Source organism: Adiantum capillus-veneris, chromosome 7 (assembly GCF_014529385.1).
Source record: "Adiantum capillus-veneris isolate H3 chromosome 7, ASM1452938v2, whole genome shotgun sequence".
NCBI classification, from domain to species: Eukaryota; Viridiplantae; Streptophyta; class Polypodiopsida; order Polypodiales; family Pteridaceae; genus Adiantum; species Adiantum capillus-veneris.
This window is the reverse complement of record NC_140937.1, coordinates 5,525,624-5,669,802: the sequence shown is the minus strand read 5'-3', so window position 1 is coordinate 5,669,802 and position 144,179 is coordinate 5,525,624. Positions and strand designations below refer to the sequence as shown.

Sequence of the window (144,179 nt, the reverse complement as noted above, 5' to 3'; positions counted from 1 at the left end):
CACACATCCATACTAGCACCGCGCACACAAGTAGAAGAAGTAGAGAAGGGGGGGCACGAGAGAAACACAATGGAGGCTTCACCACAGTTCAAACACCCTTTACAACTCTTTTACATCAAATGGCGCACCCCCATGGTCGTCGGGCAAGAAAACACACACTTGGGGCTTTGCAGGCACACACCTCTGCACAAAAAAATCCCTTAGGAAGAAACACCCACACACTTTGGCTCCCCTGCAAACGGCAGGCAAAGAACTCTTAAAGATGACTAAAAAATGACTTTCACAGGAGTCCACCCTTCAATTTTGGAAATTGGCCTCTGATTGGCCCATCTGGCATCCTTTTTTGGCAGCTTTGGAAGGGTTACCCACCTTTGCTTCATCTGCACAAATGCTCTCTTCTTTTGTGCTTGGGGGGGGGTTGCACTAGCGACATTGCTAGTGCCCCTTGGCAATTTTTTATTTTATTTTTCACCTTTGGGAGGCTACCCTTTGACCCCTTCGATTGGTTGGCCTTTAACTTGCTCTCTTGGCCACCCCTTGGGCTCTCTCTGAATTTTATGACAAGTTTGGAGTGTTCTCACATGTTTGAATACTAGTCTTGTAGGCATCTCCAAGATGCCACAGACATGCGTCGACCTTCTCTTCATCACCCATTGTGACACCAATGGATGTAAGGAACTCACAAATACCCTAGACTTCGTGGTATAGTCATTCATAGACATATCACCTCATTTTATGTTCTTAAAACCATTCTTGATTTGTATCTTTGTTATTCATGTATTTTTGGCGTTGATGCAATAAGGTTGTCCCCTACCTCCGTGGGGGAATTTGCATCCTATATGTGATCAACAATTTTCTTACACAAATAGACATCAATACATTACCTTGAAAAAACCCTTGATGCCAATCCTTTAGCGGCTTTGTCTGCTTAGCAATAAAATTCCTTTCTTTAATCTTCGACTCTATACCTCAATGTAGTTCCAATAAGCTTTGCCCTTCAAATAATAGGTACTTCTAAGATTGAAAGCATCAAAGTTGTCCTCTACTAACAATTTGCATGTTTCCTTATGGATTTTCCATTTTTCAACAAAATCAAAGATCGGCACAAAATTTGTAGTGATGGTGTAGCCAAAGTTGGTATGTGCAAGAAAGTGGTATATGTTGAGCAATGGGTGCTAGCAGGTGCAAGACAGAGTGCTAAAGTCAGTGCAAAAGACCTGGGCAAGAGCATTTGACGGGCTGTCAAGAGGATTTTCCGCTACTTGAGTGGCACTTTCCATCTTGGCTTGTTTTATCCCAAGGGGGGATCATTGCCACCAGACATACATGCTTTTTCGGACTCAGATTGGGCTGGTTGTTTTGACACGTGAGTGTCCACAAGTAGTTTTTGTTTCATGCTTGGCATTTCATGTATATCATGGTTGAGCAAGAAGCAACCTACTGTGGCCACTTCTAGTTGTGAGACTGAGTACAAGGCAGTCTTCATAGCTATGGTTGAGTTTGTATGGCTCAGATGCCTTATGGATGATTTGGGTGTTGGACAGGAAACTGCCATATCTACACTGACAATCAGAGCGCATTGGCAGTTGCGAGGAACCTAGTTTTTATGCTCGCACAAAGCACATTGAGGTGCATTACCATTATGTCAAGGAGAGGCTCTCAGCAGGAGAGATCAGCTTGGCTTATGTGCCAACACAGGACAACTTTGCAAATCTTTTCACAAAGGCATTGTCTCGTGAGATGTTTGAAGCTTCCCGCAAAGCTTTGGGCTTTCTCCTCTTTGTGGACCGATCATGTCCTCATGGCATGGCACTTCCCTTTACTCATGTGTTAGCTCTTGTTCACCGCATCACTCCAAGGGGGATTTGTCACCATATACATGTGGTAGTGATGTGTGTGAACACACTTAGGACCGTCATGGCATTTTTTCTCTCTCTAGGAGTTTTTCTCCCCCGTGCATTGTATATACGCCCATCATTCTAGGGCTATCTATCTTTCCATTGCACACTAAGGAAAACATTCTCTGTTGTGTGTCTTGAGATTCCTTTGTCTTCTCCAAGCTGTGTGTGTTTTCCTGCAACTCTATTTCCAACATCCACTACATGACCTAACCAAAAACAAGGTTAAGTATGCATGGACTCAAAAGGAGCAAGAAGCTTTTGAGACGCTCAAACAAAAGCTTATCTCTCAGCCCGTGCTTATTTTACAGGATCTCAAAAAGCCCTTTGAGGTCCAATGTGATGCATTTGGTAATTGCCTTGGAGAAATTTTGCTTCAAGAAGGGCATGCCATAGCATATGAGAGTAGGAGATTGAATTCCGACAAGCGAATATTGGGCATTTATGAAAAGATCTATTAGTTGTCCTACATGTCCTAGAAAGATGGGGGCATTATCTCCTAGGGACTCCGTTTATTCTACGTACAGATCATCAAAGCCTCAAATACTTTATGACCCAAACCAAGCTTTCGGACAAACAAATGGGGTGGGAAAATTTCTTTCATGATTCAATTTTCATGTTTCTCACATTGCAAGCAAGCACAACCAAGTGGCCGATGGACAAGGGTAAATGATGTCACAATAGCAACTCACTATGATCTATCTTCTATGATAGATGAGTATGCTACCGATCCAAATTTTAAAGATGTAATTTCTACCCTTGCATTAGGGAAGAAAGAAGAACCATGTACCTTGCAAGATGGTTATCTTCTCTATGGCAATACGCTATGTGTTACTCACTCACTTCGTGAGGAAGTAATGTATGAATCTCATGCTCTTCCTTATGTGGGGCATAGAGGGATTCAATCTACTCTACAAGGAGTAGAAACAAAATTCTATTGGCCTACCATGATAGTAAACATAAAAGACTATGTTTCCAAGTGCGTGATGTGCCAAAAGAAAAAATACGATCGAAGGAAGTAACCTACTCCAACCATTTCCATCCCTGATTCACCATGTGAGAGCATATCCATGGATTTTATCTTTGGATTTCCCAAGTCTATCCATGGGACTACAGGAATATGGACTATAGTTGACAGGTTTAGCAAAAACAAGCTCATTTCATACCTATCAAAAGGACTATTAAGACCCATCAAATGGCAACCCTCTTCATATCACAAATTTTCAAGTACCATCGCTTGCCTACATCCATTGTGCCAAATAGAGATCCTCAAATGACCTGTAATTTTTGGAAGGGTCTCTTTAAAAATCTAGGTACTAGATCCACAAACGGATGAGCAAATTAAAATAGCCAACTCCACGATCCTTTGATCTACTAAAAGCCTATGTTACGGAAGTAGATCAACGTTCTCAATGGGAGAAGTATCTACCTCTTGTAGAGTGCGTACAACAACACTATACACACTCCTATAGGAAAAGCATCATTTAAGGTCATTCAGGGAAGATACAAATGCCCCTTGCTACTCAAAGTACAAGGGAAGATCTTTGCTACTGATGAATATAGCCAATACTTAAAAGAATCTTTTCAAAAGATTAAAGAAGCTATATTTATCTCTCAGCAAAAGCAAAAGACTGTTGCTAATAAGCACAGAAGATCCTTGACCTTCAAGCAGGATGATTGGGTCTTGCTAAAGTTTCCTAAAGATTGTCTTAGGCATACCTTGGGCAAGAATCCTACGGGACACCAAAAGTATTATGCTAAACTAGCAAAAAGATATTATGGTTCCTTTCAAATTCTTAAGACAATCAATGAGATGGCTTATCAATTGAAGTTGCCCAATCATTGTCTCATACACAATGCCTTCCATGTGAGCTTACTTAAGTCTCACAAAGGAGAGCCACCTCAAGAAGCCATCATTGAAGATCATCCAAAATTTGAAGGTCAAGAAGAGGTACTCCAACCCGAGTCAATCCTACGACATGAAGACAAGGTCTTGCAAGATGGTAAGATTATCCAACGATATCTTATTGAATTCAGAAATTATCTTTTTTTCTTTGCAATTATGGACAAGACTTTTGCAAAGGAATTATGGGAGTCATTATTCTCAGCTTGGGATGGTAAGAGTGTATCAAACAAAGTGTTTTTATGAAGAAGCTTATGCGCTTGAATATGAAAGAGGGTAGAAGTGTCAATTCGCATTTGAACGAGTTTAATACTATTTTCACACAGTTGAGTTGAATTTTGATGATAAAATGAAAGCCATTTTCTTGTTGTGCTCTTTGACTACATCATGGAATACATTTAACACTATCATTAGTAAATCCGCCCCTAAAGCAAAAGCTTATTTTCAGTGATGTTCCTAGTCATTTGCTCACAGAAGAGATTCAATGTCAATTTCTTGACACTAATATGGGAATTGTGATGCACATATGGCTAGTGGAAGTAGCCAAAAAAGCAATCAAAAGTAGAGAGGTCATAGTCATAGTTGCAATCGTTCTCAGGATCGCAAGAATGCACGTAGTAAGAGCCGTGGACGTGACACAAGGAACATTGAATGCTACCATTATCACAAGAAATGACACATGAAGAGACATTGTTGTTTATTGCAAAGAGAAAGGGGTAAAGCCATTGTTGTAAGTTTTGCACCTCCTAAAAGCAGTGTGAAGATAGAGGAGCTTGATGTTGTTGAGTCTTGAAATCTAATATCTAACTTTACCAAATGAATTTCTCATGATAAACTGATCATTTAATATGGGAAGATAAAAGAGAAACAAGGGTAATAATATAGATATGTGCTTGCAGACATATGTCAACCATGAATGAGAGATAATTTTATCTCTAACTAGAGGCCAAAAGGGAGATAGTCTACCAAAGAGCTAGGTGCAATAAGTGCTTTAAGCTCACCTCACCATGAGACCAAGAGGAGAGATGACTGCATCTCACTAAAGGTCCATAATGGAGGCAGCTTGACAAAGAGCAAGGTACACTTAATGAAGCTCTAAAAGACCTTAGGGTTGGCTTCATTAAAGCCTCCAAAGGTAAGTGTTAAAAGCCTTAACACTAGAATGGTAACAGGACACTTTTATGTCCTTGGACACTTTTGTGTTCTGTTAAGTGACCATTTTGCTTGAATTATTTGAAGAGTATGAAAATGAATTTCTAGGTGCTATATATCCACAAAGTTGCCTTATGAGCTGAAAAAAACTTACCATTTTTTTTGGAGTATCGATCTCACCATTAACCTTACTCTTGCACAACATTTTTGAACCTAAACTGTGTGAAAAAACGGGTCCTGTTTTTGGCTTTTTTTCAATTTTTGACAACTATACCACTCTTAACTTCATTTTTGTGAGGCTTAGATGGCTAGAGGTTAGGCCTTCACAGTTCTTAACATGTTTTGATGCTTGTAGGGAGAGCTAAGTGTTAAAATTGAAAGTTATGACCAATTTACAAGAATTGCATAATCCTGTTTTTTGGCCAAAATTAGCACTTTTATGATTTTTTTGGTGGCTTTCTTGATATCCAAATTCAATTTTGATTGTGTAAGTGTAATGCATAACATAAAGCTAATCTTCCTTGAGTTTTGGGGGACCTAATATGCTATATAGCATAGTATATGATGATGGTTGAGTTTTTTGATTGCTGAAGAATACGATACATTTTAGAGTAGCAAGTATAACTTTCTCAATATTTCTAGTTTCTTAGGCCAATTGTGTGTATTTTGTAGGTAGTAACCATATCTAATCATAGACTACAAACTTGGCTAGATATTGAGTAGTTTCTATGGGTTTCTAGAGGTCATAATGCTAAACCCAGTTTTTTCATGTTTGCTGTATTTAGCACTTTATCATTGCCCCCAACGTTCCAATTCTAAGAGATCCATTATCATTTTGACATGCTCCATGGCTCCTTTTGAATCCAGAGGCCCAAAAGGAACCAAGAAAACATGTATATAGTATCTATATTGAGCGTGACTATATAAACATTGATGATAGGTCCGCAGAATGGCAAAAATGCAACTTTTTTGTACCTTTTTTTTTTGCCCAAAAAAAAATTAGTGAGGTAAAAGCAACCATATGTTTTGTTCACCAACCCATTGAAGTTAACGGGGCATTTTATCTCATGTCCTACAAAAATCCCCACTCTTATTTATATGCAATCAATCGTAAAAAATTGCTGTTTTGGGAAAAATGCAATGGTCCATCAACTTTGGAGGCTTGTAGTGACCAAGTGATGAGAAAAATTACAAGTTTCTCATTTTTTCCATATGTAGTAGTTATTAAACTATAAGCTCATGAAAGGATTTTCAAAATGAGTGGATCTACCATGGTTTTGGAATTTTTTCCCAAAACCCTGAAAGGACACTTTTATGTCCTGTTAGGTTACCTTTCTAGTGTTAAGACATGATCTTTAATTTTTAACTTTAGTTAATTAATGTCCAAGCAGGCAAGGGGGCAGTTTGCTTAAGCAGGGGCTGTGCTTAAGTAGGGGCTCCTGCTTTTGATAAATCAATGAAGAGCTCAGTTTCTGTGTACATGATTTTGTCAAAGAGTCTCTAAAAGATCCTTATGTTTCATCAAGTGTAAATGGTAGGAATCAAGAAGAGTTAGACTTGTCTAATTTTCTAAAAGGATTCCAAGATGTGTTCATCAATGATATCCCTATGGACTTACCTCCAAAACGAGGGGATGATGACCATCGTATTGAGCTCCTTCCAAGAAGCTCACCACCTAACAAACCTCCTTATTGAGTCTCACAAGCTCAACAAGAGGAGATCATGAGGCAAGTACAGGAATTGATAGAAAAAGGGATGGTAAGCCCTAGTTCCTCTCCCTTTTGTTCTCCAATTCTTTTAGTGCAAAAGAAAGATGGTACATACCGTATGTATGTGGACTATCGAGCACTAAACCATATCACTATCAAAAGCAAATTTCCCGTGCCTCGCGTAGAAGATCTATTTGATAAGCTACAAGGCTCTACCTACTTCAGTAGGATTGACCTTAAGAGTGTCTATCATCAAATAAGAATAGTAGATGAAGATATCCCAAAGACCGTGTTTTGCACAACATTTAGTCTTTATGAATATTTAGTCATGCCTTTTGGTTTGACTAATGCACCAGCTACATTCAATCGTTTAATGGAGAAAAAATTTAGACTTATCTCAAATTCACTAGAATGTTCTTTGATGATATCATCATCGACTCCAAGTCTTTGGAGGAACATAAGCAGCATCTCCAAGTGATTTTTCAAGCATTGAGGGAGAATAAGCTTTTTCTCAACCAAAAGAAAAGAATTTTTTTCCTTCAAGAGATTCAATACCTAGGTCATATTATCTCTCAAGATGGTATTTGTATGGATCCATCAAAGTTAGAGGTAATAAAAGTATGGCCTAACCCAAGGAATCTACATGAGCTAAGAAGCTTTATTGGTATGTGCGCATACTATAGACGCTTCATAGCAAAATTCTCTCAAGTAGCAGGACCACTACATGACTTAACTAAGAAGAATGTTAAGTATGTATGGACTGCTAAGAAGCAAAATGCTTTTGACAAGCTCAAGGAGAAGCTTACTCTCAACCAATCCTCATGATTCCCGATCTCACAAAACCACTTGAGGTTCAATGTGATGCTTGTGGTGATTGCCTTGGAGCAGTTTTGCTTCAAGAAGGGCATGCCATAGCATATGAGAGCTACAGACTCAATATAGATGAATGAGTCTTGGGCATCTGTGAGAAAGAGCTTTTAGTTGTTCTACATGTCTTACACACATGGAAGCACTACTTATTGGGGACTCCATTTATTCTACGAACCAACCACCAAAGTCTCAAGTACTTCATGACGCAAACCAAGCTTTCTGACAAACAAATTAGGTGGGAATTTTTTTTTTAGCAATTTAATTTTCATATTGCTCACGTTGCTGGTAAGCACAATCAAGTGGCTGATGCACTTTCACGACGACCAAAAGTTAATGCGGTGTCTATAGCTACTCACAATGATCTATCTTCTATGATAGACGATTATGCTACTGACCTTGATTTTAGAGACATAATGTCAGCCCTTGCTTTGGGGAAGAAAGAGGAACCATTCACCTTGCAGGATGGTTATCTTCTTCATGGCAATAGGATTTGTGTTACCCATTCCCTTCGTGAGAAAGTTATGTATGAATCCCATGCTCCTCTCTATGTAGGGCATAGAGGTATTCAACCTACTCTTCAAGGAGTAGAGATGTATTTTTTATTGGCCTACCATGAAAGTGGACATACAAGAGCATGTTTCAAAATGCGTAGTATGCCAAAAGACCAAATATGATAGAGGGAAGCAACCCGGATTACTCCAGCCATTGCCTATCCCAAATTCACCATGGGAGAGTATATCCATGGATTTCATCTTTGGATTACCCAAGTCTATCCATGGGAATATGTACAATAGTCGACAGGTTTAGCAAGCAAGCACACTTTATTCCTGTCAAAAAGACTATTAAGGCACACCAAATGGCAACTCTCTTCATATCTCAGATTTTCAAACACCATGGATTACCAACATCCATCGTGTCAGATAGAGATCCTAGAATGACCTGTAATTTTTAAAAAGGTCTCTTTGAAAATCTAGGAATAAGATTGAATTTCTCTTCGGCCTATCACCCACAAACGAATGGCCAAAGTGAGATAGCCAGTCTTACGATACTCGATCTACTCAAGACTTATGTTACCGAAGTAGATCAACGCTCGCAATGGGAAAAGTACTTACCTCTTGTAGAGTATGCCTACAGTAATATTGTACATACTTCTACGGGAAAGAACCTTTTGAGGTAAATGAGGGAAGACCTAAAAGTCCCTTGCTACTCAAAGTACATGGGAAGATCTTCCCTGCAGATGAGTATAGCCGTGACCGACAAGAATCTTTTCAAAATATTAAGGAGGCTATATGCATCTCTCAACAAAGGCAAAAAGCTACTGATGACAAACACAGAAGGGCCTTAACGCTCAAAGAAAATGATTGGGTCTTACTTAAGTTTCCTAAGGCTCAATTAAGGCAAACAACGGGCAAATATCCTATTGGCCATCAAAAGTATTATGCTAAGATAGCAAAAAGATACTATGGTCCTTTTCAAATCTTAAAACCTATCAATGAGACACCTTACCAACTCAAGTTGCCCAACCATTGGCTCATACACAATGCTTTTCATGTGAGCCTACTTAAGCCCTACAAAGGAGAGCCACCAAATGAACCAATTATTGAAGACCCACCCGAAGTTGAAGATCAAGAAGAGGTGCTACAACTCGAAGCTATCCTTCGGCATGAAGACAAGGTACTACGACATGGTAAGATTATCCGATGGTATCTTATTAAGCTCAAAAATTATCCTTTTGAAGATGCTAGATGGATGCAAGAAATACAACTTAAGGATATTATGAACCTTGTCAATGCTTACAATGCTACATTAGAGTAAGCAAATGTATAAATTTCTTTTAAATGACCCATGTTTTTGTCTTATAAGACTAGTTCTCTTTTTAATTGTGCACAAATTTAAATAGTATGCATGCTTAGAATCATGTTTGTGATGACAACGTCTCTCAAACACCCAGTAGAATTTTTCACTCTACTTTGGGAGAATCAAATGGTCTAAAGAGCAGGCATGCTTGTGGCAGATAGTGTCTCTCAAGCACCAAGTGGACTAGTCATCCACTCTTGAATGATGTCGTAGGGTAAAAAGGGATCCGCTACCCGCTAAGTAAAATGGACTAACGAGTATGCTTGACCCTCCTTACCTCATAGTCGAGGACGACTATCATTTCAAGAGAGAGGTAATGTCATAAAATCTAATATATAACTTTACCAAATGATTTTCTCATGATAAACTGATCATTTAATATGGGGAAATAAAACGGAAACAAGGGTTAGAATATAGATATGTGCTTGCAGACATACCTCAACCATGGGCACAAATGAGAGATAATGTTATCTCTAACTAGAGGCCAAAAGGGAGATAGTCTACCGAAGAGCTAGGTGCCATAAGTGCTTTAAGCTCACCTCACCATGAGACCAAGAGGAGAGATGACTGCATCTCACTAAAGGTCCATAATGGAGGCGGCTTGACAAAGAGCAAGGTGCACTTAATGAAGCTCTAAAAGACCTTAGGTTTGGCTTCATTAAAGCCTCCAAAGGTAAGTGTTAAAAGCCTTAAGACATAATCTTTAATTTTTAACTTTAGTCAATTAATGTCCAAGCATGCAAGGGGGCAGCTTGCTTAGGGCTGTGCTTAAGCAGGGGGCCTACCTGCTTACCAAGTTCAAAGAACTATCTACAAAAGAGGGGGCGAGCCCTACAAAGGAGGGAGGTAGGTAGTGTGTGTGCACCTCATCAAGGGCCCATACTCTCATGAGAGGAAAGGGGCCACATGTCAGGTGTAGAGGCACACTGCTCAAGCAAGAAGGGGTTGTGCTTAAGCAAGGGGGGGTGCTAGCTTAGCCTCAGAAGAGGGAAAGAAGGACACTTGTCTGGAGGCTACACACCTTGCCCCAAAGGAAGCCAAGCTCTCATTGGTTGGAGGGCTACATGGCCCAATGAGCTTCAAGGGAAGCCTAGGAAAGGGGGTCGACCAAGCTACCTCTCTCTCTTTCTCATTTTGAACCTCCCACGAGCTCTCTCTCTCTCTCTCTCTCTCTCATTCTTCTCTTCACACACTCTTGTGAAGCAAGAACTCCATCTCCTTCTCCAAGGTTGAGAAGTTGAGTGCCTACTACAACAAGCTCTTGGCTATGGATGCAAATCCACACAAGAGAATGCTTATGCTTGCTTATCAATCTCTCTAATCTCCATTATCCTATGTTAAGCTATGCTACAAGAGCTACGAGTGATTATGTGCAAGGGGGTATTGCTTTCTCGTAGAGCTACTTCTACTTATCTCTTCTTCCTCACTCCCAGCCAGCTCTCCTCATCTTTCATGGTGTTTGAGGTCTTGGGATTGAGGTCAGGCATTCTTCAAGTTCATGCTAATCATGTTTATTGTTGTTACCATGCTAATGCTTGGCGAGTGAAGCTTGCCATCTTCACCTCATCAAGAAGGTCTCAAGGAACACAATAAGTTGTACTATAAACAAGTCTTCTGTCATGGAAGAATTTATAATACAAATGTCTATTGGAGGGGGGACGGCTCCAACTAATCCGGTCCTCTATTGGTGTCAATTTCTCTAAACTATCACTCTCTTTTACAAGTATTGTTCATGCCATGTTAATGAAGTAATGTCTTAGTGTTGCTCTCTCTCTCTCTCTCTCTCTCTCTCTCTCTCTCTCTCTCTCTCTCTCTCTCTCTCCATCCAAGCACTCTCCTTTTCATTATACATCTACTCACAAAGGAATGCTCAAGGAAATGCTCGATATGTTATTCACTTTCGTCTCCAACTCAAGTTAAAAGGCTAATTCCATTACAAGTCTCCACATGTTGATGTTGTTCCTTATGTGCCATAGTCGTCAAATGTATTAGTCTTCCCTTCCAATTTGAGTCCAGAGGCATTGTTAGCTCTTGATGAATGCTATGCACATAATTCTATTATTGACTCAAATGCCAGTTTCTCACAAGGAGTGGTTCTCTAATTATGCCTCTACACATGGTTCAATTAAGCTAGGTGATTCTCATCAACTTGAGATATGTGGCATTGGAGATGTGAATTTGCGTATGCATAATGGTATTGAGTTCATGCTTTGAGGTGTTAGAAATGTGCCAAAGCTAACTAAGAGCGTGGTTTCAGCAGGACAACTCGATGATCTTGATGCACTACAGTGTTTGGCAATGGTTCCTGGATTATCAAAAAAAGTAACTTGGTGATGCTCAAAGGCCAAAATTCCAGCTCATTATATTCCTTGTATGTTTCTTATGTGAAAGAGAATTCTATCTATGTAGTCGAGCTACCTTCTATTGAGTTGTGGCATAGCCGACTTGGTCATATGAGTCAGAAGGGAATGAAGCAATTGCCGCATTTTTGCTATACCCCTGTGTTAAACTATCCTAATTTTCATTTTGTGAGCATTGCATATATGAATAACAAACTAGGCTTACCTCATTGCCAATTTGCCATTGAATAAGAAGTTAGGGAATCCTCTAGATTTGGTTCATAGTGATCTATGCGAACCTATGCCGCATAAGTCTCTATATTTCTTGACTTTCATAGATGACTGTACTCGAAAGGTGTGGGTCTACCCCTTGAAGAGGAAAGACAAAGTCTTTATTGTGCCTTCTAGAACTTCCTAGCTTGGTCATGAACCAGTCAGCAGAGGCAAGAAGTTGAAGGCTCTGCGTATTGACAACGGAGGAGAGTACGTCTCCACTGAGTTCAATAATTTTTGTAGCAAAAGAGGAAATCGAAGGCAATTTACTACACCACAAACACTTGCTTATAATGGAGTTGTTGAGCACATGAATATAACTATTGAGGAGAGGGTCACTTCCATGCTATCTTTGGCAAATCTTCCTCAAGAGTTTTCGGGAGAGGTTGTTATGACAACAATAATATTATTAACAAGTCACCTAGTACTCCATTTGGTTACAAGATTCCACAGGAGATGTGGACAACTTAAATGCCTTATGACAGATTATGTGTGTTTGGGTGTGAGACATTCTCATGTGTGCCTAAAGAGTTTAGAAAGAAGCTAGACCCCAAGTCACACGAATGCATCTTCATTGGATATGATGCAGATGGAGAGATGGATTATTGCTTTGACACCCAAAATCTTGAAAAGTCATTCGTAACTCACAAGTGATCTTTAGTGAACCAAGGATGCATAGACGGCCTGTGAAAGAGGTTATCACAAAGTGAGATCTTGGGACGTAGCCTCAAGTCCAATCACACAAAAAACTCAATCTACTAGGGATGTACCTACCATAGTAGTGCTCCAGAAAGAGCTAATGATGCTCCTGAGAAAGTAAAGTCTAGCTGCAAGGCAATGAGGATACCTACATGTGTCTCTCATGCCCTTGAGCAGGGATTCAACCAGGATTAGACTATCTGTTGGTCACTGACTACGAAGAGCCTACTTGCTACCAACAGGCTATTGAGATGGAAGATAGCGTGAAGTGGGAGCAAGCAATGCAATTTCAGTATAGCTGGATTATGGCAATGAAACTTGGGAATTGATAGAGTTGCCAGAGGTCAAACAAGCCTTGCCTTGCAAATGGATGTATAAGAGGAAGTACACGACAGAAGATCCTAAGTTGGTTTAGGCTTTAGGGTTTAGGGTTCAGTCAGTGGTACATGAAGTTTGACAAGTACATGCAATCACAAGGTTATTTAAGGAGTTAAGAAGATCGCTGCTTATATATGAACGACCGTTCCCTCATCATCCTCATACTCTATGTTGATGATATGCTCATTGTTGGGAAGTCTAAATATCAGATTTCCATCTTAAATAAGTCACTTAGCATGCAATTTGCTATGGAGGATTAGGGAGATGCAAGTCACTTTCTTGGTATGCGTATCAAGAAGAATAGAAAACGTGGAATGCTAGAGTTGTCACTTAGCATGCAATTTGCTATGGAGGATTAGGGAGATGCAAGTCACTTTCTTGGTATGCGTATCAAGAAGAATAGAAAACGTGGAATGCTAGAGTTGTCACAAGAAACGTATATCCACAAGGTCTTGTAACATTTTTATATGCACGGCGGGAAGGATACATTGAGTACCCCAATGCAGACATATGAAAAACTTAGCAAGAATATGCGCCTTGGGAATAGTGATGAATCCATTGTGGGTTACACATATGCGGATTATGCGGGTTGTGTGGATATTCAAAAATCCACATCTGGCTATGTTTTCCTATTTTTTGAAGCAATCATGTCATGGAGATCGTGTCTCCAAAAATATACGTCATCTTCCACCACAGAGCATGTGACAATTTTTTATGCTAGCAAAGAAGTTGTATGGCTAGCTTGCCTAGTGAGAGATCTTGGAGTTATTCAGACTCTAGTGTTGCATTGTTATAGTCAGAGTGCCATTGCATTAGTGAAGAACCTCGTGTTTCACTCCGTCAAAACACATAGAAGTCTGTTATCATGTGATACGAGACATATTGGCTAGCAAGCCCATAGAGCTAGTCAAGGCAAACAGATGACAACCTTGCAAACTCTCTCACCAAGAGCCTACCTTCAAAGTGGTTTGCACATTGCATGGAGATGATAGATGTGGGGTGAAGCCACTTGGATGCTTTACAATTGTACAAATGTACATATATAGGACATTTGGGCCACATTGGCCTTCAAGTGGGAAATTATTAGGGTTCAGGCCAGCTGGTCAAACATCCGATACACTGATCGTACTAAACTTATCTATTCTTTTGATCATCTAGAAGACTAAGGAGTAGTGAGGCAATTTGATTCCTTATTGAGAGCTCCACCAACACTCTATGTCTACTCTTCTTTGCTCTTGCACTCCGTACACATCACGCACTATTCAACACCTAGCACGATTTTTGCAATTGTGGCAGAACTCCCTCCAAGACTTAAACCACTAATGCAAGGAGAAGCAGCTTAGACACACATGTACCATTTGGATCATAATTGCGGTATGGGGAAGAGGGGGCTCTTTGCAAGAATTTTGGTGTTGATTCAGACCCCCAATGCGTATCCACGATATGAACCAATTCTATCAGTTCCACTTGTGTCGGTGTGTCTGTGACTTTCATCATTTCCTCTTCAAATGTCGTTCCCCCTATGGGTCTTTCGGTTCTGCCAAAGTGGCATCTTGATTGACGCGACCCTCGTCTTTGCCTTGGCAGAGTAGCAATGGGAGAAGGCGCTCCATGAGACCTTGTCCGCTAGAACATAGTACCCACCATACCTCAATAGTCAGCACCATGGACCCCGACTCCGTAGGTTCCACTAATTTGTGGTTGATCGTTTTTGCCAATATTACCACAGTGTCATATCGGAGAATCAAACATAGGACTTACAACATCACACACAAGTATGGTACAAAAGGCCAAAGAGCATTACGTAGACACAGAGACAATCAAAATAATACTGGCATAAATCGGTATTCATTAGAGCATACAAAAAAATGATGGTATATCACACACATGCCATGCTTGTCTTTATAGATCCATCCCGCAGATTGGTGCGAATAGTTACACTCTTTTCAATCAGACACATATACCCCTTTGGTATCTGATTAATGTTCCTCCAGCCTAACAATGGATTTGGAAGTGGCAATTGTTGTATTTCTTTCAAAGAATCTTGGTTGATATCACCTAAAAACTTGTTGTTTGAAGCATGAATTGTAAATCGTTAGGGGGTGAAAAGGGTTTTTTGACGGAACACAATGTGTACTTCAAACCTGTATAACAAATGTAAAAGGAAAGGCTCTTTTTAGGGAATTGAAGCTTTTACTTTCAACTTATCAATACTTTTTTTTTGGCAATAGTAAACAACAAACGTGAATAGTCAAGTAGTGAATCACTTGGTTATTTACTTTGATGTGGTAACTTCAAGGCTCCCTTCGTTGCAAGACTCTGGGGAGGTCTCTGTTAAGAAATTGTCTGTACTCCCACGATCTTAGCAATATTGCATAGATGGTCCATGGGTAATTGTCAACACACGAGAATGCTTGTATGCGATTAGGTAATAGCTAGACATGTACTATGGCTTGCAAGCATAATAGAGGTGAGACAACCAATGTTTTTGGTGAGCTGGCTACCCCCAAATCTATACATGGGAGCCGATAGAAAAATTTTCCCTTCTACAACGCGCCTTGCCAAGCAATATATCACATGGGGTGTTTGTGTCTCTTTCCTCACACTATCTGCATAGATGTTAGACTCCATATCTCCTTGGTTTCACATTAGTTGGCCTTGGAGTGGCAACAAGGCCAGCCGCTTTCTACACGACGCAATAGCTTCCATAGGGCTTTCATGAAGGAGGTAGATTTCCAAAGGGATTTTGTTCCTCGATGGGAGGATTCTTCAAAATTTACAGTGCAATTTCTTGCCCCTTTTTTTCAACACGATTGGGACCTCTCATACGATTTTGACTCATGAACGTGCACCCAACACGCCCTATAAGAAATTTCCAATCGAAGCATACAATTTTGCATTAGTACTTTTTGCAACAGTTTTTGGCATGATTTTTTCTAATCAAGGCTTATCGACAAATCACTGCTGTGACTTTGAATCCATACCTTTTGGGGTACATAGAAAACTATGGAAGATGTAAATGCTTCAGAGTGTAATTTGACGGCCATTAATGAAAACTTGACTACGCTCATAGAGCTCTTTAGTAACTTCATGATGGAAATGGCTTGAGAGAGGTTACAAAGCCAGCATACGACAAATCAAGGCATTGATGGTGGACTCCCACCTTCAGGGTCGACTTCGCGGGGCCCGAATGCTTGAATTCCAATTGGGATGAAGGACATGAAGTTGCTAATGTATAGGGGTGAAGATAACGAGTGCAATAAGGATGCGATAAATAATTTTTTACATAAATGTATTGACATTCATCAAGTGCGAGCCACCCCAAATGATATGATGAGCCACCCCAAATGATTTCATATCTTTAGAAACTAGTTGAGCACTTGAAGGCAAGGCCTACAAGTGGTGGATATCCCTCAAACCAAATAAAAAACCAACCATTTGGGAAAACATTATTGTGCTTAAGAAGTGCTTCCTACTTTTGTTTTCAAAGACGAAAACTCTTCTCCAAGGGGGGGAGTAATGTTCATGACAAGGGTAAGACCTAGGGGGCATGGCCCTAAAGATGAGCCAACACTACAAGAGGTTGTGTGCTCTTGTGAAGCTATTAGCGACGAAAATACACTGGGTTTTTATAACCCCCGACGTCGCTAAAACCGTCGCTAATAGCGTCGCTACGAGAGCGTCTCTATATGCGATGCTATAGGCATCGCTATATGCGTCGCTATATAGAGACGCTCATAGCGACGGTTATAGCGACGTTTACACAGAAGTCTATAGCGACGCTCCAGAGCCATAAATAGCGACGGTTATAGCGACGCCCGAGAGAATTTTTTTTTGGTGTCAAGGCATTGAATGCCCTGCCACCCATTGAATGCCCTGCCACCCATCAACCATATTGTACTTGATTCACTTTTTTAAAAAAGTGCAAGGATAGATAATAGACCCAAAATAGTCACCCACAAGACGCATTGTTTGCGAAATTGACAAGCGGAAAATTGACAATTATACACATCATAGGCAAAATGAATTGATCGGCAAATGTAATAATGACAATTGTACAACATCATAGGCATAAAGAATTGATTGGCAAAATGAACTGCGGTGACAAATGTAATAATATACATGGTTCAAAAAGACGTATAAAATCCGTCTCATGATACATAAGCTATGAGAAACCCTAAACTAATGCCATCTAGCTACGGCTAAACTAACGTCGTCTAGTCAGACGTCTCATCGCGTCCAAGCGGCGTATCTGTCGGATTCTGCAAAAAAAGACAATAAGACAGCTTTCAGTAAGTATAAACATATAACGACATTTATAAAACAATACAAAAAATAGAAAAGAGTAAACCCTAATACTAACCATACCGCCGCGAGAACTGAGAATGTCCATCAGGGCGTTTAAGCCCTTCCTGCCTGCGTACTCGCGCTCGTACGGTGTGGGATCACGTCCTGTCATCGACCACTGTCAAAACATACAAAGAATTCATTATGTTAGAATTAAAAAACTCATAAACCCTAAACTATCGAACATAAAGAGCAATGCGAAAACACTTACAAAATCGGCCTCAAATGATGCCCATCCACCGCTCCCCAAGTGGTGCGAGCTCCCTGCCTCTACTCGCGCTCTGGCTGCATCCTTTTGTTGCTTCCACTTGTCGGGATTCTCGCGCGCTGCTTTCTTCGCATTCTTCCAATCTTCTTTGGCCAGCCAATCTGGCCTGTTCCACCCATGCTTGATTGCTTTTTGCACTTCGGAACGCTTGTGTTTGCAGTATTCGCGCATTCGAATCTTCATCAGGTCTTCATTGAAGCGCTGATCCCGTGTTGGAACGGGAAACTCATCATGAAGTATGCTGATAACTCTGTTTTTTAAATCACTTGGTACTTCACTCCATTTGTTTAGTATGTAGTGTCTAAACAGCTGAGAGCAAAGACCACGCATGCGCGAAATCACCTTCTTGCCATCATCATCCATGATGATGCCGCCGCTGAAGTCGACGGAGTAAGGCAAACCCTCTGGCCGGTGACGCGTGAACCTGGGTGTCCCGGCAGGGGTCTCTAGCGGCGTGTCGATGGGGGTACGGACGTCAGGTGTCTCCACCGGTGTCTTGGCCCCGAAGCGAGGAGTGTCGAGTGGGGTGGCTCCTGGCGGAGTAGGTAGAGGTGTGTAGCTGCTAGGAACTGTCAGCCGTGCAAAACCTGGCGTAGATGGAGATGATGTGGCTGGTGTGGGGGCGGGCAAAGAAGGGGAGGGTAAAGAGCCTCGTCGAACACGAGGCGGTGTGGAGGCATCGGTGGCGGAATCCCCACAACAACCGCCACCGCCACCACTAGAGCGCCGGTGTCTAGACGAGTGTGAAGCTCGTCTCGTCGACGCCGAAGCTTCGGAGCGCGCCGAATGCTCCGAAAGAGAGGGAGATGCGGATGGAGTAGGAACGCGCGATGATGCGCCAGAGCGATGACGCTCCACGTACCACTGTCTCTGTTGCGATGACAAAGAAGAAAGAAACTCCTCATCATCCATACCTGCATTAAACACACGAATATTTAAACTTAATATTGAATGAATAGAGTAGACAATGACGCAAAGACCATTAAATACAATGACGTAATGACGCATATAAATACAATGACGCAATGAATTGAGTGATAGAAGAGGCAAGTCGAAAACTCAGAATTTTCAATCAAAAGATGTGAGCGCGAGTAGAAAAGAGCGTTATACACCATGGAAGGTACTTAGAGAGCCAAAGCTTTTACAACACGGAGCAAAATTGTTCAAATACAATATTTGTGGCTTTAAGAGATCTCTCTCTCATCCTCGCATAACTCAGCATAACTTCCTATATCTATATAGAGCTCTCCGTTTAAACACATATCCTCTGTTTCATTTTGTAGCTCCTCTGCATGCACCCCATATAGAGTAGTAGCATCTTGATGCTCGTCTGGCACCACCGCAGCGGCTTCTGATTGAGCATCTTCTCTGATCTCCTCCATTGATGCCGTTGTGATTGGCACATGGTAGCCTTCATATGTCCTTGCACTACGAGGGGCTACCTCTATGACGTACCACCAGTTTGATGTAGACTTTGTAGGATGAAATATTACCTGCCAGAGCCACATAACTTACATGAGAGCTTTCAAGCACATAACTTGTAAAAGGGGGATGTTAACTATTTACATACTTACTTGTTCACAATGCTCGGGTAGTACGAAAGTGTCTCTTAGGTCAGTCCATTTCTTAGTAGAATCCACCTCAAGAAAACCAGACTCTCCTCTACGCACATTATTCTTGCTTCATCTCGGGAATCTGGCATCACATTGTCAGCTGGTAGTATGTGCTCTTTAAGCAATCTACACAACATAAAAATACGATACAGTCGTGTAAAAATCTATCAGATCATTATACATTTAGAGTTTTATTAAAGTAAACTAATTGTAATAGATCACCTGAAAAGCGCTCTGACGCTAGTGTCACTCCATCCAAACTTTGCCTGCATGTTGAGAAGAACCAGGAGTGCTTTCAATCTAGACATACGTGCTCCATTATACAATGGCGTATCGGCTTCACTTTTCATATCATCATAGATAAGCCTTTCTGAGTCCATGATTGTCTCGATCATTTCATCAATCTCGGGCTCAAACATTGCCTCGTTGGGAATGTGCTCTGCGTGATCATCCCCCGAGCTGTCAGAGGCTACATCTTGTGGCCTCACATATGCTGCTTGACCAAAGCGCCTGCGAACACGTCTATTGGGTTGCAAGATTGCTGCTTGTTGGCCAGCGTCAGAGTCCGACGAGTTATAATTGGCAACAACTCGATCTATAATAGATGGATCGAACTCGCCAAATTCGCGAACGTGCTGCAAAGAAACACGTCTTGTCCGTCGCACAGCATGCTTGCATTGATTACAAGGATATAAGACCCTCATTGAGAGATAGGTGTTTCGGTTGGCCGGTCCCACATCCTCGTCACTACTCATAATGAGGATAAAAATCTTATAACCTTGACAAAAAATTTAATATTCTATTGACATTCTTCGTCTTATCTCTCTCTCTCTCTCTCTCTCTCTCTCTCTCTCTCTCTCTCTCTCTTTACCTCACATTCTCTAGTCATGTCCAATCCCCACACACCTCGGTCTAGAGGTGCACGGAGATCAGAACCACCGGGTTATAATCTCGTCTTTATTGGTCAATACCTATAATTGTGGGTACAAGAAATCTACAGACCCACGTCTACATGATACTGCATGTAGTGGACAAAACCCCTTTGCCTCTTCTCTAGCTGTAGCACTTCACAGCATCTTAACATCTTTTCACAATAGATCTTTTCACTGTTCGTCTAACTCTAAACCCTAAACCGTAAGTAATTCTTGCGTGAACTCGATCTAACGCAAATAAGCGTAAATCTAAATAAACGTAAATCTAACTAAAAATAAACCTAAATCTAATTTAACGTAAGTCTACATCTAACCTAATCTTTAACGTCTTTTGGGATAGTTTCCTACGACGTTAAAACTCTCTTCTTCTTGTGTGTGTGTGTGTGTGTGTGTGTGTGTGGGTAAACCTAAATAAACCTAAATAAACCTAAGTCTAATCTAATATAACATAAATCTAAATCTAACGTAAATTATGTTATATTAAAAACAAAGAACTAAACTAACAGGGATTATAAGAACCTTAAAACTGATTTAACACATAATTTTTCACATAACTCGGCAAGAGTTGGCATTCTCATCACTAAAGATGTGAGAGTTAACTTCCGGCGGTGACGCTGCCTCATCTCCATCCACATCTGACGACAGCAATTGGCCCTTTAGACCGTTCTTGCTCTTGTTACTAACTTTGAAGTTGCTGTTGAATGACTAGAGGTTGTCTAGATGGTCATTGTGTCGGGGATGTAGTGACTCTTGCCGCCCTGAAGATCCACCTTCTTCCCTATCTTCTGAAGACATTTCACCAGTACTTTTGGATCGACGGAGCCCACCATGAGTGAAGGCAGCAATACCCTATATTCCATTGAGGGCTTTCTTCACCCGCTTCATGCAGGCATCGCAGTCTATGGAGACCTAAATCTAATCTAATATAACGTAAATCTAAATCTAGCGTAAATAAACGTAAATCTAATTGAAAATAAACCTAAATCTAATTTAACGTAAGTCTACATCTAACCTAATCTTTAACGTCTTTTAGGATAGTTTCCTACGACGTTATAACTCTCTTCTTCTTGTGTGTGTGCGCGTGTGTGGATGTGTGTGTCAATAAAAAGAGATAAATGGTATAACCTTTCTATCACCCATGCCAAGTATGATAGATTGGTTATGCCATTTCCCTCTTGAATAATAGGTCTTGAGTTCAACTCCTCGTCGGCTAGATCTTTAGGTCTTTTAATTTTAATTAGTTTCCTACGACGTTAAATTAGTTTCTCTCTCTTTCTCTCTCAATGTGTGTGCGTTTTTTTGTTTATGCATGTTTTCTCTCTCTTTTCCTCTCTCAATGTGTGCGTTTTTTGTTTATGCATGTTCTCTCTCTCTTTTCCTCTCTCAATGTGTGCGTTTTTTGTTTATGCATGCTCTCTCTCTCTTTTCCTCTCTCAATGTGTGTGTGCATTCTTTGTTTATGTATGTGTGTGTGCGTTTTTGTTTATGCTTGTACTCTCTCTCTCTCTCTCTCTCTCTCTCTCTCTCAAAAACACTATGTGTGTGTGTGTGTGTGTGAGTGAGAGAGAGAGAGAGAGAGAGAGAGAGAGAGGGAGAGAGAAAGAGGGGAAGGGAACATGAGAGTGAGGAGAGGGAAGGAGCATACCTGGCTCTCCTTCCTCTCCTCGTGTGTGTGTGTGTGTGGAGAAGAGAGAGAGAGAGAGAGAGAGAGAGAGAGAGAGAGGGAGAGCGTTACCTGCTCCTTGCTTGAGGGCGCCGAAAAACTCAGATCTGAGATCTGAGTTTTTGGGCGCTCTCTGTTATTTTTTTAGTCCAGTCGGCGTCGCTATGAGCGTCGCAAATTTACTTGTAAATTTGCGACGCTCATAGCGACGCCGGGAATTTTTTTTTTGAGCATCGTTGTGTGAGCGTCGCTAATATGAATAGCCTCTTGTAGTGCAACTTAGGGGTTCCTTAAAGATAGGTGGAACAACCTTAAGCTTATTTAGGAGATGGTTAGGTGGACAAGCTAGACTCAGACCCTCTTCTCCTTTTAACTTTGCATGCTTTTTAGCTAATTATAGCATGTAAACTAAGTTGGTTAAAAACGATGAGAGGAGTCTATTAAAAGATGTCAAGCTTAGCCTACATGCTATTGCATGCTTTTTAGCTAATTATAGCATGTAAACTAAGTTGGTTAAAAATGATGAGAGGAGTCTATTAAAAGATGCCAAACTTAGCCTACATGCTATAATTTTAAAAGCCTCATCTCAGCTCTTTTAACCAAACTTAACCTACATGCTATAATTAACTAAAAAGCACGCAAAGTTTTTAACCAAACTTACTTTACATGTTATCATTTTAATAGCCTCCTCTCATCTTATTTAATCAAACTTAGCCTCCATGATATAATTAGCTAAACCCATGCAAAGTATTAACCAAACGTAGCCTACACACTATATTTTTAATAGCCTGCTCTCATCTTTTTAAACCAAATTTAGTCTACATGTTATAATTAGCTAAAAAACATGCAAAGTATTTAACCTTCAAAAGTGAACACTTAACCTTCATGGATTTCACATCCGATGAAAGATCATTGATCGCAAAGTTTTCCTCTTCAAGCCTCTATCCAATCTCCATGCATCAATATCCCATTACGACACATAGTTAGTTAACCACTAACAGATGGCAACAATCAAGTACCTTTCTACAAGTTTATCTACTCTCTAATTGCGTACAAGCAGTTTCATGTGTTGACCATTATCCATGGACCATACCCGCGGACCATCCAAGAATATGCCAAACTCACAAAACGAGTATAAACAATTGCTTAACATCCCTCCTGCCTGAGAAAGCAACTACTCTTAGTTGTGTGTAGTTGAAATAACCGTTGAGTGTATGTAGATAATAAATTTTGTCAAATAAATCACCATGGATTCCAATATGCTGCTTAATAATTGAACAAGATCACATAAGTACTTGCAAAAAGATTCTAACTAAAGCCATAAGTATCAAGTACGAGACCACATAAATAAGGATTAAAGAGTGTTGCCAAGAGTAGACTCACAAAATTATAATATAGTGATTGGTATTTTTGTTTAGAAGACTCTTGCAAAAAGAACATGGGAGAGAATATTATAAGAATAAAATTATTCTAAGAAATAGAAAGTGGGAAACTTATGGAATTTTATAGTCATACTTAGAATAGAAAGGGAAAAAGTTATCAAATTTCATAATCATATGCATAGATAGACTTTTGGCATGCCATGTGATTAATCTTGTCCCCATCTTGTGACTTCTCTTTTGGATAGCCTCCTGAGTAACATGCACAATTCATGCATGATCATCTTTGCGAACGATTGTCCTACACATGCGACAACTTACTTCTCTAATCAAGAGACAATGAAGTTGCCCTCTTTAAGTCTCCATCCACTCTCCATGCATCAATCCTCATTTATGACACACAATTATTTAACCAGTAACGTATGAGTATCATTGTAGAAGTCCAACTATTTGTTATAGGTTGCCTCCAAAGCCGGGTAGAAAAATTATGTTGACAATTATTGCTAAGCACTATGACAAGACTAGGAAATCACCACCCATCCTACCAGTAGTGAGTACCAGCTGAAAGAAAATCTAAAAATGGGGTCATTAAATTCAAAAGGAAAAAGAAAGAGGGGGGGGGGGGGATACAAGGATTAGTGAGCGCTACCTCCAAGCGAGGGCACATGTGCAGGAGAAGGGGTACTTGTGTACTTTAGCAAGAGAGGGAGTGAGCATGCTTGCAAGCGAGGGCAGGTGCACAAGAGAAGACTTGTGTTCAATAGGAGAGGGAGCGAGTAGGGTGCAAGCCAGCACTGCTGAAATGTAGGCTAGCATTGCTGCAAGAGGGTGCAGAGGGTGAGAGAGCCAATGCAAGAGAAGACTTGTGTTCAATAGGAGAGGGAGCGAGTAGGGTGTAGGCTAGCGCTGCTGGAATGTAGGCTAGCATTGCTAGAAGAGGGTGCGAGAGCCAATGCGTGTAACAGAAAGAGGATGTAGTTGTGCGCAACAGGAGAGGGAGGGAGGAGGGCACATGCCAACATTGGTGGAAGAGTAGGCCAGCGTTGTTCGAAGTGGGTGCGAGTGTGTGCAACATGGGAGGACACAATTTTGCAGAACAGGAGAGGGAATGAGGAGGGCGCAAGCAAGCGCTGCTGGAAGAGATGGACGGAGGGCGGAGAGAGCAGTTGGTGTAGCAAGAATGACAATTCTCTTAACATTGTATTTTTCTTGGAAAGATGCCAAGGAATCTTTGAACGTTTGATTTTTTAAAAAAAAAATCCCAACCAATATGTACAATCATATTAACTTGTATATAGCCCCTTTCTTGCATCTCTCCCCCAGTGCAAGACCCTATGAAAACTGTTGGAGACACCTTATCTTCTCCTTTTTGTCTCTAAGGATGCCCTTAAATGGACATCTCCCCCTTATGATGAACTCATAGAGAGAATCATAGAGAGAAGTGAAATCTAGGGAGAACACAAGATAACCTTTTTTTATTTAATTTTTTTGTTATCTACACAATAACAAAGCCATGCATTCAACAAAAGTGATTTTAAAAGCTAAGCTTGAGTTTCGTGTTCAACGCCCTCTTTCATAAGACCAGAAAAAGCACATATAATATTTGGAAAGCACACCCGCCTTTTATAAAGCTGGACTTGACACTGTATTTGGCTTGTATTGTCTCAGTGAGATAAGCCCCTTCCAACATCAAGCATAGTGCATGGTCACTTTTCAAATTCACACCCCTCTTTGTTAACCATTTTACACAGCTCATGATTGAGACGATTTGCAATCGATCTCAACACAAAAACTTGCATTCTAGCTTTTTTTGTGTAAAGCAAAACCCCTGAGAGGCATTGCCCATGTCTAACCAAGACATTGATTCAATTGTATATAGGGGACAATGGCCGCCTCTATGTCACATTTGTGCACCCTCCTCTCTATCTCACACCCGTGGGACTCACTATAAGTACTAGGGAGATGTCACTTCGTGCACCAAAATGCCCTTTTTGACCCCTATATAATTTGTAAAATCTACCTTTTTTGCCTTATAACATCCCCCTATTGTACACTCACGTGGCACCATACGATAAACCTTAATGAATTTTTTGGGATCTCACATAGGGAGCTACGACACCTAATTATACATGCCCTTGATTTGGTTTGGCACCCTGAAAAAATTACAAAAAATGCTGAGTTTTCTAAATTTCTTGAATTTACACGAGTATGTATTTACAACATCAAGCCAGATCTCTAAAAACGCGTGCAGGCCAAGTGGTTAGGGCATAAGGCTCCCAAGGTTGCTGTCTCGGGGGGCAGGCGGGGGTGGGGTTTACTGATCAAATTTACAAAATTTGACCTGAATTTACAGAAGTGCATTGAACTTTCCCAACCATTGATCCCTCCTCGCCTTGCCCGTGACCACGACATTAATTATAGCATAGTATAAAATGGCTATTTCACCATAAAACGTTTTGAAAACTTTGGCACGCCGTCGGCCCGCCGTTCCTGCAGAAGCAAGCTGGGCTCGATCGAATCGACAGTGAGGAGCGACTGCTGGGCGTGGCTGGCAAAAGCAAGCGCCAGTACACTTACTCACGAAGCCTCGTCAAGAGGAGCAAGAACAAAGAATGTTTCCGCAGCAGAGCAAGGTCGAAGCGGCTACTACGACACCTATACCGCAAAGAAGAGATCCTTATGAAGTTCTAAATGTGGCTAAAGATGCTTCCGAGCAGGAGATCAAGGCGGCCTACAAAAAACTGGCTCTCAAGTAAGCTCACACTTTATTGCTTTATCTTCACGGCTCATGGGGCAAGTTTCGCTGTACTTGCAGCCAAAGATTCTGCTTCTGTTTTGGTTCCTCGCTGTGGGGCCAGGAAAAGCTGAGTGGTTCTACCTGGTGCAACATTGTGGATTTGAATGGCAGTGATCGGCCTTTTTTGCGTTCATACATGATTTTCTGCTTTCTCCATATGAATTATCATTTTTCTTTACTTCTAATAGAAAATCACATGAATCAAAGTTTTGCCATTTGTTTGCACCCACCAAAGCACTCTTTAATGATGAGGGTTTGTAGCTTCTCGCTTTGGTCATGTCCGTATTGCTATTTCAACAACCAAGGATATGGGTATGGGCTTGCCTAAGCTTTGCTCATACGATGGTTGCCTACACAAAACAAGCCTCATTGTATTTGCTCTTGTTGTACTAAAGGACAACGGTATGGGGGCGCTTTTTCAGAAAAGACAACATATGTTTGGCTGGTATTCTTAAGCTTGGTCAAGTTGACCTTGTAGGATCCACGAAGGCGGATTCACTTGGTGGCTCCAAATGTTGTTATACTTGTACTTGAGACATGGGTTTGAACTTTGTGTTTATACTAGTCTGAAGCTTTTTATAAGTTTTAATTGTCCATTGAAGGTAGAGTGCGCTGATAGCCGGAGCCAAGTTGTCATTTGGTTAAATATCTATTGAAGGTGTCATCCTTGCTCCACGAGCAGTAAGATACGGTTGCTCTAGACATCTTCATGCAGTGGAGAAGGGACTGGGTTAGGTCTTGACGTCCTAGCTCTTTAGTGGATGTAGCCTTGGGGGGTTTAAATTTACCCTTGCTTAGCTACAAGAGTGTGAGATTTCCCAAGGGAAGAACATTTATCTCGCTTTTATATTATTGAAACCATCTCTTATATCATTGAAATCGACTAATGCTATTGAATCCAAGGGAACCTCACAATCTGACAATCTCAAGAATGGAACCTGTTCAGAGAAAGATAGGGGCGGAGTTCCCCTTTGAGAAGTGGTGGCCCTTGACGTGGGCTGCCCTATATAGTAAACTGTAGTTCAATCGGATTCGCGCCATGGCGGATATTCAGGAAAAATGCAACCATGACGAAGAGGAGCAGAAAGAAGTGGAGGAAGAAATTGAAGTTGAAGAATGTCACAAAGTGGTGACGTGGCAATCCGATTCCGGTAGGAGAGAGAGAGAAAAAGAGAGAAGATCGATTGATGACGTGTAATCCGGTTTTGGTACTGTAAATCACAATGGATAATTCGAACAATTACATGTCAGCTTTTTGGTATGTGATAAAAAGCGGTTCATTTGCCTAGCTTTTAGGAGCGCCAATCTTTAGCAGAAGTTGCTTTTTAGGGTGGCAATATTTGCATCGGATGCTTTTGGGTTTCGGTGACTTTAAATATGAGCCTTGGGGGTCCTCTTCCATAGTTCAATGTGTGGTGGAACGATTTTAGAGAGAGACTCTTTGGCATTTGTATGATGAGATTACGAATATAAACAAAAATACCGAAAGGGGTGGGCCAATGCTTGTGGGAGTGGAACCTAGCCATTCTGTGTCTCCTATCTATAGTGTGATGTTCTCTCTTTCAAGTTGAAGTGTTTGTTGTTTTGGTTTAGTTTGGTGATTGTTACAATGATTCTACAGCCTTGCCAATGGCTTACCAGTTACAGTGGTATCAAAGCTCAAACAATTGTTCTTCTCATAGCAATCTGGCCTAGAATTGTAGCAATTGATTGTGGAAAAGATGCTTTTGACAGAAATTGCGACGAAGCTTTTTACAGAAAGTACATTTTGAAGAAGAAGCTTTATACGTAAATTGCTTTTTGAAAAAGATGCTTTTTGGGAAGAAGTCGTTCCGTTTACAAGCTGGTGCTTTTTGGAATAAGATGCTTTGTGGATGGAGGCACTTTTTGAGAGAAGTTGTGTAATGTGTAACGGAAGTGATTTATGGTGATAACTCAAGACGAGTGCTCAGTGCATTCTTTTTATAGCAATAAGAGATGTTACGTGACACATCCAACCCTATGTGTCCGTGGACAAGCTACCGCATGATCAGGGTTCAGTCAGTCCAGTCGGTCTAGATTAGAAGTGATTTGGCACTTTTGTGAGTCTATTCGTAGACCGTGCATGCCCAGTCCCTTAGTGTAGATGCATATCCTTTGGTTGCACACAGCATGATCATAAGCATTCCCATTAGAATCCATCTAAATCCTTAAGGGGAATTTTCCAGTGCATTTAGCCTATTTTACCTATTTTTGACATTTTTCACTTATTATTTTTAAGTGACTTTTGTTGGAAAGTAGGTAGGGCAATTTTGCTAAGTTAATATATAAGCAAACCAGAGTTAGCACTTTCTGGCAGAAGAGGCAGCAGGAGCACCTTGCTCAACAGGCAACTTCTTAGCAAGACCAACCCCCGCGATGACTCTGGCATTTTCTCCACAGAAGACCTAGTGTTTTTGCATCAGATCAGCCTTGGCGATTTGTGCACAGCAGATTAGCCCCGGCGTCGTCAAGACACAGCAGATTAGCCTAGCGTTTTGCATTTGCAGAACAACCGGTGACATCAGCAGATTTTCAGCCCTAGCGTTTTTGCATCTGCATTATACCCCAGCGTTTTGCAGATTCTCCGTGACGGAACCTCAAGAACCATCAACGTTTTCAGTTTTAAAGCCCTTAGACACCGTAGATCAAGTCTCGAACCTCACAGATCTCACCTTCTTGCCGCAGTTCCTCGCCGCACGGTCAGTTTCCGCAAGGTTTATAGTTTCAGCCCGGAAAACGCAGATTTCAGCATCTGCGTTTTCAGCGCGTCGTCGTCACATCGTCGCCTCGACATCGTCTCCGACATAGAGCCAGAATTCAACAGATACAAGATTTACAGATTTCAGCCCTTAGCAATTTCAGTTTTCAGCCGTCTCGTCGTCGTCGTCATCGTCGTCGACATCGTCGACAAGTCCAAGCATTGTAGAGATTTGTGCAATCATAGGTAGACCGCTCTCGCCATAGAGAGTGGGGCCTTCGGAGGAGGGTTTTACGTCTCTGGTGTCGTATTCTCTTCTCTCTCTATCTCTCAGTCTCATACACTTGCACACACAGTGTCCATTCACTTTGTTTGTGATCATAGCATTCTCTCATTAGGAACGGAGGGCTCTACCTTCCATAAGAACAAAAGGAACCTCGAGCACACTTCGGAGCACTCATCTTGAGCAAAGCGCAAACATTCATTCGGCTGGACCTAACATTGGTATCAGAGCTTTGGCAGTGTTCTGTATCACTCAAGGAAAGAACCAAAAGAATCACAAGAATTTTTTTTGCTTGTTGCGGTCGCACGAACCCAAGTTCGCTTGGGCGTGTCGATTCCTAATCGTGTTTTTGAAGAGTGACAGGAATCCTAAGAAAGAAGGGCTTGTCTAGCCTCCCCTTGTGTCTCTTTTCACTCATTGAGAGCGGACCGTGCACTTAGCGGCTGACCAATCGATGTGAGGTGGGAAAAAGCAACCTTGGTGTGAGCGCAAGGCCGCCAAGGGGTGCGCCCGCGGAAAAGAGTAGAACTCAGGTGAAGAGAAGATCCTTCTCAAACACAGATTGCAAGCGAAAGAAAACCCTCAAGAACCTCAAGAACCTCAAGACCCACAAGAACCCAAGAACTCAAGACCCTCAAGAACCCAAGTTCCTCGTGAACTTCAGAACCCAAGACCACAAGAACCCACGACTTCAGAATGGTCATCACTCGAAGCGGAATGGATACTTCGCTTAGAGGTGATGAGCATGAGAGAGGCGAAGAAGAATTTTCCCCACCAAGAGGTTTTTCCGACCCTCCCCCTTTTCCATCTACGTCCTGAATTGCACGAACTCCTATGGAGGCTTTAGACCAGATGTTTCTGGAAAGGAAGTTAGAACGTGAGGCAAGAAATGCAGAAAGAATAGCAGAAATGAATCGCAGACACGCAGAAAGAAAAGCAAAAATGGATCGTAGGCATGCAGAAGACAAAGCAGAAAGAGAAGCAGAAAGAAAGGCTAGATAAGAACAGCGCGAGCAACACATGCAAGAGTTCTTGCGACTCTTTTCTCAAGTGACGGCACAGATGCAAGAGATTCAGGAGACGGGGACTCTCTCAGTCTCTTGCATGACACACAGGATTTGCATGATTATGAGAAGCATGATGAGTTGATTGAAAATGATGGCAGGATGATTTGAATGACAATGACAAGCATGATGATTTCCATGATGATCAAGATGTGATTTCTCACAACCATGATGATTTGCATGATCAAGATGTGATTTCTCACAAGCATGATGAGTTGCATGAAGATGATGTGATTGTTCACAAGGATTATGTGTTAGTGGATGCTTTTTCTAGCAAAGCTAACCTCGTTGTAGATTCGATCAATCACGAAGAACCGATCTTGGCTTTCGAGTCGAGGTCCAAAGAACCCCTGCAGGAAGAACCGATCTTGGCTCGTGAGCCTAGGTCCTCACAGGAAGTATTATGTGTTCGCATGTAAGGTGCAGCAGAATGAATGTTTGCGCTTTGCTCAAGATGAGTGCTCCGAACTGTGCTCAAGGTTCCTTTTGTTCTTATGGAAGGTAGAGCCTTCCGTTCTTAATGAGAGATGCTATGATCACAAAAAAAGTGAATGGACACTGTGCGTGAAAGTGTATGAGACTGAGAGATACAGAGAGAAAACACTAGAGATGTAAAACCCTCCTCCGAAGGCCCCACTCTCGTCGGCGAGAGTGGTCTACTTATGATTGCACAAAGTGGTACAATGACGATGCAAATGGACTGATGCAACTTGGGACTACGTCGGTGACGACGACGGGGATGGCGACAACGACCTAGGGGCTGAAATCTGCAACTTTCTGATTGCTGAAAATCTGCTGAATTGGGGCTGTTTTAGGCTGCTAAAAACGCTGAACTGCTGCGTTTCTTTATGCTGAAAAATGCTGGGCAAAAACGCTGGGATCTGCAGTTGCTATGGCTGCGTTTTTGCTGCTGTATTCAATGCTGAAAACGCTGAAAGACCTGCTGCGATTAAGGGCTGAAAACGCTGCTTCCTGCAGCCTTGAGGGCGACCTTGAAACACGAGGCTATAGGAGACTCTAGTGATGAGATGGAAACTGAAAACGCCAGCTGGGGGAGTTTGATGGCGATGACCAAAAACGCTAGGACTATGGGGATGCTTGATGAGTTCTTGTTGAGAGAGAAGGGGTACCTGCTGCCTGAGGGCCTGTTGTGCTCCTTGCTCAGCTGGGATCTGCAGTTGCTATGGCTGCGTTTTTGCTGCTGTATTCAATGCTGAAAACGCTGAAAGACCTGCTGCGATTAAGGGCTGAAAACGCTGCTTTCTGCAGCCTTGAGGGCGACCTTGAAACACGAGGCTATAGGAGACTCTAGTGATGAGATGGAAACTGAAAACGCCAGCTGGGGGAGTTTGATGGCGATGACCAAAAACGCTAGGACTATGGGGATGCTTGATGAGTTCTTGTTGAGAGAGAAGGGGTACCTGCTGCCTGAGGGCCTGTTGTGCTCCTTGCTCATCTGCCCAAGAGTGCTAGTCTAGGGTTGTTTATATATTAACTTAGCAAAATTGCCCTACCTACTTTTGTTGGAAAGTCACTTAAATTAATAAGTGAAAAATGTCAAAAATAGGGAAAATAGGCTAAATGCACTGGAAAATCCCCTAACTGATTCTACTGGATTCTGATGGAAATACTGATGATCATGCTGCGTGCAACCAGATATGCATCTACACTAAGTGATTGGGCATGACGGTCTACGAATAGACTCACAAAAGTGCCAGATCACTTCTAAACCTAGACTGACTAGACTGACTGAACCCTGATAATGCTGTAGCTTGTCCACGGACATAGGGTTGGATGTGTCACGTGACATGTAAGGTGCAGCGGAATGAATGTTGTATTTCTCAAGATTAGTGATCTATATTTGCTCAAGGTTCCTTTTAGTTCTTAGGGAAGGAGAGAGCCTTTCGTCTTTATGGAGAGTGCTATGATCACCAACAAAGTGAGTGAATATTGTGCGTGCAAGTGTATGAGATTGAGAGAAAGAGAGAAGAGAGATACGACACCCGAGAGTTTGTAAAACCCTCCTCCGAAGGCCCCACTCTCGTCGGCGAGAGTGGTCTACTTTTGATTGCACAAAGGTGTACAATGATGATGCATGGACTGATGCAAACGGGGACTATGCCGATGACGACGATGATGACTTTAAGGCTAAATTCGATGCTCTTCTATTTGCTGTCCACAAGGGGGTAATGGCTGAGAATCTGGAAGAACTTGGGGCTGTTTCCTATGGCTGAAAATCCCTGGTTTTGTCGAGGTTCTTATGGCTACTAAAAACGCTGAAGACTAGAAGGACAAGCTGCGTTTTTTTATGGCTGCTGTCGTAGGCTGAAAAACGCTGAAGATTTGCAGGTTTACGGCTGAATTTAATCGCTGCTGTACCTGCTAATAAACGCTGCCTTGCTGCGTTTTCCAATGCTGAAAATCTGAGGTAAAAAACGCTGACTTCTGTAGCTTGACTGGCAATCCCAAAACGCTGAGGGTTGGGTCTACTGCAGGTTTGTAAAAATGCCAAGAAGAAGGCTTGTTGGCGATGGGCTTTTGGTGGGAAAACGCCAAGGGGGGAAGAGGTATGACGCTATGCTTTGATGGGGATGGCTCACCAAGGGATGGCTTGGAGAGGTTCTTGTTGAGAGAGGGAGGGAGTACATGTTGCTTGGAAAGCCTGCTGTGCTCCTTGCTCATATGCCCAATTGTACTAACTTGGGTTTGCTTATATATTAACTTACCCAATTTGCCCTACTTAGTTCCCAACAAAAGTCACTTAATAAATAAGTGAAAAATGTCAAAAATAGTGAAAAATAGGATAAAATCACTTGAAAAATCCCCAAACTGACTCTGATGGAAATGCTTATGCTTATGCAGTGTGCAACCAGAGGATATGCATCTACACTGAGTGACTGGGCATGCACGGTCTACGAATAGACTCACAAAAGTGCCAGATCACTTCTAATCTAAACCGACTGGACTTGACGGAAACCCTGTTATGGTGTAGCTTGTCCACGAACACATAGGGTTGGATGTGTCACGTGACATCCCCTCCTTTTTAAAGTGATGTACTGGTACTGAGCTGCATGGCTTCCTTGTAGTCTGCCAACAACTCTGGATAATCCTTGAAGAACTCTTCGTCTACCCACACCGCTTCATGGGTTCCTCGATCTTTGAACTTCAAAAAATATTGTCGTACTTGTTTCTTCGAACCATGGCGAAACCGATGCAACAAGACTTGCTCTGGCTCCATGACTTCAGCTTCATCGATGATCTCTGGTTCTTCTTCTTCCGAAACGTCCTTTGGAGGTGTTTCCTGAAACACTTTCAACCAAGAAACATGGAAAACGTTGTGCATTGACCATGAGTTAGGCAACTGCAATTTCATTGAAACCTCATTAATCTTTTTGATGACTGGAAATGGACCATACATACGAAAAGACAACTTAGGACATTTCTTTCCAACTTGCTTAAGACGCTGTTTCATGATTCTTAGATATACCTAATCTCCTTCCTTGATCGAGACCTCCTGACGATGCTTGTTAGCCTGTCGAGGATAAGATTCTTGAGCCTTGCTTAGCCGAAGCTTCACACTCTCAGAAATCTCATCCAATGACTGACTCTCAGCATTGGCATCAGGCATTTGACCGACCGATCTAGTCAAAAGTGATTGGAATGGACGGCCAAAAGCTGCCTCATACGGAGTTTGACCGGTAGCAGAAGAAAAGGAGTCATTTAGAATAGCCTGAACCAATGGGAGGTAGAGCTCCCATTGAGACTGCTGATCATGAACATAAGATTTTAACACATCAAAAGCTAACTGATTATAAATTTCGGTTTGACCATGTGACTGTGGATGAAAAACGGATGAAAAATTCAACTTTGTGCCAAAATTTTCAAAGAGTGCACGCCAAAAGTTGGACGTGAACTTAACATCCCTATCTGAAACAATGGACTTTGGCGAACCACAGAGGGGGTACCAATGCTTAATGAACAATCGTGCAACATCTTGTGCAGTAACTGTGGCTTTGCAAGGAATCAACATGCAAAATTTGCTGAAACGATCAACAATTGTTAAACATTGAGCGTTCCTTGAATGCAGACTTGGTGGTAAGTTAGTCACAAAATCCATAGAGATATCTTGAAAAGGTCCCTCGGGAATAGGCAACGGAAGCAAGAGGCCTTGTTGCTTACCCCGAGGAGCTTTTACTTTTTGACATATAGTGCACTGTGTGACATAACGAAACACATCTTTTCGCATTTCAGGCCAATAAAAAAAACGTTCAATCTTTCCCAATGTGGTGTTCATTTCCCTCTACCCACCCGTGAGAGAATCATGTGCATCATGCAATATGGTTGGCTTGAGAGAGGGCAACACACATAAACGTTGACGAAAAAATAACAATCCATCACGAATGAGATAGTTGCTGGGCCCTTGGGAAGCAAGAGCCTACAACCAATACTTACCAAACTCCGAATCTGCATACTGATTCTTCATGCTGTCAAAAGACTCACCCTGTATAGAAAATGTGGTTCTTGACTCGAGCCAAAATCTGTCCTTTGTGACTCAACGCATCTGCAACAACAGGGCTAGCTTTTCCAGGTACATACTCAATCAAACCTCCTAATTGCTCAAAAAATTGTGACCACCGCGCTTGGCGATCACTCCAATGTGCACTAGGCATAGACTGGAGCCACTTGAGGGCTTGATGATCTGTGTGCACTGTAAACTCTCTACTATACAGAAAATGCTTCCAATGCTTAAGAGAGTGAATGACAGACAAACGTTCTTTATCATAAACTGAATAATTCTTTTCCGCACTATTGAGCTTTCGGCTAAGGAAAGCTACAGGACGATCATGCTACTGGACCACAGCGCCAATGGCGACATTGCTCGCATCCGTCCATACCTCAAAGGGATCATCCCAAGAGGCAAGGATAAGACACGGTGCTTCTGTCACCGCAACCTTGAGAGCTGCGAAAGCCTCAATGGCTGCCTCGGGCAAGTCTACACGTTGACGGCGAGTCTTTATCCCTTTCAAAACATCAGTCATAGGTGCATCAATGCGTGCAAAATTCTCTATGTGCGAACTATATGCTTGACATAGACCAAGAAAAGAATGCACATCATATGCAGTTTTGGGCAAATCCCAATTACGAACCTGTTCCACCTTCGCGGGGTCTAGCTTGACGCCTTCTGCAGAAATGATATAACCCAGATAAGTGACTTCAGTAAGAAAAAATTCAGACTTCTTAGCTGCAATATACAACTGACACTCATCCAAACGAGTTAGTACCCTTTCAACATCTCTTTCATGTTGCTCCCACGATGCAGAAAAAATGAGAATATCATCTAAAAAGATAAACACACATACACCGACCATATCGCCGAAACGACCTACCATGAGACGATTGAACGTACCCACGGTACCTGTCAATCCAAAAGGCATAACAATATACTCCCATTGCCCTCGCTCGGTGCGAAAAGCGGTCTTGAAAATGTCGCCTTTGAATACCCGTACTTGATGGTATCCACTCTTGAGATCGACCTTGCAGAAAATCTTTGCCCCATTGAGCCTATCGAGGATATACTCAATGCGAGACATCGGAAACTTGTTCTTGACGGTCATCTTGTTTAATGCCCTGTAATCAACACACAAACGAGACGAACCATCCTTCTTGCGAACAAACAAAATAGGGGCAACGAAAGGACTTACACTAGGACGTATGAATCCTCTAGCCACCAACTCCGTGAGTTGTCGCTCTAACTCTTCCTCTTGTGACTTGTTCAAACGGTAGGGAGCCTTACTGACAGGCTGCGCTCCCTCCATAAGCTCGATGCGATGGTCCTCCGGCCGCTCGGGTGGGAGACGAGGTGGAAGATCATCCTGCAAAAAGAGATGTTTAAACTTCGTAAACAACTCTGAATACTTACTTGGTGCCTGAATGCTCTGGGAAACTGGAGCAACATAAATGAATGCCGTTTGTGCTCCTCGTCGTAATTCACGCTTTACCTGCACATGAGAGATGAGGCAAAGAATGCAAGCCCTCCTCAACACGAATGATGAGGGGGAAATCAATGTCGGAATGTAAAGTGATCGTGTTAGCACCAAATTTAATGTGAGCGTCAAGTTCACGAAACCATTTAAGGCCAGAATCATATCACATCCTGAGAGAGGAGATACAAGAAATTTCCTACGAAAAGAAGCTTCTTGAACGGTAAACATCACATCAAGGCACTCCTTCGTGATGAGAGAGTCCATACCAGGAGCGAAGCCAGAAACCTCGAGAGGAGCTTTCTGACTAACCTCTAGGCGGGCTTTCTCAACGAGAAGGGGACTAATCACATCATGCATACTGCCTGGATCAAACAATATGATAAAACGCTGCCCCTTTACATGACCATAATACTTCAAGAGAGACTCATCAATGTGTGTGTCAGAGTCAGGAGAAGATGCAGGTTGTGTTGTGACAGTGCTTGTGGTAGCTGTGGGTGCCTTTGGTTCCTTAGGTGCGACTGTCTTAGGACAGGCCTTCTTAATGTGACCCTTGACGTGACATTGAAAACATCTACCTTCTTTAGCATAAATCACTTGTTCTTCAGCCGTGATGTATCCTCCTATAATTCCTTGTGAAGCTTTTTCATCAGTCACGTGACATGTAAGGTGCAGCGGAATGAATGTTGTATTTCTCAAGATTAGTGATCTATATTTGCTCAAGGTTCCTTTTAGTTCTTAGGGAAGGAGAGAGCCTTTCGTCTTTATGGAGAGTGCTATGATCACCAACAAAGTGAGTGAATATTGTGCGTGCAAGTGTATGAGATTGAGAGAAAGAGAGAAGAGAGATACGACACCCGAGAGTTTGTAAAACCCTCCTCCGAAGGCCCCACTCTCGTCGGCGAGAGTGGTCTACTTTTGATTGCACAAAGGTGTACAATGATGATGCATGGACTGATGCAAACGGGGACTATGCCGATGACGACGATGATGACTTTAAGGCTAAATTCGATGCTCTTCTATCTGCTGTCCACAAGGGGGTAATGGCTGAGAATCTGGAAGAACTTGGGGCTGTTTCCTATGGCTGAAAATCCCTGGTTTTGTCGAGGTTCTTATGGCTACTAAAAACGCTGAAGACTAGAAGGACAAGCTGCGTTTTTTTATGGCTGCTGTCGTAGGCTGAAAAACGCTGAAGATTTGCAGGTTTACGGCTGAATTTAATCGCTGCTGTACCTGCTAATAAACGCTGCCTTGCTGCGTTTTCCAATGCTGAAAACCTGAGGTAAAAAACGCTGACTTCTGTAGCTTGACTGGCGATCCCAAAACGCAGAGGGTTGGGGCTGCTGCAGGTGTGTAAAAACACCAAGAAGAAGGCTTGCTGGCGATGGGCTTCTGGTGGGAAAACGCCAAGGGGGGGAGAGGTATGGCGCTATGCTTGGATGGGGATGGCTCACCAAGGGATGGCTTGGAGAGGTTCTTGTTGAGAGAGGGAGGGAGTACATGTTGCTTGGAAAGCCTGCTGTGCTCCTTGCTCATATGCCCAATTGTGCTAACTTGGGTTTGCTTATATATTAACTTAGTTCCCAACAAAAGTCACTTATTTAAAGAAATAAGTGAAAAATGTCAAAAATAGCGAAAAATAGGATAAAGTCACTTGAAAAATCCCCAAGCTGACTCTGATGGAATCTGATGGAAATGCTTATGCTTATGCAGTGTGCAACCAGAGGATATGCATCTACACTGAGTGACTGGGCATGCACGGTCTACGAATAGACTCACAAAAGTGCCAGATCACTTCTAATCTAAACCGATTGGACTTGATGGAAACCCTGTTATGGTGTAGCTTGTCCACGGACACATAGGGTTAGATGTGTCACGTGACATGACATCCCCTCGTTTTCAAAGTGAGGTACTGGTACCGAACTGTATAGCGTCGACGGAGATCGCCAACAGCATCCGGAATCGTGGAAGGGACTCTTCGCCGGCCCACTCTGATGTGTGAGTCGTGCGGTACTTGAACTTCATAAAGGTCTGCAACGCTTGCTTCTTTGGGCCGCGCCGAAAGCGATACAAAGTCTTCTGTGGCTCCTTCGATGCTTCAACTTCGTCCAGAGTCGTGCTTCTTTCTTCTTCAAGAATCTCCATGGCTGAAAATTCCTGAAACCATTTTCAACCATGTAAAGTGAGTGAAAAAAATCTTGTCTTCCTCAAAGACTGTGCATGCAATGTAGATGAACCAATAGACGGAGTGCCAAACCGTTCACCACATACACGCAGACAATGAGATCGAATCTTTCTCTTATGATCTAAAGCAATCAACTGTGGCAATTCACAACGGAAATGCCCATGCTTGGTGCTCATACTTTCATGTGCTCTTTCTACAAATGTGTCATGCCAAGGAAGAGACATGGAATGCGACTTCCTTACATACTTTTCAGCTTTTCATGAGAAATCCGCATACATTCATGCTTATCCATGAGAGAAACGTGCTCAACATACAATATGTCATGCTTAGGAAAAGGGACACATAACGATGGTGACTAAAATACAAGAAACGATCACGAATGAAACATTCGAGCAATGCGTGCGAATCCATCATGCGAACGCATAATACTTCTTGTGAGGGTTCTTTGGACCTAGGCTCGAGAGCCAAGATCGCTTCTTCTTGAATGATCGAATCGTCCTGTGGGGGTTCTTTGGACCTCGACTCGAAAGCCAAGATCGGTTCTTCGTGATCGATCGAATCTACAACGAGGTTAGCTTTGCTAGAAAAAGCATCCACTAACACATCATCCTTGTGAACAATCACATCATCTTCATGCAACTCATCATGCTTGTGAGAAATCACATCTTGATCATGCAAAATATCATGCTTGTCATCATGCTCATCATTATCATCCAAATCATCATGCTGATCACAATCATGCCAATCCTGTGTGTCATGCTTTGGGGAAAAAGAGACTGAGAGAGTCTCCTTCTCCTGAATCCTTTCAATCTTGTCCTGCATATTAGCAATGAGAGATGGAGAATGAACAATGTCGTCTCCATGAATGACAATGGGAGAATCACTATTGGCATTGAGAGTGAAAGTGTTAGCCTCCCAATCAATGAGAGGGTTATTATCCCGAAACCATCGAATGCCCAAAATCATATCACATCCTGATTCCTGAGAGAGGAGAAACAACAAATCGTCTAGTGAAGGCATCTTGTTGAATGGCAAACATGCGTCCATACCGAGAATAAAACCAGAGACCTCGATAGGAGATCTTTGAGTAACTTCGAGGCGGGCTCTCTCAACAAGAGAGGGACTGATCACATCATACATACTACCTGGGTCAAACAATATGACAAAATGCTACCCCGACGTACGACCATAACATTTAATGAGAGAATCATCAATGGGAGGGTCATGAGAGACTTGCGGCCACTCATGTTATCATTAATTGCACTGACAGAGGAAGTGGGTTCTGTGGATTCTTTAGATTCAATCGATTCAAGCTTAGGACATGTTCTTTTTATGTGACCCTTAATGTGACAATGAAAACAACGACCTTTCTTAGAATAAGTGCTTTGCTCTTCCGATGTGATGTATCCTCCTACAATTTCTTGTGCTACCTTTTCATCTGGAGTAAGCTTAGGTTTAGCAATTGTGTTAGCCTTACCCTTAGATTCATTGGAAGAATTCTTTTCTGAGAGACTGTTGGAAGATTGGTTAGAAGAGTTACCATTCTTACCGTTCTTACCGTTCTGAGAAGTCTGCGAGGTACTTGTGGAAGTCTTCTTCTCCTTAGGCTTTCCCTTGTTGTGCTTCATCTCCTGTGCAAGAGCAATCGCTACCGCCTTGTTGAGGTCGATTGAGACCTCAACATCGTACTTGATATACTCGTCCAATCCATAAAGGAATGCCTCTTTGCGTTCATCATCCGATTTGCGTAATTGGGTACCTAGCTGCAAAACACGATTAGAAAAAGACATAACTGGCATACCATTTTGCTTGAGAGCGCGCCAATCGTCCTTCAATCGTGCGAGGTACTGAGGTGGCATAAACCGCGCCTTGAGCTTGTCTTGGAAATCAGCCCAATTGAAGGAAAGGGGCGTGAATTCGTCGGCTTCCTCTAGGTGCGCGGCTAGCTGTGCCTCTTGCCATGCGGGTACCAATTGATGGCATCACCGGCAAAGTACATAGCTGCCGTCAAAACTTTGCTATTTCCTGTCTTCTTAGTTGTCGCAAAATAAGCATTAAATTGATGCAACCAAGAATGAATAACCGTAGCACCCATCTTACCATCATACTTATTGAAAGTCAACTTCTCTGTGACTGGATGGTTGGAATCCGTATCGTGGCTTGCGCCACTCGATGAACTCCCACGATCCTTGGGTGGTTCGGTCTTCGAGGCTAGTACTTGTCGAATCAATTCTTGAGTGCGTAGTTCTCGTTGAGCCTCACGCTTGATCTCCAAGGCCACTCTTTCAGCTGCACGCTCGGCCTCAAAGGCCGTGCTTCGTGTTGCCTCTTCTGCCTTCCTTTGTTGTTTTCCTTCTTTGTGTGCGTCGCGCTCGCGTTCTAAAGCAAGGCGATTTGCTTCTTGCTCGCGGTCCTTAGCAATGCGATTTGCTTCTTGTTTGTCCATCATGGCCATCATCTGCTTGACCATTGCCTCCATAGGGTTGGGTACACTTGGTGGCGTAGGTGGCGAAGGGGGAGGGTCGAAAAAGTCTCTTGGTGGGAAAAATTCTTCGTCGCCTCTCTCATACTCATCACCTGTATGCGAAGTATCCATTCCGCTTCGGGTGATGACCATGCACTATGATCTTTGGTCCTTAAGTCCACGAGGAGCTTGGGTTCTTGAGGGTCTTGGGTTCTTGGGTTCTTGAGGATCTTGAGGTTTTCTTTCGCTTGCAAACTGTGTTTGAGAAGGATCTTCTTTTCACCCGAGTTCTACTCTTTTCCGAAGGTGCACCCCTTGGCGGCCTTGCGTTCACACCAAGGTTGCTTTTTCCCACCTCACGTCGATTGGCCGGCCGCTAAGTGCACGGTCCGCTCTCAATGAGTGAAAAGAGACACAAGGGGAGGCTAGACAAGCCCTTCTTTCCTGGGATTCCTGTCACTCTTCAAAAACACGATTAGGAATCGACACGGCAAAGCGAACTTGGGTTCGTGCGACCTCAACAAGCAAAAAAAATTCTTGTGATTCTTGTGGTTCTTTCCTTGAGTGATACAGAACGCTGCCAAAGCTCTGATACCAATGTAAGGTCCAACCGAATGAATGTTTGCGCTTTGCTCAAGATGAGTGCTCCGAACTGTGCTCAAGGTTCCTTTTGTTCTTATGGAAGGTAGAGCCTTCCGTTCTTAATGAGAGATGCTATGATCACAAACAAAGTGAATGGACACTGTGCGTGAAAGTGTATGAGACTGAGAGATAGAGAGGGAAGAGAGATACGACACAGAGACGTTGTAAAACCCTCCTCCGAAGGCCCCCCTCTCATCGGCGAGAGTGGTCTTCTTATGATTGCACAAAGTGGTACACCGTACAATGACGATGCAATGGACTGATGCAACTTGGGACTATGTTGGTGACGACGACGACGACCTAGGGGCTGAAATCTGCAACTTTCTGACTGCTGAAAATCTGCTGAATTGGGGCTGTTTTGGGCTGCTATAAACGCTGAACCGCTGCGTTTCTTTATGCTGAAAAACGCTGGGATCTGCAGTTGCTATGGCTGCGTTTTTGCTGCTGTATTCAATGCTGAAAACGCTGAAAGACCTGCTGCGATTAAGGGCTGAAAACGCTGCTTTCTGCAGCCTTGAGGGCGACCTTGAAACGCTAGGCTGTAGGAGACTCTGGCGATGAGATGGAAACTGAAAATGCCAGCTTGGGGAGTTTGATGGCGATGACCAAAAACGCTAGGACTATGGGGATGCTTGATGAGTTCTTGCTGAGAGAGAAGGGGTACCTGCTGCCTTAGGGCCTGTTGTGCTCCTTGCTCATTTGCCCAAGAATGCTAGCCTAGTGTTGCTTATATATTAACTTAGCAAAATTGCCCTACCTACTGTTGGAAAGTCACTTAAATTAATAAGCGAAAAATGTCAAAAATAGGGAAAATAGGCTAAATGCATTGGAAAATCCCCTAACTGATTCTAATAGATTCTAATGGAAATACTGATGATCATGCTGTGTGCAACCAGAGGATATGCACATTGCATCTACACTAAGTGACTGGGCATGCACGGTCTACGAATAGACTCACAAAAGTGCAAGATCACTTCTAAACCTAGACTGACTAGACTGACTGAACCCTGATCATGCTGTAGCTTCTCCACGGACACATAGGGTTGGATGTGTCACGTGACATCGCATGATTGATACGCACGCATTGTTCGAGTGTTTCATTCGTGATCGTTTCGTGTATTTTAGTTAGCGTTTTTATGTGATCCATTTTCCTAGTCATGACATATTGTACGTTGAGCACGTTTCACTCATGAATGAGCACAGTTATATGCGGATTTTTCATGAAAAGCCGAAAAGTATGTATGAAAGGAAGTCACATTCCATGTCTCTTCTTTGGCATGACACATTCGTAGAACGAGCACATGAAAATATGAGCACCAAGCATGGTGGAAATTGCCACAGTTGATTGTTTTAGATCACAAGAGAAAGATTTGATCTCATTGTTTGCGTGTGTGTGGTGAACGGTTTGGCACTCCGTCTATTGGTTCATCTACATTGCATGCATAGTCTTTGAGGAAGACAAGATTTTTTCCACTCACTTTACATGGAATAGGTATGTTCATGGTTTTGTGTTGGAAATGGTTTCAGGAATTTTCAGCCATGGAGATTCTTGAAGAAGAAAGAAGCACGACTCTCGACGAAGTTGAAGCATTGAAGGAGACTCAGAAGACTTTGTGTCGCTTTCAGCGCGGCCCAGAGAAGCAAGCTTTGCAGACCTTTATGAAGTTCAAGTACCACACGACCCACACATCAGAGTGGGCCGGCGAAGAGTACCTTCCAAGATTCCGGATGCTATTGGCAATCTCCCTCAACGCCATACAGTTCGGTACTAGTACCTCACTTTGAAAAGGAGAGGATGACACGTGACACATCCAACCTTATCTGTCCGTGAACAAGCTACAACATGATCAGGGTTCAGTCAGTCCAGTCAGTCTAGATTAGAAGTGATCTGGCACTTTTGTGAGTCTATTCGTAAACCGTGCATGCCCAGTCACTTAGTGTAGATGTATATCCTCTGGTTGCACACAGCATGATTATAAGCATTCCCATCAGAATCCTTAAGGGGAATTTTCCAATGCATTTAGCCTATTTTACCTATTTTTGATATTTTTCACTTATTATTTTTAAGTGACTTTTGTTGGAAAGTAGGTAGGGTAATTTTGCTAAGTTAATATATAAGCAAACCAGAGTTAGCACTTTCTGGCAGAAGAGGCAGCAGGAGCACCTTGCTCAACAGGCAACTTCTCAGCAAGACCAACCCCCGTGACGACTCTGGCGCTTTCTGCACAGAAGACCTAGCGTTTTTGCGTCAGATCAGCCTTGGCGATTTGTGCACAACAGATCAGCCCCAGCGTCGTCAAGACACAACAGATCAGCCTAGCGTTTCGCATTTGCAGAACAATCGGTGACAGCAGCAGATTTTCAGCCCTAGCGTTGTTGCATTTGCATTATACCCCAGCGTTTTGCAGATTCTCCGCGACGGAACCTCAAGAACCATCAGCGTTTTCAGTTTTCAGCCCTTAGACACCACAGAGCAAGTCCCGAACCTCGCAGATCTCACCTTCTCGCCGCAGTTCCTCGCCGCACAGTTAGTTTCCGCAAGGTTTATAGTTTCAGCCTGGAAAACGCAGATTTCAGCATCTGCGTTTTCAGCGCGTCGTCGTCACATCGTTGCCATCGACATCGTCTCCGACATAGAGTCAGAATTCAACAGATACAAGGCTTACAGATTTCAGCCCTTAGCGATTTCAGTTTTCAGCCGTCTCGTCGTCATCCTTATCATTGTTGACATCGTCGGCAAATCCAAGCATTGTAGAGATTTGTGCAGTCATAAGTAGACCGCTCACGCCATAGAGAGTGGGGCCTTTGGAGGAGGGTTTTACAACGTTTCTGGTGTCGTATTCTCTTCTCTGTCAATCTCTTAGTCTCATATACTTGCACGCACAGTGTCATTCACTTTGTTTGTGATCATAGCATTTTCTCATTAAGAACGGAAGGCTCTACTTGCCATAAGAACAAAAGGAACCTTGAGCACAGTTCGGAGCACTCATCTTGCGCAAAGGGCAAACATTCATTCCGTTGCACCTAACAGGAGACTTCCTTTTACTCTAGAGAGAGATGTGTAACAGACTGGAGGGAGAAGAGCGAATGGTACTGTGAGTGAAGGTTCTGTGATGAGCGATAGAGAGAGAAGAAGACTAACAATGTCGTGCACATCTAACCCTATGTGCATGTGGAAAAGCTAACTCCTATGTCTAGGATTTAGGACAGACTAAGAAGTGTTCTGGCACCCTTGTGAGGCTGTAAGCAGGATGTGCATGCACAGGCACTTTAGATTAGTTGCATACCCTTTGATTGTGTGTTTTTGAAGAGTGATAGGTAACTCAGAAAAGAAGGGCTTGTCCAGCCTCCCCTCATTCCTCTTTTCCACTCATTGACAACGAACCTTGCACATTGCGGCATACCAATCGACGTGAGGTGGGGAAAAGCAACCTTGGTTGCAACCTTGGTGTGGGTGCAAGGACGCCAAGGGGTGCACCCTTGGGAAGGAGTTGAGCTTGGATAAGAGAAAAGCGTTCTTAAACCCTCATTGCAAGTAGTACCAAGAACCCTAAGTACCCAAGAACCCAAGTACCCCAAGTATTCAGTGCATGGTCATCACCTGAATCGGAATGGATACTTTGCATGACGGTGATCCCTACACCAAGAGGGCCGTTGCTGGATCCTTCTTTGTCTCCATCTTTGCCGCAGATCGCACCAATTCTATGGAGGCTTTGGTAAAGTTCATGATGGAGATGATGCTGGGTTGGCCACCTTTTAACCTTCATGGCAAGGATTCTAGGCACATATAGGGTTTGCACTAGGCATTTTGCCCATTTTATATTTTTTCCCAATTTTTGTGATTTTTTGACACAATTTGTTTGTAGCCATAATTATGTGCTCCTTTTTTTTATCTCTTTCAACACCTATGATGAAGAGAGAAGATCAACACATAGAGGAAGCACACTTGCAAAGAGGCAAGAATGGCGGAAAATCTTGTTGTTGTCCACACACATCGCCATTGCATTGCTGAAAACGTTGGTGTAGAGTCCAAAGCAAGAAATTAGCAAGGCAATAATGGGTATTAATTGTAGTTGCTACATAGTAGATGGAGGTAGAGAAAAAGGAAGAGCAAAACACAACCTATGATGCCAAGATCTGCTGAAAACAACAGCAAGAGTAGTAAGGCTAGGAATAGATGCAACTTCTTTTGACGAACCCACCCCAAATCTACAAGGGAGGTAGCCAAGGGTTGCCTCGACTTAAGAAAGCAATGCAAGGAAGATTGATGATGTGGACGTAGAAAAGGAAGGGGAGGGGCTGTCTACTGCTTTGATCCAATGACGTAGTAGTGAGCGGATTTAGAGGGAAGAGAGAGTTTATGGAAAAGAGATAAGAGATAGAAGAGAGGATAAGAGATTGAATTTCAAATAGGGAAGCAATCGAAGAATGAAGAAAGGTTGTCAACACAAAATGGAGGTAGGAACTCAAGGAGGTAACTTGTTGCATGGGTGCTTTGTCTCCAAAGCTCGGGTACATGATGTATTTCACGTGGAGGAGCAAACCTCCATATGCCATGCATGGGTAGGGCACCCCACGACAAAATTCTGACGTGCCATGGTTGAGAAAATGTAAAACATGATGCAAAATGCCAAAAATAGGGCACTTTAGTGCGGCAATAGGTTGTTGCAACCCCTAAAGGTACAAATGTGCTTGAATGCCAAAGCTAGGGTGGCCAACCCACAACCATAGGACCATCCATGTGACTATTGAAACTGTGATTTTATTGCTAAGGATAAGTCTCCTTTGATGTAATATTGTTGGCAAAGTAGCTTGGAAACTAAGTTGAAAATAGTCCCAATCTTGTCTTTTTTTAGGGTAAACACTCATTTTGAAGGAAAGTTATCTTTGAAGCACCTTCCATCTTTCTCGAATTAAAAAGATAGCATTGACATTACATATAATTTAAGTTGGGGTACATTATCTCAAACTAAAAATTAGTCATGGATGAAAGGCTCCCTTATTAGACAGTCAAAAGTACCACATTGAGATCTAATGACAACATGGTTGAGAAATAAATTGTAAATAATTGTTAAGTGTAAACAGAGTAATTAATGCATCAAGAACAAAGTGTCCCTTGCAAGGATGAAGAATGATGGCATCTATCACAAATTGCTGACGTGTCAAAGCCTTGAGGAATGGAAAGTTGTAGATCCTGGCCGAGGGGCCTAAACCCTAAGAAGAACAAGTAACAGAAGAAGAAGTCCTACCAACTTATGGGGACCCCGCCCGATGGGGCCCCAGTGACATAAAGGAAGTACAATAAAGCAAGACCCACACCCACACATGCAAAATTGATGACGTGGCAGCTGTACGGACACTTTGCGTTTTACGCCGACTAATGACGTGGCAGTTGTACGGAATTCCGCAAATCGCATTGGCAGCTTTTCGGCATTGCTTTTGGACCAGAAGCTTTTGAGTTTAAAGTCTTTTTATGTAAACTGCTTTTCATAGGCCCGAGGCCTTTAAATATGTGCTAAGGGCTCATTCTCTGGCATGCTTCCTGGAGAAGGTGCAGAGTCTAGAGTATCGGCTTGTATTGTGTTGATGCAATCTAAAGAAATACCGGAAGGGGCGCCAAGGTTTGGGACCAATACTCTCTGGGGTGGAATTTCGCCACTCCGTGTCGCGTGTCGTCTCTCTCTCTCTCTCTCTCAGTTCAGTTGTTATTGAAGTGCTAAAAGTCTGTTCAGTTTGTTCTTTTCTATTAGCACGTGGTGCCCGTCTTGTGACAACATCTACTTAGATAAAGGACCATGATGGAGATATTATCAAGGTTTCTAGGTATGAAAAAGATGTTACGAAAAGGGGAAAGTGTGGTACAATGTGGGGTTTTGCCAAGCATGGAACATATATGTTTGCATGTAATATACGAATTTTATGTTTAATGATGAGCACTTTGCATGCTACAAGTAAGTGTTTTGTGCTTTAAGTGTACATTATGGCAAACTGGACACATGGCGGATCCAGATGCATCTGCCAAATTTGCATGAAGAGGGGGCGCCCAAGAGAGAGAGAGAGGGCTGATTTTTGTACATTAAGTGTGCTACAGTGTGTGTGAGTAGTGGGTGTAGGTGTTCACAGCTTTAATGGAAAGCTTGCCTTCTCCGTTGCTCTATGTAGCGCGACGATTTGCTCTTGCGTATCTCTCTCTCCCCTTTGCACATATGGTAATGCCCCACTAGTTGGGCTTCTCAGATGACCATGTACAGTTCTTGGGGTTTGCAAGAGCCTAGCTAATTGCTAATCCCCTTCAGGTACGCACAATTCCATCGCGAAGGAATGCGAAAAGAGAGTTTTCTCGCGTGAGAACTCGTTCGATTTACAGGGGAATTGTCCCATTGTGTGCGGGAGCACCTGAGACGTGTAGGCGTGCTCGCTCCGCTCGAAACGGTCCAAAACACCATGCTGTGTTTTTCTGCAAGTTCAGGGTTTCGCACCTAAACTGTAGGGAATCGCCAGGGGAGCCTCGGAAAGGCCTTGGGATGCGTGTACAGGGCAGTAAGCACCTAGCAGTGGCAAAACAGAAAATTACAGCATGCTGAAATTGACCTGCAGCTCATTGGAAAGCTTCCATACCGCAAGGGAAAGTGTCCTCGATGTGTACTTTTGATCTACAGGGATTTTTGCGTCGTTATGTTGGTGAAATCGGGTCAAAAACCTGCAATTACAGCCATGGACAGGTTTGGACAGCTTGGTGAGGGTTAGGTGCAAGCGTTCGGATCGTTTATTTGCCACGGGAACCTCGGGAAAGCATTGGGTGCTTGTACAGGACAATTTAGAGAGATTTCCCGTGAGGAATTTCGTCTAATTCAAGGGGCAAGTGACCCTACAGGAGCTCGAGCTCGAGAGCTACCCAGAAAAGTGATTGCCACGCGGATCGGAGCGCAAAACAGAGAATTCAGCGAGCTGCAATTTCTCGCTAGGTTTTGCAAAGAGCTCTAAAGTGCGTGGAAAGTCAATGCTTGCTTGGGATTTTGTCCGTGGAGACTTCTACTGTGGTTATGTTGCCGAAATCGGGTTGAAGTAGAGGAATTTCAGCTCGATAAAAGTGAGACAACTTGTAGAAGTTTACAGGTTTTTCTCATGTGTAATAGGAATAAAGAAATACCGAAAGAGGCGCCAATCATTGGGGCCAATAGGGTGTCATTGTCTGCTTGGTAGCGCTCTAGCTGCCATGCCGTGGTTTGTCTTGAAGTGTTGAATTCCAGTCACAGGCTTATTTGTGAAGTTCCTTTGTGTCCTAAAGTCTAAAGTAAAGAATCGGGTGAAAGCCAAAGCCTACCGCCCTACGGGCCGGTTTCAGTATGGATGGCACTGAAATCCCGCTGACAGATTTTTGTAAAACACGTTGACAATGTTGACGTGGCAGTTGTATGGATTTCAGCAAAACGCGCTGGCAGATTTTGGGCATTGCTTTTGGACCATATGCTTTTGAGTTTGAAGGCTTTTCATGTAAACTGCTTTTGGGGCCTAGGGCCTTTAAATATGAGGCCATGGTCTCATTCTCTGGCATGCTTCTTGGAGAAGGTGTAGAGTCTGGAGTACCGGCTTGTACTGTGTTGATGCAATATAAAGAAATACCGAAATTGGCGCCAAGGTTTGGGGCCAATACTCTCTGGGGTGGAATTCCGCCACACTCTCTCTCTCTCTCTCTCTCTCTCTCTCTCTCTCTCAGTTCGGTTGTTATTGAAGTGCTAAAAGTCTGTTCAATCTTTTCTTTTCTATTGGCACGGGGTGCCGTCTTGTGACAGCGGTATCAGAGTCTCAAGCGTGTGCTTTTCTGAAAGCATACCGATCCTACAAAAGAGCAAACTAGAGGCTATTGGTATTTTATGTGAAGTATCTTCGGGGCCCGATCCCGGACTTATTAGCCACTCCCACCCTTACTTCATTGCGCATCGGGCGCGCTCCCGTATTCACCGCACATGTCTTACAGGTCATAAGTCAAAAAGATCACTTGCAAGAGAAGGATCCAAGATTTGTTTCGTGTCACTTTATTTCTCAATCCTGAAATTCTTGCCATGGAAACCCGAACAGATTATAATTTGAAATTTCTCGATATCTCTCTGTAGGTGTCTCTTTTTGAGCTAAAAACCTTGGAGGTCCAGGTCTTGGGACTACCATCACTGCCACAGGAACATTGCTTGTCGAGGCTTGTTTCGACTATTCAAGAGTTTGTGGATCATGCTGCGGTCGGCTACGACCTTATGGAAGGAACCTAACCCTAATTTCTGGTGCAGGTTTCAGGATGGAAAGGTAGTCGACTTTTCAAGCTCGACTGATGTCGAGATTGCTTTTTAAGTTTGAAATCTGTTTGGGAACTTGTTTGGTGATCCTGCTTGGAATTTGTTTGAAATAGATGTTATCTGTTTTGAACCTGTCTTGGTGCCGATTTGAAATTTTGCTGACGTGGCAGTTGTACGGATTTCCGCATCATCTCTCTCTCTCTCTCTCTCTCTCTCTCTCTCTCTTTCAGTTCGGTTGTTATTGAAGTGCTAAAAGTCTGCTCAGTCTGTTCTTTTCTATTGGCACGTGGTGCCCGTCTTGTGACAACACTTGTATATGCAGCTTTGTATCAACGTGGAGAGCCTTTCCCAGATCTCTCTCTCTCTCTCTCTCTCTCAGATGTCCTATCTCTTTCTACGTCAGTGATCTCTCTTCTCCATAGTTTCCTTGTATATGTATGTGGCATTGCAGAGGATCCTATCGGAGTTGAGCCAGATTGGAAACGAGGTGTCCACTGGATCAAAGGCCAGACCTTGTCTTCATTGCTTCTTCCGCTGCCTATTCTGTGTGATAAGCCTTCCACCATGGCTTAGCAACTTGTGAATAAATTCTAGGAATTGAGTCTTTGCTTTTAATTGACCTTGTTCTCAATGGATTATAAAGTTGAGTTCTGTTCAAAGTCACATTCATAGTAAGCTCATCTCATTTGTTTTGCCCATCTCTTTTGTTCAAGTCAAGGTTGTTTTCTTTTCATTTATTCAAAACAAAGACGATGCATTTTATACTTAGTCTTGTTTGATTATCCTCTTTCTATGTATATGTTTAGTTTGTGTTTCGTGCAAGTGTTTTAGCCCTCTTTTATTTCATAAGTCCAGATTTTTCTGAGCTTTTGAAGGTATGCATTGATATTTTTTATTGAAAACCAGGTTTTCTCAAACTTGCCTAATTTTTGAATGCAACATTTGGGACAGGTTTCATCCAGACAAGAATGTTGACAACCCAGAAGCTGCCGAAAAGTTCAAAGAGATTGCTTATTCTTATGGTATTTTGTCAGACGCAGAAAAACGGCGGCAATATGACCTAGCTGGTTTCCAGGTAATGTAACATTGAAAATGTGGGGAATTTCCATCTGCTATTATTGCAGCAGCCAGCTTCTCCCATTTGCTGAGCTGAGCCTATCATTTCTTGAAAAATCAGGCTGTAGATATGGCTGGCCTTGATGTGGAGCTTGACCTTTCAAACCTAGGCACTGTAAATACTATGTTTGTGGCTCTATTCAGGTAAGTGAGCCTACACCTAGCATGCTTCCTTATAATGTGAATATGACACGTGTTGTGCATGCACGTGCACACACACTTTTTTTTTTTGGTAAGCGCGTGCACGCACACACACACACACACACACACACACACACACACATTTCCACACACCCATACACGTAGTGTGCAGCTTTTTGGCTCCACCTGCGTCAGATTTGGCGCACCTCCCAACACAAGCGGCCATGTCATCTGGGGTTTCTTCCCGCCTGGTGCTCAGCTAAATAAAAAACAACGAGGTCATATTTAGAGGGGGTAGCATTAAAAATAGGGGGAAAAGTTGACGACGATAGCATGGAAAGGAGAGTATAAAAGCATTGGGAGCTGCGAGGCAAGGGTTTCGAGAAGCAAGGGATTGAGGAGCAAGCTCAAGGGCTCTTCAGGCCTCATGCAGTAAGAGGAGGAAGCAAGAGCATTCATTTAGGGAATCCTCAAGGACATTCGCGAGGGAGAGTTCAGAGCAGAAGAAGAGAAGGGTTCAAGGGGAGTTCATAAGGGAAGAAGAGCCAATTGGAGGAGGATAAGAAGGGAAGAAAGGGCTTCAAAGCCAAGTTGAAGAGAAGGGGAAGAAAAACTCAGAGAAAGGACTCAAATCAAGGGAACTTGGGAGGATATCAAGAGAGGAAACACTTTGTTCGGGAAAAGATTGAGAAGAGAATGAAGAGGAGGGAATCAAGGTCATTGTGAAGTTTAGAAGGGAGAAAAGGAAGAAGAGACAAGTCAAAGACAGAGAAAGAAACTCGGAGTTGAAAATCCTCGCAGTGTAAATTTTGGAAAAGAATTGTATTAGTTTTTTTAATTTGAAAGCACAATGGTTCAGGGATTTCAATGTGCAGAGTGCCTTTTGTTAGTGTATTTTGGTCAATTTCTTTCTGGAGTTCACGTAGCCAGAGGCCCCGCGGCTAAGGAAACACATCCTGCTCAAGCCAGATTCATCTCTTTCCGACATCTCTTAGACATGTGAGCATCTGCACTCATACAAATCAAGGTAGGATATGCACAACGTACCAATCCGTTCATTCCGTACGGCAGTACAATAAGTGGATCCGTCTACACGGGTCGTACCATACACAGGTGCATGAAAAAAATTACACTACAAAATTATACATATATTTGACCATTAATCACTGTTTGAAGCTTAGAAAAGCAGAATATTCTACCAACAACAACTTGCTGCATCCACAAAGAGTCATAATAATGACCAATTAGGGAAGGGCATATGAAGAGACAAACGATACAGAGACGTGCCTTATAGAATAGACATTGGAGGCCTGTCTTATTTGACTCTTGAGCTATAACTTCTCATCTAGAATTGTGTTATGTTTTGTGATCTTGTATGTTTATGAATTTATTATAAATGTCTGTCATGTGACACATCCAACCCTATGTGTCCGTGGATAAGCTACAGCATGACCGGTTCAGTTCCGTCAAGTGAGTCTAGAATAGGAAGTGATCTGGCACTTTTGTGAGTCTCTTTGCAGACTGTGCATGTCCAGACACTTAGAATAGATGCATATCCTCCGGTTGCACACAACATGATCATCAGATTTCCATCCGAACCCATCAGGAGCATTTTTACAGTGCATAGACCTATTTTCCCTATTTTTGACATTTTTCACTTATTATTTTTAAGTGACTTTTGTTGGGAACTAGGTAGGGCAAATTTCATAAGTTTGTATATAAGAAACCTAGCGCTAGCACTTTCTGGCAGAAGAGGCAGCAGGAGCACCTTGCTCAACAGGCAACTTCTCAGCAAGAAAACCCACAGAGGCCTAGCGTTTGTTCAGGAGACAGCAGAACCTAGCGTTTTTGCATCAGATCAGCCAGCGTTTTTGCACTTGCAGATTCTTGGCGACAGTAGACAGCAGATCAGCGCTAGCGTTAGCAGATTTCCACCGCAGGAACCAAATCAGCCCTGACGTTTTTGGTTTGCAGATCAGCCTCCGTGTTTTGCAATTCCATCGCGACAGATTCAGCCCTAGAACCAACGTTTTCAGTTTTTAGCAGTCAGTTACAGCAGAAAAAGTCCCTAATCTCGCAGATCTCACCTTCCCGCAGCCGATCCTCGCCGCACGGTCAGATCTTGCGAAGTTTGCAGTTTCAGCCCGGAAAACACAGATTTCAGCATCTGCGTTTTCAGTGCATCGTCGTCGCATCGTCGTCATTGACATCGTCACCGACATAGAGTCAGAATTCAGCAGATAAAGATTTGCAGATTTGAGCTATTAGCAGTTTCAAATTTCAGCCCGTCTCGTCGTCGTCCTCATCGTCATCGACATCGTCGGCAAGTCCAAGAATTGTAAGATTTGTGCAATCAATAGTAGACCGCTCTTGCCATAGAGAGTGGGGCCTTCGGAGGAGGGTTTTACAAGTTCCGGTGTTGTATTCTCTTCTCTCTCTATCTCTCATTCTTAGCACCTTCACTCATAGTGTCCATTCACCTTGTTTGTGTCCATTGCACTCTCTCATTAAAGAACGGAAGGCTCTCCCTTCCCTAAGTAAAAGGAACCTTGGCATGGTTCGGAGCACTCATCTTGAGCAAAGTTCAACAATCACTTCCGCTGCACCTTACATTGGTATCAGAGCTTTGGTAGTGTTTTGTATCACTCAAGGAAAGAACCACAAGAACCACATAATTTTTTTTGCTTGTTGCGGTCGCACGTAACCCAAGACATCTTAGGTGTGTCGATTTCTAATTGTGTTTTTGAAGAGTGACAGGAAACCCAAGAAAGAAGGGCTTGTCCAGCCTCCCCTTGTGCCTCTTTTCACTCATTTGAGAGCTTAGCGGCCGACCAATTGACGTGAGGTGGGAAAAAGCAACCTTGGTGTGAGCGCAAGGCCGCCAAGGGGTGCGTCCACGGAAAAGAGCAGAACTCGGCTGAAGAGAAGATCCTTCTCTAACACAGATTGCAAGCGAAAGAAGAACCTCAAGAACCTCAAGAACTCAAGACTCTCAAGACCCTCAAGAACCCAAGACCCACAAGAACCCAAGTTCCTCGTGAACTTAAGAACCAAAGATTACAGTATATAGTCATCACCCGAAGCGGAATGGATACTTCGCATGGAGGTGATGGGCATGAAAGTAGTGAAGAAGAATTTCCTCACCATGGAGGTTTTCTTGACCCTCCCCCTTTGCCATTTACGCCAGGAATTGCACCAAATCCTATGGAGGCTTTGGTCAAGACAAATGGCTGCGATAGTGTGTATCGTCGACAAGGGAATAGGCTTGAATCAAGCATGTAAGTGTGAGTACGGTTTCCTCTTTCAACAAAGAACATGGTTTTGTAGTTGGGGGCAATATGGGTGATGCAATGTATGAAGCGTGACCCACCGGATTTCTCCCAAGTCTGTAATACATTGGCGGTGTAGAAAAGCTTCATTCACTTGGAAGTAAATTGAAGCATCATGTAGCAAGTGTAATGCATCCCATCTCCCAAACCACTTCTTTGTGTCTTGCATCCATCCCATGCTCAAGATCTTGGTTTTATGCGTCTTTTGAACTTTTTTGCTTGCTTCCCATGCAATTGTAGGAAGTCGACGTGAGGGATTCGACGCATCTTTATTATGTATTCCACAACCCTTTCCATGCCCATAACCTCAATCAACCAGAGACAGATTGTCACAAAAGTCGTGACAACCACTTGGTCAAACAATGTCCTCATACGGAGATCACTGAAGTAAATTCCTATTGTCTTGAGTGTGGCATCACTCACTTAATCCCCGATTGCCCGAAAATCCCAAACCAAGTCAGGAAAATCATGACAAATGTATTAGGGATTGTTCATCTCCCTAGTAGCTCAGAAAATGAAAATGTAGTACCAGTTCAAGTAGTTACGAGAGCACAAGCTCAAAAGAAATCTGATGAGAATCCAGAGACAAAGAACACGGAAATTGACATGAGTCCAAAGACAGATGATGGACCAAAGACAGACGCATCTAGTCAGAAAACCAAGAGCAAAAGAAATAGTTGGAAAGCTATGATGGCACAACAACAAGAAGCGAATCGCATTGCCTTGGAGCGTGAGCTTGATCAAGCGCGCTTGGCGGCCGAAGAAAGACAGGCATAGCGTGCGGCATAGAGTGAACAACGCATGCAAGAGTGGGTCCGACATTTTCTCGCCTCGAAGTCCTAGCCAGCCAAAGATGTTGGTAGTTCATCAAGTGGCACAAGCCGAGATTCGGACTCCAACAACCCAGTCACAGAGAAGATTCAGTTCAGTAAGTATGATGGTAAGATGGATGCTACGATTATTCATTCTTAGTTGCATCAATTTAATGCTTATTTTGCGACAACTAAGAAGACAGGAAATAGCAAGGTTTTGACGGCAGCTATGTACCTTGCCGGTGATGCCATCAATTGGTACCACGCATGGCAAGAGGCACAGTTAGCCGCACACCTAGAGGAAGCCCACGAATTCACGCCCCTTTCCTTCCGATTTCCAAGACAAGCTCAAGGCGCAGTTTATGCCCCCATAGTACCTAGCACGATTGAAGGACGATTGGCGCGGTCTCAAGCAAAATGGTATGCCAGTTATGTCTTTCTCTAATCGTGTTTTGCAGCTCGGCACGCAATTACGCAAATCGGATGCGGAGCGCAAGGAGGCATTCCTTTATGGATTGGACGAGTATATCAAGTATGATGTCGAGGTGCTCAATCCAATCGATCTCAACAAGGCGGTAGCGATTGCTCTCGCATAGGAGATGAAGCACAACAAGGGAAAGCCTAAGGAAAACAAGACTTCCACAAGTACCTCTCAGACTTCTCAGAACCCTCAGAACGGTAAGAACGATAACTCTTCTAATCAATCTTCCAATAGTCTCTCAGAAAAGAACTCTCAAAGTGAACCTAAGGGTAAAGCTAACACAATTGCTAAACCTAAAGCTCAATCCAGATGAAAAGGTAGCACAAGGAATTTTAGGAGGATACATCACGTCGGAAGAGCAAAGCACTTATTCTAAGGAAGGTCATTGTTTTCATTGTCACATTAAGGGTCACATAAAAAGAACATGTCCTAAGCTTGACTCTAATGAATCTAAAGAATTCACAGAACCCACTTCCTCTGTCAATGCAATAAATGACAACACGAGTGTGCCCCAAGTCTCTCATGACCCTCCCATTGATGAGTCTCTCATTAAATGTTATGATCATATGACGGGGCAGCGTTTTGTCATATTGTTTGACCCAGGCAGTATGCATGATGTGATAAGTCCCTCTCTTGTTGAGAGAGCCCGCCTAGAGGTTAGTCAGAAATCTCCTCTCGAGGTCTCTGGCTTCGCTCCCGGTATGGAGACTCTCATCACGAAAGAGTGCCTTGATGTGTTGTTTATGGTTCATCAAGCCGCTTTCCGTAGAAAATTTTTAGTCTCTCCTCTTTTAGGATGTGATATGATTTTGGGCATTAGATGGTTTAGTGAGCATAACCCTCTCATTGATTGGGCGGAAAATACGTTCACTTTCAATGCCAAAAGTGACTCTTCCATTGTCATTCGTGGAGAGCAAGTTCATTCTCCATCTCTCATTTCTAATGTGCAGGTGAAGATAGAAAGGATTCAGGAGAAGGCGACTCTCTCAGTCTCTCCTTTGCAGGATTTGCATGATGATAAGCATGATGATTTGGATGATAAGGATAAGCATGAAGAATTGTATAACAATGACAAGCATGATGATCAACATGATCAAGATGTGATTTCTCACAAGCATGATGATTTGCATGAAGACGATGTGATTGTTCACAAGAATGATGTGTTAGTTGATGTTTTTTCTAGCGAACCTACCTTATTGCAGATTCGATCAATCACGAAGAATCGATCTTGACTTTCGAGTCGAGGTCCACAACACAAACCCCCCCCCTCCCAGGCAGATTCGATCAAACACGACGAACCGATCTTGACTCTCGAGCCTAGGTCCAAGGAACCCTTACATGAAGTACTATGTGTACGCATGATTAGTCAACACGCATTGTACGAGTGTTTCATTCGTGATCGTTTCCTGTATTTTAGTCAGCGTCTTTATGTGATCCCTTTTCCTAGGCATGACATATTGTACGTTGAGCACGTTTCATTCATGAATGAGCACGGATGTATGCGGATTTCTCATGAAAAGCTGAAAAGTTTGCATTTAAGGAATTCACATTCCATGTCTCTTCCTTGGCATGACACAGTCATAGAAAGAGCACAAGAAAGATTGAGCATTAAGCATAGGCATTTCCATTGTGAATTGCCACAGTTGATTGATTTAGATCAGAAAGACAAGATTCGATCTCATTATTTGCATGTGTGTGGTGAACGGTTTGGCACTCCGTCTATTTGTTCATCTACATTGCATGCACAGTCTTTGAGGAAGATGAGATTTTTTCCTGTCACTTTACATGGAATAGGTATGTTCATGTTTTTGTGTTGGAAGTGGTTTCAGGAATTTTCAGCCTTGGAGATTCTTGAAGAAGATGGACCTAAGTCCATAGACAAAGTTGAAGCATTGAAGGAGCTCCAGAAGACTTTGTCGCTTTCGACGCGGCCCAAAGAAGCAAGCGTTGCAAACCTTTATGAAGTTCAAGTATCGCATGATCCACGCATTAGAGTGGGCTGACGAAGAGTCCTTTCCAGGATTCCAGACCCTCTTGGCGATCTCCCTCGATGCCATACAGTTCGGTACCAGTACCTCACTTTGAAAAGGAGGGGATGTCACGTGACACATCCAACCCTATGTGGCCGTCGACAAGCTACAACATGACCCGTAGCTCGAGAGATCTTTGATTCTTCTGTATAATTTCCCAAAGCATAAATGTTGTCGATTTGTTGTAAGAATTGTACGGCTTTTCTAATCTTTCACTCCAAAAAAAGTGAAAATTTTTATTGTTGTGTCACCATCCTTGAAATCTTTCGGTTAGTTAGGGGCAAGCCTAGGATGTGGATGGTAAGGATTTCCATACAGGCTCCAACCATTGTACCCAAGTGTCGGTGGTGGCAACGGTGGTGGCAAAGGCGATTGCACTGGATCAGGGTCAGATGGTTGCACCATGTTCGTAGAGACTCCCCCAATAGGAACAGACATCTGAGACGGTTGCCGGTTAGAAGCTCTCGTACTTTCTAGTGCCGGAGGAGGGGATACCACCTAGGGCATCAGAGGGGGTAACATGTAGTTTAGAAACTGTTGGAAACTTTGCAGCATCCGGAGATTCTGTTGAGGATGCCGCGAAAGTATGTTGCAAAGCTCGTCAAGAAAAAACTGTAGGTACTTTGCCGAATCTCTAAATGCCATTGTGCTTTGTCTGTTCTTTGGTAGGACCAATATGCTTTCAAAAAAGCACACGACTGGAGCTTTGATACCATTGTAACCGGAGGACACCATGTGCCAACGGAAAAGAACAAACGGAACAAACTTTTAAGCACTTCACTAACAACCGAAATGAAAGAGATGCACGACACACGAGACGCGCAGTGGCAGAGTTCCACCCCAAGAGAGCACTGGCTCCAAACCTTGGCGCCCTTTTCGGTATTTCTTTGTATTGCTTCAACTCAATACAATGGCTTTCCTCTGCATCTGCTCTTGCAAGAATGCCAAAGTGAGAGTCCACCCTTTATATTTAAAGGCCCTAGACCCATCCAAAAGCAGTGCATGAAAAGCATAGTCTAAAAGCATTTGGTCTCCAAAAGGGTGCTCCCCATGGGCTGTTCGTACAGAGTGCCATGCTAGCAAGCTGGCAATGCAAAACACGGAACTGTTCGTACAATTTGCCACCTAAGCAAGTCAGCTCGATTTGCGGAGCGTTCGTATTATCCTGCCACGTCATGAACTTCATACGCAAGGTCTTTTCTGTGTGTGGGTACTTTATTTTAGGCCCCATGGTAAAACTTTAATATTTGGTGCACTTGGCGAGGATCTGTAAGTTGGTGAGAACTTCGTCTTCTTTTGCTTCTTCTAGGGTGTAGGCCCCTCGGTGGGGATCTGTAGGTTGGCTAGCGTTAGCTCGGGGAGCCCTAACCCGCCGGGTCTTTAGTGGCTTGACACGTCAGCAGTTTGTGACAAGATCTGTCCCCCGTCTCCATTTGTATAGATAGCATCATAGCAAGAAGCTCTGTCGAGGTCAAGGGGATTTTGTGCAAGAACTTAACCAGCTTGGTCCGATGGGGAGAGAATCGCAATCTTGGGAATGGTACCGTCAAGAAAGGTAGTCGTGAGGTAGTCCAATAAATCGACAATTTATATCCCATCACCTTCTAAACCTAGCAACAAAACTTTGTACCATAAGCGAATTATGGCTTCAACACTTTTGAGAAGTCCTACAACAATTTGTAGATTATGTTAATTTTTAGTTTAAAAAACGCCGTTTTTAAAACATTTTGGCCTCGGCCAAAACACGACACTCAACTTTTTTTTTTCCCCTGAGAAAAAGATCCTTCTATTAGTTAATGAAACTGCCCATGGGGCTACAACCACCTCTACAAGAGAGGGCTACAACAATCATGATGGGGAGACTCTCCCAATGAAAAAACAACATATGTACAATGAGGATAAATCAAGAGATGGGAGGAGGAAAAAGCCACACAGGTGGCCGGTAGTGCCATCTGAGTACACCCTGGACCGTCCCAGGACGCCAAGAGTCGAAGGAAAGCCTCTCTGCGCTTCCTCATGCGGTCAGAGCTGCCATGGAGTCTCTCGAGCTGTCCTCTGAGAGTATGGATCAGCTCTAGCGAAAGATCCCGAACAGTCTCTGCTGGTGGTACAAGGCAGCCTCGAAGATGCGGAAGCAGCGGGCCCGCCAGATGAACCAGAGTGTTAGACCACTTCGGGATCTATGACACATGTCCTCCCACAGATGCCCACCACTCGGATCCTTTGAAAACAGCACTATGCCACTTGCGAGGTCTCTATTGTAAGCGTCCCTCACCCTGTAGCTCGAAAAACAAGGAGGGTATAGTCTTTGAGCAAGCCCGAACTGAGATGAGAACCTCCAGTCGCGTGAAGGCTCCTATGCATCTGGGCGCTGCTGACTCAAGAGGTGTGAGCCACTCAGTTGGTACTGTCTCTGAGATGTCCTGACACATGCTTTGCACCCCTCTCATGCCGTGTAGCTGAAAGCCTTGAAGCTCCTCTGACAAGCCTGAAAACTGTAACCAGTCTCCTAAAGAGCGTGCTGGACCCTTTGCCATGGGACCCCAGGAAACATGAGGCCGACTACCAACCAGGTGGCCTCTTGAGTGTTAACCATGGGGTTCCAAACAAGGGGCTGTCTCAGGCGCTCCTCCATGCAAGTAGGCTAACGTTGCTCCAGGCCTCGCCGCAGTTGCTCCCAAGATCGGAGCAAACTCACAGCGAAGTGGTCCTCTAGTCTCCTGCTCAAGCCAACTTTGCGCTTCTCTGTGAAAATCCATCTAGTCGAGGGTCGCCAGGGGCCTCTAGCATGAGGCACCCTAGCACTAAGCCGCTGAAGCAAGAACTCCTGCCAGGGCTCCTCACTTGGAAGAAGGCCTCTGACGATGAACTTCCCAAGGAGGGCTCTGCTGTGCTGTGCTGTGTCTATGATCGCCAACCCTCCCTGAGAACAAGGAAGAGTGACGATCTGCCATGTGAGGTGCAGTGGAAGTGAATGTTGAACTTTGCTCAAGATGAGTGCTCCGAACTGTGCTCAAGAGTTCCTTTTACATACAGAAGGGAGAGCCTTCCGTTCCTTTAGTGAGAGCGCAAATGATCACATCCCCTCCTTTCCAAAGTTAGGTACTGGTACCGAACTGTATGGCGTCGAGGGAGATCGCTAATAACATCCGGAATCCTGGAAAGGACTCTTCGCCGGCCCACTCTGTGGGACATGCGATACTTGAACTTCATAAAGGTCTGCAACGTTTGCTTCTTTGGGCCGCGCCGAAAGCGACACAAAGTCTTCTGTAGCTCCTTCAATGCGTCAACTTTGTCTATGGACGTAGGTCCACCTTCTTCAAGAATCTCCAAGGCTGAAAATTCCTAAAACCACTTCCAACACAAAAACATGAACATACCTATTCCATGTAAAGTGACTGGGAAAAATCTCCTCTTCCTCAAAGACTGTGCATGCAACGTAGATGAACAAATAGACGGAGTGCCAAACCGTTCACCACGCACACATAAACAATGAGATCGAATCTTGTATTCCTGATTTAAATCATTTAATTGTGGCAATTCACAACGGAAATGCCCATGCTTGGTGCTCATACTATCTTGTGCTCTTTCTACGAATGTGTCATGCCAAGGAAGAGTGGAATGTGACTTCCTTGAAATTTGAATGCAAACATTTTATCTTTTCATGAGAAATCCGCATACATCCGTGCTCATCCATGAGTGGATCGTGCTCAACGTACAATATGGCATGCCTATGAAAAGGGATCACATAAAGACGCTGACTAAAATACAGGAAACGATAACGAATGAAACACTCGAACAATGCGTGCTGACTAATCATGCGAACACATATTACTTCCTGTGATGTCACGTGACACATCCCAACCCTATGTGTCCGTGGACCATAGTAGGGTTCAGTCAGTTCAATCAAGTCTAGATTAGCAGTGATCTGGCACTTTTGTGAGTCTATTCGTAGACCGTGCATGCCCAGTCACTTAGCATAGATGCATATCCTCCGGTTGCACACATCATGATCATCGGAATTCCCATCAGAATCCATTAGCATCAGTTAAGGGAATTTTCCAGTGCATTTAGCCTATTCTCCTATTTTTGGTTATTTTCACTTATTATTTTTAAGTGACTTTCCAACAAAAGTAGGTAGGGCAATTTTGCTAAGTTAATATATAAGCAAACCCAAGTTAGCACTTTCTGGCAGAAGAGGCAGCAGGAGCTTCCCGCTCAACATGCAACTTCTCAGCAGTACCCCCCCTCAACATTAGACCATCGCCATCCTCTCCCATCCCTTGGCGTTTTCCCCTACAGAAAGCCATCGCCCACAACCTCCTTGTTCTGGCGCTTGTTCCCCCTTCAGGCAGCCCCTCAAGCCAGCGTTTTGGGATTGCAAACATCAGCAGGCCATAGCGTTTTTCCCTCAGCGTTTTCAGCCAAAAACGCCAGCCAACTGCTGCAGATCATCAGCGTTTTGCAGCGTTTTTTGCAGCGTTTTCAGCAGGTGCTTAAAGCCATAAAACGCAGCCTGTGAAACCGGCCCATAGGGCGGTAGGCGTTGGCTTTCACCCGAAATTCTTTACTTTAAACACACACACAGAGCACTTTGCAAAGAGAACCTGCGACGGGAGTTAACACTTGAATACACACACGGCTTGGAAGCTAGAATGCTCCGAGCAGACGCCGACAACCTGTAGGCCCCAAAATTGGCGCCCCTTTCGGTATTTCTTTATTCTTTAGGAGGGTAAATTACAAGGTAAGGTCCTGGGAATCCTTCACGTGTATCCACCTAGATACCATTTGATTTGGCCAAATTTCGGCAGCATAACAGCCCCAAAACTTGCGCGAAACCAATTCCCCTGCTGGAACTCGCTTGCACTGTCGTATACCCTTTGATTCCTGTCCAAAAACAGTAAATTGAGCACGCTGTATTTACTGGTTTTTGCCCTGTTTTCAGCCCCAAACAGTCCCCTAACTGTCCTCTGCCAGTGGGGCACGATTCCCAATGGTCCTGGCGTCCGTACGGCTGAAAAACAGTGAATTTACAGCGCATACACAGCGCTGATTTTGCACCTGTACGGTGAGGTTATGACCCTCACCAGTGCCTGCTTTGGAGCAGCAGCTAGCTACCCCTATTCCTGCTCAAGGAGGCTCTTGCCTCAGCACAAAAGCATGAACCCACACAACTGTACATCAGTCAAATGAGGAGCCCTCTTGTGGGGCATCACATAACTGCACGTAGGGGAGAGAGAGAGCAGTGTGTAGTGTGCAGGGCATCACTCCTAGCACCACACTGTACATGAGAGGGAAAGGAAGCACTCCATAGCTCTTAACCTGTGACAGGTTGCAAATGAGGCCTCTCCCAGCATAAAAATCAGCGCCCATTTTTGTGCAAGAGGCAAGTGCATGAAAAGTTGACACTTGGCGCATTTACAAGCATTTTCCCGTTTCGGGTTCGCCGCTTAAAAATATCCCAACCGACGCGTCAGTTGACTTCGCGGCAGAGTTATAAAGTGTTCCCCTAGTCATACCGGAGGTAATGACGCAAACACATTTCACGGCCCAAAATAGCAGTTCCCTAAATTTTAGGAGATGCTTCCGTTGGGCTCCCACTGGTCTTCTGACCATCTATCCTCATTGGGACCGCATCCAAAAATGCAATGTGGCCCAACTGTCGGATACTTTTTGTTGGTAGTCCCACCTTGACTTTACGCCTTAATTGAGTTCACGTCCTAGTATCCACCAACTTGCTAAGTGCGACGGGGGGGACCTATATGATCTTGCTCTGAGCCTAGACATCCTCTTACTATACGAATTCCAATGCCGACCACTTCCCGTCTGTGGGTGAATCTACCGTTCACATTGACCATACAATGTCCGACCGTTTGCTACTTCAAGAAGAGGGTCTTAAACAAATAAAATAAACCCCATTGGAAAGAAACCAACAACCAAGGTTAGCAGTTGCCACATCTCTGTGACATGGTTAATAACTGCCACGTCCTCGTGACATACCCCCCTCTTGAAATCGCAAACGTCCTCGATTGCATACCATAATTACACGCCACTGATGATCTTGTGCTATTAACACTCTTTTATCATCTCATGTATCCGCAAGAAAAGTCGTAACATACATAGATACAAATGACTTAATGAGGCCTTCATACTTTTGCCATTTCCATCTATGGCACTGAGCTCATATGTACATTTGATGTACTAGCTCTATCACTACCCCTCCTTTGCACACGTTGGGTTGGGGCATAAGTAGGCTGTAACCCAAAGGCTTCAAGGTAGAGCTGCAATACATTTGGTGACTCTGACAGTTCATCCTCTTCCATCCACTTTGCATCCATAGGCGGATAGTTCTTGAACTTCACCAAATAGCGTCTTGCAACTTGTCCTTTAACTTTTTTGTCCTTATGTGCCAAAACTTGCTCAGGTACCAGGATCTCATCAAGTTCCTCAACTTCTGGCTGATCCTCAACTGGCATATCTTCTGGCACATCACCCACGAAGGGTCTTAGAAGACTCACGTGAAACGCATTATGAATCTTCCACGCATCAGGCAGTTTCAGCCTGTAAGCCACATCGCTGATCTTGTCAAGCACTTGAAAAGGCCCATAGTACCGCATGCTAAGCTTAGGAAACAGCCGTTCCTTCCCCTCATCTTCTTTAACCTTGCCTTTTCGAACCTTAAAAGAACCCAATCACCAGGTGATTCACGATGGTGACGATCAGCAGCCTTTTTCTGTTTTGCCTGAGTCTTCTCCAAGGCAACTTTAATCTTCTTATACATCTCATCCATGTTCTCAACATATCGATTTGCCTCAAAGATCTTGTCCTTTGTGTGCAAAATGGGAGGAACCTTTTTGCCGCCTTCAACAATCTCAAAAGATGCTTTGCCAGTAGACGAATGCACCGTATTATTGTACGCATACTCAAGCATAGGCAAATACTGTTCCCACTTGCCCTTATTATCTGACACATAGCATTTCAGCAGATCTAAGACAGTAGAATTAGCCTCTTCTGACTGTCCATCAGTTTGTGGATGAAACGAAGACGAGAACTTGAGCGTAGTACCCATGTTCTCAAACAATCCTCTCCAGAACAAACTGGTCATGCGAGGATCACAATCACTGATAATCGATTGTGGCATACCATGGTACTTAAACACATTGTACATGAACAAGCGTGCCATCTGATCAGATTTTATCTTCTTCCTGACAGGGATAAAATGGGCCTGCTTGCTGAACCTGCAGATAATGGTCCATATACCATCATTCCCTGTTGGCGTTCTTGGAAGATCAAAGATAAAGTCCATAGCAATGCTTTCCCATGGCTTATCCGGAATCGGCAGTGGTTGTAACAACCTTGGTGCCTTTTGCCTGTCAAACTTGACCTTTTGGCAAACTATGCATGCTCGCACAAAGGCATCCACATCTCTCCTCAAGGTAGGCCAATAGAAGAACGTCTCTACCGCTTTAACTGTTGCATCAATGCCTTGATGCCCTGCATACGGTGGGACATGACTCTCTTCCATGACCTTATGTCGCAATGGCCTAGTGACACAAAGTCTGCCATGCATGATCATAAAACCATCTCTGAGGAGGTAGTGCTCATGATGTTGCCCCTCTTGTAACTGTTCAAAGATCCTTGCAAAATCTTCATCAACAGTATACTGTTCCTTCATGTCATCTAACTCATGATGATAAGGAATTGACACAGCTGAAATTTGTGTCTTTCTTGATAACGCATCAGCCACAACATTCTTCTTACCTTCCACATGCATAATCTGGAAGTGGAACATGGAAAGAATGTTTGCCCATCGCATATGCTTTTCGGATAACTTTGACTGTGTCAAGAAGTATCGCAAGGTCTGATGATCTGTTTGGACAACAAAATCAGCACCTAAGAGGTAGTGCTTCCAGCTAGAAAGCGCATGAATCACGACCAAGAGCTCTTTCTCATAGACTTGCATAGTCCTCTCTGGCCCTTGCAAAATTCGGCTTTCATAGGCTACTACCCGTCCATCTTGCATTAGCACTGCTCCGATGCTACTGCCACACACGTCACACTGGACCACAAATGACTTCCTGAGATCTGGCGGAACAATAACTGGATCTGAAGTCAACTTTTCCTTTAAGAGACTAAAAGCTGAAATCTCTTTTTGGGTCCATCTGAAAGTGACCTCTTTCTTTTGCAATGCGTGAAGAGGCGATGCTATCTCTGCAAAATTTCTGATAAACCTTCTATAGTAGGAACACAATCCCAAGAAGCTTCTGACATCGTTCACAGTCTTCAAGTCTGGCCATGTCTTGATAACTTCGACCTTTGCGGGATCCATTCTAACACCATCCTTTGAGACTATGTGGCCCAGAAAGTGGATCTCTTCGAGGAAGAATTCACTTTTCTTAGGATTGACAAGTAACCTGTGACTGCGTAGCTCTTCGAACACAATGGTCAAGTGACGCCTATGCTCCTCTTCATTCTTCGAATACACAATCATGTCATCGAAGAATGTTCCAACAAACTGTTGATGCGAGCGGAAAATCCGGTCCATCATTCTGTTGAACGTGGCAGGAGCATTTGTTAGCCCAAACGGCATCACTAGAAACTCATAAAGACCAAATGTCGTTCTAAACGCAGTCTTGTGCACATCCTCTGGGCTTATACGAATTTGATGGTACCCACTCTTCAAGTCTATCCTGCTGAAAATTGCAGCACCCTCTAAACAATCGAGAATATCATCAATGCGAGGAATAGGAAACCTATTCTTGATGGTATTCTTATTCAACGCACGATAATCAATACACATGCGCCATGAGCCATCCTTCTTCTGGACTAGGAGCACTGGGGAGCAAAAGGGTGAAGAACTAGGCTGAATCAGCCCCTTCTCTAATAACTCCTCAACCTGGCCCATAATCTCTTTCTGCTGCGCCGCACTAACCCTGTAGGGAGGTCTATTTGGTGGGCTACACCCTGGCACCAAATCTATCCGATGGTCCTCAGGTCTCTCAGGCGGCAATTGCGACGGTAATGAATCAGAAAAACAGTCACTAAACTTTTGCAAAAATGTTGATCTTTCTTTATTTAACACAGATAAATTTGACCGATCCCTATCTGAGACATCACGTGCAAAAATCAAGTACACAGAAAGATGATTCTTTATTACAGAAGTGATAGCAGAAGCAGATACAATAGGGACTGACTCTCCTTTAAGCTTTACATCCAAGATGTGAGTTTTGCCCCTATGCTGTACAGTGATCTTTTTGTTGTAGGCATCCAAGACTCCATGCACTCGGAACATCCACGGGATCCCCAACAAGGCGTCACAACCTTCCAGCGGCATGATGTAAAACTCTTCAGTGTCCACATACGACTGAATATACAGACGCAGTTTTCCAATGATGGGAGTAACACACTCTGAGTGGCCAGGACATGCCAACCCTGCCTCTGCTGTGTACCCCATCTCTTCAGCTTTGATGCCAAGCTTCATAGCTAACTCTGGTGAGATAAAGTTGGCTTTGGCACCTGGATCAAAGAAGATGAGTGCCGTCTGATCCCTAACTTTACCCCATGCCTTGCATAACTCACTGGCATCTGTGCTGGGCCTGTCACCCACCATGTCTGGCACTAAACTTGCCGTGGGTTTAGGCTTCTTGCCTTTCTGGTCTTCTTTATCCTCTGAGTCAGCTGGCCTTTTCCTTTGTGGACAATTTATAGAAATATGACCAGGCTGCTCGCATATAAAGCATTTGTTCTCAGCCATTAGGACCTTCTTTTCCTCGAGCGACTTGCGCACAAAAGGCTTCCTTTTCTGTTTCTTTGCCTGCGCTCCAGAAGTCCAGCTGAATCCTTGTCTTTGGTGGCCTGTTCAGACCCCTGTGACGCATCAGGAGCCGTTTTCACAAAGGGCTTCTTCGCTGAATTTTTCTTTTGCTGCCCTCCTTTATCACTGCTCGGAAATCCACTGTCCTCTCCTTTCAACAGGGCAAGACCAGTGTTCGCAACTTCCATAAGCTGAGTAAGGGTAGCCACTCTGTTCTTTGTACAGTAATCGCGAAGCCCTTTAGGCAGCCCACAACAATACTTCTCTATCTGCTCTGTCAATGGCACAAATCTGTAGGAGGTCACTGAGAGTAATGCTTTACAAAACCTCCTATTGTACTCCAGCAAGCTCTTGCACGAAGCTGCCGTAAGCTGGTGCCAATCTGTCAGGACATCAGCTTCAAATTCATTTGATAGCCAAGCAGATGCAAACATTTGCTTGAAGTAAACCCAAGTGGCGGGTGCCTGTCCTTGCATTAACAATGTCGTCCACCATGTAAGCGCATTGTCCTTTAAGACAGTGGCAGCTTTCCTGACCTTCGAGGCCTCTGTAAAATTCCCTCCCGCATAAGCTGTATCAAACTGCTAAAGGAAAGTGAGTGCCTTTGTCTTATCCTCGAAACCACTGAAGGTAGTGAACTTTACCGCTGCACCACCTTCTTTGTAAGCCGTCGGCTTCTCTAGTGCCCCCAAGTTGTCATACGGAATGGTCTGCAACATGGGCACTGTACTAGGCATGATCGGCACGTGTTGGCCATTCACATTTTGCATCAGAGGTGCGATATCTGGCTGCTGTCCAGAAAAACCAGCCATGCCAAAATGAGCATGTGGCACCCCAAACTAGCCCTGGTTGCCGTGGAAACCTTGCTGCATGCCGATAGTACCATACATGGGGTTTGGCATGATGCCTTGCATACCTCCGAACACTGTTCCTGGCATGTACGGCTGACTTCCAGACGCATAACCAGCCATACTTTGGAACACTGATCCACCCCCGAAATACCCAGGATGTACCGTGGGTGGTGGAAAAACTGAGTGCATAGCCTGGTATCCAGCTCCCTGTCCATTCAAGACAGCATGCTGGCTCTGAAAGGTGGCGGGCTGAACTGGCATAACCTGTGGAATAGGCGTTCTAGCCACCTGTTCAAGCACGGGAGGAACCTGCTTTGGAGCCCCCGACTCCGCAACATGCGAGTGTTCCCTTTCCTCCTGCGCCTCAGGAAGTACCTGGGCTTGAGCTTCAACAAGCTCCTTACGCGGCGTAGGTTGCCTATTTTGCTGTTGCACTGGTGGCGCTTGCAAGAATTCCATAAACCTCGGATTCTGCACCAGCTGCGAAAAGACATTCACCGCGGCAACTAACTGAGTCTTAAACGCATCATCCTCAAGTTGCCCTGTCATAAAGCCCTGTACTACTGGAGGGACATTCACGTTGACAGGAGGTACAGACTGACGTGGCCGTGAGCTCTCGCCAGTCTCAAAAACCATAGGAATCTCCTGCCTGTCCTTTGGAGAGGAACCCTCTTCCATAATTCCCTTCCCCTTGTCGGCCATAGTGTAATCCCCGCGTTCTTGCACTGTGTGTCTTTACCCTGAACAATCCAGGCTCACTCTTTGAGGAAAAAGTGATTGATGTCCCGGCAATGGAACCATGAAACCGGCCCGTAGGGCGGTAGGCGTTGGCTTTCACCCGAAATTCTTTACTTTAAACACACACACAGAGCACTTTGCAAAGAGAACCTGCGACGGGAGTTAAGACTTGAATACACACACGGCTCGGAAGCTAGAATGCTCCGAGCAGACGCCGACAACCTGTAGGCCCCAAAATTGACGCCCCTTTCGGTATTTCTTTATTCTTTAGGAGGGTAAATTACAAGGTAAGGTCCTGGGAATCCTTCACGTGTATCCACCTAGATACCATTTGATTTGGCCAAATTTCGGCAGCATAACAGCCCCAAAACTTGCGCGAAACCAATTCCCCTGCTGGAACTCGCTTGCATTGTCGTATACCCTCTGATTCCTGTCCAAAAACAGTAAATTCAGCACGCTGTATTTACTGGTTTTTGCCCTGTTTTCAGCCCCAAACAGTCCCCTAACTGTCCTCTGCCAGTGGGGCACGATTCCCAATGGTCCTGGCGTCCGTACGGCTGAAAAACAGTGAATTTACAGCGCATACACAGCGCTGATTTTGCACCTGTACGGTGAGGTTATGACCCTCACCAGTGCCTGCTTTGGAGCAGCAGCTAGCTACCCCTGTTCCTGCTCAAGGAGGCTCTTGCCTCAGCACAAAAGCATGAACCCACACAACTGTACATCAGTCAAATGAGGAGCCCTCTTGTGGGGCATCACATAACTGCACGTAGGGGAGAGAGAGAGCAGTGTGTAGTGTGCAGGGCATCACTCCTAGCACCACACTGTACATGAGAGGGAAAGGAAGCACTCCATAGCTCTTAACCTGTGACAGGTTGCAAATGAGGCCTCTCCCAGCATAAAAATCAGCGCCCATTTTTGTGCAAGAGGCAAGTGCATGAAAAGTTGACACTTGGCGCATTTACAAGCATTTTCCCGTTTCGGGTTCGCCGCTTAAAAATATCCCAACCGACGCGTCAGTTGACTTCGCGGCAGAGTTATAAAGTGTTCCCCTAGTCATACCGGAGGTAATGACGCAAACACATTTCACGGCCCAAAATAGCAGTTCCCTAAATTTTAGGAGATGCTTCCGTTGGGCTCCCACTGGTCTTCTGACCATCTATCCTCATTGGGACCGCATCCAAAAATGCAATGTGGCCCACCTGTCGGATACTTTTTGTTGGTAGTCCCACCTTGACTTTACGCCTTAATTGAGTTCACGTCCTAGTATCCACCAACTTGCTAAGTGCGACGGGGGGGACCTATATGATCTTGCTCTGAGCCTAGACATCCTCTTACTATACGAATTCCAGTGCCGACCACTTCCCGTCTGCGGGTGAATCTACCGTTCACATTGGCCATACAATGTCCGACCGTTTGCTACTTCAAGAAGAGGGTCTTAAACAAATAAAATAAACCCCATTGGAAAGAAACCAACAACCAAGGTTAGCAGTTGCCACATCTCTGTGACATGGTTAATAACTGCCATGTCCTCGTGACAGCGTGACAGGTGCATAACATCAGCGTTTTCACCTTCAGCAGGAACCTCGGCAAAGCCCTCATTTTCAGCCCTTAAGACAGCAGTAAGACAGTCCATTTAAGCCCCGAAACAGTCCACAAAAAACAGTAGTTAGAAGACCACAGATTTCAGCCACCAAGTCGTCGTCGTCATCACCGTCGTCGTGATCGGCATAGTCCCATTGCATAAGTCCATTGCATACGCATTGTACACCTTTGTGCAATCAAAGTAGACCACTCTCGCCGACGAGAGTGGGGCCTTCGGAGGAGGGTTTTACAACCTCTCGGGTGTCGTATCTCTTCTCTCTCCGTCTTTCAGTCTCATTCACTTGGACACACAATATCCGCTCACTTTGTTCGTGATCATAGCACTCTCCATAAGACGGAAAGCTCTCTCTTTCCCTAAGAACTTAAAGGAACCTTGAGCAATAAAGATCACTAATTTTGAGAAAATACAACATTCATTCCGCTGCACCTTACATGTGAGGGTTCTTTGGACCTAGGCTCGAGAGCCAAGATCGGTTCTTCGTGTTTGATCGAATCTTACTGTGGGGGTTCTGTGGACCTCCACTCGAGAGCGAAGATCGGTTCTTCGTGATTAATCGAATCTACAATGAGCTTAGCTTCATTAGAGAAAGTATCAACCAACACATCATCCTTGTGAACAATCACATCATCTTTATGCAAATCATCATGCTTGTGAGAAATCACGTCTTAATCATGCAAATCATCATGCGTGTCATTGTCATACAATCCTTCATGCTTATCCTTATCATGCTTTGGAAAAGAAGAGATTGAGAGAGTCTCCTTCTCCTGATCCTTTGCAATCTGTGCCTGCACATTAGAAAAGAGTCGCAACAACTCTTCGCGGTCCCGTGCCATGGATGCCATTCTTTCGTTGTATGTACGCTCTATGGTTGCCATTCTTTCTGTGTGTTCTGCCTTTCTTTTTGCTTCTCTTGCTTTGCGTTCTAACTTCCTGTCCATCATCATCTTGTCGAAAGCTGCCATAGGATCTGGTGCAATCTTTGGCATAGATGGAGAAGGGTCAGAAAAAACTCTTGATGAGGAAAACTCTTCTTCGCCACTCCCATTGCTCACCACCTCCAAGCGAAGTATCCATTCCGCTTCAAGTGATGACCATCCATTGAAGTCGTGGGTTCTTGTGGTCTTGGGTTCTTAAGTTTACAAGGAACTTGGGTTCTTGGGGTCTTGAGTTCTTGAGGTTCTTGCGGGTCTTGAGGTTCTTGGGTTCTTAAGGTTCTTCTTTCGCTTGCAGGCTGTGTTAGAGAAGGATCTTCTCTTCACCCGAGTTCTTCTCTTCCCTGCGGGCGCACCCCTTGTTGGCGGCCTTGCGCTCGCACCAAGGTTGCTTTTTCCCACCTCACGTCGATTGGCCGGCCGCTAAGTGCACGGTCCGCTCTCAAGGAGTGAAAAGAGGCACAAAGGGAGGCTGGACAGACCTTCTTTCTTGGGTTTCCTGTCACTCTTCAAAAACACGATCAGGAATCGACACGCCCAAGAGGTCTTGGGTTACGTGCGACCGCAATAAGCAAATTTTTTTTGTGGTTCTTTCCTTGAGTGATACAGAACACTGCCAAAGCTCTGATACCAATGTAAGGTGCACCGGAAATGAATGTTGAACTTTGCTCAAGATGAGTGCTTTGAACTGTGCTCAAGGGTTCCTTTTACTTACGGGGGAGAGCCTTCCGTTCCTTTAGTGACAGAGTGCAAATGATCACAAACAAAGTGAATGACACTGTGAATGAAGGTGCTGAGACTGAGAGATAGAGAGAGAAGAATACGACACCAGAATGTTGGCAAACCCTCCTCCGAAGGCCCCACTCTCTATGACGAGAGCGGTCTACTTATGATTGCACAAATCTCTACGATGCTCGGACTTATCGACAACGACGACGATGAGGACGACGACGAGACGGGCTGAAATTTGAGAATGCTAAGGGCTGAAATCTGCAAATCTGTATCTGCTGAATTCTGACTCTATGTCGGTGACGATGTCGATGGCGATGATGCGACGACGATGCGCCGAAAACTGAAACTTCGCGGGATCTGACTGTGCGGCAAGGAACTCCTGCTGGGAGGTGAGATCTGCGAGGTTCAGAAGTTCTACTGCGGGATCTGACTGCTGAAAACTGAAAACGCTGAGTCTAGGGCTGATTCCGTCGCGAAGATCTGCAAAAATGTTGAAGTGGCTTGCAAAATGATCTTGCGGGGAAATTTGCTATCTGGTGTGGGAATCTGCTAATGCTAGCGATGATGTGCTGTGTCTTCTGGTCGCCGAGGTTGATCTGCCATGCAAAAACGCCAAGGCTGGTCTGTCGATGCAAAAATGCCAGTGTCTCTTCTGTGTTGCAAAAACGCTAGGCCTTGCTGGGAAGGGGGGGTCCTACTGAGAAGGTGCCTGTTGAACTGAAGCTCCTGCTGCCTCTTCTGCCAGAAAGTGCTAGCGCTAGGTTTTCTTTTATACTTCCTTCAAAATTGCCCTACCTAGTTCCCAACAAAAGTCACTTAAAAATAATAAGTGAAAATTGTCAAAAATAGGAAAAATAGGTCTATGCATTGTAAAAATGCTCCTGATGGGTTCTGATGGAAATTTGATGATCATGCTGTGTGCAACCAGAGGATATGCATCTAATCTAAGTGTCTGGACATGCACGGTCTGCGAACAGACTTACAAAAGTGCCAGACCACTTCCTATTCTAGACTGACTTGATTGAATTGAACTCTGGTCATGCTGTAGCTTGTCGACGGACACATAGGGTCGGATATGTCACGTGACATGCCATGCCACTTTTGCCCGGGCTATCTGAGGGTCACGCCCTGACCAAAGGAAGTTCCTGAATAGCCTCTCTACCTAGCTGATACAAGAACTCGAGAAGATCCAACAAGAAGTGATGTACCACATAGTAACCAACAACACCTGGTTGGCCACTACAACTGTGCCTGCCAGAGAAAGTCATGCGGAGCTCCAATGTAACAACTTTCTCCTGATAGACAAGAGGAGGTGAGCAATCTGCTGCTCGGGAGACAAGTCCAAACCAACCTGTGTCAGGTGCAGCGGAAGAGAATAAGGATTTGCTCGGATCTAGTACTCCGCACACAAACACAAGGGACACTTTACTTCACTTGAAAGAATTGAACTGACCCTTGTTATGCTGTAGCTTGTCCACGGACACATAAGGTTGGATGTGTCACGTGACATCCCCTCCTTTTCAAAGTGAGGTATTGGTACCGAACTATATGGTGTGGAGGGAAATCGCCAATAGCATCCGGAATCCTGGAAGGGACTCTTCGCCGGCCCACTCTGATGTGTGGGTCGTGCGGTACTTGAACTTCATAAAGGTCTGCAAAGCTTGCTTCTTTGGGCCGCGCCGAAAGCAACACAAAGTCTTATGTGGCTCCTTTGATGCTTCAACTTCGTCGAGAATCATGCTTCTATCTTCTTCAAGAATCTCCAGGGCTGAAAATTCCTGAAACCACTTCCAACACAAAAACATGAACATACCTATTCCATGTAAAGTGAGTGGAAAAAATCTTGTCTTCCTAAAAGGTTGTGCATGCAATGTAGATGAACAAAGAGACGGAGTGCCAAACCGTTCACCACACACACACAAATAATGAGATCGACTCTTGTCGTTCTGATCTAAATCAATCAATTGTGTCAATTCACAACAGAAATGCCCATGCTTGGTGCTCATACTTTCATGTGCTCTTTCCACGAATGTGTCCACGAATGTGTCATGCCAAGGAAGAGACATGGAATGTGACTTCCTTACATACATACTTTTCAGCTTTTCATGAAAAATCCGCATACATGTGTGCTCATTCATGAGTGAAACGTGCTCAACGTACAATATGTCATGCCTAGGAAAAGGGATCACATAAAGACGCTGACTAAAATATAGGAAACGATCACGAATGAAACACTTGATCAATGCGTGCGTATCAATCATGCGAACACATAATACTTCTTGTAAGGTTTCTTTGGACCTAGGCTCGAGAGCCAAGATCGGTTCTTCCTGAATGATCGAATCGTCTTGTGGGGGTTCTTTGGACCTCGACTCGAAAGCCAAGATCTGTTCTTCGTGATTGACCGAATCTACAACGAGGTTAGCTTCGCTAGAAAAAGTATCCACTAACACATCATCCTTGTGATTCGATGCTTCAACTTCGTCTAGAGTCATGCTTCTTTCTTCTTCAAGAATCTCCATGGCTGAAAATTCCTGAAACCACTTCCAACACAAAAACATGAACATATCTATTCCATGTAAAGTGAATGGAAAAAATCTTGTCTTCCTCAAAGACTGTGTATGCAATGTAGATGAACATAGAGACGGAGTGCCAAACCGTTCACCACACACACGCAAACATTGAGATCGAATCTTTCTCTTTTGATCTAAAGCAATCAACTGTGGCAATTCACAATGGAAATGCCCATGCTTGGTGCTCATACTTTCATGTGCTCTTTCGGGTACTGTGTCATGCCAAGGAAGAGACATGGAATGTGACTTTCTTGAATGCATACTTTTCAGCTTTTCATGAACAATCCGCATACATTCGTGCTCATTTGTCACAAGACGGGCAGCACGTGCCAATAGAAAAGAACAGACTGAACAGACTTTTAGCACTTCAATAACAATTGAACTGAGAGAGAGAGAGAGAGAGAGAGAGAGAGAGAGAGAGAGAGAGAGAGAGAGAGAGAGAGAGAAGAGAGAGAGAGAGAGAGAGAGAGAGAGAGAGAGAGAGAGAGAGAGAAAGAAAGAAAGAAAGATTTTTAACGTCTATGTCAGGCCGAAATCGGCCTATGAGACAAATCAAATGTACATGGTGTGTATGTCATCCGTCTATCGGAAAGACAAATGAAACAAAAACTGATACAAAACTGAACTGAGTGTAGGTAGTGGGGTATCTGAGGAGGGATGGAGCTCTATCTCTAGGGGTATATGCATGTCTATATGCTCAAGGTAGTACAATCATGAGAATGCATCAAGCTATCTAGCTCCATCCTGTACTAATGGGGGGATGTAAGATGTGGTACATGGGCGGGTCTGGTGCCAAGGTTGCCCGGATGAAAGCTGTCGGGTCGGCCCTTATCCGGGCCACTCGCTCCTCAGTGGCACGGCGCTCCCGGGCTCGGATCTCCTCGATCTGTCGGTGGTGGGAGCTCGCGCCCCTGTAGCCTGTGACTCGTGGTCGTCGTCTAGCTCGGTTCACCTTCGCCTGTGGGAGTGTCACTCCCCTCTGAGTGTCTGGTGGGGGAGGGGCGGTAATCCTCTGAAAGAAGTCTGTGAGTTGCGACTGTCTCCCCTTTGTCTGTGTAGCTGTGTGTGGCTGTAGTAGTGTGTCCCGATGGCTCTGTATCTCTAGTAAGAACCGTCCGAGCTGTCTCTGATCTCGAGAGTCCATGATCTCTCGGAGAGTGGGCTGTCCTCTGAATAGGGCCTCATACCTGCCTCTGATCTCAGTGTATGCTCTGCATCTACATACAAAGTGCTCCTCACTCTCCACCTCCTCTGTGCAGGCTCTGCAGACGCGCTCCTCCCTGGGAACACCAGTATGTCTCCCGATCTCAATCTCTAACCTGTGTGAAGCCACTCTCAGCTGACCAATCGCCACCCGTGAGCTATGTGAGAGAGAGAGAGAGAGAGAGAGAGAGAGAGAGAGAGAGAGAGAGAGAGAGAGAGAGAGAGAGAGAGAGAGAAGAGACGCGACACGTAGTGGCGGAATTCCACCCCAGAGAGTATTGGCCCCAAACCTTGGCGTCCCTTTCGGTATTTCTTTATATTACTGTTGATTCGCAAAGTACAACAGTCGGGGAGCACCTCCTCTGCAATCTGCGCGTTGAAGAGTGCGAGAGAGGGCCCCCAAGGCTCATATTTAAAGGCCCAAAGCCTAAAAGCATCAAATATGAAAAGCTGACCCCAAAAAATCACTTTCCTAAAATTTCGGGATTTTCCTAAAAATCCGCCGCGAATTCCGGAACGTCCGTACAGGTGCCACTTCATCATATTTTGATGTGCAAAGTCTTTTGAGCGTGTTCTGGTTTATTTTTAATGCCTTTATGTCACTTGGGGCCCCATCGGACGGGGTCCCCGTAAGTTGGTAGGACTTCTTCTTCTGTTACTTGTTCTTCTTAGGGTTTCTAGAATTAGGGTTTCAGCAGTTAGGGTTTCTGGTAGAAATTAGGGTTAGGGTTTCTGCTGTCGGACAACCACGTCATCTGTAAGTTGGCTCCATTCTTTAACCTTTGACACGTCAGCAGTTTGTTACCTTTCCCCTTTTTGAAAGAGAGTAATCGTCCGCGATTACAACATATCTGCAAAACAACTCAAGTTAGCTCAAAAATTTCCGAAGGACATTCCGAGGGAAAATCAGTTTGCTCTTTTTATTAAGGAGTTAGCTTCTCCTTTCTGGTCTTTTGATCAAGGAGTTAACTTCTCCTTTCGGCTGTTTTGATCAAGGAGTTAGCTTCTCCTTTCGTCCAGATTGTTACTCCTGATATTCCGGCGTAGTAAAATTAGCCATCACACCCAGACCATACTGATCTTCCACGGGTGTCTTGATGCACTAAAATTACATACCCAGGCAATCTCATCCAATTAGGAATATTCAGTGGTTGGCACATCACAATGCAACACAAATGCTTACATATGCATGTTACAAGACATAGAAACATAAAGCCACCGATGAACACTCCTTCTGCATAACCTAACAAGGTTCGGGCCGGGAGATATTCAACGACTCCCTCATCACTCCTCCCGCATAACCTAAAAAGGTCCGGGCCGGGAGATATAGAGGTCTTTTACAACCAAACGCCCCCCAGACCGCAGCCTGCGTCGTTTGGAGGTGCTGAGAGTAACCACTGCTCAGACTTCTTAATACTCCTCCTGCATAACCATCCAGGTCCGGGCTGGGAGTCACAACAATAATTATTTTACAAGCATACAACCAAATGCTCCCCAGGCATCGGCCTGCGTCGTTCGGAGGTTTTCAAACATACAACGAAATGCTCCCCAGGCATCGACCTGCGTCGTTCCGAGGTTCAAGCAATACCAAAACAATATTTCTCACTTCTCCGCCCGGGAGTAAAATCACCAATCATTGAAACCAGTATCAAACCAGAGTCAAACAATTCAAATTGGCACCAAAACAGGTTCAAAACAGATACCATCCATTTCAAACAAATTTCAAACAGGATCAACAAACAATTTCTCAAACAGATTTGAAACTTAAAAAAGCAATCTCGATATCAGTCGAGCTCGAAAAGTCGATTGACTTTCCATCTTGAAACCTGCACCAAAAATGAGGGTTAGGTTTCTTCCATGAGGTCGTAGCCGAGCACAGCATGGTCCGTCAGCTCTTGGACAAACAGTGTTGCTTTGGCAGCGATGGTAGTCCCAAGATAGCAATCGCACTAAACCTCCAAGGTCATCTGCTCGTAAAGAGACATATATTGAGAGATGTCGAGAAATTTCAAGATATAATCTGCTAGGGTTTCCATGGCAAACATTTTAGGATACCCCACTCTGCCAGAAGTTGCACTCCGAAGGAAGATGTCAGAAACCATATAACTTTGGGAAAAATTTTCTTGAAAGCTTGCCAAGTACTTGGAGTATGCTGCTTGGTAGTTGTAGACATCAACATCTGCATGAAACTGCTTCTGAGAAAAAAAACAGTGACTTGAAACAAATCTGGATCCTTCTCTTGCAAGTGATCTTAATTGGCTTATGCCCTATAAGACATGAGCGGTGAAGACGGGAGCTAAGAAGTAAGGGTGGGAGTGGCTAAGAAGTTCGGGTTCGAGGCCGAAGATACCTCAAGTAAAGTAAAAATTCCGATAGCTCTGTCTGCTCTTTTGTAGGACCGGTATGCTTTCAGAAAAGCACGCGCCTGATGCTCTGATACCACTGTCACAAGACGGGCACTACGTGCCAATAGAAAAGAACAGACTTTTAGCACTTCAATAACAACTGAACTGAGAGAGAGAGAGAGAGAGAGAGAGAGAGAGAGAGAGAGAGAGAGAGAGAGAGAGAGAGAGAGAGAGACGACACGAGACACGGAGTGACGGAATTCCACCCCAGAGAGTATTGGCCCCAAACCTTGGCGCCCCTTTCGGTATTTCTTTATATTATTGTTGATTAGCAAAGTACAACAGCCGGGGAGCACCTCCTCTGCAATCTGCGCGTTGAAGAGTGCTAGAGAGGGCCCCCAAGGCTCATGCTTAAAGGCCCAAAGCCTAAAAGCATCAAATATGAAAAGCTGACCCCAAAAAATCACTTTCCTAAAATTTCGGGATTTTCTTAAAAATCCGCCGCGAATTCCGGAACGTCCGTACCCGTGCCACATCATCATATTTTGATGTGCAAAGTCTTTTGACCGTGTTCTGCTTTATTTTTAATGCCTTTATGTCACTTGGGGCCCCATCGGACGGGGTCCCCATAAGTTGGTAGGACTTCTTCTTCTGTTACTTGTTCTTCTTAGGGTTTCTAGAATTAGGGTTTGCAGGTTTTAGGGTTAGGGTTTCTAGAATTAGGGTTTCAGCAGTTAGGGTTTTTGGCAGAAATTAGGGTTAGGGTTTCTGCTCTTGGACAACCACGTCATCTGTAAATTGGCTCCATTCTTTAGGCTTTGACACATCAACAGTTTGTTACATCATTCATGAATGAAACGTTCTCAACGTACAATATGTCATGCCTAGGAAAAGGGATCACATAAAGACGCTGACTAAAATACAGGAAACGATCACGAATGAAACACTCGTACAATGCGTGCGTATCAATCATGCGAACACATAATACTTCCTTTGAGGGTTCTTTGGACCTAGGCTCGAGAGCTAAGATCGGTTCTTCCTGAGGGGGTTCTTTGAACCTAGGCTCGAAAGCCAAGATCGATTCTTCGTGATTGATCGAATCTGTAACGATGTTAGCTTCGCTAGAAAAAGTATCCACTAACACATCATCCTTGTGAACAATCACTTCTTCTTCATGCAACTCATCATGCTTGTGAGAAATCACATCTTGATCATGCAAATCATCATGCTTGTCATTGTCATGTAAATCATCATGCAAATCATTGTCATTCAAATCATTATGCTTATCATCATGCAAATCCTGTCTGTCATGCTTTGGAGAAGAAGAGACTGAGAGAGTCTCCTTTTCCTGAATCTCTTGCATCTGTGCCTGAGCTTGAGAAAAGAGTCGCAAGAACTCTTTCATATGTTGGTCACTCTTTCCTTTGACGGCGGCTGCCATTCTTTCTTGGTGTCTGCGCTCCGTTTTTGCTTTTCTTTCTGCTCTTCTTTCTGTGTGTGCGTTCCATTTCTGCCATTCTTTCTGCATTTCTTGCTTCGCGTTCTTAATTCCTTTCCATAAACATCAGCTCCAAGGCCTCCATAGGAGTTAGTGCAATCCTTGTCGTAGATGGGGAAGGGTCAGAAAAACCTCCTGGTGGGAAAAATTCTTCTTCGCCTCTCTCATGCTCACCAGCTCCAAGCGAAGTATCCATTCCGCTTCGAGTGATGACCATTTTGAAGTCGTGGGTTCTTAAGTTCACGAGGAACTTGGGTTCTTGCGGGTCTTGAGTTCTTGAGGGTTTTTGAGTTCTTGAGGTTTTTTCGCTTGCAAACCGCGTTTGAGAAGGATCTTCTCTTCACCCGAGTTCTACTTCTTTCCACGGGCGCACCCCTTGGCGGCCTTGCGCTCACACGAAGGTTGCTTTTTCCCACCTCACGTCGATTGGCCGGCCGCTAAGTGCAGGGTCTGCTCTCAATGAGTGAAAAGAGACACAAGGGGAGGCTGGACAAGCCCTTCTTTCCTGGGATTCCTGTCACTCTTCAAAAACACGATTAGAAATCGACACGCCCAAGCGAACTCGGGTTCGTGCGACCGCAACAAGCAAAAAAATTCTTGTGATTCTTGTGGTTCTTTCCTTGAGTGATACAGAACACTGCCAAAGCTCTGATACCAATGTTAGGTGCAGCGGAAGAGAATAAGGATTTGCTCGGATCTAGTACTCCGCACACAAACACAAGGGACACTTTACTTCACTTGAAAGAACTGAACTGACCCCTGTTATGCTGTAGCTTGTACATGAATTATGCTGTATCTTGTCCATGTACACATAGCGTTGGATGTGTCACGTGACAACCTGACAGTCCAAGTATCGTACTGCAGTCCCTGGGGGAATCCACCTGAAACCCTCAACTGGCATCCGTGGTTCTTTCCTTGAGTGATACAGAACACTGCCAAAGCTCTGATACCAATGTTAGGTGCAGCGGAAGAGAATAAGGATTTGCTCGGATCTAGTACTCCGCACACAAACACAAGGGACACTTTACTTCACTTGAAAGAACTGAACTGACCCCTGTTATGCTGTAGCTTGTACATGAATTATGCTGTAGCTTGTCCATGTACACATAGCGTTGGATGTGTCACGTGACAACCTGACAGTCCAAGTACCGTACTGTAGTCCCTGGGGGAATCCACCTGAAACCCTCAACTGGCATCCAATCGAGCATAGCAGCACTACCAACTGAGAAAGCCATTGTCTTTCTCTAGTTGATCAGTGCGCCAGATGCACAACAAAAAGTCTCAAGAGCCTGCTCACACCTGTGAAGGTTTGCCTCCTCTTGGCCATCCAAGTACAAGGCTGAGTCGTCTGCAAACTCAGTATCCAGTAGCTCATCTCCCGAATAGGAAGTGCTAAGCCACGTAAACCAACCTGCTGTGAAACCAAAAACCTACTCATTGCCTCAGCATAGAACAGAAAGAGGAAGGGGGCAAGAGGGCAGCCCTGTCTGACCGAACGTGTGAGCATGAAACGATCACCTCTACCTCCTGACAAAAGTACCTGACTGTGTGCCCGTCTGTACAAAGCTGACATCCCTCTGATCCAAGCATTCGAGAAGCCCATCTTGCGTAGAGTGCCCTCCAGAAAGTCACAGTCAACTCTGTCGTAGGCCTTCTCAAAATCGAGAAGAAGAATCACTAGATCCTCACCGCGGAGCCGCGTGAGGGTAGAAGCCTCCCAAAAAGTAAAGATGTTGTCAAGGATACTATGCTCCTTGACAAAACCTGTCTGAGTCCCATGTATAATGCTCTCTAGAAGTGGCTGAATCCTCAAACTGAGAGCCTTGGCAAGAATTTTGTAGGCTGAGTTGAGAATGGTGATGGGGCGCCACTGTCGAATCTCATCCAAGGAGCCACCCTCCTTGGGAATGAGGTAAATCAGGCCCTCACTCATGCTCTCAGGCATCTCTCCTGCGTGCAGGATGTATTGAAAAGCACTACAGAGATATGAGCCAAGCAAATCCTAGTACTCCAAGAAAAAACTGGGAGTCAAGCCATCCTCACCTGGACAGCTACCACGGGGGAGTGCGCTAAGAGCCGTGTGTAGCTCCTCTAGCTGAAGAGGCAGCTCAAGCCTTTGGCGCATCTCCTCAGTCACAAGACAAGGCATCTGTGCCCACACCTGCCCTCTGCATGTATCCTGACGCTCTGACTGAGGCTCTGCAGACAGTAGATCACGGTAGAAATCAGTGGCAACTGCACGCATGTCCTCTGGCTCTGAAGCAACTGACCAGTCAGGCCTCCTCAACCGACTGACCTTGGCATGCGAATGTCGAGGTCCCACTGCCTCAAAGAAAGCGTCACTCTGTCACCCACCTAGGTCCATTGAGATGCCTGTCGATGGAACGCAAACTCATGGCGCCTCTCCGCTGTGCTGACAAGCTTTTGGCGAGCCTGCTGTAACTGCTCCTCCAACCTAGGATTGTCTGGGTGCTACTCCTGCACCCTCTGCAAGGAAGCAACACCCCGTCGGAGACGCTGCTCCTCCTCTCTCGCTGCAGCCAGGCGAGTCGAAGAGTCCTGGAGAAAAAGTCGACTAAGCTGAGCAAGTCCTGAGGCCACTCTGTCAGCAGGAGAATCCTCATGTCTAAGCTCTCTGTTCAAAGAGCCTCCACTCGCTCTCTAAGTGCTGAGTCAAGCAAGACCCTCTTTGGGATACGAAACATCGTGCTCCCCCTCCTCTGTCTATCAGTGACTGTAAGGATCAATGGCAGATCACTGGAGCATGGTCCGAAAAGTAAGTTCTTGCCAGAATGCCAATTGTCCCACCCAAGTCACAGAAGTGGTCACTAGTGTAGAAGCGATCTATCCGAGATAGATTCACGCCTCCCACTCTGCGGTCGGAACGAGAGAAGGCCAGGCTGTCTAAGGACCGCACAAAGCTGGAATGCAACACTCAACTTTTTCGTTTCTGTTTTTCTGCCGTTTTTGTTTCTTGTGGTGGCTATGCTACACACAAACACTATTTCTTTCCTGCGGTCTAGGTACACATGAAACCACCACCCCCCACCACTACCCCTAAAACACACTTGTATTTGGACTCTGGGCCTGTATACATTTGTTTATGCATGCTTAGTGTTCCTTTTTTTTTTTTTTTTTGCATTTGAAATAAACGTTGGGCGATGTTTCAGCAAGCTTGGTGTTCCCATCAAAACCACAGTATCTCCTGTGGTCCTTCAGGAAGCCATCAATGGAACTGTAACAGTTAGACCACTTCCTTTGGGTAGACCTGTTAATGACAGGGTAGGTGTTATTCAAAAAACAAAAAGCATCTGAATAAAGTATTTGCAGATTTTGGAATTGTGATGTCTACGCTTTCTCTGAGTTGCAGGTTGAAAGGCAAGTAGCCCATTTTTATGGAGTTACCATTTCGAGGGAGCAGGCGATGGCAGGGGTTGTAGTACGTGCAATATCACAAGCTCAAAGTAATTTTAAGGTGAATGCTGTAATTTACTTGCTTGTTATACAGAGATTATTCTGCTCCCTGGTAAAACGATTTTGTTGGCAGCTTCTTTACTTTGAGCAAGAGGAGACTGGTGGTTTAAGTTTGACTTTGCAGGTAAGTTGCATTTACGAATAGGTTACATGCTTTGTCGAGTGCCCTTGCATTGTTGCCATGAGAAAAGAGCAGTTTATGAAGAAAACATGGGGCATGCGCGCATTGTACATGTTTGACTATCTAGTAATCTTATTATAGAAGATGTGATGGGTAATAGTGACAGTGGTTGTGTAATGAGTATGCATGAAAATAACTTTAGTAAGCCTGTGCATAAGTTATGATCTTACTAGTATATGATGCAAAAGGGTTGAGGCATTAGGACATGTGATTATCGTTAGTTCTGGTTTGCAAATCAATGGCTCCCTCTATTACAATACTTTCTGGTTGCTAGCGCAATATGAGTTCTATTCGCTGGAGGAATGGAGTGACATTCTTTTTAAAGATAATGCTAGTTGCAAATTGCTATATGTTGGAAGCAACTTCTTGCATTTGCCAGAAGAGATGAAGAGGATGTTCACATAAACTGTGATACTAGCAAGAAAGTGTCCTGTCCTTAGTGCAATTTTGTGTTGGATAAGCTGTTAAACTTCTTACTGCGTCAAAGCCTTTCATACAAGGTTTTGCCGCAAACGTTAGTCATACTTACTCCCCTGTGGCCCACTACTAAAGGCAAGCCTTATGAGCAGAGATCAGCTGTGGTAAATTTCTGTCAAAATAATCCCAAGCTATCATGGACCGTAATGCCAGACTTATTGGGTTGCTCCTTATGGGTATTGGTTATTATATTCAACATTGACAAAATTCTTGGATCGAGCTCTTTTTTCGTTTTATTGTTTGCTTAACGACCATATAATAGAGCAGCGAGCCCGCTTATTGAATGATCTTCAATGACGAGAGGTTGATCCTACCTTTTCAGGTCTTCTCTGTTAAGATCATACACAAGTGCTGTGAGGGAATCCTTCTGCAAAAACTGGTTTGTAAGGGCTGAAATTAGCTGTTTCTGGGAACAACGGCCTCACTGTTCACAGTAGTGAAAGCTTCCCCACAGGTATTAGTGGCTTTTAGAGAGTTGTTGTAGGGGTATAAACCAATTAACTTCTCTTTAGAAGCTTTTGGGATGTGCTGTTGTTCTATGAGCCATAAACTGTGCACTTGTGACAAGTTAAATTCACTCTACATTTCTAGCAGTAACTTTCTCGTTGCTGAACTTTATTCCGCAGTCATAGACGAATTATTTTCATGGCTTCTCTATATCGTGATGGCTTTTTGGCCTTCCTTAGAGGGGGCATGGCCTTAGTGATGCCTCCCGTTTTTGCTAATGAGAAACTGGAGGTTATTCCTAAAAAATGCATAATTTTTTGATTGGTCGATGGAGAGAGAAAGAGATTCTCATTACAAGAAACAAGACATTCATTTGAAGGATTGAGGAGCCGCTACCTTGTTTGTATCATAATGGTTTTCATATTAAACAAGTGATAAACTCGGGAGGCCTGCCATAGGACCCTTAGCTAAATTTAAATAAAAGTCCACAAAACTTCGAATATTCTGTAGAGATGGGTGAAGCACCGCCATATCCAAGAGAAGCAATCTGTGTATGTGTGTGTGTCTCGCAGCCTATCTACTCCCTCTACATCTGAGACTGGCTACACGCCCTTTCTCTCTATGCCTAGGCATTGACCACCGACACCACCAAGTCTATTTCTTGACCCTATCTCATGGATGCATTTAGCTGTATGGCTGTTGCGCTCTTGCAGTGACTCCCATGCAGACAAAGACGAAGTGAGCAGAGTGGGAGTAGAGGCAAGAACGCACATAGGGCTGAGCCGGAACATGGTGGCGGAGAGAGGGCCGGGCGGGGAACCGCTGAAGGCAGAGAGGATGGAGCAGAGATGGGGGAGTGGGGAAGGAGGGTGTGAGGCCACACAGACAAGGAGGAGGTAAAGTATGCCAAGAGCGAAAAACGCTAGGAAAGTCTCTCTCTCTCTCTCTCTCTCTCTCTCTCTCTCTCTCTCTCTCTCTCTCTCTCTCTCTCTCTCTCTCCTGCGCTGCTGCTGCTCCTGCGCGCGCCGCTGCTGCTGCTCCTGCGCGCGCCACTGCTGTTGCTCCTGCGCGCGCCACTGCTGCTGCTGCTGAACCCGTTGTAGCTGACCTGTTGCGACTGCACGCTGCCAAGGCTGTAGCACTTGCCGCTGCCTCACTGTGGCAGCATTACCAAGTGCACCAGGCCCGCTGCCCCCAATCTCTCACACACGGATACATACCCACACACACACTACACACATACACGCATACACACAAGTACTCCCTCTCTTCCCCTTCTCCCCTCTTCTTCACAATATGAAGAGAGGGTAGTTACGAAGACAGCCATGTCTTCCTCCATCATCAAGACGCCGGCATCGACAATGAAGACAACGTTCATGCTCACGAACAAGAGGCTTGCACAATTGGAGAAGGACATGAAAGAATGGCGGATGGAGAGAGAGATATGGGAGGAGGAGAAAGCCACCATCATCAAGCTATGGAACGAAGAGAAGGAGGACATGAGAGCGGAAATCCAAAATCTCAAAGAGGAGAAGGAGAGAAGGGAACGGGAGAACGGGAAGGAGAGGGAGAGATGGAGGAAAGACCAAGAAGAGATGAAGGCACAAATCGATCTCCTTCATGCTTCCATCACATCCCTCACCCCCGAAGAAGGAGAGATTAAAGAGGAGGCTAAGGAAGCCCTCAAGGAGGAGATCACCAAAGCCCTCACCGCAAGCATTGAAGACAAATTAGAGGCCACCAAAGAAGGATGGGTCGAAGTGGTCAAAAAGAACATCAAGAAGGTTGCAAGAGAGGAAGCCCAAAAAGATGAGGTACTCATCGTACACACAACCATCGAGGAGGAGAAGATGCGACAAGCTCGCCGTCTCAATGTGCGAGTGACCGGCATCAAAGAAGAAGAAGGGTCTACACCCGAGAGCGATGGGAAAGCTTTATGCAAGAAAGTGGGATACAAGGAAGAAGAGATCCCTTTCTCCAAAGTTTGGAGAGCCGGCAAAGATCCAAAGAAGAGAGCTCTCATCCTCCAATTCGCCTCCGAGGAGTCTCGAACTTCTTTCCTCCGAAAGAGGGTCATCTTGAGAGGGCTAGAAGGCCCCCCGATTTATCTTGATGATGACCTCACAAAGATGCAACAAGATCACCGTCGCGCGTGCATGCCTAGAGTCCACCAAGCCCGCAAAGAAGGGAAGAAGGCAGTATATCGAGATGGTAGGGTTATCATTGATGGCAAGACCATCGCATAGGGACTCGCGGCCTGTGGGACACACGAGGAGATTCATGTCACGGTTTGGAATTGCAATGGAGACCTATGGACACACCCAGAGAGACTTGAGGAGGTGATGAGAGGTCGAGACATCATTCTACTTACAGAGACACACGAGAGCCCAGAGAGAGGGCTACCACGGATACATGGATTCCAGTGGGAGTCTCTACATCGGGGGTGTATGCGCCAGCACACCACCCGTGGCTCAGGAGGAGTGGCCATACTCTTTAGACAGGGGCTTCACAGTAGACTACAGATTGTTGCCCGGGACCCACAGGCCCGCTACATGTGGATTCGCCTCGAGCTCTCACGAGACAGGATCGTCTACATTGCCCTTTGCTACTTTGCTCCCACAGGCTCCAGATTCGCCCCTATTGAGCAGGAGTCACCGTACGCATGCCTCACGGAGGAGATTATGGAGTACTCCACACTGGGTGAAGTCTTCCTCATGGGAGACTTCAATGCTCGTACGCGCAGTGAGCAGTGTGAGGCATATGACCACGAGGACCTAGAGGCACTACACACTCTAGATGAGGAGGCTACTATGAGAGATACAGCAGACAGAGCTCCAGTCACAGCCTACGGACGACATCTACTTCGACTTGGCTCCCAGCACCGTCTCGTTATTTATAACGGGATGGTCCAGTGGCCCACCTCAGGGGGCCTGACTTGTATGCCACATGGAGTTGCAGAGGGAGGGGGGAGTACAGTCGACTATATTCTGGGACCCAGGGAGGCTACACACCTTATCACATCCTTCACCATTCCACCCATACCCATCGGAGCCGACCACACATACCTCTCTTTCTCCATCACCGGAGATACCATCCCACACAGCTCCACAGCACACACTCCACACACCACCATCCATTTCACACATGAGCTAGCCTCTCTTTACTCGGCCGAGGTCGAGCATGGCCTATGCCTCCTCCACCCATCCACACCACTCTCAGTTCTCACATCACATATCTCTTCCGTTCTCCACACTTCAGCTATTAGCTCCTTTCCACACACCACTCACACAGGACGCACTCCCCCCCCCCGGGACTATGCCTCAGAACCGCTGGTATGATGATGAGTGCAGAGAGCTATACCGACGCCTCCGCGCACAGCGAGCCTTAGGAGAGATCAGAGAGAGAGAGGCCAGACGGCATATGAAGACGCTGACACGCCAAAAGCGGCGAGCATTCGAAGAGGCACAGGAGCTTGAGCTATACCGCCTATTCATGAGCATGGATAGCGCGACAGCATGGCGCACCCTGCGCGAGCCACGTCCGACTACAGCTATTGAGGATCCACAGATATGGCATGATTATGCAGAGCGACTTTACGAGGTGCCAGGACAGCCTCCTATCCCACAGCCACACGAGCCACGCCCCACGTGCTCCTCCTCCTTTACAGCACAGATGGTAGAGAGGGCCATACGCCGCATGCAGCACAGACGATCAGCTGACCATACTGGATTACAGAGTGAGCACATCATTTATGCGGCCTCCACTATAGCCCCGTTGATTGCACATGTCTTCAACCGGGCTATAGGGGAGGGCTTCCCAGAGGAGTGGACACAGCACACCATAGTGCCTATCCACAAATCTGGCGACACCCTGGATTCAGGGAACTACAGGACTATCATGATTGGCCACACGATGGCCAAGCTATATGGAGCAGTACTTGAGGCACAGCTCAGCTGCTACGCAGAGATCGAGGGTTTACGAGCTCCAGGCCAGGCAGGTTTCAAACGAGCTTTCTCCACCACTGATCACATCTTCGTTCTGCGCTGCCTCATTGATGGGGCAAAGGCGCGGAAGAAGAGGCTTTACTGCTGCTTTGTGGATTTCCGCAAGGCCTTTGACACAGTCCCACGCGAGAGACTCTTCCAGCGCCTTCACAGCATTGGGGTACCAACAGAGATGATTTGGGCCATATATGCTCTCTACGAGAAGGTGACGGGTCGAGTTCGTTGCCCATGCGGTTTTTCAAAGACCATTGCTAGCACCATTGGTGTTAAGCAAGGATGCCCACTCTCCCCGACACTCTTTGGGCTCTACATCGACGAGATCTCCGACTACATACTGCGAGCAGGGGGAGAGGGGAGCGACTTGGCAGGTACTCCGGTCCACATCATGTTATATGCTGATGATATTGTGTTGATTTCAGAGTCACCCGAGGGCTTGCAACGCCATCTTGAGGCCTTGGACGAATTCAGCACACACAGGGGGTTGACTGTGAACCTTGGCAAAACCAAGGTTATGATCTTTCACACATCCAGTGCAGTGAGGAGCGCTGCCACCTTCACAGCAGCAGGAGGAAAGGTTGATGTAGTCACCTCCTATGTCTACCTTGGCATCACATTCACCAGCCTACCAGGACCCTTCACTATGAGGCAGGCTGCTGCTGACAGGCTCACCCGAGGATATGCAGCTCTGGCCATGCTAGAGCGGAGATGCCACCAGGCACACTTTCAGGAACCCCGCACGAAGGGGTGGCTTTTCGACACCTTAGTCACCCCGGCCTTGATGTACTCGGCGGCAGTATGGGCACCAGGATTGACAGCTGACCAGTGGACACAGCTTGAGAGGCCACAGGTATGTATGATCTCACGCTTGCTCCGCAGCAAGAAGACAGTGCCACATGACATTATTAGAGCCGAGCTCGCCACACCACCCATGGTGGTAGAGGCACTATTCCAGACAGTCTGCTTCATCCAGAGGATGAGAGAGCTACCTCCTGACAGACTTACTCGTAGAGCATTTGAGGCAGCTATACAGCTATCAGAGAGTGGGCATGAGAGAGCATGGTACTCACAGGTCAGAGCATGGTTTGAGGGACACGGTCTTGACATGGAGAGCCTACCACCATTCCAGTACGACCCCCACTCACCATATGTTCACCTCTCTCGCAGTGAGAGGAACTTGGTACTGAGACATGATCTGTGGCAGCTATACACTAGGAGAGTCTGGGAGTCACCTGGCTTGGGGACGAGGATGTCAGATTACAAAGACCAAATCTTTCTTTCTTTCTTTCTTTCTTTCTCTCTCTCTCTCTCTCTCTCTCTCTCTCTCTCTCTCTCTCTCTCTCTCTCTCGGCGCACGCGCTTCCCCCTTGCTCTCCTCCACGCCATATGTTGAGCCTCCCTGTTACAGACTTGGACACCCCAAGTCGGGAATCTGGCATGACACACGAGAGAATCACTTAAAAACACTTCACAAACTTAATCACAATTCACTTGAGTCGACACGGCCTGACGTAGTTACGTGCCCGGAGGTATTGGCCCCAAAGTCTGGCGTCCCTTTCGGTATTTATTTTTTACATTAATGCTTTAGCAAAGTTACAATTCCCGCGGGCCCTCTCTGCTCAGATGCTTGTCAGCAAACATATTTAAAGACCCTTGGCCATTGAAAAGCAGTTACATGAAAAGCTTCAAACTGAAAAACATTGGGTCCCAAAAACTAGCGCTGCCCAAAAAGCTACAACGTAAATTGCGTAAATCCGTACAGCTTGCCACGTCAGCAACTGTCAGCGCAAAACGCGGAAATCCATACTGTTGCCATGTCAGCATGTCAGTGCATTCCTCGAGATTTCTGTACGGTTGTTCACGTGAGCATTCCAACGGGTTTTGCGGGTCTGCCACGTCATCAGTTTGTGACACTCCCACCACGTGAGCCACTTGCCTTGTGACCTGCTGGATTTCCCCTCTTCCATAGCCCAAGGCCATGCCATGGTGCCTGTCTCGCAGGCTATCCACTCTCCTCATGTGTTGTTACTGCACGATCTTCTCGCCTCTTCCTCTTTGTCCAACTTTCTGCTCTCCGCTTCAGTCTACCTCTAGCCTGTTGTTTTTCTCCGCCGAGATCCAATGTCTGCAACGTCCAGCTCTATTGCAGTAAAGATGGTCTCGAGCTTTGCTACCAGCAGGAGGGGAACCTCTGAAAGAAAAAACTTTAGAGGATCATGTTGATGACTACAACCATGGCTTTTCACTTGCAGGTTGCAATCGAAACCCTATTAATGCCAACAACTTTCTATGGGTTGATCTCAATAGCAATTCTTTGAGTGGGCCCATCCCTTGGCGCCATGTGGTTTGCACTCAATAATAAATTCAAGGCAGTGCTTGTAGAGAACTGGGGATTTATTGGAGTTTGCAAGCGTAACTCAAGAAGCTCTCAGCCCAACGCCATTGATGAATTCATGTAACTCCTCTAGACTCTATGTAATAGACTTGGACACTCCAAGTCGAGAATCTACCACAACACACGCGAGAGAATGGAAAGTATTGAACAAAATTGAGAGAGAGACATGGCACGATGAAATTCCGAGCCCAGAGATTGGTCCCCAAAGATGGACCCCCTTTCGCTATTTCTTTATTGTTAATGCTTCACAAAGTACAATGTCCGAGGATCCTCGTCGGCAAGCTAATTTGTCTGAAACTGAGGCCTTGGCAGTTTATTTCTAGGCATTGGGCCTTCCAAAAGCATTGTACATGAAAAGCTTCATGTCTAAAGCATCTGGTCCCAATTCCTAGCGCCAAAAGTTGTTCGTGCAAATCGCGGAAATCCGTACAGGTGCCACGTCAACATCCAACGCGATTTGCGGGATGTCCGTAGAGCGCTGCCACGTCAACAGTTCCATGCAAATTTGGGGTCCTTGCTTATTTTAATGTCCTTGTGTCCCTTGGACCTATAAGTTGGAAGAAATTATAAAATTGGACCTTTCATTTTGGCCTCTCATATTGGTTATGCTAGTTGTTACAATTTCTGTGTATCTTTCAACGGGGCTCTGACCTCTTTTTGTTCGGAATCTGTCCTTTAGATCATGCTATGTCATCACTTTGAGACATACCCCCTCTTGAGAGAAATGTAATCGCCCACGATTACGCCTGCAAAACCAACATAAGCCAACAACCAGTTCATTAGACATTGACTCTTAAGTATCGACGCACTAGATGACACATATTCAGTACTTGCACGAAGACGACAGTCACTGAACATTCACATGACATTCACATCACTGTCCTTGTCAATATTTTTGATGAGAATCATGGTCATCGTGATGTATTTAGCAATCACATCCAAATCTCACCGATCTCTAGCAGATGTTAAGATTGACTAAATCTTGTTACGATCATATCCACATCACACCTCAAGTGAATCAAGACGGAAATGTTGCAATCATTTTGTCTTTCAATCATGCACTCAAACATCACACACGTGAGAGAGCACATATATGAAAATTATTTAAGGAATTCCCATTACAAAGTACTTCATTTCGTAAAGTCATACAATAGAATATTGTCAGCACATCAGTTTCCCTGAAATCTGTAAAGAAATCAGTGACTTTAATCCATTTTGGTAATTTGTCACAAAGGAGCGGAGTAACTCCCCTCTTGTGCAGTCTGCAGCGCATTAAATTTAGACCGCTGATCATCGGTAACTCTTGGAATAGTCGAAGCTAAACCAAAAGCCTCAAGGTAAAGTTCCAAAATCTGAAAAGTATCTGCTAGGTCCTCCTCCATCTATTTCACATCTAATGCCGGATAGTTCTTAAACTTAACTAGATACTGGCGTATCACTTTACCTTTCACTTTCCTTTCCTTGTGAGCCAATATCTGTTCTGGAACGAGAATCTCCTTGGTCTCTTCCACTTCAGGTTGCTCCTCAGGCTTCCTGTCCATTGGCACCTTACCTTTGAAAGGTTTCAACAGACTCACGTGAAATGCATTGTGAATCTTCCAAGTATCGGGTAACTTCAGTTTGAAGGATACATCATTTATCTTTTCTTGAATCTGGAAAGGGCCATTGTATCTCCACTCAACTTTGGAAAAAGTCGCTTCTTACTCTTTCGTTTTCGTAGGCGTACCTTCTCAAACTGTAGAAGCACCCAATCATCTTCCTTCAATTGCAAGTCATGTCGATGCTCGTGTGCTGCCTTCTTATGTCTTGCTTGAGACTTTTCAAGAGCCTCGCGCACATTTGCAAAAGCAGTCTTCAGATCCTGAACATACTAATCTGCTTCAAAAATCTTATCCTCGGTGCTTAGAATAGGCGGAACCTTCTTAGCACCCTCAATGATCGCAAACGACGCCTTCCGCGTAGATGTATGTACTGTGTTGTTGTAGGCAAACTCCACCAAGTGCAAAAACTTCTCCCATTGAGCTTTCTGATCAGAGATGTAAGACTTCAACAAGTCCAAAACTACTGAATTCGCAATGTCAGATTGGCTGTCTGTCTGCAGGTGGAAAGAGGACGAGAACTGTTACCGAGTACCAATTTTCTCTCAGATTGCCCTCCAAAAGAATCTAGTAAAACGAGGATCTCTATCTGAAACTATAGACAGAGGCATGCCTTGAAGTTGAAATATATGTGAGAAAAACGGTTTAGCCAAATGATCTGGCTTAACCGTCTTCTTGACTGGAATAAAGTGAGTCTGCTTGCTAAATTTGTCGATGAATGTCCATATGCCATCGTGCCCACTCCGAGTCTTGGAAAGATAAAAAATAAATTTCATTGCTATACTTTTCCAAGGTCGGCTAGGTATAGATAAAGGTTGCAAAAGACCTGGTGCCTTATGCCTATCAAACTTGACCTTCTGGCATATCAAACAACTTAGAACAAACTCATCCACAATTTTTGAGCCTCGGCCAATAGAAAAATTGTTCCACAACTTTCAAGGTGGTCTCTATGCCGTGGTGGCCCGAAAAGGTGGTCAATAGCACTCTGTCAAAACCTTATTTCTTAGTGCTTGTAACACACAACAAATTCTACCGCATCAAATAGCCTTCCTTGAGTGAATAGCTCACAACTGCTTCCCCACTGTGTAACCGGTCAAAGATGTCTGCAAAGTCTGGATCTGTGGCGTACTAATCTACCATATCCTCGAAGCTGTGATCATGAACTGCCAAAATAGCCAAAACCATAGCTTACGAGACAGTGCATTCACCACCACATTCTTTTGTCCCTTAACATGCACAATCTGAAAGTGAAATTGTGACAAGATGTTTGCCACCACATCTGCTTGTCCGAAAGCTGTTTCTGCGACAAGGAATATCGTAAACTCTGCACCGTGCCATCTCTTTGTGACACTCTACGTAGGAGACCTGCTAAACGATGATCCAAACCTTAGTAGCACTATGTATTGGACCTCTCCCACAACAAACTGGAGAGTCATCAATTCTTGAATAGAATTCGACTTTTGTTCCAGGCAGTAGTCTCCGATCTCTGTAGGGAGTCCGCAACAAAACCACTCAATCTGTTCCTAAAAAGAGACTGTAAGGTGCAGCGGAAGTGAATGTTGAACTTTGCTCAAGATTAGTGCTCCGAACTGTGTTGAAGGGTTCCTTTTACTTACGGAAGGGAGAGCCTTCCGTTCCTTTAGTGAGAGAGTGCAATGGACACAAACAGAGTGGTGAAACACTTCGAATGAAGGTGCATGAGACTGAGAGATAGAGAGAGAATGACGAGACTGAGAGAGTCTCCGTTTCCGGATTCTTTGCAATCTTCGCCTGCACATTAGAAATGAGAGATGAAGAATGAACAACTTGCTCTCCAGGAATGACAAGGGGAGAGTCACTTTTGGCATTAAAAATGAACGTATTTTCCGGCCAATCAATGAGACGGTTATGCTCACGAAACCATCGAATGCCCAAAAGCATATCACATCCTGAAAGAGGAGAGACTACAAATTTTCTGGGGAAGGACACTTGTTGAACAGTGAACAAAACATCAAGGCACTCTTGGGTGATGAGAGAGTCCATACCGGGAGAGAAGCCTGACACCTCGAAAGGAGATGTCTTGCGAACCTCTAGGCGGGCTCTTTCGACAAGAGAGCCACTAATCAAATCATGCATACTGCCTGGGTCAAAGAATATGACAAAACGCTGACCCTTCACATGACCATAACACTTAATGAGAGACTCATCAATGGGAGGATCATGAGAAACTTGGGTCACACTCGTGTTCTCATTTATTGCATTGACAAAGGAAGTGGGTTCTTTGGGTTCTTTAGTTTCATTAGATTCAAGCTTACGACATGTTCTTTTTATGTGACCCTTGATGTGACAATGAAAACAACGACCTTTCTTAGAATAAATGCTTTGTTCTTTCGACGTGATGTATCCTCCTAAAATTCCTTGTTTTGCCTTTTCATCTAGAGTGAGCTTAGGTTTAGCAATTGTGTTAGCTTTACCCTTGGTTCATTTGGAGAATTCTTTTCTGAGAGACTATTGGAAGATTGGTTAGAAGAGTTATTGTTCTTACCATTCTTACCGTTCTGAGGGTTTTGAGAAGTTTGAGAGGTACTTGTGGAAGTCTTGTTTTCCTTAGGCTTTCCCTTGTTGTGCTTCATCTCCTGTGCGAGAGCAATTGCTACCGCCTTGTTGAGATCGATTGGGTCGAGGGCTTCGATATCAAACTTGATATAGTTGTCCAACCCGAAAATGAAAGCCTCCTTGCGCTCATCATCCGGTTTGTGTAATTGGGTGCCGAGCTGCAAAACACGATTAGAGAAAAACATAACTGGCATGCCATTTTGCTTGAGACTACGCCAATTGTCTTTCAACCGTCCTAGGTACTGTGGGGGCATAAACCGTGCCTTGAGCGTGTCTTGGAAGTTAGCCGAATTGAAAGAAAGGGGCACGCTGTCCTCGGCTTCCTTTAGGTGTGCGGTCAACTGTGCCTCTTGCCATGCGTGGTACCAATTAATTGCATCACCGGCAAGGTACATAACTACCGTCAAAACCTTGCTATTTTCTGTCTTCTTAGTTGTCGCAAAATAAGCATTAAATTGATGCAACCAAGAATGAATAATAATAGCATCTATCTTACCATCATACTTATTGAAAGTCAACTTCTTGATGACTGGGTTATTGGAGTCCGAATCTCGGCTTGCGCCACTTAAATGAACTACCAACATCTTTGATTGGCTCAGACTTCGAGGTGAGAACCTGTCGGACCAACTCTTGCATGCGTAGTTCTCTCTGTACCTCACGCTCTGCCTATCTTTCTTCGGCCACCAAGCGCGGTTGCTCACGCTCACGCTCCAAGGTTTCTTGTCTGTGTTGGCATTCACGCTCAAGGCTTCCTGTCGTTGTGCTTTTCTTTCTTGTTGTTCCATCGCAACGCGTTTTGCTTCTTGTTGTTGTGCCATCGCAACTCGATTCGCTTCTTGTTGTTGTGCCATCATGTCCATCATCGACTTGACCAAAGCCTCCATAGGAGTTGGTGCAATCCGTGGCATAGATGGGGAAGGGGGAGGGTCAGATAAACCTCCTGGTGGGGAAAATTCTTCTTCACCACTGCCATGCTCATCACCTCCATGCGAAGTATCCATTCTGCTTCGGGTAATGACCATACACTGAAGTTGTGGGTTCTTAAGTTCACGAGGAACTTGGGTTCTTGTGGTCTTGGTTCTTGAGTTTTTGAGGGTCTTGAGAGTCTTGGGGTTCTTGAGGTTCTTCTTTCGCTTGCAATCTGTGTTAGAGAAGGATCTTCTCTTCACCCGAGCTCTTCTCTTTTCCGTGTGCACACCCCTTGGTGGCCTTGCGCTCACACCAAGGTTGCTTTTTCCCACCTCACGTCGATTGGCCGGCCGCTAAGTGCACGGTCCGCTCTCAATGAGCGAAAAGAGGCACAAGGGGAGGCTGGACAAGCCCTTCTTTCTTGGGTTTCCTGTCACTCTTCAAAAACACGATTAGGAATCGACACGCCCAAGAGGCCTTGGGTTACTAGCGACCACAACAAGCAAAAAAAATTCTTGTGATTCTTTTGGTTCTTTCCTTGAGTGATACAGAACACTGCCAAAGCTCTGATACCAATGTAAGGTGCAACGAAAGTGAATGTTGAACTTTGCTCAAGATGAGTGCTCCGAATTGTGCTCAAGGGTTCCTTTTACTTACGGAAGGGAGAGCCTTCCGTTCCTTTCGTGAGAGAGTGCAATGGACACAAACAAAGTGGTGAAACACTGCAAATGAAGGTGCATGAGACTGAGAGATAGAGAGAGAAGAATACGACATTAGAATGTTGTCAAACCCTCCTCCGAAGGCCCCACTCTCAATGGCGAGAGTGGTCTACTATTGATTGCACAAATCTCTACAATGCTTTGGACTTGCCGACAATGTCGACGATGATGAGGACGACGACGAGACGGGCTGAAATCTGAAAACGCTATTGGCTGAAATCTGCAAATCTTTATTTGCTGAATTTTGACTCTATGTCGATGATGATGGTGATGACGACGATGCAATGATGACGCGCTGAAAACGCAGATGCTGAAATCTGCGTTTTCCAAGCTGAATGTGAAAACTTCAATGGATCTGACCACGCGGCGAGGATCTGCTACGGGAAGGTGAGATCTATGAGGTTTGGGGGTCTTACTGCAGAATCTTGATGCTGAAAACTGAAAACGCTGGTCTAGATATGGGTTCCGTCACAGTAGATCTGCAAAACGTTGGATGGTTATGCTGATGCAAAAACGCTAGGGCTGAAAATTGTCCTGCTGTGGGAACTGCTAATGCTAGGGCTGATCTGCTGTTCTGCAAACAACTGCCGGGGCTGATCTGCAATGCAAAATGCCAAGGCTGGTCTGTCATGCAAAAACGCTAGGCCTTGTTGCTGATGCAGAAAACGCTAGGGTCTCTTGCGGGGGAAGTCTTGCTGAGAAGTTGCTTGTTGAACGCTGTGTTCTTGCTGCCTTTTGTGCCAGATTGTGCTAGCGCTAGGTTTACTTATATAGTTGCTTGGTAAAATTGCCCTACCTAGTTTGCAACAAAAGTCACTTAAAATAATAAGTGAAAAATGGCTAAAATAGGGAAAATGTTCTATGCACTTAAAAATGCTCCTGATGGGTTCTGATTGAAATCTGATGATCATACTATGTGCAACCAGAGGATATGCATCTACTCTAAGTGTCTGGACATGCACAGTCTGCGAACAGACTTACAAAAGTGCCAGAACACTTCCTAGGCTAGACTGATTGAATTGAACCCATGTCATGAAGTAGCTTGTCCACGTACACATAGGGTTAGATGTGCACGTGACAGAGACCTTCGTAAATGAAGAGGTTGGTAGAAAAGAGTTTCAAAATCTCTCGCAATAAGCGTCTAAAGAATCTCCCTTGGTCATCCGAAGATGATTCCAAGCGGTTCGTATATCTCGTTCGTACTCCCAAGTCAGCCAAGAAGAAAACAAATAGCCTTTTGAATTTCAACCATGGAATTGGAGCTTCTTTCCTCAGAAGAAGAGTGGACCACCATGTCGAGCATCTCGGAACCGAGAAAAGGATTTAAATTTAATCGACTGCCCGCCTTCTTTAAATTCTTTTGTTTTCTTGCTCTCGTCTTTGAGGAAGTCATATTGGTTGGCTCTGTAGAAGTGCTTCTTTTCAAGAGTGCTTGTCCATGTCTTTTTGCGAGTACAAGTTCTGCTTTTCTGTACTCGTCTATCTTTTTGACTTTCCTCCCTACCTGAGAGGAGAAGCGATGGCCACACACGATCTCGAGTAAATCTTATCAATCGGGTAATTCTTCAGGTTTTTCGCCACTCTCGGCCCCCAAAGACTGGCGCCCCTTTTGGTATTTCTTTTTGTATTAATCTGTGTTTAAAGTACAAGAGATTGGGTAGGTGCTCACTCTCAGACTGTGCGTTCAGATGCTCTGAGAAGTGGAGCCGTGCCCACTTATTTAAAGCTACAATGGATGCCCAAAAGCAGAGCCCCAAAAGCATTAACTTGAAAAGCTTTTTACTCAAAAGCTAATATCCCAAAGCTGCTAGCAAAAAGCAGCCAGCGTAATTTGTAGAGATCCGTACGTTGCCACGTCTGCATGTCAGCGCGTTTTGTGCCGCAAAATCCGCAGGTTTGTACATTTGGCCACGTCAACACTTTGCGGGGGATCGGTATTGCTGCCACGTGTCAGTGTGTGTTGGGGTTAGCCACGTCACCATTTTGTGACAGCAATGGTAGATTTACACCACTCTGTTGCTTCACAGGTCTAGGGCATACATGTACGGCTAGTACGGCCAATATCTCTAGGCATGTTACTCCGTCGGGCCAGTGTTGAATCTATTGTGAACTGTGAACTGTTTGAAGTGTAACCTTGTGGTGTCGCGGTAGATTCTCGACTTGGAGTGTCCAAGTCTGTTACACACGCGCACTCTCATATGGTATCAGAGCTCAAGCATCACATGGTATCAGCAGCTTCAGGCTCTCCATGGGACCAACGTTTCATCACCTGCAAAGGTTCTCCTCCCAAGGGATCACAACAACCAACATTTTTTAAAAGCATCAGCGCTTTTGCAAATCTGCCTGCAAGAGGGGGTGGTGCCAACATTTGAACAACTTCTATCGCGAAGGAATGCTTTGCCACCTGCGTTTTTGCAAGAAACATCAGATCTGCTGATTTCCCTGCTAGCACTACCATTCTGGACATCTTTGTCGCGGAAAACCCCTCCAAATCCATTTGCGTTTTTGACCTTCATCTACGTTTTTGGGTTTTCAGCCCATTTTCGGCGGTTTTATTGGTCACTTTGTGTCGTTGACACCTCCCACTTTGGGTTGCTACTTTGATTCCCCACCCTCCCTACACCCTCTGCACCGCTCCGAATCCTGTCGCGAGCGTACGAGCACTCTGAAAATCGCTGGACAGCAGCGTTTTCATCACCTTGCAGTTGTGTTTTTGGGTGGACAGCAAGCACTTGGCTTGTATTTTTCACAGAGGATGAAGTTACCTCCTGCCAGGACACCAGCCGATGGTGGTCCGTGCGGTCTCTCTGACTGCTGCAGTACACGGTATCTTTGACATCGGCTTGATCATCTATGGGCGTACAATCCTTGGGAGATCCATTCATTCCAGCCATCATTCGGCGGTCGCGCACTCCAGAGGGGGTGATGACTTGTGGTTTGCTATGGACACACCTATGCACTTATCAGAGGAGTTCACACGAGATATGGCCATGCTCATGGCATATGGGATTCCAACATTCTCAGAGAAGACACCACCATCTTGGGTGGACAAACACTTATCACATGACCTCGACACGTCAGATCACTTGCTTACACAGGAGCATCTACATGGACTTAGAGAGAGGATCTTGGATCTCTTCTTGGACATGTTCATTGCTTGGATCTACAGATTGGAGTGGGACTTTAGTGCTTTGGACTCTCTTGGAGAGTTTACCCGCGAGATGCGGGAGATCAGGCATTACGCGACTGCATTCGGAGTCACCTGGAGCTTGGCTTGGATGGTAGTGCAGTTGCTCTTCTACGCTCCTGATCATTTGGATTGCTACCTTGAGAGTTGCTTACACTCACCCTCAGTAACCTTATAGCAGACTTATCCCCCGACTTGGCCAATAGGCCACTCCCATCTCATTCACATCGAGAGCCACACGGAGTTGCGGTTTGGTGGCGTTGCTGGCGCGGATTCTGTTCTAGTTGACACGAGAGGATTGGAGGCAAGAGATTCAAGCAAGACGCGTTGATAGATTGGTATGGCCTTTCCTCTTCTCAGAAGATATGGACAACACAGATTGCTCAATCTGGTTTCCCTACCTCTATAGGATGATTACGGTGCAGACAACTTGGTCTGACCACACCTCTTCTCAGAGGCCCTTCACATCGTAGACTGTTGAGTCTGGCTTTCCCCTCATCTTGGATTACCCTACCAACTGACAGGACACCATCCGATGGTGGTCCGTGCAGTCTCTCAATGTCTGCTGCAGCTTACAGTAGCTTCTACAGTGTAGACTGTTTAGTCTGGCTTTCCTTGTTCAGAGGGAGTTTACGGTGCAGATTGCTACATCTAGCCTTCGTGGAGTTTTACACAGCTTAGCCACCTGGCCACACTGGGTTACAGGTTCATGCATTGACAGGCTTCCGGTCATTCTCATTACGATTCCTGGGCTTCCCCATGCTTCCCCATTCTCTCCAGACGGTTTGACTACAAACACCATAGATCCTATCGGGCAGGACACTTGAGGTCTATTGGCACTTCTTTCACGACAAGGAGTTGTTTTCACATTCAGTTCGGGACCTTCACGCAGTACCTTCACATTGTATTGGCGGAGTGAAGCAGTTTGCTACACTGCTTGTGACGGCACTTTACCACGGAGATTTCTTGGCGGTTGGGACACCCCAGACTGTTGCAGATATCATAGTAGACATCTTCATCATTTGCCTCACATCTTCGGCTTCATATGGTTTGTTCAGCATCAGGTGTTGAGAGGGGGTGTTAGATTTACACCACTCTGTTGCTTCATAGGTCTAGGGCATACATGTACGGCTAGTATGTCTCCGGGTTGGCCACCCATAGTCTAGGTTGTACTTGGTCCGGCCGCCCGAGTTTGGGGCCGGCCGCCCACTTTCGTCCGGGCGCCTACATATATTTCCATATCTCCCTTTTCTGTTGGGTCGTGGGGATTTTTATCAGGCCTTGCCCTACCTCCCCTTCGGCACCTATTTATGGGGCCAGGGGGGTACCCACTTCCATATCTCTCATCTCACAGAGATCACACATCTGATTGTATTGGGTCTTCTGCTCATGGTAGTCATGGGGGGCTGATCCCCCCCTCTTCACCGTATCCAGCGTCTCTCTCTCTCTCTCTCTCTCTCTCTCTCTCTCTCTCAGATTTCTTCAGTCTGAGTACCACAGAGGCAGAGGGGACACCACCACCACAGAGCTCGGTTCCCACCCATACACACACCAGCGGTACTCTCATTGATCGAGCTATAGAGTTAGGGAGATCGAGATGACCGCGGCTGAGGAGGGGAGCCACGCAGCACCGGCGGAGATTGCGGCAGAGGATCCACAGGATTCTAGCACGACACCCAGAGTGTCGATCAGGATAGGCTTCATGCTACTGCTATATTGTATCATGGTGACACTTATCCCCACTTTGTACCTTTATGGCATGATACCATTGCTCAGCCTACCAGCCACCCATAGGAGTCGGTAGCACTCCTATCAGTTCTTTGTTTGTAGTTTTCTTTGTTTGTACCCAGACTTGGTACTAGACTCATCATTGTAATCAGTTGGTCTCATAGGTCATTTTGGCCTTTTGTAGACGTTAATATATCATTTCATCATTTCATTTCATTTTTTTTTTCTCTCTCTCTCTCTCTCTCTCTCTCTCTCTCTCTCTCTCTCTTCCGCACACGCGCACTCTCACAAGCAACATACCCGAAGATATGAGTTATCTCACTGCTTGGGGCGGAGCTCAGCTTGCTGGTGTGTGCCATCCCTGTTAGTTTAATGCGTTTCAGAACTGCAAGAGTTTTAGACCTCTCTCATAACAAGCTTGAAGGAGTCAATTGCTCCTTTCTGGTTCAAATTGATGTGTGTAACAACTACATCTCTCTCCTAATCCCTTCAGGTGAGTAGCTGAGCATTGCTTCTTCTGCAGGTTTTGAACATAACCCAGGTCTATGTGGTGAACCCCTCCCACCTTGTACCAATGTGCCGAAAGGTAATAAGACATCTCAGAGATACATCAGCGGTGGTGCAGGTCGAGAGTGGCTGCTCCATATAATCGATAGGGACATAAAGTCTAATAACGTGCTACTTGAAGCAAATCTTGACGCTAGAGTGTTTGACTTTGGCATGGCAAGGCTAATAACTGCACTGGACACACATGTGAGTGTGAGCACATTGGTAAGGGCACCTCCAGAGTACTACCAAAGCTCTGGTGCACTTTCAAAAGGGACATGTCCTCATTTGGGGTGATCTTGCTAGAGCTCCTCACTGACCTACAAACGAGAATTTTTTTGAAGATGCAAATCTGCATGGAGGTTGAGTAAGGCAGCTTGTGAATGAGAGGCGTACGTATGAGGCTCTAGATCCATGGCTTCTGCAAGTAGAGCATGGGGACAACCAAAATGAAATCGTGCAGTACTTGCAGATTGCACGTGATTGTGTTCAAGACATTCCTTCCAAGCGACCCGCGATGCCCAGCAGTCTCTATTCCCAAGGGACTTACTGTGACAATGTGATGATCATGGAGGATGCAATCATGCAGGAACTCAAATATACATCCAGGATTCCAATTTGTTGGTGCTTAATTGTTAAAATAAGTGCACAGTGATGAGCATTGCTTCTACTAAAAACTTCGGTGGTTGTAAAAACTTAAGCAGCAATAATTGGTTGAACAAGCTGTCAAATAAGTTTATATGATGAATAATATGTTAATTGGTTTTTAAGCCATCAACTGATTAATATGGTCTACCCATGTAGAGACTTGCAAAACAGAGATCAAAACTCATTGCCATTCTTTTGCGAAATGCTTGGCTTTTGGTAAAGCCTACCAACACATTGAATTATGCATGCTGGTGCATGCTGGGCCCTGGCAACATGATACTTTATCTGGAACCCCATAAAGTGGTATAAACTCTGACGGAGAACACTAAATAGAGATAAGTTTTCTCATCGGCCTTGATTCCTCCAAACACCAACTGATGTGTTGCTTTATCATCTCATAGTCCTTGGTTTGGTTGTCCACCGAGAAGAGCTTTTGTGAGAAAGAAACCTAAGCTCAGTGATTTTTTTTTTGGTAAAGCTAGCTTAGATTGATGTGCCCTTTTCATTGGCGGGCCTCGTGACTTTATCACTTGTTTATTTATAAGCGTACACATAAGATAGTGTGCTCATGTCATACTTGGCTCATTTTTGTCTGTTTCACACTGTCAGGAGGATAGTATGAAGACGGGAAAAGTCACGTCTGCCGGAATGTATTTTTTGAATTTCCAGGTTTATAGGCTAGACCTGAGAATGAATGCGGTAAGCTAGTGGTTTTCCATGAAGCATTCATTGGTCCTTTTGCAAGGAGCTTTTACTGAACACTCTTCAGAGATCAAATTTTCTAAAATCTTTCATTGTTTATGCTTTGAAACTAGTTGGCAATGGCGAAAGATCCTGAAGCAGCCTTTTTCAGAAAGCTTGATGGTCTTCAGCCATGTGAAGTATCAGAGTTGAAAGCTGGGACACACATATTTGCTGTTTATGGTAGGAGGGCACTCTGTCTTGGCTAACTGATTATACTTTTTGGTTGACCAGCATATGCTAGGTACCTTGGTTTAAATCTTGGGGCTCTCTCATAGGTGACAATTTTTTCCAAAATGCAACTTACACAATTGAAGCTATATCAACCGAGTCCTTCAAAGATTCTGCGGAGCAGCTGAGGAATATAGAAACACAGCTGCTTAAAAAGAGAAGCGAATTACGGCAGTTTGAGACCGAGTACAAAGAGGTGAGCTTCTTAAACCCTATTTACTTTTGGATTTGTGGACCTTGTGATCAATAGCATCTGTCTCGTAAATCTTTTGTATATATACAGGTTCTGGCACGCTTTGCAGCCGTTAGCAACAAATTTAAAGAAGAAAAGAGCACGGTATATTTTCTTATTACCACTCTTAAGATCAGACGATACTTTGTCACAAAACTACTTGCACTGACAGCATGGCATGAATCAACTCACAAGGCCTATCACATAGGAATGCCATTATAAAAGCTCTTTGTAAGGTATAAGTATTGGTCCGGTGTGATTTTTGGCTGTGAGAACCATTCAGTGAGAAAATTACTGGGAGAAAGGAAATAAAATACATAAGTTACTAAGATTCCCTCTACTCCCCCCTTTCGCATGCGCCTCCTCTCCCCTCTCCTTGCTGTTGCTCGCGACCTGCACTGCCCATTCTCAAACACCGCGACCATCTCATCCAGGTTTCCATCCCTCCTCCTGCTTGTGCCCCATCCCTCCTACCCGCGGCAGCTCTCTCCCTTTCTCTCACCTGGAGCACCTCTCTCTCTCTCTCTCTCTCTCTCTCTCTCTCTCTCTCTCTCATAGGTCATTTTGGCCTTTTGAAGACGTTAATATAACATTTCATTTCATTTCATTTCATTTCTCTCTCTCTCTCTCTCTCTCTCTCTCTCTCTCTCTCTCTCTCTCTCTCTACGTTTGGTATTGCAGGCCTCTCTCTCTCATGAAGGCCTCGAGAAGCAGTGCAGATTGATGGTCCAAGGCTGGCGCGGGAGGGGAGGAACCTTGAGAGGAGGGACGACAAGGGCGGAGGCAAGAAAGACGCGAGCCTTAGAGAGAGAGAGAGAGAGAGAGAGAGAGAGAGAGAGAGAGAGAGAGAGAGAGAGAGAGACCCAAATTGGGAAAAAAACCTCACCCTCCACGTGCCTTGGCTCCCTCCCCTCTCACTCTCAGCCTTCGACTAAACCTCCAATTCAGAGGGTGTTAATGATGCATTTTTTGAATTTTCTCCAGCTGGTACCCCATACTTGGTCCATTGTAACAGGGGACGCCCATTTTTGGCCTCCCTATTCGAACCAAACCTCCCCCCCCCGCCCAAAAAGAAAGAAAAAAAAAAAACCCAACCACCCGCCCTACACACACACACACACACACACACACACACACACACACACACTGTTTTCTGCACACCATACTTTCATGTGAACCAAGGTCTTGTGTAGAATCACTAATGAAGAATGCCAGCAGGAGCACTTGGCCCTTACTTCACTTGGCAAACGTCCACACCAATGGATAATCAGGTTTAATATCCTAATGCATTTATTAAGTAGTTGTAGAGGATGTTGTTTGATGGTGGAAAGTACAAGTGCCACTACCCACTCCTTACTGTTTGCATGGCGTTATTACTAGTATTATCCACGCAGGGTGACTGCTTTTTTAGATGGCCATGATAATAAAAGTTTTTTGACCATCTGTACTTTGACAACTCGCCTCTTGGTTGATATCCTTGACCAACTCTAAAAGTTGGGCGGTTGTCATGGACAGTGGGAGATACCGACTCTTCAATATGGCTTTGAACTCACTAGCCCGAACCACCTCGGCTAGCTTCTTGTTTTGGTGCAAAGTGTACAGGAAGTGTACTCTGCCCTAAGTACCATTGCCTGCTGCAACCTTTTCTAATACCACTAGCGTCTCACTTACTATTGGGGCCTACTGCTCCCTTTGTATCTCCTTCATCTTCATTTCAGACCGAGCTTGGTGCTTGTCTACTTTATCTTGCCCTGCACTGCTTGCTTTTCCTTTGCCGGAACACCATCAGCAACCAGCGATTTCCTTTGCCATTCTTTTGTTGGCTGAAGCACCAGGACTTGGCTTTCTTCGGCCCAACTGCTACTCCTTCCTTGACCCTTTTGGCTACCTGTTCCTGTGCTATTCGTTGCTCAGCCCTCTTTGCTGCATCCGAACTAGCCGTGCTAGCCTCGGGTAACAACAGTTTACCTTCTGTTACTGCTCTACTTCGCGTTAATGCTAATATGGGCAAGGGAGGGCCTGGATCATCCAGTTCCACTATGGACATTGCATTTATCCCTGCCGGGGGATTGGTGCTATTTTCGGGTGGTTGTTGCGCTGTTCCGGTAATTGCAGCCTGCCTGGCTGGTGCGTGCTCAGGCAGCATCGGACAGTCATTGATCACGTGATTCGGGTCATTGTAGTAGTAACACCTCAGGTTTGCCTGCCGCCGCCATTGTGACCTCAACTGTTGCCAAAGAAAGCCCTTGTCGTATCCTCACCGCCTCAGCCTTCGCCAGGTGGTTCTCGACAATGGGAGCTTGCATTGTGGGCTTGGCAGCAGCTGCAACCGGCTGATGCTGATGCATGCAGCCTTGATTTCACTCTTAAGGCAAATATCGTTGCACACTCCGAGGAGTAAGATACTTTTGTGCCGGCACTTGGGGCATGGTTTGTTGGGCATAAATTGTTGGCTGTTGAGGTTGCACGGCTGGTGTGTAGATAGGAGTTTTCTGAATTGAAGCTTGCGGAGTTGACGGACTAGGGCATGGGCCATACCCTGGCACCGAGAGCTCGGAACTACCCATTCTTCGGCTTTGACCATTGTATGCACAGACCTCGGTCTCATGCATGTTGTTGTGGCAAATGTCGCACCATGGACTCTTATCTGGGCACTCCAATTCCACACGTCCTTCTCTTGTGCAGTGACCACACGAGATGCCAGTCCAAAAGCCTGAAAAGACAAACGGAACGCTTGCGCCCTCTGTCCCCTATGGCTACGCTGCCCACTCCTCTCTGAGCCTTTGGACCGGTTGTACTTGGGAAAGGCCACAATGTCGTTTGCGAATTGCTTCCTTTTGCATATTGTGGAGCAAAAGCTCCCTCACTGCTTGTTGAAGGACCACTTTCTTGGACATGGGTGCATGTCATAGAAATGGAAGCGTGCACTTAATACTTTAAGATAATTTACTAAATCACGTAGGAATTCTGCACGATATAGAAAGTAACACAGAAAAACTACACAACACTAGGGACCAGAAGATGGCCCCCCCCCGAAGGAGATTCTCTGAAATGTTACAAGCACGAGAATCCGAAACAGTATTCACTGTTCATGTCCCAACACTTTGCTGATGCATAGATTCATAAGCCTATCGGTTGAAATTGTCATACCTTGTAGCCGAGGACAACTATGTCTGCTTCGTACTGGAATCTTCTGGGCGGAAGAAGTTTCTACTGATATCTGCTTGCGTAGGGATGCCCACACGAGTTCTCCTTGGTGCAAGTCTTCTTCTGGAATGCGTTAAGAGTGCTGAATTTTTTGTGAGCAGCCGATACTACGCTTGTCTAAGTGAGGCTATTCCCTGCAGGGACTTTTGGCTGCACTTTACCTTCGCTGCGCGCTTCGCAGCCTCTATACGGCTTTCATGGACGCCCAGACTTTAGTTGGTTCTCCCGATGGTGTATAATCTGTCACAAAGTGATGACGTGGCGGACAGCAGAAACCCTAAAATTCCTGCAAACCCTAATTTTTGCCAAAAACCCTAAATTCCGGAAATCGCGGAGGCGGATTATTAAATTTTTTTTTTTTTTTTTTTTGGAAAATGATGAGCGACGCGAATTTTGCTGTTGTTTTTTTTTATAAAAAAAAAAGAGAAAAGACTCTCAAGAGAGAGAGAGAACTGATGCTTTTGATTTTAAAAGCTTTTGGGGCTCTGCTTTTGGGCATCCCTTGTAACCTTTAAATTAGTGGTGAGGGCCTCACTTCTCAGAGCATCTGGACGCAGAGTCTGAGAGTGAAACCCTAACCGCTCTCTTGTACTTTGATGATTTGATTAATACAAAAAGAAATACCGAAAGGGGCGCCAGTCTTTGGGGCCAATATCTCTAGGCACGGAACTCCGCCGGGCCAGTGCAAATCTATTGTGATCTGTGAATTGTTTTGAAGTGGTTATTTGGTGCTGTCGCGGTTGATTCTTGACTTGGAGTGTCCAAGTTTGTTACAGTGGTATCAGAGCACGGCCGATTTCTCTTCTACGGGAAATCCGATCCCCGAATTTTTTTTCCGCGGCACCTATGGCTTCAGGCAATGATCAGTCGACTCCCTCTGCATCTGGAGATGCGGGCTGGGATCACAACGAAGATTCAGACAGAGAGTATGGCCCGCCTCGGCCTACTCAGGCGGAGCAAACAGAGATGGAGCGTCGTCAATTGATTGGCGATGCAACAAAGATGATGCTCAATTTTGCCAAGGACCCGACGATGGTAAAATATATGAACCAGACCTCTTTGAAAGAGGTACAGATGGAGTGGCAGAGAACCACAACACCACTCCCGAAACCCGCTCTCAAGAAACCTTCTACCTCCAAGAAATATACAGAGAAGGAACTGGAGAACGTGGTTGATGCACGGATTGCTCAGCTTTTCGACGTGCAAAAGAAAGGCAAAAAGCACGGCAAAAAGCACGGCAAAAAGCAGAACAAAGGTACTGACTTCCCGGGATATTTGGGTCGTCAGTCGACATTCGACAAAGCAAAGAAACGGAAGAAGCGTGTTCGATTTGAAGGAGTACCCAGTTCTTCTTCTTCTTCTTCTGACAGTTCTTCTAGCTCCTCGGATTAGAGCGAAGAAGACAGAAAAAAAGCAAAAAGCGAAGCAAGACACAAAGCTTCGGAACGGGCAAGAAAAAGGCAAAGAAGGCTACATCTCGCCCAGAGACTGACAGTTCTACTGAGGACTCGTCTACAGACAGCTCAGATTCCGATGACGGGAAAGTTTTATGCGAACAAGAAGAATTTTTACAAAGCCAACTAGTATGACTTTCTCGAAGATAACAACAAGAAAGTCCGAGAGTTTAAGGAAGGTGGCCACTCGATCAAGTTTGATACTTTTCAGGATACTCAGATGCTTCGAAGGCTTTGTCTTTTATACAGCAGTTTGACATCGCTTTCGCGGGAGGACGCTATTCAGAGCACTCCAAGATTCGGAGAGCTGCCTCTTACTCTGAGGGGAATGCTCGTACTTGGTGGTCCACGCTTCTATTAAGCAAGACTGTGCCAGTTACATGGCTGAAATTCAAGAGGCTTTTTATTTCTTCTTGGTTGACTCAAGAGTTTGAGCGAGATATACGAGCTGCTTGGAACCATCTCCGGATGACCAAGAGCGATACAGTGAATTCTTATTGTGAAAGATTCTGGAGCTCTTTTCTACCCGCCTCTTCATTCAAGAAGATCTCGTTCAGAGAACAAATTGAGCGGTTTACCTTGGGTCTACCTACAGAGATCCGAGATCACTGCTTGGAACAGAAGTCAGCTTCTATTCAGGAGTTGATGAGTCATGCGAAGCGGGGCTTTGCCATTCACTCTGGCAGTCTGACCTACCCCACAGATGAGGCCATGACACAACGAGCCAAACAGACTTCTGGGAATGAAAGTAGAATGAAAAAGAGCAACCCAGAGAAAAAAAAAGGATGCACGACCCAAGCTTACTCCTGAGGAGAGAGCTCGCTTCATCAGAGAGGGGAAGTGCTTTGGATGCGGGAAACATGGACATATTTCCGCAAAGTGCCCTGATAAGGCACAGAAAGAACAGAATGATAAAGACGACGACAGGTCTGAGAGTTCGAGAACAGCTGAGGAATGTGGCAGAAAAGGCAGATAGAAAAGCAGAACTGGTACCACATGGCGTGGGACTTGCACCGAATCAAATGAATGAAAGTACAAACTTTGCCGTTTTTTTTTTGGGGCAAAGTGAAGGATCAAGAAGCTCTTTTGAAGGAGCCAAGGCCAACTTCTTTTCACTTGGAATTGGCACCTCGATTTGGAACTGCGCCCGACAGACTGACGCCACTGGCGGAGGTAGTTCGACTGGCACCCGGATGGGATGTTGCCATTACACCGAGCATTGGCAAACTTCGTTTGCAATGACAGGGGTGTTCAGGGCACGTGAGTGACGTTCTACTCGGGATCCCTTGGTACCACAAGAACTACGCCGTGGTTGACTACCGGGCCGAGAAAGCGACTTTGATAAATGAAGGGCTTAGAGATTGTACTTGATGAACTTCAGTTTTCTTACTCATTCTTTTGGGAGAACTGAACCATGGATAAAAGTTGAATATGTTTTGACCTGAAGAAAAGAACGCCAAGATTTTTTTCTCCACGCTCATGCCGATTGCTTTTGAGAGGGCCTGAAGATCATACCATTGATCTGATACCTGGAAGCACACCACCGAATCGGCCACCTTATTGTGTGAGCCGAGTACAGAATGAAAAGATTATGAACTCAGTGAAAGACCTCTTGGAAAAGGGTCTTGTCCAGCCTAGTACTTCACCGTATTGCTCTCCAGTGTTGTTGGTTTTGAAGAAAGACGGATCTTGGAGAATGTGTATCGATTATAGCACTCTCAACGAAATCACCATCAAGAACAGATTTCCGATTCCTAGGATCGATGATATACTCGACAGGTTACAGGGATCCTCGTGCTTTAGCAGGATTGACTTGAAGAGTGGATATCATCAGATCAGGATAGCACCAGGAGATGTCTACAAGACAGCTTTTCGGACGACTGTTGGGTTATTTGAGTTTTTGGTGATGCCTTTTGGCTTAACCAATGCTCCTGCGACATTTAACCGGATGATGGACAGGATTTTTCGAGAGTACAGACTATTTGTTGGCACTTTCTTTGACGACATCATTGTTTTCTCCAAGAATGAGGCAGAACACAGAGATCATCTGCTTCAAGTCTTTCAGGCAATTACGAGATCACACGTTAGTGATTAATGCTAAGAAAAGTGAATTTTTCCTACTAGAGATACACTTTTTGGGACACATTGTGTCAGCAGCAGGAGTGCGAATGGACCCGGCCAAGATAGAGACTATCCGTGATTGGCCCGATTTGAGGAATGTCCATGAAGTTAGAAGCTTCTTGGGACTATGTTCATACTACAGGCGGTTCATACGAAAGTTTGCAGAGGTTGCTTCCCCTTTGCATATCTTGACACAGAAAGGAGTACCTTTTTCGTGGGGACCCACAGAGGTGACTGCCTTTCAGACATTGAAAGAGAAATTGACTACGGGACCTATTTTGACTTTGCCGGACTTGCAGAAGTCATTCGAAGTATATTGTGATGCTTGTGGTCGTAGTCTGGGTGCGGTCTTGATGCAAGAAGGCCATGTCATAGCTTACGAGAGCCGTTTGTTCTCTAGGCCGGAGATGACAACACAGATCTATGGAAAAGAGCTTTTGGCGGTTATCCACGCTCTTACTCAGTGGCGGCATTACCTACTCGGAGCGGATTTTACTGTCTTTACAGACCATCAGAGTTTGCGCTACTTCTTGTCACAGAAGCAGCTTTCGGAAAAGCAGATGCGGTGGGTGAACATCTTGTCACAATTCCACTTCCAGATTGTCCATGTGCAGGGACAGAAGAATGTGGTGGCAGATGCTTTGTCTCGGAAACCGTTGGTTCTGGCTATTTCCGCGATACATCATAGGAGCTTCGAGGATATGGTCGATCAGTATGCCACAGATACAGGTTTTGCAGATATGTTCACACGGATACGGGATGGGGAGACAGTAGCTGGATACTCCCTTCGGGAAGGCTACTTGATGAAAAAGACTATGTTGTGCGTTACACAGCCGTTGAGGGAAAAGGTTATGACTGATTGCCACTGTCCACCTTTTACGGGTCACCGCGGCATTGCTACCACCATGAAAGGGGTAGAGAGATATTTCTTTTGGCGGAGACTGAAGAAGGATGTGGAAGAGTTTGTGCGCAGTTGCTTGGTATGCCAGAAGGTCAAGTTTGACAGGCATAAGGCACAGGGATTGTTACAGCCTTTACCCATACCCACCCGCCCCTGGGAAAATATTGAAATGGATTTCACTTTTTTTGATCTCCCGAGAATACAGAATGATCACGATGATTTTCCGATTACATGGCACGTCTGAGACGATTGTCTTCGACAGAGACCCCAGATTTATGAGTTTGTTTTGGAAGGCAATTTGGGAGAACATTGGCACGCGGTTGCAGTTCTCGTCATCGTTCCACTTGCAGACTGACGGGCAATCTGAGATTGCCAATTCAGTGATTTTAGATTTATTGAAGTCTTGTATCTCGCATCAGAAGACTCAATGGGAAAAGAACTTACCTTTGGTGGAATTTGCCTACAATAACACGATACACTCTTCGACGGGGAAGACGCCATGAGAGATTGTTGAAACTGCTGCGAAGGTTCCATCCTTCCAGAGCACGAAAGATTAGAAATTTGAAGCGGATGAATATTCGCGAGATTTGGATACGGCTTTTGCCAAGGTTCGCGAGACTTTACAGAAGTCTCAAGAACGACAGAAAAAGGCAGCGGATCGCCAGCGTCGCGACTGGAAACTGAAGGAGGATGATTGGGTGCTCTTACTTTTGAGAAGGCACTCCTAAGAAAGAAACAGGGAAAGGAGAGGCTTTTCCCAAAGCTTAGTATGTGATACTACGGACCTTTCCAGATTACTGACAAGATAAATGATGTCTCCTTCCGATTGGACCTGCCAGATACTTGGAGGATTCATAATGCACTGCATGTGAGTCTCTTGAACCCTGTTAAGGGTGATGTGCCTGATGATGGGGAGCCTGATGAGCAACCCGAAGTGGAAGAAAACGAGGAGATCCTTGTTCCTGAACAGATTTTGGCACATAATGATACGAAGAAAGGTAAAGTCCGAAGGCGGTTCTTGGTTAAGTTCAAGAACTTTCCTGCATTTGATGCGAAGTGGATGGAGGAGGAGGACCTAGCAGATACTCCTCGGATTGTGAAACTTTACCTCGATGTTTTGGTTTAGCATAGTCTACTCCAAACGGAACCCAGAAACTCAGCTTGGCCGAAGATCTGGTGCAGTGGGATGCACAAGAGGGGAGTCGCTCCACTCCTTTGTCAACAGATGCCTCGATTTTGATACTAAAGTCACTGATGTCTCTTTGAGCTTCAGGGATACTGAGAGCTGACAGTATTTTGCTGGATGACTTTATGAAATGGAATTCCTGATTATGATACTGATTTGTTCTTGACTTCTTGTGAGTGCAGGAACTGATAGCCGAAATGACTGCAGCATTTTGGTCTGATTGATCTCGAATAGACATGGTTGCAATAGGGGTTAGTCAATCGGACATCGTTGAGGTCCCGATTGGACCTAGATGTGATTGCTAGCTACATTGCCGATAAATCATGGTCTAAGATCCGAATGAATGTTGAATGTCATGTGATGTCCTGTGATGTCTGGTGATGTCCTGTGATGTTGTGTGATGTGACTGTCGATTTTGTACATGTGCTAGATGTGTGTTCCTAGTACGTAGGTACTAACAGTCAGTGTCTGCTAAGACGGTTTATGGCTTTTGTCGGTTTTGCAGGCGTAATCGCGGTCGATTACAATGCTTTCAAGAGGGGGGTATGTCACAAAGTGATGACGTGGCGGACAACAGAAACCCTAATTTCTGCCAGAAACCCTAAAATTCCTGCAAACCCTAATTTTTGCCAAAAACCCTAAATTCCGGAAATCGCGGAGGCGGATTATTATTATTATTATTATTTTTTTTTTGGGAAAATGATGAGCGACGCGAATTTTGCTGTTGTTTTTTTTTATAAAAAAAAAAGAGAAAAGACTCTCAAGAGAGAGAGAGAACTGATGCTTTTGATTTTAAAAGCTTTTGGGGCTCTGCTTTTGGGCATCCCTTGTAACCTTTAAATTAGTGGTGAGGGCCTCACTTCTCAGAGCATCTGGACGCAGAGTCTGAGAGTGAAACCCTAACCGCTCTCTTGTACTTTGATGATTGATTAATACAAAAAGAAATACCGAAAGGGGCGCCAGTCTTTGGGGCCAATATCTCTAGGCACGGAACTCCGCCGGGCCAGTGCAAATCTATTGTGATCTGTGAATTGTTTTGAAGTGGTTATTTGGTGCTGTCGCGGTTGATTCTTGACTTGGAGTGTCCAAGTTTGTTACATAATCTGCTTTGGAAGAAGTATTTCCTGAGTTTCATCCACCTTAGGGGGATGCTCTGTAACTGATCCTGCAGGAGGTTCGCCAACGAAAGCTCGTAGAAGGCTCATGTGAAAAGCATGAAGGATTCTCCAAGTTTTTGGAAGAACCAATCTAAATGCCACGTCATTTATCTGTTATGTAATCTTCAACTGGCCATAATATCTGTTGGAAAGTTTTACAAATATTCCTTTTTGATTGGCTTACTTCTTAAGTCGTGCTTTATCAAACTTGAGAAGAACAAATTGTCCTTCAATTAGCTTGAGATCACGACGATGTCTATCCGTTGCTTTCACATGTTTTTCTTGAGATCTAAGGATTTTTGTGTTTCACTTGCGTGTAAGCCGTATCAAGGTCTCAAACATTTCATTAATTGCGAATATCTTATCCTTTGTGAGAAGGATTGGGGGAAGATGTGGTTTGCCATAAATAACCTCAAAAGGAGCTTCTCTTGTAGAGGAATGTACAATGTTATTATAGGCAATTCTGCTAGAGGTAGATACTTCTCCCATTCTCGTTGGTTATATGAGACATAGCAGTTTAAAATGTCTAGGACTGTGGAGTTAGCGATTTCGCTTTTTCCATCTGTGCGAGGATGATAAGCCAAAGAAAAATTCAGCTTAGTTCCTAAGTTTGTAAAAAGTGCTCGCCGAAATTATAAGTCATTCGTGGGTTGCGATTACTTCTAATCGTTTTCGGCATGCCATGATGCTTAAAAATCTAGGCAAGAAAGATCTTGGCCATGTGATCAGCTTTGATGGTCTATCTTACTGGAATGAAATGAGCTTGCTTATTGAATTTGTCTATGATAGCCGGATTGCATCATTTCCATTTGGAGTTCATGGCAAATCCATTCTAAAATCCATGGCAATACTTTCCCAGGGTACTAGAGGTACCGGTAGGGGCTGAAGTAACCCAGGAGTTTTATGGCGATCATACTTAGTTTTTTTAGCATGGTACACATTCTTTGACATATTATCTTTGTCAGCTTGTAGTGTTGGCCAATAAAAATACTTTTCTGAGGCTTTTGTTGTGGACATTATACCTTTGTGTCCAGCGTAAGGAGAAGCTTGTGCTTCATACTAACCTTTGTTCTAAGTGGACGCTCCACACAAAGAGCCTTATGAAAATAAAGGTAGCCATACCAGTTTGTAGTTGCCAGATTTCACCGAAATTAGAGTCGTCCGGATACATCTCGGGTAGAGATTCAAACTCTTGATGATGCATACTCGTTATGCATTTACTTGAGGCCGTCGAGAAAGGGCATCTGCAACTTCATTCTTGCATGTGTGTAATATGTGAAAGTGAGGAAATTGGCCCACCACATCTGTTTTTCAGACAACTTGCGTTGAGAGAGAAAGGATCAAAGACTTTGATGATCCATAATGATCGTAAAATTTGCTCCTAGAAGGTAGTGCTTCCAGATCGATAGCGAGCATGGATAACTGATATGAGTTCCTTCTCATAGATAGAAGCATGAAGCTCGCATCACAAAGTGGCCTTCTTGATTTAGAAATGAACCAATGCAATCGCTTGAAGCATCACAATGTACTTCGAATGGTTTTCGGAGATCAGATACAACGAGGATTAGTCCATGGGTGATAAGGTAGTTCAGCTTTTCAAAAGCTTCCTTTTGCTTAGTCCCCCATGTAATGGATATTTTTTTCTTTGTAAGATTGCTAAGAGGTGCAACAACATGTGCAAAATGGCGAATAAAGCATCTGTAATAGGAACAAAGGCTAAGGAAACTTCGGACATCATGAACCAAAGCAGAATGAGGCCAATGTGAAATAGCTTGAACCTTTGCTGGGTCCATGCGTACTTGATTATGGGAGACAATGTGTCCCAGATAGTGAATCTCTGTAAGGAAAAATTCACTCTTTTTAAAGTTTATGTTGCTGCAATTCTTCGAACTTAGTTTGTAGATGTCGTTTGTGTTCTTCCTTTGTGTGAGAAAAGACTGAAATGTCGTTGAAAAAAATTCTTGTGAATTGTCGATGAGGTAGAAAGATTCGATCCATCATTCGAGTGAAAGTTATTGGAGCGTTAGTAAAGCCGAAAGGCATTACTAGAAACTCGTACAATTCGAAAGTTGTGCAGAATGCAGTGTTATGTATATCTTTTGGAGCAATACGAATCCGATGGTAGCCGCTCTTGAGATCTATACGGCTAAAAATTGTGCCTCTTGTAGCTTGTATCATCGATTCGAGGAATCGAAAATCTATTCTTAATCGTAATCTTATTGAGAGAACGATAATCAATGCACATTCGGAAAGTGTCATCTTTCTTCTGAACAAGCAGTATTGGTAAACAATAAGGAGAAATACTAGTTCAAATAATACTCTTCTCGAGAAGTTCATTTACTTGTCTAAGGATTTCTTGTTGTAGTAATAGGCTAACTCTGTAAGGCGGTTGATTTGGGGGTGAACCGCTCGGAATTAGATCGATTCGACGATCTTCCCGTCTTTCAGGAGGTAATTTATCTTGGAGAGTGTCAGTAAAGCAATGCTAATACTGATCAAGAAAAGTTAACCAATCTTTATCTAAATTCGACAAGATATTTTTACCACTCATCTCTCTATCTTTGACAAAAAATCAAGTAAGCAGAAAGACACTTTTTCATTTCTTTTTTAACAGTGATGTGATTGACCATGGGTATAGGCATTTGCATCTACATCATATTGCTGCGCTTTGAAAGAAAAGGACAGTTTCTTATTTACATAATCTAGGAGAGAATGAATTTCGTAATGCCAAGGCATTCCCAAAACAACATTTCATCCTTGTATTGGGGCTACTAGGAAAGACTCTCGATCAGAGTATTTTCTGATCTTCAGATTCAATTGTCCTTGGATAGAAGTGGGTAGGATGAATTTCGTAATGCCAAGGCATTCCCAAAATAACATCGCATCCTTGTATTGGGGCTACTAGGAAAGACTCTCGATCAGAGTATTTTCTGATCTTCAGATTTAGTTGTCCTTGGATAGAAGTGGGCTTCGTAGTCAATCTTTCAAAGGCTTATCTTGAATTGATTGGAGTTCCCAATCTCTCGGGAGTGAATCCAAGAGATCTTGAGGTATCCAATGAAATGAAATTGTCGGTGGAGCCTGGATTAAAAAAGATCCATATTCTCCGCCCATTCAAACTACCCCACCTCGTCAAGAGCTGCCTTTTTCCTTTCTCCTTCCTGGTGTTGGCTTGTACATTAGGTACTGAATTTGATGCAAGAGGATGAGAATTTTTCTTAAGCTATGGGCAATCTGTTTCCTATGGCCTTTCTTTCCACAATAGAAACATTTCCCTCTTTCATGTGGGCCTTCAACTGAGAGGGAGTGAGGAATTTGCTTTTCTTTGCTCCCTCTGGCTTCTTTTCTGAGCCTTTGGGATGATGTGAAGGCCGCTTGCTTGTGGAGGTTTCTGAGAGCCTTCTACTTTGCGTGGAAGGTGCTAACCTCCTGCTTACGAGGAGCTCCTTTCGAATGCAAGCTACCTGCTACTAGGGTGGATTGCATTATAATTTGAAGAGTGTTTCGATTTACAACTTCATGCTTTTCCGAAGTACTGGCTGGAGTCCAACTTCGAAGTTGCGCAACTTCTCTTCATCAGAAACTTTCATAAAGGGAGTGACCTTGAGGAGGACCTTCCAAAATTTGTCGATGTAGTCAGACAAAGCTTCATTCTCTCTGTGGGAGAGCCAATCCCATTCTTTCTTCACATGGGTGTCGATGTTGGGGGAAGGAACTGAGCATAAAACTCCTTTTTGAACTCTTCCCAGTCTTTGGGTTTGTGTTTTTCCATAATTGTGGTAAGCCACAAGGTGCTAGCTGTATCTTTTAGATACATGCTAACATGGCGTAGTTTCGAGTGTTCTGAGAAATTGCCTTCCGCAAAGGCCACATCGAATTGCCGAATGAAAGCAAGAGCCTTTGTAACAACTCTCCTTCCGTTATAGCATTCGAATTTGACGTCTTTATCTCGAGATTTGAACGTCTTTTTCTTCTTCTTGTGATGTCGAGACCGCTTCTTGGAGATGGCTTTGGACTCTTTGTACACTGGAATTCTGTGTTGACTCTTCCTTTGATCCTCGTCTTGCTTTTTTGTTTGATCTACAACCTCGTATGGAGGCAACTGAAGTTCCTCATTAGGAATGATATTATCCATGTTCTTCATAAAAGAGTTGGTTGGCGAGTAATTCGGCGAAGGGATTGATTCTTCTTCGTGCTGTCGGGAAGTTCCCACTGTAGGATCCCTCCGAGGCTGTGTTGGAGCCCCAGTCTTAGGTATTCCCCGAGTTGGCGCTGGGGGTTCTGAGGTGGCTCTTTCACCATCTTTGCTTTCCCTTTTTCAAGCACTTTCTGCATTTCTGGCCGAGCAAGAGCGGCTTGCAATTCTGTCGTCTGTTGCCTGAGCTGCTCGAGCTCTTCTGCTTGTCCTGTCACGATAGGTATTTTTATCAAGGACCGTCCCTCCTTAAGAAAGGAAATGATAGGACTTGCGCTCTGATACCACTGTCACAGAAATGGAAGCGTGCACTTAATACTTTAAGTTAATTTATTGTTTCACGCAGGAATTCTGCACGATATAATAAGTTGAAAGTAATGCAAAAAAAAAAAACGACACAACACTAGAGACCAAAAGTTGGGCTGCCCCTCCTCCCCCCCCCCCGAAGGAAATTTGTATTATTCTCTTAAATTTCACAAGCCCGATAACCCGAAACAGTATTCACTGTTCATGTCCCAAACACTTTTCTGATGCATAAAAATGCATAGATTCATAGGCATATCGGCTGAAATTCATCATACTTGTAGCCGAGGACGGCTATGTCTGCTTCGTACTGGAATCTTCTAGGCGGAAGAAGTTCCTACTGATATTTGCTCGTGTAGGGGATGCCCACACAAGCTCTCCTTGGCTGAAATCTACTTCTGGAATGCATCAGAGGCCAAACGTACTGGAATATGTTGCAAAGATATGAACCAAGCAAATCCTTGTACTCCAAGAAAAAGCTGGGAGTCAACCCCAAGGTAGGATCAAAACGTACATACGGATCTGTTCCGTACCGTACGGGTGTATGGTATGATCTGTACAAGGCACTTTTTAAAATTTTTCTTTTTGGAAGATAAGCGTGGTTGAGGGTTTTTGATGCATTTTTGCTGACTTATGGGCGACCAAACCATTTCTCATTTGAGTTTTAATATGCATGTTCAATCATCAATGTCGTCTAAACTTTGAAGTCTCTTGCAGTAGTTACACAGTATGTGGTTGTCTTGTAAAACATGTCTTAAAATGTCTCTAAAAGTTGTTGCCCTCTCTTGTTTTTTTATCAGAAATGTCCTAGAAAGTTTGGTAAATTGAGTTTTTTTTACAAGAGTACGTATTTTTGCGTACATAAATTTTTTTTCTGTACGAAACACGTACAATACGTACATATACGCCACGTACAATACGTTTGATACCACCTTGGTCTGCACAGAGTGCCATGTTAGCAAGCATCGTCCCTTGGACAGCTACCTCGGGGGAGTGCTCTGAGGGCCTCATGGAACTCCTCTAGTTTGCAGGGGAAGCTCAAGTCTCTGGCGCATCTCCTCACTAACAAGGGAAGGCAGTTGTGCCCAAACCTACTCCTTGCATGCATCTTGGCGCTCTGACCGAGGCTCAGTTGACAACAAATCACGTTAAAAGTCAGTAGCAACTGCACACATATTCTCAGGCTCTGAAGCAACTGATCTGTCGGGTCTCCTCAACTGACTAACACTGGTCTGCGCATGGCATGGCCCCACTGTCTCAAAAAACTCCCTAGTAACTTTGTCACCCACCAAGGTCCACTGAGATGCCTGTCGATGAAAGGCAAACTCATGATGCCGCTCCTCAGTGCCAGCCAACTCCTGTCTAGCCTGCTGCATCTGCTCCTCCAACCAAGGATTGTTTGGATGCTGCTCTTGCATCCTCTGCAAGGAAACAATGCCCCGTCCAAGACGCTTCTCCTCCTCTCGGGCTGCAGCCAAGCGAGCTGCAGACTCCCGAAAGAAGAAACAACTAAGCTCTGCGAGTCGAGAGGCGACTCTACCGACAGGGGTATCCAGCGTTTCCAACTTCTTTGTCCAAAGTGCCTCCACCCGCTCTCTGATACCATATACATGTCGTAGTGATGTGTGTGAACACACTTGGGATCGCCGGGGCATTTTTTTCCCTCAACTAGGAGGTTTTTTCCCCCGTGCATTCTATATACGCCCATTCATTCTAGGGGTATCTATCTTTCCATTGCACACTAAGTAATACACTCTCTGTTGTGTGCCTTGAGCTTCCTTCGTCTTCTCCAAGCTGTGTGTGTTTTCCTACAAACCTAATTTCAACACTCTCTAGTCCATGCCAGGATGCAAACAGATCCCCCCATGTCACAAATGTGGTCACTGACGTAGAAGCGATCTATCCGAGATAGATTCACTCCTCCTACCCCGCAGTTAGAGCAAGAGAAAGACAGGCTGTCTAGGGGTCTCACAAAGCCTGAGTGCTGCCAAACATCAGAAACCCTCATGGTCATACATAGCCACTCCCAAGCTGCCAACTCAGCCCTGTGCACCGTAGCATGGCCACCTCCAATCTTGTCAGAGGGGTCCTCCAACATGTTGAAGTCCCCCCGACAAACTATTGCTTTGCGTGCGGCAAAGACTCAACAACATGAGACCAAAACTCTGCTCGTGTACTTGCCACATTGGGCACGTATATGTTCAGGAAATCCATGAGGCAACCGTGAACCTGCATAGTAATCCATTGAGCTTTGCCTGGCACAGTAATACCTTTTGCCCACAATGGCTTGCTGCCAAGAATCCACAATAGTCATACCTCCCTAGATACCTCGAGGTCCAAATGCAGATGAGCCGTGCCGCACAGCGGAAAGGAGAAACCTACCGTTGTATCTAGAGCCGCAGTGCCTCGAGCTGCTAGAAAGAGGACATGGACTCGAAAGCAAGCATCTCCAGGTCAGAAGAAGAGTCACCGAGGAAGCGTGTGAAGCTGTAATCGAAGAAGTCCCATCGTTTGCGAATGTCAAAGTTGGTCAAACCTCGAGGGATTGCTGCTAAAGGAGAGGTCTGAATGAGAAGTGGCGTCCTCAGGTGGGGCTGTCCCTCTCGAGCCATGCGACTCGTAGCGAAAGCACTACCAAGAGATCGTCTCGCTGCGGATGTGTGTCCAGTCCCCTGCGTCTGAGGAGTGTGGGATGGGTCAGGTGATGAGGTTGAGGGCCCCACCGGGGAGAGAGGAGTAGCGGGAGGTGGAGGTGAGGATGGAGGAGAGGGAGGCGGAATAGAGGCGTCTGAAGATGGGAGGAGGGGGGGGGGGGGGGGGGGGGGGGGGGGGTGGTGGTGGTGGTGGAGGGGGCCTCCTTTTGAATGGGGTCAAAACGGTTCCGTGTCGGAACCCAATGCTGCTAAGCTGCAGGAGGTTGGCCACCGAGGGGGACAGTGTGGCGAGCTCGTCCTGCTGCCAACCGTCAGCTATCTGATCGCTGGCCTCTGTCGAGGTACCAGCCTGTGTGTCTTGGGTACCTGTTAGTTGGGCATGCTCAGCCTTGGGAGGCTGCGCATGCGTTGGGGGTCGAGATCTCCTGCGAGGACATGCCTTTGCTAAGTGGCCCATCTGCTTGCAAATGAAGCACTGGTTCGGGAGACCCGAATACTCCACACTTTGTCTGATCCAACTGCCACTCACTTGAGGCAACAATATCACCTTCGGGAGGGAGTGTGTCTCGAGCAAGAACCCGCACAATAGGTGAACTTGCAGCCTTGGTCACAACTGAAGGTGCACTGTTTAGTGGACTCCAGAACTGTCCCAAACATGGAACCAATCTTGGGAAGTAGAGGGAGGTACTCTCTCCTCAGGCGTGGGAAGCAGACTGAAATAGGCAAGTCGGCCTCCTCCTCAAGCACATCTGTAGTAGGGTGGAAACCATGATATCGAGCAGGCTCATCGATATCACCTTGGCCGTCATCTTTGGAGACTCGAACTCTATCTGATAATACCCTCTCCCGAGGATCTGGACATGGGTGATCTTGCCCACATCGAAGAGGAGTCGGGCCTGAAGTAAATCTTGAACATCACATCGGCTGGGTCGAGTGCCAATAATCTTGCAGATAACTGAGGTGGCTTGCAAGCGTTCCACCTCGACCATCAAGCTCGCTTGCTCTTCTGGCTCTGCGGGGTCTGGCGAGGGGGCTTCTGAGGAGTCCTGTGGTGGAGCAGGGGCCGCTAGTTTGGGTGTGCTGCTGTCGAAGAGGGGGCGAATGTGTCAAATCCTTCGCCAATAGGCTGCAAACAGCCCACAACAAAGGGGAGGGGGGGGGATGTGGTAGGTAGGGGGAGTGAGCGTGTGGAGTGAAGTCGGGATGGAGAGGTAGCGCGTGCACACGGCTGGGTAGCGCTACCTTTTTTTTCGGGGGGGGGGGGGGGGGGGGGGTGCAGGGACTAGGGCAGCGGGTTGGGGAAGAGCAGGGGCGACGGTAGCGCGGGATGGGATGGGGCAGGTAAGACGGCGAGAGCAAGATGGGCGGCGGGAGTAGGCTGGTGAGCAGGTCGCCGCGGGTGGGGTGGGGTTTGGGGGGGGGGGCGGTGAGGCTGACGATGGTGTGCGATGCAGCAGCAACAGCAGCAGCAGCGAGGAGGGCCACGTCCGACAATATGGTTCACCTGCATTGTTTTCACAACAGGACTATTCGAGTGGTGGGGATGCAAGAAATTTAAGCTACTAAGTAAGGGATAATCCTCCAGCTCGGAGTAAATCAAGCATTGGTTGGTGTCGGATCTCCTCAATGTTCTCCATGGTCGAAAACCTAACTAGTTATCGTACGTGGCACGCCAAAATAATCCGTATCGTCCTCTGTAATCTCCGTCTATGCTGGGATGCCCTCCTCTATAATTGTGGATGCTTGGATCTCCCTAGGTCCATCGCACGGTCAATTAGTGTGCATCTAGTGGAGGTGGGATCCGTCAAACTCAGTTGTAGAGCCTGTTTGTCTAGCTGTCTAGTGGTAATGGCTGGCTTGAAATAGTCTGTAACCTGCCGCTGAGTTTGTCTCTCTGGTTGCCTTAACAAGCAATCTTTATGTCTCAACTCAAGGAAGAACATACCCAAGCATCTATGATCTTGGTATCCCAGAACTTGTGAAAGTGGTCCAAACCCTCCCTGATTAAGCAATGGAATGGCTTGCCAAATCTCATAGCATGAGGAGCTTCTGTCTCTGGCTCCCTATGGCATACAGGACTTAGCGAGAACTCCTCTATATCTTCGAGGCTCAATCTCAAGCTCGTGTGAGGATGTGTGTATCTGGCCAATACCCCATATGATAAATGTGTATCCATATAGCTGGGCCTGACTACAAAGCCATCTACGGTGAGTTGGAGAAAATGTTCTTTGTAAAACGCCGTCTTCGTGCCCAACTCGTGAGTAGGCTCTATCCAAGTCCTGCTGGTGTCCATCTGAATCAAGTCCTGGTGGATAAGTCTAGTAATCTATGTCGTGTCATAGTAAGAGAGGGGTCCTCCAAAGAGTACCGGAAGGGAGGCAGTCTGTCCATGCTAAAACCATGCATCTGGAACCAAGAAGTCATCTGTCCATAGCAGCAAGCCGTGTCTCCCTGTAAGGCCAACTGTCAGTAAGACTCAAGAGCAAGGCGTGCATATCTGTTTCTGGGAAGGCCCCACAAGTATGTATGAAAGAGACTGGTGTACTAAGTACCTCAATCACCATTGGAGCGCCAGCTAGATCTGCTTCAATAATCTCATGAGGTACTGAGGCCTTGGCTCTTATCATCGAGGAAATCATAGATACCAAGGGCTTCTCCATCCCTCTCCCTTGACAAGCGATTGAAGGGCCCCAAATCTGCACCCCATACATCATAGCTGAAAAGGCCAAAGTTTGGTTTGAGGTTCTTGAAACTGAACTTGCGAACACATCCTCTCAAGTCTACCCAAGGCTGCATAGTCTCTGGTAAATCTAGTCTCTGCTACTCTTCTCAGCAAAAAAACTAGCCCACTGAAAACTACCCACAGATAAGTATATGCATCTGTATACTCCACAATCTCCTGCCCATAGGTAAATGTGGTAGCTGACCTCTTGACCCACTGCGGTGTGGTGTTAAACATCGTAACCTTTGTTTTACCAAGGTTGACAGACAATCCACTATCCTCCGCAAACACATGTAAGGCATCCAAGTGGCACTGCATTCCCTTTGGGGAGTCAGAAATCAACACAATATCATTAGCATATAACAAAATTGGGATTCATGTCCTTGCTAGCTGTGCTCCTCTGTCCCCTAGTCTTTGTATTGTAATCAGAGGCCTCCTCTACATACATACCAAACAAAGTAGGAGAAAGTGGGCAGCCGTGCTTCACTCCAATAGTGGAGTCAATGAGGGTAGAAGTCCCCTCAGGAGTGCGTACCTGCTCCACAATTGATCTGTATAAGGAGTACCCCCATGACCTGCAATCGCCGCATCAGTCTAGCTCTGGGTACTGTATCAAAAGCTTTGCGGAAGTCCACAAAGCTACAATATATCCATTTCCTATGTGACTTGCCCTCCTCAATAATGGCTCGTAGAGTAAGGATGTGATCCAGAGTAGAGAAATCCCTCTTGAAACCTGCCGGTCATTCTGCTTGTATGCTCTGTCTCTCTGCCCATTTTCTCAGCTGTTGCTCGAGAATGGATGCGTCTAACCATGCTAATGTGTGATCGATCATAAAAGTACGGTAGTTCCCATGCTCGATAGGGTCTCCTGTTGTCACGTGCACAGCTAACCCTATGTGTATGTGGACAAGCTACTTCATGGCAAGGGTTCAATTAGTCTAGATTAGGAAGTGATCTGGCACTTTTGTGAGTCTGTTTGCAAACCGTGCATGTCCAGGCACTTAGAGTAGATTCATATCCTCTGGTTGCACACAACATGATCATCGGATTTCCATCAGAACCCATTAGGAGCATTTTTACAGTGCATAGACCTATTTTTTTCCCATTTTAGCCAATTTTCACGTATTATTTTTAAGTGACTTTTGTTGGGAACTAGGTAGGGCAATTTTGATAAGCAAGTACATAAGAAACCTAGCGCTAGCACTTTCTGGCAGAAGAGCCAGCAGGAACACCTTGTTCAACATGCACCTTCTCAGCAAGATTCCCCCCCCCCCCCCCCCCCCCCCCCCCAAAAGACCAGCCTAGAGTTTTTGCTAAGATCAGCCAGAGTTTTCATCAACAGCAAGCACTGGCGTTTTTGCATTGCAGATCAGCCCGGCGGTAGGTTCCGGCATGACAGCCTAGCGTTTTGCAGATTGCAGGCCCATCTGATGACAGCAGGACAACAAGATCACTAGCGTTTTTTCATCAAGTACCAGATCAGCTCCTAGCGTTTTTGGGTCAGCACAGCCCCTAGCGTTTTGCAGATTCTCCGCGACAAGGCCACAAATTGCACGAGCGTTTTCAGTTTTCAGCACCTAGACATCGCAAAAGAAGTTCCGAACCTCGCAGATCTTGAGTTCTTGCAGCAGATTCTCGCGACACGGTCAGATCAGCCACAGTTTGCAGTTTCAGCCCGGAAAACACAGATTTTAGCATCTGTGTTTTCAGCGCGTCGTCGTCGCATCGTCGTCATCGCCATCGTTACCGACATAGAGTCAGAATTCAGCAGATAAAGATTTACAGATTTCAGCCATTAGCGTTTTCAGATTTCAGCCCGTCTCGTTGTCGTCCTCATTGTTGTCGACATCGTCGGCAAGTCCAAGCATTGTAGAGATTTGTGCAATCAATAGTAGACCGCTTTCGCCATAGAGAGTGGGGCCTTCGGAGGAGGGTTTTGACAACATTCTGGTGTCGTATTCTTCTCTCTCTATCTCTCAGTCTCAGCACCTTCATTCACAGTGTTTACCACTTTGTTTGTGTCCATTGCACTCTCTCACTAAAGGAACGAAAGTCTCTCCCTTCCGTAAGTAAAAGGAACCCTTGAGCACAGTTCGGAGCACTCATCTTGAGCAAAGTTCAACATTCACTTCCGTTGCACCTTACACCTGCCTTTAGGATAAGGACAATAGTAGATAAACTCCCAAGTCTCAAGCAAGCCCTCACACATAGCACGATTGAACATAATAGCTAGAAGCTCTGCAAGCATCTCTGTGGCATGAATGAAATGCTCGGCCACTAATCCCTCATGATCATAAGCTCTTCCATGCTTCATCCTATCCATGGCTTTCCTTATCATCTCTACTATAAAGAAGACATGTGCATGTGGGCATGGATCTGGTGGATCCAGTAGAGGTGGCTTCTGCGACACTGTATATAGGGATGCTGCATATTGGCCCCACACCTTCAGCGAAGTAATAGCTAGAGCGGGAGAGGATTCATCTACTAAACGCTGGAAGATACGCGGCTGTCTATGAGTGACGACTCCCAAAGAAACCTCTCTCTGTAGTCGGGCTCTTAAATCTCTGCACTCGTCATCATATCATCTATTCTGGGGCATAGTCCCAGAACTGCGTCTCTGCTCGGGCTGTGTTTGTGTATAAGCCTCCCTAGCAACATCCTGTATAGGGTCTGTCAGAATATGGGTGTGCTCCTCCAAAGGTCGCCCTGGATCCTCTGCGCATAGGCGTCTTAGGCTGCCTCTCAAGTGAAAGTATATCTTGTAGGACCTCCTGCGAGTGTCCTCCGAGTTGTGGTTACGGTGTTAAACACCATAACCTTGGTTTTACCCAGGTTAACAGACAATCCACTATCGTGGGCAAATGTGTACAAAGCATGTAAATGACGCTGCATTCCCTCCTGGGATCAACACAATATCATCAGCATATAACAATAGTGGGATCCATGTCACTGCCAATTGTGCTCCTTTGGCTCCATCCCTCTCAATGTAGTCAGCAACCTCATCCACATACGTGCCAAATAGTGTAGGAGATAGCGGGCAGCCCTGTTTCACCCCAATAGTGGAGCGAACCAAATCAGAAATCCCCTCCGGAGTGCGTACATGTCCCACTACTGACTTGTCCCAAATCAACTCTTTGGGTACTCCCATCTCTTGCAATTTGCGCATCAATCTAGCTCTAGGCACTGTATCGAAGGCTTTGCAGAAATCCACAAAGCAACAATAGAGCCGTCTCCCATGCGATCTCCCGTCCTCAATAATGGCTCAAAGTGTCAGAATGTGATCAAGAGTAGAGAAACCTGTCCCGATTGTCTTGCTGCCCGTACACACTCTCTCTCTGCCCATCTACTCAACTGTTGCTCAAGGATGGATGCGTACAACCGTGCCAATGTGTGTCCAATCATGATAGTGCGGTAGCTCCCCGGCTCCATAGGGTCCCTTGACTTGAAAATAGGTACGATAGTGGACAAGTATGAGCTAGGCCCTCGTACATGGTCCGCTTGAACATCATTGCTAGAAACTCTGCAAGCAGATCTCTGGCATGTATAAAATGCTCTGGTACCAGGCCATCGTGATCATATGCTCTTCTGGTCTTCATCCTGTCAATGGCTTTCTTTACCATCTCGGCGATAAAGAAAGCACATGTGTGTGGGCATGGCTTTGGTGAATCTGGAAAAGGTGGCTGCCCTAAGACTGTGTAGAGGGATGATACATGCCGACCCGAGACCTCCGTAGAAGTGATGACTGGTGGAAGAGAGTGCTCATGGAAGAGTCGCCATGCTTCACTTGAATCCTGGCTCAAAAACAACTGATATAAATCTTGCTTTAGTCGAGCTAGAAACGCCCTCTTCTTCCGTCGTACCAAACGTCGAGAAGCAATCCGTGACTGCTTGTGAGTAATGACTCGTAGAAGTACCTCCCTCTGAAGTCGGGCTTTGGTCTCTCTGCACTCCTCATCATACCAGCTATTCTGCGGTGTGCTTGTCGTCGCCGCACAGGCTCAGTGTGTGGGTATGCCTTTGCTGTTGCACCTTGTAATGTCCTTGTTAATATATAAGTGAGCTCCCTGAGAGGCCTCCCCGGATCCTCTATGCATAAGCGTCTGTAGATACCATCCATGTAGACAGAATCAGTCTCCGAAGTAAAAGTGTATCGGGTATGTGTAGATGTTTGTGCCAGCCGAGCTGTGTTGAACTGGAATGAGACGGTAAACGTGAAGAGGGCATCGTCTACTGCTACCCCAATAGGCGTGGGCCCGACTCTAAAGTCTTGAATAGAGGGTATGAAACTAGGCTTAGTCAAAACATAATCCACTGTGCTAGCCCCATGTCTATGTGGGAAACAAGTGAACCCACTCGACGTTGGAAATCTTTGGAGGTCATTCAAGATGGCCAGTCCATGTGAAGTCCCAAAATCTATCAGATAACTCCCATATACAGTGTGCTCTTCATCCTGCGAACACCTTGCCAATCCCATATCACTGACATCCAATTCTCTCAACATTTCCTCTGAGGTATCATAGAAAGCTGTTTGAGACTGGCCAGTCATGGCATTAAAGTCTCCCAAAAGAATGACATCTCCATCCCTAGAGAACTCCCATATGTTCTCATCCAATATCATGTAGGGTGATTGTTGCTTGGGCGATGCGTAATGAGATGTGCTGGGGGCAAAATAGCATATTGCAATGTAGAGTGGCCTCCCTGTCTCCGCTCTCACTCTGACCCACATATATCTGGCCTGCTCATCTCTCCGAACAATACGAATGAGGGATTGAAGCTCCTCCGTGAATAGGAGTGCCACACCTCCTAATCCCCGTTCTCTATGCGTTGATCTCACAGCTTGCCTACAAGTAGTCTCCGAATGATATCTCGTCACTCTGGGTAATGTGCTGCCAGGAGTTTGATGCATTTCTGGGTAAAAAATAATGTCTCTTCCCTTAAAGCTATCCTCAAATGCGCCTACATCCAGCTTCATTGATCCATTACAATTCCATGCTGCCATTTCAAGGGTGGTCCCATAGGTCTCGCACCGTCACGTAGTGTGTTTTTCCAACACCACTACTCTCCCTCCCTTGTAGAAAGCAATTTTCCCTTTCTCCTCCGCCGCCTTGATCTCTGTCATCAACTCTTGCATGTGTGCTACCTGTGTTAGAGTGAGGTCATCACCCAAAAATATCCCAGTTTGCTTGAGTGTTGGTCTTTTCTTTAGGAATTCCTTCCTAGCTTCCAGCGTAGGGAAACGTATAATATGAGAGAGAGAGAGAGAGAGAGAGAGAGAGAGAGAGAGAGAGAGAGAGAGAGAGAGAGAGAGAGAGAGAGATGAAATGATATATTAACGTGCAAAAGGCCAAAATGACCTATGAGACCAATTTGTTACAAACTTGTGAATCTGGTACCGTGTCTTACAAAAAAAGAGATACTAAAATGAATCTAGAAGTGCTACTAGCTCAAATTGTGTGGAATATGTGCGATCACTGATACAATGAGTGCCCAATACAAGAGAATGATACAATGGGTGATGAATCCATCCTCATCTGTACTCTGGATGTCGACATAGTATGGCTCGAATCCTTTGTTGTAGTCTCTGTCGATGCTATGAAGCGTCTCTCCTCAGTCGTGGGCATCTCGATCTCCCTAGTTCCAATGCTCGGTCAATGAGAGTACCGTGGATGTGAGTATGAGCTGAGCTTTGGAGTGGTGGATGCTCCTTTATTTGTCTAATGTTTGGTGTGAAGAAATCAGTAATCTGTCTCTGGGATTGTCTCTCCAGATTTCCTCAGTAAACTATCTCTGTGTCTGTGTAACTCAAGTAGATACAAGGCAACACATCTCTGGTCCTGATAGCTCATGACTCTCGAGAAGGGTCCGAAGCCTTCTCTGAATAGACAGTGGAAGCGACCCCGTATCTCGTAATACACTCTGCACTGACATATATAATGTGTCTCTGTCTCAGGCTATGTATGACGTAGGCGGCATATCCTGCTAGCTACTGGTATCCCTTTGAATCTACCAGTCTCAATCTCAAGCTGGTGTGAAGATGCCCGTACTTGACCAATGGCACACTGTAACCCATGAGATAGATGTGTGTCCATATAGCTGCGAGGAATCACAAACCCATCCCCTGTGAGTTGGAGAAGATGCTCTCTATAGAAAGCCATCTTTTGCCTACTTCCTGTGTCGGCTCTATCGATGTCCTCTTGGCGTCCAACTGGGTCAGGTCCTGGCGAATGAGTCTAGTAATCTCCACCCGTGGAAGAGACAAAGATGGTGCATCAAGGGAGTATTGGAAGGGAGGCAAGCTGTCTATCTGGCATATCTGTCTCTGGTAGTATCCCATAAGCTGTGCATAAAGGTGACTGAATTTGGCTAGCTCGGCTCGAATAATCTCATGCGGCACTGAGGCCTTAGCCCGAATCATCCGAGCGATCATAGAGACCAGAGGCCTCTCCGTACATCTCCATCCATCTGTATTGCCGAATCTCCCATGATGGTCTACTGAGGGTTCCCATACGTGAACTCCGTAGAGCATAGCTGAGGTCACTAGAGTGTCAAAAAGCCATAGCTTTGTTCGCGGTTCCTGAAACTGAACCTGCAAACACATCCTCTCCAGGCCTCCCAGGTTGCATATGCTCTCGTCAGTCTAGTCTGTGATGCTCTCCTCAGTGAAAACACCAGTCCACCGAAAACTATCCCAAGATAGGTATATGCATCTGTGTACTGCACAGTCTCCCGGCCATACGTAAATGTGGGTGCTGACCTCCTGACCCACTGTGGTGTGGTGTTGAACACCATAACCTTGGTTTTCCCAAGGTTGACAGACAATCCACTGTCATGAGCAAATGTATTCAAAGCATCTAAATGACGTTGCATCCCCTCTGGAGAGTCAGAAATCAACACAATGTCATCAGCATATAGTAACGGAATCCATGTCTCTGCTAGCTGAGCACCTCTGTCTCCTTGACGCTCTACATAGTCTGAAAACTCATCCACATACATCCCAAAAAGAGTTGGAGATATGGGTCATCCGTGCTTCACTCCAGTAGTGGAGTGGACCATGTCAGACATTCCCTCAGTAGTGCGTACCCGCCCCATCACTGTCCTGTATAAAGCCAGAATACCCCATATCAGCTCTATAGGCACACCCATGTCCTGTAGTCTGCGTATAAGTCTGGCTCTTGGCAATGTGTCAAAGGATTTGCGGAAATCCACAAGGCTACGGTAGATCCTCTTGCCATGGTGTCTACCCTCCTCAATAATAGCTATGAATGTCAGAATATGGTCAAGAGTCCAGAAACCTCTCTTGAATCTTGCTTGCCCTGGTGCTCGTATGCCCTCTCGCTCTGCCCATCTACTCAGCTCCTGCTCAAGAACGGATGCATACAGCCTAGCCAATGTGTGACCAACCATGATGGTGCGATAATTCCCGGGAATCATGGGATCCCCTGACTTGAAAATAGGCACAATCGTAGACATACTCCAAGTCTCAGGAAAGCCTTCATACATGGCTCGATTAAACATCATAGCAAGAAGCTCTACAAACAAGACCATCATGATCATGTGCTCTCCTTGTCTTCATCCTGTCAATGGCTTTCCTTACCCTCTCGGCAATAAAGAAAGTACATGTCTCCGGGCATGTCTCTAGTGGGTCCGACAAAGGTGGTTGCCCTGATACTGTGTAGAGGGATGTGGCATATTCCCCCCACGTCTCTGTGGAGGTGACCGCTAGTGGTGGTGAATGCTCGTAGAATAGCCTCCATGCTTCGCCTAAGTCTTGACTCATAAATAGCTGATACAGATCCCGCTCTAGCTGAGATAGATAAGCCCTTTTCTTTCAACGCACTAGGCGGCAAAAGATAATCCGTGACTGTCTATGTGTGGTAATACCCATGAGCACTTCCCTCTGTAATTTGATCCTCGTCTCTCTACATTCCTCATCATACCAACTGTTCTGGGGCATGCTCCCAGACCGTCTAGGCTATATTTCATAGCTCTCTCTATATTTCATCTCCATATACACAGAATCGGTCTCCCTCATGAGGTATACCAAGTATGCGTGGGGACCTCTCCTAATGGAGCTGTGCTGAACTGAAACGTCAGGGTGAAAGACATGATAGCATGATCAACTGCCACTCCAACTGGCCTAGTGCCCACCATGAAGTCCTGTAAGAATGGAATGAGACTTGGCTGGGCCATTACATAATCCGTTGTACTAGCACCATGTCGGTGTGGAAAGCAAGTAAAACCTCCAGCTGTTGAGAATCTTTGTAGGCCATTTAAAATGGCCAATCTATGTGCAGTTCCCATATCTATCAAGTATCTGCCATACTCAGTGTACTCCTCATCTTCTTGTGATAGTCTGGATAGGCCCATCTTTGTAACGTCCAGCTCCCTAAGCATCTCCTCGGAAGTATCATAAAATATTTTCTGGTGATGGGCAGTCCTAGCATTGAAGTCCCCTAGTATGATAATGTCACCATCCTTAGAAAACTCCCATATGTCATTATCCAAAATAGCAAAGGGGGACTATCCTCTAGGTGATGCATATATTGACGTACTAGGAGGAAAGTAACAAATAGCAATGTAGAGGTATTTGCCCGTCTCTGCCCTGAGCCTCACCCACATGTACCTAGCATGTTCATCCTTGCGCTCTATATATATCAATGGCTGCAACTCCTCCCTGAATAGAACTGCCACTCCCCCTGAACCCCATCCTCGATGCTCCGATCTGGTTTCCTGTCTGCAAGCTGTCTCCCATCTATATCTGCTCACCTGTGGCATGGATTGCCCAGGGGCTTGATGCGTCTCAGAGTAGAAAACGATGTCTCTCCTTGTGAAACTATCCTCAAAGGCACCTACATCAAGGCGGAGTGACCATTACAATTCCAGGTTGCCATCTTTATTGTGGTCCCATAGGTCTCGCACCGTCATGCGGAGCGTTGCTTCAATATCACCACCCTTCCATCTCTGTAAAAAGCAATCTTCCCTTTCTCCCTTGCTGCTCTAATTTCCGGCATTACTTCTTGCATATGAGCAATTTGCGAGAGGGTGAGGTCATCTCCAAGAAAGATGCCAGTCTTCTTTAGAGTCGGTCTCTTCTTCAAGAAGTTCTTCTTCGCTTCCATGGAAGGGAAACGGAGGATGAGTGCCCTTTCTTTCGAGGTTTCTCCGTTGCTCCCACTTTTCTTATTGCTCACTCTCCAGGCCCTTGTATGCGTCTGCTCGTTAACCCCCACCAGAGTCATGATTTCTTTCACCTCTTCATCCACATTATCTTGGTCTCTGAGGCCACATATCCTTACGTGTAAGGCTTGCACACGTCTCCTTTGCTCCTCTTCTAGTGTCAAGTTAATGATGGTTGGTGTGGGGGAGGGGTTTATTTCCTTGCCCTTTCCTTTCTTGACAATCTCGATCCATTTTTCGGCCTTTTCTGCTTTTTGTTGTGTCTTTGTGATGGCGTCTACCCACGAGGTCGTCATTTCTTTTTGTTGCTCCCCACCTTCTTTGATGGCCCGCACTTGTTCTTTAATCGTGCTAAGCTCTTCAATTACCGAGGGTTGAAGCTCTCCCTCTTCGATGACGCTCTGCGATCGCACCTCTACAAGCTCTTTCTTGAGTAGTGCGATTTCCTCATCTTGGGCCTTCACACGATCCTCAAGTGTATGTATCGTGCTTTCCTGTGCCGCCACGCGCTCGTCGAGTGCGTTAATAGTACCTAGGAGGGGGCGATTGATCTTGCTGATAGACTCACACATTTCTTCTTTGCATTTTTGAATGGCATCCTCCATAGGGTCATCCTTGCCATTTTGTTTTCTCATGATTGAAGGCCGCGAAAGGAAAGGGAGAGAGATAGAGAAGTGAAGAAGAGGACAAAGCTTTTTTAGAGAGAGAGAGAGAGAGAGAGAGAGAGAGAGAGAGAGAGAGAGAGAGAGAGAGAGAGAGAGAGCTGGATGATGGGTCATATAGAACTCTGATTCACTTATAGGCAACCTGTCCTCACTGTCTGCTCTCTGTCTAATTCGGCACTGCTGGGGGTGCTTCTCCATCCTAGCTATAAGATTGTCCCGATGCATGTGCATCTTTAGCAAGAAGAGGCGGAGGCATCTCTGATCCTCAAATCTCATGATGCAACTGATCCGTCCAAACTCCTCCCTAAAGAGGCAGTAATATCTCCCTCTGATCTTATAGTATATGGGACATCTACATATAAAATGCTCCTCTGTCTCTTCCTCTACTCTGCATAGTCTGCAAGTCGTGTCCTCTTTGGGTATGCCAGCTGCCCAGCTAGCCTCGACCTGGAGTCTGAGTGACGATACTAGAAGCTGGTCTTCTGGCCAGAGGAAAGCACCTAGTTTAACGGTGCCCCTCATGGCATGTGACATGTATATCTCCATACACCCTATCCTCTGAACGATTGCTTGCTGTGTAATCTGTAAGAAATGATCTCTATAGAACTTCATCTTTGTGGAAAATAGAGTCGGTGGGTAAGATACAGTGTTCTTGACATTATTTACCCAGACAGTACGCATGGTGTTTTCATTTCACCTCCCATGAGGACTGCAAGCCAGATTAGCGTCTTTTTAAAATAGAGTGGAGATGGAGTGCCAGAGAATGAAAGATAGAAAGAAATTATTAACATCTTCTAAGGGCTCAATTGGTTGATGAGGCAAACTATGTAAAATTCACAATGTCTCAATGGTCAGAAAATGGATAGAAAGCTGAAAGGTAACCAGAGAGTAAATCTTGCTATGTAGTTATACGCCGTGAGTGTTGCATATGCAGATTGTGCCATCTTCACTGATTGCCTATTTACTACTAGATTAGGGGAGGTGCATTTCCCCTCAGAGTTTGGTACACTCAGAGGATGAAGCAAAGTAACACTACTAATATTGGCCTCTTTAGGCTTTGCGTGTTGGCTATGAATGAGTAGGTCTAGCTGTCTGACGTTTGGTTGTTTTGGAGGTCTTTAATTACTGTAATCACATCCATTTTCAGGTGGACGAGCTTTTGAAATCCAGGGATATAATTCAAGCCTCATTTTCAACAATTCCCAACAGCAATGGTTTGAGCACACCAGTTGGTGAAATGAATGCAGGGACATCCACGGATGACTCCTCGCTAGAATCTAGAGATAAGGCGAGCAAGAGGAAATGGTTTGGAATGAACTTCAAGGTGGAGAAGAAATTTGGGTAAGAAAGTGCCCGTTGCAGGTGATAGGTGTGTAAACAGTTTCTGCCAGTGCCAGTCCTCATAGAAAGTAGGTTCTGGTTATCTATATGACCACCAATTTTGATACAAAAGGGCAATGGCTTAACAAGGGCTAGTAGTCTCATCTTTGAAGATGACACTATTGTGAGTTGTTTGTGATGAAATTGGATGTGGGCACAGCCATGTCCATTGTATGTAAATATTTTTACACTACAAGCAGGCTGTAAAGCATTCTTTAAATCCCACAGATATAGAATGGTCTGTGCCATTTTTGACTCAGTGTGGATAATACCAGCATTATTACCATCGGATGTATATATTCTTTGTAAGAGTCTCACAAGAGGTCTATCAAGTTTCTCTGCTTACTCCAAATTTCCATGCAGTGTGATTAAACTGCACCTAAACGCTCCAGGATTTTCAGATTTTCTGCAAGTTGGCATTTTAACATTGGCTAATCAAGAAGTGATACTCCACATCTTGCTCCAAGTCCTCACACAAGTAGTTCACATAATTGGACATCGTTGCAGCCACCTATGATGCTCGCAAGGACATTATCATACAACCCCTAAATCAATTGATCGAGTATTCAACTTCATTAATAGACCAACTGGTTAAGCTTTACATAACATGTGCAAATACATAAGCAAGACAGAAGATGAGATAATGCGAGAGAATTGAGCAAAATACATAGCAATAGAAGAGCCAAAAGCATAGCTTTTGAGTCATTTCTTTATTGAAAATTTCAATTGCTCAAGTGACTTTGAAAGGAGAGAAATTTATTAGTTTCGTATTGGGCATGTGGTGTTTGTTCTATGTACCCACATGTGGTGCATCCTCTCGTTTTGGTCATCGCTTATGTGACACATTCTAATGTAGCTTCCATATGAATTGTATGAGGTATAAGCTTCCTAATGAGTTGTACCAAGTGTCAAATGCTTTCTCAAGCTTCATGGGTCGACCTCCCTTTGTAGGGCTTCTTGGAGCCATATGCATTGTATTACACCCTTTGTACTACACCTTAGATGCCCTTGTTACTTCTACTTAAGTAGCCTATTCTTGTACGCACTATTTTAGAGTTCATTATTATTTCTATTTCATTTTGGCTCTCTCTTGTGTATTGTGTCATTGATAGTTATTTTAATCACCACGAATGCTTCACTAATTAAGTCACCATTGTATAAAAAGTGGTATTAGAGATGATGCTTTGCTAATCCATCAGGGTCTTTTAATCTAGAAGTTCCATCAATCATTTGTGAAGATTCTGTGTCTTATTATGTTCTCGGCTTTGATTCTCGTGAGCCACTAATCTTGAGGGTTCACCTATGGGTATGTTAATATAGCATGTGAGCTCAACATAACGTTTTTTTATTAGGCAAAATTAATAGAATTATATTTACAAAAGGAGGTTTTTATTTTATTTTGGAAAAAAATCCGTTTCTTTAAGAAAGGGGTTGCTTTATGATCTTAGAGCATGTAAGTATAGGGTCTTTTCTAATACCGTTTAGACGTACGTGATATAGGCGATTTCTTATAAGTGACCTCCCCCCCCGTTGCGCGGAAACACTAATCTTCATGGCTATCTAAGCATTTGATTAGCTTGTGTTTGCATGCTCATTAATTTCCTTTTGCCAATAAAAGTCTTGTACTAGTCTCTAAATTAATCCTTCAATTTATCTCGCTAAGTTCAATTTCCATGATCAATTTATGGTTTGATTGATCCGATTAATCTAGCATAGTACCCATATTAAATCTTGTCATCCATTAAGTGTTCAAAAATCATACATGAGCCCTTTCATATCATCATGCATGCATGAATAGGTGGTACACTAGCTACCTATTTTGTGGGGTTGGTAGCTAGGTGAGTGAACATTACTTGAATATTTTATAAGAATTGATGCAATAGCTTCACTCTTTTGAAATTTTAGAACTTCACTATGTGTGAAAGTAGTGGGGGCCAACACCTTACCGCGCAATCATGAAGCTTGCTCGTCGATGATTGCAGAGGGCGGGCAATGTTGGTGGTTAGGTGACTCCTCCAGCTGAAGTAAAGGAAAGCATGTCAATAGGGAAGATGACGAACACCCGTTCTCCATCTCCCTCTCCACCTCAGACTCCCCTTTGTCCACACCATCGACATCCCCTACCAAGAAGAGGACAAAGGAGGATTTCACTACTCCTTCACGCAAGGCCTCCACTCCTTCAAAGATGGTAGATGTTGTCACTCTGTGTTTTACTAAGTTTCTTAGCCTTATGTATTACTAGTGCATGCATGCATTCATGTATTTTACTATTGGTTGTTTTTGCACATAATACTATTGTTTTGAAGGTCCATAAGCTTATAAGCTTGCTTGAAAGAAAACCCGGGTTAGGGGCTAGATGTCTGTGCATGCATTTAGGCTCCCGAAGCTTATATGCGTGCATTCAAGCTTACATTGAAAATCGGGGATAGAGGCATGCGCGCATACATGTCAGTGCTACATGTTTGTGCATTCATACTTTTTTAGTTTAACTTTTATTGGGCATGTATTCATGTCTCAGCTTTTTCCTTGTTTGAAAATGAAAGACAAATTTTGCATGAAGAAAGCCCGAGAACATGAAGTATACAACCTTCTCAACTCTGAAGTGGATACATGTTTCCTGACTAAGGTAGATTTCACAAATAGAGATTGGTTGAAATTCTTTAAGGAGGTGCCAAAGAGGGGTAGTAAAGTAAAATATAGAGATGTGAAGTAAGAGTTATGGAATAGGTTTTATACACTATTCACATGTGTATCAGAAACCTCCAAGGAATTATGATGTGGAGGTGAGTACAACATTTTCCAAGGGCTTTCTATATGAGCAAGTGAAGGGACAGGTCAATTGGGCTTTGTATTCGAAGAATATGATCACACATATGGATGTAGCCAAATTGCAAGCAAAGAAGCAGAGATGGGCAATTTCATACCTCCTTTGCATCTCAAAGTTCTCGCAGAATCATGAGGACTCCAGATGAATTGGAGGTAGGACATGAGACTTTGTTCTCTAGAGTGGATGACATGCATTTTATTTAGTCCACGATCTCTTGTAGATTTAGATAATGTTTACAACATAGTTGAAAGCAAGCATGCTTTGGCATTGTTAGAGTGTAATGGAAATCTTGAATTGCATAAGAAACATGTGCACCGAGATAAAGGTGCCAATCTCCTAGTAGACATGCTCAGAGGGCAATTGAAGGATGCTGAAGATGCATTACAATAGGTAGAAGACAACATGGATGTTGTGGATGCAGTGCATGTGGAGCAGCGTAGAAATACTGTCAGGAGGTTGTCACTGGCAATCCAAACATTGCAAGGAATTTTCAAGGCATTAGCTAAGGCTATGGCTAGGTCTCAAGAGGAAAGAGATTCAACACATGAAATGGAGGAGCGTGCACATGCACAAATGGATTGAGAAGCATGCAAGTCAAAAGAAGTACAATTTTGTTGCCTGCGCCTCCACCAAAATTTCCGCGTGTGGATATGGGCAACTTTGCTTTGCACAAAGTCTGTAGTGCTTGTGGGTCGATGATATACAACGCTGATGCACTTGACATATTTTTGATGCCCTATAATCATGCCTTTCACATGTACTGTTTTGGCCACATCGTGCAAGAAAAGATACATGCATGGAGATAGGATGCATGAAACCCATTTTGAGAGCCATGTGGGCTTTGGTGATGCTCAATAGTATCGATGCCAATTTCTAAGAGTTCAATCACAAACCAAACCATGATGGGTGCCCTTTGATGCATCCAAAAGCACGGAGTATCGTATTCACCCTAACGTCTTTTTGTAGCATTGAGTTAAAACTTATTTTCTATATTATGAAGGAAAATTAATAACGACCAAATAGATCAATTGATGTCACATAGTGGTGGCTATCAATGATAGGGTGATAGCTACCTTTAGTAGATAATGTAGCTACCAATATGGGATTGGTACCTACAAGGATCACATTGGTAGCTACCAATGGTTAGATTGTCCATTGCCTAAACTAGTAGCCACTAGTACAAGACTGGTAGCTACCGGCTTCATAGTGGTAGATGCCATGCTATTCCTGGTAAAGGTAGCTACCAATATGGTAGTGGTAGCTACCATTCTACGATGGAATTTTATGGTAGCAAGGTAACTACCACTTTCAGCTTAGTAGTTGCCAAGACCACTCTCATCACAAAGTGGTTGCTACTAGTGTTAGGGTGGTAGCTACCTTTGGTAGACAATGTAGCTACCACTATGAGACTGGTACCTACCAGGATCACATTGGTAGCTACACTAGTATGGTTAGATTTTCCATTACCTAAACTAGTAGCCACTTGTACATGACTGATAGCTACCAACCTTATAGTGGTAGCTGCTATGCTATTACTAGTAAAGGTACCTACCATATTGGTAGCTACCAGCCTCATAGTGGTAGCTGTCATGCTACTCCCAAGAAAGGTACTAGTGGTAGCTACCTTTCTACCATTAGATACCAATCTTCCATGAAAGTCCTGCTGGTAGCAAGGTAGTTACCACTATCAACAAGGTAGACACTAGTGTAATAGTGGTAACTGTCATTCTCCCATGAGTTACCATTCTTCCGTGGAAGTCTTGTAGGTAGCAAGGTAGCTACCACTCTCAGATTGGTAGGTAACCTTATGGCATGGTAGCTACCACTATAATAGTGGTAGAGCTACCATCTGTGTGTTGATAAAGGTAGCTACCATGTGTGTGTTGATAAAAGTAGCTACCAAGATGATAGTGGGAGCTACCAATCTATCATGGTTTCCCTGGTAGAGTGGTAGCAACCACTACTATCATGATAGCCACCTTTACACAATTATCTGGCATGCTACTCTTTGGAAAGCTTATTTCTAGGCTCTGACTATGTTAACTACTACTATTAGCATGGTAGCTACCAAACTAGCATTGGTAGCTACCTTGTCGTCTTCGTAGAGTGATAGCTACCACTGTCAACCTGATAGCCACCTTTCCATAGTGTTAGTTGCCATGCTAGTCTTGGGAAAGGTCTATTAACCACCACTATTAGCCTGCTTGCTACCAAGCTAGCACTGGTAGCTACTAGTGTCATCTTGGTAGCTCTCTGTTATCTAGCTAATAGGATAGCATTGGTATTGGTAGCTACCTTTTAGTGTTTTCTTGGTAGCTACCATTGTCATGTTGTAGCCACATGTACCTTGAAGGAGTGTCCTTAATTCCTGAATACTTGTTATGACTATAGAGCCCGAGCCTACCAAAAAGCTGGAGATTGTAGGAGGTAACAATTGTGAAGAACAATTTGCGAAGGCGCACATACATGTTGAGAAGGAGGGTGTGTTAGACAAAGATGGTCCTGAGAAGGGAGATCAAGAAGAGGAATATTGGTCACAAACACCAGTCCTTCCATCTTGTAGACCATACATATGATGCAAAGGGAAGGAAAGAGAAATATGACAGATGGTAATTTTGGTTCCGTTTTTTTGTAGGACAAATAATATTGTCTAAAGTTAATTCTTGCTCATTGTTGCTTCTTTCCTACAAATGAGGCTTCCAAAAAGCATGCAGAGGATGGAGAAGGGCAAAAAAATACATCGAAGGACCACACAGAGAAAGATGCAAGAGAAAATATTTCCAAATATGTTGAAAGAAAAGATGCTACAAAAACCAGAGTTTGTCTCCAATTTTGGCCTTTTTCCTAAAGCCTATCACTGTTTTTTTCTTTGTAACAGTTCTCTATTTACTATGTATTATGAGAAACAAAATTCAACTTTTTACGTCTTGACTATCATTTTTAAAAATCTCATTATTGTTTTTTATGCTTAGATGCTGCCACTAGCCTCAATGAGGATCTAGATCACATAATAGACGTGGTAGTAAAGGATGCAGTAAAAGAATATGGTAATTATGAAGAAAACTTTCAGAGGCACACGCACATGTTGAGAAGGAAGGTGTGCTAGACAAGGATGGTCTTGAGAAGGAAGATCAAGAGAAGATGATCCTTCACCAATGAAGACCAATGGAGTTAAAGCCATAGATACTAGTCCTTCCATCTTGCAGAGCATACAAATGATGCAAAGGGAAAAAGAAGAGAAAGATGACATGTGGGGTATTTTTGGTTTTGTTTTGTCCTTAGACAAATAATACCATCTAAAGTTCAATCCTGCTTATTGTTGCTTCTTCCTTGTAGATGAAGCTTCTAGAAAGCCTACATAGAATGTAGATGGGCCAACAAAGACATCAAAGGACCTGGTGAAGAAAGATGCAATAGAAAATATTTCCAAAGATGTTGGAAGAAAATATGCTACAACAACCAGAGTCAAAAAAGACTCCAAACTTAGTCTCAATGTTTTTGCTTTGTAGCATATCCCCATATTTAGCCTTTTTCTTAAATACTGGCTTTGTAACAGTTCTCCGTTTCCTATGTATTAAGAAAGCCAAACTTGAATTTTTTAATGTCTTGTCTATCATTGTTGTTTATCTTATTATTGTTTTTTATGCTCAAACGTTGCCACTAGCCTCATTGATGATCTAAATCACATAGTAGATGTGGTAGTAAAGTCTACAGCAAATGACCCTCCTGATGTAGATACTTCATTTAGACTTGAAAGCAAAGTTCAAGGTGCTCTAGCACTCTTGAGGACCAAGAGAATAAGAACACAGGTTTTGGTCTAAGTTGGGATTTTTGGAAGCTGGTAGGATTGGCACCTAGTGAGTTGGGTTATGGACTAAATGTCGTTAATACAAGTGAGTTATTGAAAATCAAAACTTTCGCTGTTGGAATGAAGCATTTGAGGACATTGATGATGCATGTGAGGATATTGGTGATTAACCACATGGTGATGCATCTGGGAGTGATGGTGATCCATCTAGGGGTGATGTAATTGGTGATGCACATGGGAGTGTTGCAGATGGTGGTGCATGTGATGATGCATTTGAGGGTGATGCATCTGGGAGTCGTGCAAATGGTGATGCAGGTGGTGATGCATCTGGGGCCATTGGATATGTTAAAAAAAGTACGGGATGATGTATTGGCCATGAGAGGATCCAAAAATACACTATTTGAGTCAAAGAGAGCTGTAATCCTCGATATTCACATTTTCCTATGAACTTCAATAGATAGCAAGCACCATAAAGATGCACCTTCCTACTAGGATCAACTCACATTTGTGGATATTGCAGCAAGGGAGTCTGATGGATTCAAAAGGGATGCACCTACCTTCTTGGACTGGTGCCTTGAGCACTCTGATGTGTTTGTGTGGACATGTTGTATGAAGAAGAAAGCAAAAAAATTGTTGAAAATCCTTTACACTTTCCCAAGTTCAAGGTATTTTTTGCACAGGAGAATTGCGCAATTGCAAGCCTGCATTTTACAAGAATCTATCTGACTTTTGATAGAAAAGTTATTGGTATACTCTCGCTTGACAATTCTAGCGGTGACTTAGAATACAAGCTGATGTGAAATCCTACACTTCCTTCATAGTGAAGAATATGAAAGACCAAAATCTTGATGAGATTCAAGAGTATCTTACAACGAGTGTTAGATCTTGGCTCCTCCCTTGGATTTGTGCCAAAGATCGCCTCCATGTGAGCATAGAAGTTTCAAGGAAATTGCATAGAGGATATGCTTACTAGACATTTTACTCTGACATGTAATCATGATAAGCGATGTAAACAATCAAATACATAATGTCGTAAAGAGTATTTTTCTCACTGAGAATGATGATGTATCTTCTTTTGTAATGAACGAAGAGGTATAATGTGAGTGCTTAATGTCGTAAAGCGAGTTTTGTTGACTTGTACACTTGATTACGTTTTTGCATTGTTTATCATTGCACCTACATAGTGACACACTTAGATGGTGTTTCCGATACCAAGAAAGGGTACGGGTGTTTCCTCCTATTTTCAAAAGCGAGAAACACGTTTCCTGTTGCTTTTTTCAAACAAATTGATAAAAACATCTTTCTTTTACTTATCTAAAACAATAAGTCTCCTGCATCTTTTTTTGTTGCTCAATCGACTTACTGCACAAGGTTTGTAGACACTATAGTCACCAGTGTGTGACAAGGTATCAATATTCAAACTTGAGGCTATTTATGGGTCATTTTGGTTTTATTAACTAAAGTCTAAACACACCTGTCTATGTTATGAGCTTGCAAACATTGAAGTTATGTCCATTGAAATCTACATACATTGAAAGCCCCGAGTCTATGTATTGAGTCATAGTTTCCATGAGTATAATTGGTAGCCACCAATCTATTTGGTAGAAACCCTTGTATTGAATTTACTATTTGCAAGCAACATCGGATACCAATGTCTAATAGTGGTATCCACTAGTATTTATTGCATTAATAGATACCAGTCTGCATAATAGCAACCAATGTATGCATAGTAGCTGCATAGTGTTGCTGGTAGCATTGGTAGCTACTAATGCCATCTTGGTAGTTCTCAATGAGCCATCTACCAGGATAGTATTGGTAGCTACTAGGATAGTATTGGTAGCTACCAAGATATCATTGGTAGCTACGAGGATAGCATAGGTAGCTCCTAGTCTGTGCACGGAAGCTACCCTTGTCCTACTTGCATCTACTCTCCACAATTTTCAAAAAACATCTTAGGTTCAGTTTACAAGCAGCATAGACAAAAGCCTTGACCAAATATGCTTTAAAGAACTTTATATTCAAGGACAAGAAAGGTGCTAAACAACAATCAAAACTAGCTTAGATTAGAACTAGGAATTCTATATATCAAAAGGAGTGCTATGTAAATAGACTCATACACTTCTAAGGAAATATAATTTTCTTTGATATCCCGCTTTATGCATTGGGAACTTAATAGCTTGTACAAGGTGGGATTGCAAGGTAGCTTCATGCTGGGAACTCAACAACTTGAACTTGTAGGGATTTCCTTCTGCTTGTTTGTACCAAAATCCCTTGACAACAAATGAGCCGGCATTGCAAAAATTCCCCCATGCATCAATAAATTTTAAGTATGAGTCTTTTCTGCTATGCATTTCAAGACATAAAAATCTACAAGCTCCACATTGTTTTGAGGAGCTATAACAACAAAATTGT

General features: G+C 44.6%; 1 protein-coding gene across 3 annotated transcripts; it reads left to right on the top strand.

Annotated features, from left to right (window-relative positions):
- The first annotated feature begins 25,588 nt into the window (after positions 1-25,588).
- On the top strand, positions 25,589-135,695 carry LOC147453381 (chaperone protein dnaJ 15-like). Of its 3 annotated transcripts, XM_086515574.1 has the most exons (12): positions 25,589-26,032; positions 50,655-50,778; positions 50,881-50,963; positions 83,072-83,183; positions 83,272-83,376; positions 83,449-83,499; positions 102,963-103,109; positions 103,416-103,505; positions 103,622-103,730; positions 103,826-103,974; positions 104,062-104,115; positions 134,900-135,695. In XM_086515574.1, exons 1-12 carry the CDS (start codon positions 25,893-25,895, stop codon positions 135,095-135,097), a joined length of 1,362 nt encoding a protein of 453 aa, XP_086371700.1. In that variant the 5' UTR covers positions 25,589-25,892; the 3' UTR covers positions 135,098-135,695. The 3 variants fall into 3 exon arrangements, with proteins under 3 accessions (XP_086371700.1, XP_086371703.1, XP_086371702.1); XM_086515576.1 differs by lacking the exon at positions 102,963-103,109 and having other exon boundaries at positions 25,596-26,032; XM_086515577.1 differs by lacking the exons at positions 83,449-83,499; positions 102,963-103,109 and having other exon boundaries at positions 25,595-26,032.
- Positions 135,696-144,179: the final 8,484 nt, after the last annotated feature.

Excerpts from the sequence above, each read along its gene's own strand:
- LOC147453381 (XM_086515574.1), top strand. The coding sequence starts at position 25,893 with ATGTTTCCGCAGCAGAGCAAGGTCGAAGCGGCTACTACGACACCTATA. Across the intron at positions 50,779-50,880 it reads ATGACCTAGCTGGTTTCCAG|GCTGTAGATATGGCTGGCCT; the intron begins GTAATGTAACAT and ends TTGAAAAATCAG. Across the intron at positions 83,377-83,448 it reads AAGCTCAAAGTAATTTTAAG|CTTCTTTACTTTGAGCAAGA; the intron begins GTGAATGCTGTA and ends TTTTGTTGGCAG.